This window comes from Ruditapes philippinarum, unplaced genomic scaffold (assembly GCF_026571515.1).
Source record: "Ruditapes philippinarum isolate M1 unplaced genomic scaffold, ASM2657151v2 ctg1298_1_1_1_1, whole genome shotgun sequence".
Taxonomy (NCBI): Eukaryota; Metazoa; Mollusca; class Bivalvia; order Venerida; family Veneridae; genus Ruditapes; species Ruditapes philippinarum.
Window position 1 is genome coordinate 1 of NW_026866118.1, and position 143,474 is coordinate 143,474.

A 143,474-nucleotide genomic window follows, 5' to 3' on the forward strand; every position below is an offset into this window, starting at 1 on the left:
TATAAATACAAAACATATTGCTCAAAACTTCACTTGTGCCCAGGATACGCATGAATGAGAGGTTTGTAATACGATGATATGCTATGTTCAGATGAAAAAAAAGATCTCAAAAATAATTTAGACATTGAATATTCTGACAGTTTATTAGATATTCTGTCACTTGTAAAATTTATCTTTTTTTCTGATGAACTTAATTTACGGAAACAATCTAATGCAGATTATATCAAAGTAACTGACTTTGTCTCGACTGAAGTAATTAAATGTAAGGTTTATAACGTTTTTTACGAATATATGTAGATGTGAAAGAGTTGACATGTGTTCACGAAATACTATGTCGTGGCCACGAGATACTAAGTCGTGCGCACGAGAAACTATGTCGTGGCAATCGGTTACTTTTTTGTGCGCTAAAGATAATTAAGTGGTGCCCACGAGATAAAATGTAGTGGCCACGAGCTACTAAGCTGTACTTACGCAGAATAATTATGCCTGTGCAAAAGATAGATTATCCAAATCAAGATAAAATTATAATTAATTATGAAAGCGTTTTTTAACCTTAAAAAAAAAGTCTGGTTTTAAAATTTTTTAAATGCAACGCTTAAATCTACTACAACTTACTTTAAGATATATCCACTTTAAACATTGTATATGTCATTAAGTTATCATAAAGAACATAATCATTTATCCAAGACCAATAAATCACACATTTTAATATTCTTCTAAGTTTTTCCCTTTTAGAAACATCATGTGTGATAGGAAATCTTGACTTTATGTACCGTACGGTACACTAATGACCTTTAAACTTTTCCAATATTACCACGGGTTTAAACTTGAAGAAGAAATTAGGCCCTGGCGGTTTATTTGTTAAGTTTAGTAATTCGTTGGCCACGGACTTGTAACTCTTGGAGGTACAACATAGTATCTCTTTCGCACCACTTATTATTTTATGCGAAACGACTTAGTAACACGTGCCCACGACATAGTATCTCGTCAGCATGAGATAAATAAAACATACACACACATGTCACTTTTTGTCACCGTACGTAAATCAGCTTACGAACAATTTATTGGAAGAAATATATATTTATATAGCACTTGTGGAAAAGTGTGAATGCATCGACTGACTGTTTAGGTAAGTTTTCCTTATTGGCATAATGTACTTCATAAATGTATACAAAACGAGGTATAAGCCAAAAAGTACCTATCCTTTGTATATTGCTTAAAGAATAAGAACGTCATTTAATCTTAAAATGGAGTAAATAAATCAAAACAACACATTCTATTAATTTCGTCTTTGAAACGAAATGAATAATTCAAATATTACCGTTTAAGCGGTAACGGCAACGACATTAAAATATAAATATAGATCAACAATTCTATGTAAAAAAATGAAATTATTTTTTCAATTAAGAAAAGTTGTAGTACACCCAATATATTTAAATGTAATAGAAAAGATAAGTAATAAAACTAACTAAAAAATAACGTCTTGATACAACAGTTATCAAAAATAATAATGAATATAACCAAATATCTCTTAACAAAAGAAATTAGTAATGTGAAAAAGCAAACAAGTGAAAATCTGGGAAAACCTTACGGAATTGTAATTATTTTAAAGACCCATTTTGCCTCAGAAATGCTTTAATCTTTAGCATAAACAGGCTTCTTCATTTTGGTATACTTTTATAGTATCCTAAAATGTCCTCATTGGCCAATTAACTGAAACATATTTTTAATCTGATGTTTGCAAGTCATTATTAAAGTTATAGTGAATTATTATTTTGTATTATGTGCCTTTAACATTTTTTTCCTGTTGATATGTAAAATATCAATAGGAAGAAATCTACTTCAATAGAATGAGCTTCACTATTAAAATGAACAGCAACATAACTTGAATATTTTGGAACGCTGAATTGTTTAAAATTTGCGGCTGTTTATCCTTCTCGTGTTTGTCCAATTTAATGTATTTGACACTTCTACGTGTCTAATTCAAACAAACAGAACACAACATATATTTTATTCAATGATAGAATATCCAAAGCCATTACAATATTTGACGCAATATTCATATATCATTCTATAATTTTCCCCTTTCTGAAATATACATGTAGATTTTACATAAACAACGTATCATAAGTCAGCAGGATGTCTGATGGTTACGTCTTTCTATTTAGGGAGTCCAGAAATAAATGTTAGCTGCAGATCATTTTTATTTCCAATTTCTATTCAAATATCATTCATAAACATAATATGTGAAAGAGTGATTCATTCTTATATAGTTTATCCATAAAAGAGTTATCATGGTTTTATATGTAAGAGAGCTCGTTAATAATTATAGATCAATATACACGTGTTAGTATGCGTTATGTCATGTTTTTTGGTGTTTTTGTGTGTGTGTGTGTTTTTTTTTATACGCGTATTGCGTATTAACTTATTATCAATATATGAAAATCACTAATAAGCTTTTCTTAGGTTAATTATTTGCTAATCGTCGACTCTCCAGTTTATTTTTAATAAATGTCTACACGTACATTACTTTTTCCAAAATATCTTCAAGTATTTCTGTGTAATTTTGATTATAACTGTATATTCCATACTCATTATTTATAAATCACGATCCCGTTGACTTCTGACAGATACAAAAATCGCATTACGCTAATTACATTATGCATGCTTAAACATTAATGATTATTGTAACTTAGTATAACATTGCAGGTCATTGACTGATTTACATTATCAGCAAATCAATAGTAAATCATTCATAAGTCCTGTTTTGTAAAGCATATCCTTTTGTCCCAATATGAAATGACATTCGTTACATGTAATAAGTATTTTATATCCTGTTTAAACATATCAATTTGGCGTTACATGATATGGAAGATAATTGTACATTTTGAGCATTAATGTATATTCTTGCAGGCTCTGGTATTAAGTATTACATTCATTACAATAATTAAAACAGCTTGAATGCCTTATCGTTATTTTATTAATGATTTTACAAGTGTAAGGAGCGGAATGATAGTTCTACGTGAATACATCGTTTACATATCTTATTTACTTATTGAATATATCACTGTGATCAGACATTTAATAGGTCATGATTATTACATACACAAAATAATTAATATAATGACAATCTTTGGAAATTTGTTATTATAAATAACAATCACTGTGTCAAAATATATCATTACAAACTTTGATGGTAGAACTATAAAACTACTTGAGTGAATCATACAAAAAATAACTTATTCTTGTTCCTAATCTGCAATTCAAGTTTAAATCTTTAAGGTAGGCTGTATGAGCTTTCAGATAACTATTATGAACACTGCCGAAATAAAAACCTGACAATATTTATAAATGTATGAAGAATTGTTAAACAAATGAAGATAGAGCATCAATGAAAGTTATTAGAAAAAACTCTGTAAATAGTAAATAAATAAATAAGAAAAAACACAAAAGTCTACCTACACTCTCCCCGTTCCCCCCCCCCCCCCCCAAAAAAAAAAAAAGAAATCTTTCAAATGACAGTCATCCGCATGTTTTGTTGCCATACCGTGGTAAAATTTAATTAGGGGTCAAATCGAGTTTATTACACAAATAACGGGAGTATTGGTAATTACCCTAGAGATAGCCTCTACTATGGTGCCAAATTACCGCACGGACTTTCAGTGATTAAATGAAAAATGTGCCCATCTTATGCTAGAACCAATGAGTGTTTTTCATTGTTTCGCAATGTAAGTTATAAGTTCCTGGTTTAAAGGTATGATAACCCCTTTCTGACTTATCTTTATGTGTGATCTTTGTGGGCAACATGTTAAGGTTTCAACAACACAAAACGTGTCCACTGCTTATCTAACATGACCCCACCCCCTCTTAATAAAGAAGAAGAAGGAAAGCAAAAAAAAATAAACAAATAAACAAACAAACGAAAAACAACTCTCTATGTGTTTATATACGTTATGCTTCAAGTCTTTATTTAATTCAAAGTTATAGTTTTGTGTATGATTTTGCAAAATTAAATTATATTTTGCTTAATTATGTAAATATTTATAATAATAAACATTCTACCGACTGTTTGAAACTCTACAAGTGTGCTCTGTAAAACTTTCAATCGGAATTCAGCAATGATTATTATCTTGACTCTCATATATTTCGAATTTTGTGTTGGTAAATCATATACATTATAAGTGTACGAATAAAAAATGATATCCAATTTATAAGAAACATTTCTAAATGACAAAAAAGAAAGGCAATGATATAATGGTGGTTTACATTATTATTAAATGGTGTGCACACTTGTATAATTCAATATAACAATAGAAAGGGTGAAAAAAAACGTCCGTTTTTACCAGTCTTCTCTTTTACGATGTAACTGTATCAAAAAGTACTTACCGTTCAAACAAATATATATAACAAAGATTTTCTATACATCGATTATACGCCGTGAGATCCGCAAAGCTTGTTGCAAAAATATTAAGTAAAGTATTTCTTCACCTTCATTTTCTAAATTCCGTCGTAATTCTGGATTTGATGATAATAATGCATTTTTAAACATTTAAATCCTCTGCAGCCTTTAAATATTGAGGAATAATGCGATTTCTCCGTCCAGTGTTGGGTATTATTTATAATACATTAATTAATATGACACACATCGTAGGTTCTAACTTTACTCTGTGTCAGCGAGCTTAAAACCTACTATGTGTGGCGTATTAATTAATGTATTATTTAAGATCTCCAGCACGGTATTATTGTTGGGGCATCCGTGGCCGAGTGGTTAAGGTCGCAGACTTGAGATTTTAGGTCCCTCGACGCTGTAGGTTCGATCCTCTCTCTGGTCGAAAGCTTTCATGTAAGGAAGCCATCCAGCTGGCTAACGTTAGGTCGGTGGGTCCACCCAGGTGCCCCTCGTGCCTGAAATAATGTCCGGGGGCACCTTAGGTCTTCCTTCACCAATAAAAGCTGGAAAAAAATCGACGAAAAATCTCAACGGGACGCTCTAGAATGGCCCGATTTGAGTGTACGGTCGCCCATATGGGCTTTCTGGCGGCGACCTTAAATAAACGCATAAACAATTATTGTGGTGTGTGCACGTCCTTGGTATTTTAGATCTATGTTATGCAGCCTTCATAACCTTACATCCCCCTTTTATCATAGAACATTCAATAGGAGAAGTAAGCGCACTTCCGCGAAAAGCGGCATATGGTCCCAGGTAAACAGTGCGTGTGCCCTAAAGGAGAAAACAATGGGCGGGAACTGAATAAAATTGAATTTTGATGGGATGTAAGGTTATGAAGGCTGCCTATTAACATAAAATAAAAAGCTAGAAAGAAGGCAACTTATACTAAGGGTGATTCAACATTATTTAAGTGAGGTATATTGGAACCACCCAACTAGGAAAACAAAACTTAGAAAGACTTTAAAGTACCAAACACGTGCACTTACAGCAATACTATTGTGAGGACGGTCTTCAATGATCGAATATATATCTTTGATTAAATATACGGGGAAACTTTTTAGAGCCGCCCAAAACCTCTAAAGCATTATGCAAATAATGCCTCTATAGTCAGGAGTGCCCCCGATGATTGGGGGTCACAAAATTAACAAATTAGTACCAATAACGTTACTAACGTTTTATTTGCTGTCTACTGCATTAAGCGAAACGCGTCAATAATAGTGTCGAAGATAAAATACTTTGTTGAACTTTTAATGTGTATATAATGTATAAATCATAAAGCACGAATATTTTGTTACTTTGAAATAAAAACGATATAAATGAATAGAAATATTGATATTTTTATCAACAAAATCAAAATAAAAGCTTTTGCTTTTAATGTGACTATTCAATTATATTCAAACAAATATACTTGTGAAAATTATCGTCGAAAGAAAAGTGGTAGTATAGTGATAGACGGTATGGTATAAACTAGGGTCAAGAGAGGGTAAAAATGGCTTAAATTATGATAGCAAAACGAGATATTGCCTCAATTAACGCAGTTTCAGTAATTCATCAGAGGAAGATTTGCGAAAAAAAATCCACAAGCTTTTGAGAACTTTTATAAATATTTTAAAATATATTTTATAAGATATATCTATAAACCAATAAGATTAATGAGTCCTGAATTTTAAAAGTTACTAAACAAAGGATGCATTATGTTTCTTTATTCACATTCAATGAATTTTATCATTTTTAAGAGTACAAACCGCTCGTGTAAGGTATTTTAACTATTAAAATGCCAACTTCTCACGTAGGATCGTTGTTTTGCGATATTGTTTGGTGTACATGTAATGAATAAAATGCAATATATTGTTGAAACGGAGCATTAGGACTTTTGTAAATATCACGGCGTTTTACAATGATACCAGTCATAGACACTATTGTCAAATACTTTAATCTGACTGTTTCATAATCGTTTTTCATGTACAAATTATTTTTCTTCTGACCTGGTGTAAATAAGGCATTGACTGTATTTGACCCGAACTTCAACATCGTCTTCTGTACATGCACGTTAATTTAGAAACCATAAATCTGACCGGATGATAAGCAAGGTATTTGAAAAACTACGGGTGTTAGCAAACTATACATAATAAAACATATACATTTCAATGTTGGAATGACATTTAGCACATTATAGCGTGTGAAACATGTAAATATGATAAATGTCTTTATTTTATTGTAGAACGGATGTCAAAATTAGTTAGATATTAAGTCGTATACTGCAGCCTGTAATAACGTGACACCGTACTTACAGACATTTGTGATGCAATCGTAGAAGAAACTTGAGAATATACCAGGTACAAACTAAATAAACGTTCGATTATTTAGCTTTGAATTTATAACGGTAGCTAGCACCATGTAAACATTATTCATGTAACATAATTCATCAAAAATAGTTGTATTCCAAGGGTCCTTTTATCAATCCTAAATTAATAACAAATGTAAAAACGAATTTTTAGTAATATGTTAATCTTTGAAAAAACGTACATAAAATTCTTGTTTCTAGATTTCTTATCTTACATTTTGATAAACTATTGGGATAAAACTATCTTATAACCGTAAATAATTAAGTTTCAATTTATTATATTATCATTACAAATGTAACTGACTATCAAAATCCTGAAATAATATAAATTGGACATTAGCTTTTCTGTAATGTTTTGGAATGGATAGATCCCTTAAAAGCACATAACTATACAAAAATGTGAAACTCGCAGACTATGTAAATTAAGTTTGTCCTCATAGCTATGTAGAACTGTTCTAAACATGTAACTTTCTCACACCGGTCAGATTCTACATTTTTCTGGAAACTTAAATATACAAGTAGGTTTGTTTATATTTATACCTTCGAAATTTGACCATGAATTCTCCAAACAGATTTTTTAAACAATAAATAGTATTTTCTGATATTAACAATATTTTGCTTGTATTTTCTTACTTATGCATTGTGCAATTAATTAAAAACATTTTAAAACAGTATATTACTTTCCTCCACGACACAGTCTTTAACTTAAAGATGGCTAAAACAATTATATTTATTACACCACAATTTGATGAAATTTTTTGCACAAGAAGCCGATATGATAAGGAAAAAGGTTTGTTTAGATAAATGTATATGTCTGTTGTTCGTGGCAAACAGATAAACGAAAATGTGAATATAATATGCTGTTGTTATGCTAAACAGAATGATACAGAGCATAATCAACGAAGGGAAAACTTAATATGATTCAAAAATAAAAACATGCCATAATTTTTTTTATGTAGTAGATGCAGGTACATATGACTAATACTCGATATTTTGAAAACCATAAATATATTACCAAAAAGACGTTGCACACTATTGCAATGTAACAGGATAACGCTCAACATTACATATATATTTTTAAATATCATATTAAATACAATATTATTTCCAGCATATTTCAAGACATTGAATAAAGTTACACAGGTACTCATCAATATATTATGTTATGTACGTTATGAGTTTTGAAAAATACAAGAATTCAATTAATCAGTTTTTCCATGAAACGAGCACAATACCGGTATTTTGATAAAAATGCGTTAACCTTAACATGATTTTATTTATGTATTTTTCTAGACAAGGAAAGTTGTTATACTATGTCATAATTATAATTCATAATTAATCTTGATAAAATAAACACGTTTTTGTGCTAAATTAACGATAAGAATTATGTCTAATTATTCCAACTATATTTAAGATTAAAAAATCTTCTATTATACGATTGTGCTTTTGGTATTTTCATGTTTCCCAACCCGGGGTTCAGGAAAAATTTATGTAAAAAGGGAGATTTAACCCAGGGATGATTCAAAAATGCGATTTGTAGCGCCCAAAACTGTTTAAAAGTGAAAAAAGAAAATAAATTTCAAGGAAAAGAACCAAAATGTGTTGTGGGAAAAAGAATAAGTGTTTGTACTAACAAATGTAATATAACAATGGGAAAGAAGTGACGATTCGAAAATTAAAAAAGGGAAAACTTCCAAAAGAAAAAAAGGGGGATTGGAAATTCAAAAGGGAAAAAGTTTGAGAGGTTATTGATTGTGGGTTGGGAATTCGTTAATTAAACAGGGGTTTTTTATAGTTTTGTATAATTTTTTATAAATTTCCCCCTTTTTTTTAATTTTATTAACAAAAAAAAAATTAATTTAACCCTTTTTTTCATAAGAAATTTTAATTAAGGGTTTTTAAATAGTTTTTCAAACTTACAATTCTTTGGGATTGAATGCAAATGTGTGGCCCTGTTTTTTAAAAAAAAACGAACGATAATTTTAAAATTGGGTTGGTTTTTTCAAATTGCTTCTAATAAACCCTTAAATTTTTATTACAATTGTAATTTTTTTTGCCATACACCAAATTTTTTAAACTTTAAAAATAAATAATAACTTTTGCCCTGTTTATAAGACTTTATAAAGATTTTTCAAAAATTCCCTATGATATTTAAATTTTTAATGTTTGTTTTTTGCATTTGATCCTTTTATTTGGGTGTTTTTGGGTGGGTTTTGAAATAAAAAAACATTCTAAATCTATTATTAATCCTTGCAATAAATCAAATAGATAAAATTATATCTACTTGAAAACCCCATTATGCTTAAAATGTATGTCGCATGTATTTGTAACACCTTTACCACACACAAATCAGAGGTAAAAAAATGAATATTTCAGATTGAGTATGTGATACATACACTTTTTGTGTCAGTCCTTATGTGAGTGACAAATTTCCAAAAAAATATATACAGTCATGTGTTTCATTTGTGTCAAGCAATTTGATCGCTTAAAAATTTTGAATGAATGTATGACTTATATTTTTATATTAAAGAAAGCAAAGAATATGATGAGGAAATTGCATTTTATTTTTCAGATTTAAGAAGAAAAAACATTTCTTAAGTGGTTTGACATTAAACAAATCAATAAGATGATACTGGATATTAACATAAAAAGGCGTCAAATAAGGAGTAACCTTGAAATACGGATAAAAAAACAAGTGATGCATCGGAACAAACGCGAACACTTTTTGAAAGTGCAATGAGGACATCTGGCATAATCATTGAAGTGCTGAAGTGATTTTGATATTCTCAATTCATCATGTTTCAACTACAGAATTTTTTTTCAAAGAATTAAACTTATTATTTGATTTTACTAAAATATAATTCCAGGAAATGTATAAATATGTCTTATCAGTGCTTTGAGTTTTGTGTAATATAATATTGCGCAATATTACATTATTTGATAAGTATGAATTTCTGAGACATATTGTGCCATAAACTTCTGTTTGTTCATAATCTTTGGTATTAAATACCTAAAGGCACGTCATGCCTCAAAAATGTTGTGCTGTTAGTTTTATTTATGTTTGGTATCTTGTTATCGTTTCATAAAAAAAATACTCACTCATTGTCCATATAGAACAATTTTGTGATATATTCTGGGACATATTGTGCCTTCAACCTTTTTACAATTTTGATACTAGCTTTTAAAATCCAATATCTTTCTTTCATAAATATCTTTTCTTTATATGTTTGATATGTTTCAATGTTCAAATTGATTTTGTTTTTGTTTCTGATTTTCGATATCATTTAGGAAATTAGATATGAGATCAGAATTCTCCATAAATAATTTATTTGTTATTTCTATTACATTCGATGAATGTTCAGTAATACCAACTTTGTCTTTTTTTGTGTTTGTTTTAGTAACAATGCATGCAATTTTATAAAAAAAAACGAAACTTTAATCTCTTTCTATGCTATGCATATATTTTATTGCAAGTTAAATGATTTCTTTTTTCTTTGAAAAAAAAAAATAATTAAACACAGAAAAACACACAGACAACATGAAAAATGATCTATGAAAACATATCATTGAACAGGACTAAAATTGTATATATAAACAAAGCAACCTGGTTTAAAACGGCCGAGCATTTTTAAGATACTTTTGTTGTTAGATAAAATTAATAGTTTAGTTTCATTTTCAGTTATGTATCCGTTTTTTTTATTTTACTTTAACTTGTGTTGCATAATAGTTATCATAAAGTTAGAAATGTATATATTATTATATCATTTTTTAAAACGCATTTATTCTTTTTAATGAAATAACTGAAGATAGTGTAGAACTTCTCACAATTTGTGTAATAAATCAACTTAACGTTTAACTTTCATTATTTCAGCGAAATGCGTAATGAATGGACTATTAGTGCTAGCATTTCTTAGGTCAGTGTATTTATTGACTTCTAGCGAAAATGATAAATGTGAAATCGACTGTCAGTAAAATGGACATTATTTTACAACTAAAGAGATTGTACGATTAGCCTAGAATGAAAGCTTATTAGTTTAGCAACCTCTTTGAGTAAAGATATTTTAGAACATCGAATAATCACTTTTGGAACATACAGTTATCTGTTAAATGTCTGCATAATCTTGAATATTATTTCAAAATTATTAACAGTTGAAGATGTGTCATGTTACCATAAAATCGTTTGAAATAAAACGTTGGTTGAGTGAGATCTGTCTTCTTTCGAAACCAGGTTATATAATTATTTATATTTACATGAATCATCATTAAAACAATAGATTTTCATGACACAAAAATCACACCATCTCATATATTATGGATAATGATATACCGCATTTTTTTTTTACATTTTAACCATTTTGATGTTTTTATCACATTTCAATTCACTTTATATTACATCACTAACATAATTTATCTTATTTTTTTTCTTTTATTAAATCATTTTATTTATTTAATTATTATTAATTTATTTATGCATTTATATTTATTCATTTATTTATTTACTAGTATTCATATTGTTATTTATGTATTTAATTATTTTACTTATTTATTCATCCCTTTATTTATTTATTTGTTTAATTATGAATAATTAAAAAAAAGTAAAAATCTTCCTATCAGTTTAATTCTTTTTAATTAACTGCTTTACATGTAATTTTACGAGTAAATTACCTGTTCATTTTGTTAAAAGTTAGAAAGAAAAGGAGCTTATCTTTCCATACTGTATAAATGGGTAATTTGGAAACACATCCCGGTAAATATAACAATCTATATTATTTTAGAACGCTGTAGTAAAAATATGTTTTCGGGCGGGGGCAACGCTACTTTTTACTTTTTTAAAGACATAGAAAGGTTTCTAATGTTTCCTTTTTATAAATTTAGTCTGTCTTGTCACATTAGTATTTTGTAATATGAGAAACATTAAAATATTTCTATGCAACATTATATCATTATTCTAAAAATAGCAACAATGACGCAATTTCTAAAAATAGAAAAAAATGACGCAATTTCTAAAAATAGAAAAAAATGACGCAATTTCCAAAAATAGAAACAATGACGCAATTTCTAAAAATAGAAAAAAAATGACGCAATTTTTAAAAATAGCAACAATGACGCAATTTCTAAAAATAGAAAAAAATGACGCAATTTCTAAAAATAGAAAAAAAATCACGCAATTACTAAAAATAGCAACAATGACGCAATTTCTAAAAATAGAAAAAATGACGCAATTTCTAAAAAATAGAACAAAAATGACGCAATTTCTAAAAATAGCAACAATGACACAATTTCTAAAAATAGAAAAATGACGCAATTTCTAAAAATAAGAAAAAATGACGCAAATTCTAAAAATAGCAACAATGACGCAATTTCTAAAAATAGAAAAAAAATGAAGCAATTTCTAAAAATGACGCAATTTCTAAAAATAGAAAAACATGACGCAATTTCTAAAAATAGAAAAAAATGACGCACTTTCTAAAAATAGAAAAACATGACGCAATTTCTAAAAATAGAAAAAAATGACGCAATTTCTAAAAATAGAAAAACATGACGCAATTTCTAAAAATAGAAACAATGACGCAATTTCTAAAAATAGAGAAAAAAATGAAGCAAATTCTAAAAATAGCAACAATGACGCAATTTCTAAAAATAGAAAAAATGACGCAATTTCTAAAAATAGAAAAACATGACGCAATTATATACATGTATATATATATGTATATATATATATATATATATATATATTGATATATATATATATATTTGATATATATATATATATATATATATATATATATATGTATATATATATATATATACATGCATATATATATATATATATATATATATATATATATATATATATATATATATATATATATATATATATATATATACCTGCATATATGTATATATATACACACACACATTTATATATATATTTATATATAATACATATACTATACATACACACACACCGATAAATGCACAATCTGAGAAAAAATTCAGTAATATAACCTTCAAGGTCAAGGTCATTAAAGAGCCCCAGCAAATTTGGGTTTGATAAACAAACAAGGTCTGGTCCTTAAGAATGTTCTGTTATAATTATGAAGTTTATCCCTTCAAAAATAACAAAGTTACAGTCAGTTACTGCCAAAACAATGAAAATTTCAATAATTTGACCTTCAAAGGCAATGTCATTAATGAGTGAAGGTCAAGGTCTTTCGGTATATTTTTAACAGTTATCTTTGAAGAATTATTATGTTCAAGTTTGAAGACAATCCATTCAAAAATAACAAAGTTACAGCCAATAATAGCCAAAAAAAATGAAAATTTCAATAATTTGACCTTCAAAGTCAAGGTCATTAATGAGTGAATGTCAAGGTCTGACTGGTTATTTTTAAGGGATATCCTTGAAGATTATTATGTTCAAGTTTGAAGACAATCCATTCAAAAATAACAAAGTAACAGCCAATAACAGCATGAACAAGCAAAAATTGGACTTTTAACCTTGAAGGTCAAGGTCATTTATGGATGAAGGTCAAGGTTAGTGTGGTCTACTGAAAGGTCTTGTCCCAAGGGTTGTTGTGGCCAAGAATGAAGACAATACACAAAGAAATAAAAAAGTTATGATCCAGGTACAAGTTTTCGGACGGCAACGGAGACGGCAACGGCAACGGCAACGCCGACCTGACTATAACAATACCTCTACTTTTTTTTTCAAAAAAAAAAAGTCGAGCTAAAAATAACTGACTAATTTTTTCTCATTTTAATGTCATCATCATTATTATTATTATTTGTTTATTTTTGTTATCATTATTATTTAATTATCAAAATAGATATTATATTTTTGCGCAAGTATTTTTTTTCTAAAAATGGTGATAATTGATGTTTATAATGATTAAACTTTAGGTAAATAAATAAGTATTTAATATGAATAGATAGCTGATTGACAATAATATGTAACTACTAGCTTAAAAAAATATAATATCAATATCAGTTTTAGATAGTTTTTAACTATTTTCTTCTTACTTTTGTTTGTTTACTTACTACATATTTTCATTGTAACAATATGATGTATGATGGAAAATGTTAAATAAAGTAACGAATTGTCACAAAAATAAAAACAAATGTTTGAGTTATATTATTACTATCCATTTTGTCGTTGATCATATCCTCTTCAATAAAACAGGGGTAAACCATATATCATGCAACATTTTCATCTCAATAAATAACAATCAAAGGCAAAGATCATACTAACGTATGAGGAATGCGATGAAAAATGTATCATGTATATTAATTTAATTGAACAGTAATAGTCCATATGCCCGCACTATACCAATTACGGAGAATTAACTGCATTAATGACAGTATTACTTATCCTTTTAAAAGTATAAGAAATACATTTTTCTATGTATACGTATATGTGTTCATCAAATAACTCCGAACAACGATTTCCAACATTTTCCTTCGAAAAAAGATGAAGGGATATCATCTGCAAACGGACAGGTACAATGCGTTTGAGGTTTAAAAGATAGGGGAATTATTCCTCTAAGTTTGGCAACACTCATTCGCTCTTCTCTGCATGTAAATTTGTTGCTGAAAAAGTGTCTTTAGGTAGACCCCCGGAAAAAGGACATCTGGAATTTCCTTTTTTATTCTGGAACGCATTATATGTAGAATATTTTACATTTTGTATTGTTTTGATGAAACTAGTTAAATTCATAACATGAAACATATATTTTTTTAGGAGGGACAATACACTTACTGGACATATACTTGGTCGTGCTCAGGTCAGAGGTCAAGGTCCTAAACCAGAAAGAACATTGACCCCAGCATACACTGCCACTATAAGGCTTATTCTACACATGTCCATGTTTATTGGTGTAGGAACAAATCCACAGGTATATTAAGATCTTATGTTAGTTAATGTTACTTTGTTAATTAGTGAAATGAAATGTCTGATAAACCATGCCATTTTCAGGGAAAACAGTTTTAGTGTTACACAAAAAAGAAAAGAGCATTTCTTTAATGAATTTATTTGTAATCAAGGTGAACACTAATGGATATCAATTTTAAAGTTTAAAATACATTTAAATGTTCATATTTGTTTATTTTTAGAATTTTGATTGTTTTAAATTGAAAAAAGTAACAAATTGCAATTGTTACCAGTATGTTTTTATTTTTCAAAGTTGATTTACTTGACACTAATAATAAATGGTATGTTGTATATGCTATTATACAGGCTGTGCAGTTTTTGATAAAACCAGACATTGATATAAATGAAGTAGAGGAGTTTTTATGGGCACATATACAACAAGATATAGATGATATACATAGAGCACTTGGTAGAAGTGTTGATGATGTTCTTTTACTCATGCATACAATTATAGACCATGTTATGAAGATACATAATGAAGGTATATCTAAACATAATCTGTTCTTTCTTTAGCCCGTAACATGCCAAATTAGTTTAGCCTGAGATTGTTGAGGCATAGAGTGATCTTTTATCAGTTACCTACAACATATTCTAGAATTATTCTGTCTTTCATATGACACTGTTGATTGTTACTTTACTCCTTGCACTGTAAAGAATTAGACTTTTGTTCTGGAATTGAGTAACTTCTGTATTTTGTTGCACTGTCATTCAAAACATAATAATGTCACCTCTGCAGTTTACTGGTTGCGTATAAAACATAAACATATCACACATGGAAATATTTGTTTCTGTTTGCTGTCATGTGTGCTTGACTAAAGAATTGTTTTAACCTTGTGTTTAAAACATGACAAACAAATACATAAGTTAGATTTTGTCACAATTTTTACACAGGGGAGAATGTAGGTGGTGAAGTATGTCAGTTATCGACCAAAAAAGGAAGAAGTCAGTGGGAAACAGTATTTTCTACCAAATTTATAAAGACTTCATTACAGGTAAATTATCCTATTTTGACACCACACTGATATATATTTTGTTCTGTATAATGCAAAATGCCTCCTTGGCTGGGATTTTAATAACTTTCATGCAAAGTTTAACAGACACCTTTATTAACAACAAAAATTTAAACTTTTTAAGATTTTTTTCTTGGCACTGGCAGTATTGATTGAACTTATTATAAACATTGCTCTAGTTGTATTACTTTTGTTATATTCAGTGTAGTTTTACTCATTTGTTTTATGAGAGAGTTTAGTATATTATGTTTATAGCAAATGCATTTCTCTTTTGTAGAATATTGAAAACTCTTTGAAAACCAATAACCAACATCTGGTTCAGGATCATAGACTTGGTAAGTTGACTTTTTATTGTGAAATCAGAAAATATTCTGACAATGATTTCAGGAATAAAGAAATAATCAATTTTCCAATAGCATTAATGTGGTTAGTGTTTCTTGGCTGTAATATTTTAATATGTTAATAGAGCTTAATACTTTAATAATAAAAGGAATAGTTGTTAGCTTGATAATTCGAATACTAGGGTGTTGTCATCACAATGTGGTTAGGTTTTGCGTTTTTAAACTGGTATCTCAAGCTACTGAAGGGAATGGGTTGCAACACACACTTGATCTTTGTTTATTACCGAATATGATGCCACAGGTCAAATAACTACCTTTCTACAGAGTCATGTCCTATTTCTTACTGTCAATCACTAGGAAACGTCATGTGAGCTGTCTTATGGACATCTCTTGTTTACTTATATTATCTTTAAAATGTCAAATATGCAACATGTACATTATGCATTACTACTTAACAAAAACAATGGCCACACAGGGAGAATTTCACAGTATTCAACTTTCATTGGTTTAATAGAACAGTAAAATTTAACATAAATGAAAAAGTTAGATTATCTGAGAATTAGGGTTTTCTGAGGTTGCAGTTTGATAAACTGTCTATATAACCAATTTAGAGTCGAGGAAACCTGTAAATAACTGTATTTTTAAATATATGTTTTCTGACAAGACTCTGCTACTGTTGTGCTTTAATAAAATCTCCCAGATTAAAAATTGATAGTTGCAGATTTTAACATTATTGTACAAATTAAGTAAAGTTATTGGCAACTGAAACATTTATAAGAAAGTCTATTAAATATGACTTAATGTTCTGTAAGTCATCATTCTGCATGTTTTATTATAACAGGAGCAGACCCTCTACTCTGTCTACTGTATGAGACAGACACTAATGTGGAGAGAGAGAATCCATCTGTTCTTGAAGACATTCCAAGAGTCTGGCGTTATAGAACACCTATATCTCTACAACATCTTAGACAAGAAGTTGAAGCTAAAGTATCTCAACAGCAACATAAAGTTCTACAACTTTTCCTCAAAGAGGTACAATGTTGTTACAATGGTATTATTATGTATACAGTGAAATATAGTAGAATGAAAACTGTAAAGTAGAATTTATTAAAATCTTAGAATATGATAACAGAAACATTTTAAGCAAAAAAGTATGGGGGTCTCAAACCTCTTGGTGGTGTGGCCAAGTGGTTAAAGCCTCAGACTAGTAAACCAAGGATTGCTGGTCGCATTGGTTCAAACCAGGTCAGGAGCAAGCAGTTGTTTCGATGAGCAAGAAACTTTACACTGATAGTTTAGACTGGTTAGTTCCAGAAACAAGTTTGAGGGTGTTTCAATAAGCTTATAGCTTCCAACACAAACTGAAATAAATTCGTATAAACTGCACTTACAACTTTTTCTAGTCATCGGCCCCTGGATGTCTATAAGTCACTGTGGCATACACCTTTACCTATTACCTTATAGAGAAGACATTCTTTAAGCCTCTGCTGTTTGTTGCTTGAAGATAAAAAAAAATTTATGTTTTAAACAGTCAAGTAAAATAAAAAGAAATTTTACAGTTTTGAAGATAAGATAAAATCAGATTTTTCATTATTTCAGGATCATCATTTGAGAGCTCTACGTTACATTCCCAGTATTCTACGTCTACATCGAGCTTTGTTCCAGAAATATCAGAGAAAACTAGACAAAGCTGAGGCGTCACAAATAACTGTTGCTCAATTGAAAAGGGGTATGTATCATAAATTGTAGAAATGTTGGCCTTGTGTTTGAATAGTCTAACTCTGAGACAAGCAATCAGTGGTTGAAGACCTTCCTTGGTCAGATCCTGGTATCATTCTATGACCAAGAACAGGACTGTGCTTTATAGAAAACCCTTAGTTTAACTACCCTAAGTCCTAGGACTAACCGGTAAGACCAGCTTTAGGACTAACTTATGACCATTCTTATTTTAAGTTCAAAAGACTTTAGATATTAACTAAATTCATTCTCCTAAGAAAAGTTACAATGGCATGTGCTTGAATTCAAAATGTGGAAATGTTCATTTGCATTGTCATTCAGAAATAAAAGGAATCATGCCAAAGGACTTGTAAGTAAGATCAATTCCTTTGAAACACAAAATTGCTTGAGTTTTTGTTTTAAGACTGATTTCAGTCTTGAGACTTTCTATGAAACACAACCCAGGTAAGTCCAGGAAGGGGAAATTAGATAAAAGTCAATTAAAACACATGTAGATATTGATTTAAAAGCTTAATTTTGTATTTAAGTGTTCCTTACGATGCTTAATTTGAAACAATGACTTGTTTTGCTGAAGAATTACCAATAATTCAGATGTTGAAATGTTTCTGCATCCAACTGCAAAAACACTAGTCAAACTGCATGCAAAATTGTAGACTGTCTCTTCACAGTACTGTTGGCAATTGCAATACAATGTCACAGCATCCAATTGGTTTATTAATAAGGGGCATAAAGGGCGTCCGTGGGCAAGTGATTCGAAGGTCATTGACTTCAAAACCATTTGCCCCTCACCGCTGTGGGTTCAAATCTGACAGGGACTTTGGATTCTTTCATGTGAGGAAGCTATCCAGCTAGCTTACGGAACATCGGTGGTTCTACTCAGGTGCCCGTTTGTGGCTGAAATAATGCACAAGGGGCACCTGAGGTCTTCCTACACCCCGTTAAAACTGGGAACGTGGAAGTCCCCCCGGGTACCCTTACCGTTCGGGTAGACGTTAAAACAAAAAAAACAAACAAAATTTGAGGGAAAAAGGATGCAACAGGTTTCAGATTTTCCCGCAAGATTTGATAAACAATAACATTTTAAAGATATAAAAATGATACATTTCGGGAAAATAGCAGTGGTGAAACTTTTTACTTATTTCAAGATTTTTTTATGCTTGGGGGTTTTGGGTTTGAGAAACATTGATTTTTTAATGTAAATTTTAAAATTTAAAAAAAAATATGTTATAAAATTTTATTTACCCTACCCTTTTTTTATAAAACGAAAAAAAATTTGGGGGAAATTTTTTGTTTATGGGAAACCAAAATTCTTTTAAAATTTAAAATAATTTCATTTTTTTTAAAAAAATTTTTGGCCCTTTTTTTTCTTTATTTTTGTTATTTTCAATTTAAAATTGAGTTAGAAATGTTTTATTTGTTTTTAAAAAATGTACTTTAAAAAATATCTTTTAAATTTTAATTCATGATTTATAATTGACCCTTGTTTTTTTTGTAGGCTTAATAGCAACCCCATTTGTACATAATTTTTTGTACCTGGACTTAGAATTGAAATACTTCCCTTATAAAAAAATATCACAAACCCCAAAAAAGGGTGATACACAAAAAAAATGTTCATTTTAACCGAGCCCTGGAAATTAAAACCAAAAGGGTTACATAAATTTTCAAGGGGGACATTTGTGTTGGGCACAAAAAAGTAGAATTTGATATTTTATTTTTATAAAAAAACCTTTAAAAAATGCTTGAAAAGTGATGAAAGGGGTTTAAAAAAAATAAAAAAAAATATTTTTGTAGCAGATTTTTGGGGTAACAAGAGTAAAATATTTGCTAGATTTTGGGATGATTTTAAATGTGTCCAACAGAATTAGTTGGTTTATAATTTTTTAAAAAAATACAGTAAACCCAAACAAAAAGACAAAAACCAATTTTTCCTGTTTTCCAAAACATAAAAGAAAGGGAGGCCATGTTCAAAGTTCCCCGTTTGGTTTTTGAATTTGGGAAAAAAAAGATTCTTTTGATAAATAATTTAAGGGAAACCATAGTAACTACTTTTACTTTCTGTATTTTGATTTTTTGCTGACTTAAAGCGCTTAAAAAAGGGAAAATATCAATAAAAGAAAGGTTGAAAGAGAAAAAAACATGTTTTATTATTTTTCCCGGGCTTGACCTATTTAAGGGTTATGAACTTAAATGAGATATTTTTAAAAACCCTACACAAAATTTAAAAGCAAAACTGCAACAATACATTTAGGTTTAAATAAAAGGAAAAAATTAAATTTTACACTGTATTGAAAAATAAAAAATTTGTACGGGTTTGGTAGCTACTTAAAACCCCTTGTTTTGGGTTTTGTGGTTTATTTTTTGGGTTTTTGTTTTTTTAATTAAGGCTATGAATGAAAATTTTTTATTAATCATAAACAACATGTGCAAAAAACTTTACCCCAAATTTAATTTAAAGGGAAAAAAAAGGAAAGGCTTGTGACTTTTCCCCCTCTTATTTTGTGAAATGGACCCGCCGCTTTGAACATTTTGCTACAAGCCTGTTTAATTATGATAAAGTTGTCCCATGTTAAAAATTAAGGAGCCAAACAAAAAAAACAATTTTAAAAAAAGATTAAAAACAGGGATCAAATTCTTAAAAATTAAACCTACAAAAATGTTTCATCTGTTTGGGATCCCGCAATTTGGTAAGGGCGGGAAAAATTTTTGGGGTTTTTCAGCATAGCAAAAAAACAATTTTACAAAAAGGGACCTCCCTGTTCTTCGAACATAAAAAACTGGAAAAGCCCCAATTTTAAAAATTTTGGGTTTAATTTCCAAGAAAAAATTTTTGTTAAAAAAGCTACATGATAAACCCTTAAAAAGACAACTGTAAAATCCCTTTCTGAAAAAATAATTAAGGGTTTCTTGCCTAGGGAAACACAAATTGTTTCCCGACTTGGGGTTTTAAAAAAAATGTGCTAGCGATCATTAAATAACAAATTTCTAACTGAAAAGCCTTAACCACTTTTGGGCCCCTGTTTGTCTTTTGTCTTGCTTTCCAATTAAAACCTTGAAAAGTGTTGGTTTTACTTTAACTTTAAACCCGGAAAGAATTTTAAAAAATTTATATGAAATCAAAAAAACAATATTTTTTAAAAAATTTTTTTTAATAACATTTAAAAAAATTTAAAGGTTTTTTTTTATATTTGGGCTTTTAAAAATTGCCTTAGTGATCAGAAAATTAAAAATAGTGATAAGCAAACCTGAAAAAATTTTTGTACGGAAAATCTGGGGAGAAAATCCGTGTTTAAAACCCCCAAAGAGGGGACATCAGCAAATTTTTAAAAAACCCACACCCCCAGACCACATTTTTCCCTTTGGTTGCAAATCCCGTATTCTTTGAAGGTGGAAAAGGGCAAAGAAAAGAGTATTATTTTGTTGAGAACAAATTTATGGAAATTCTTTTTTTCCCAAGTCACGAATTGAATTGGGGGAAATTATTTTAAAGGGGGTGATATTTCCTTTAAAAAACTCTTTTTTTTTGTTCTTTTTGTGAAAAAAAAAAAAGATTTTGGGACATTATTCAAGTGAGCTTGTCTTTTTGGGAATTTTCATGGAAATTTTAAACCTTTTATGATCAAAAAAACTCCCCGTTAAAGGAAAATGAAAAATTTTACCTTACGGTTTTTTCAATTAAAACAAAAGCATTTTAATAATTTTGATTGAAAATATTAAAATTAAAAAAAATTTCATTGATTTAATTAAACCCCCATGCCCAAAGAAATTTTTGGCCCCATTAAAAGGGGGGGGGCCAAAAATTTTGATTTTTTTTTTGTTTTCGTCAAACCGGTCCTCCGTTCTTTTTTGTGCCCCTACTCAAAAAATCATTTACCCGGGGGTCTGAAACCTTACGGAAAATTTATCAAACAGGGGTTGTTTTTCCCCCTTTGGGGGTTTTTATTGTTTTATTTTGTTTTTATGCCCCGGGGAATATAAATTAAAGTCCCATCCAGTTTTGCCAAAGTGACGAGGTTTTAAAAAAACCAAATTGGGTTTTTTTTAAAATTTTACCCGTACCCAAAAGGTTCTTAGTTTAACCCCCATACTAAAAACAAAAATAAAAGCTGGCAAGTTTCAAAAACTATTTCCCTATTTTTCCAATTATTGTGCCTTTTCAGCACTTAGAAAATTGAATAATGGTTAACCTAAAACGCCAAAGTTGGAAATATCTTAAGTTCTATCTTATACTAATGGCTTCATAATTTCTACACTTACTTAATATAAAGTACATGATATTTCCCAAGTTAATATAACTGTGTCATCCATATTTTCCAGTTATTTCCCTTTTTTCACTTTGAAAATAGGACCTTGTCTGGTTAACCTATTCCGTCAAGTTGGATTTATCGTAAATTTCTCTTCAATTGCTTAATTTATTTAATGATATCTTGCATATTTGGTAGGTGGATACCTTCAATGGTCCTCTAATTTTTTGTGGAGTAAGTGGTCATTAGGGTCAAAGTCCAAGATTCACTGGTTAGAAAATAAAATTTAAACATTTTTACTCATACTGTCCTTTATTTTTTGGTTGAATGTCTTTCATGTTGATACAAACAATGTCAAGGGGGGTCCCCCTTTTTTGGTTGTAAGGGGGCAAATTTGGGGTTTAAATTCAATGTCACCAATGTTAAAAATTTTTTTTTATTTTTACAGGTATTAAAACCCTTTCTTTTAGACAAATGTCATTTAAAAATTGAAAGAAACAAAAATTTTTAATTTTGGGGTTAGTGGGCCCTTGGGGGCAAGGTTCCCCCATTTCTAAAAAAGATTTTTTTCACCTTTTGCTCATACAGCCTTTTTTTATTTAAAAATTAATTTTTATTTTTGGGAGGAAGATAATTCATGGGTTTTTTTCCCTTTTTATTGGGGTAGGGGTCAGTGGGTCAAGGTCAATTTAATCAAAAATAATTTTAAAAACTTTTCCCCCTACAAGGGTTTATTTATTGCAGGGTTTTATTTCAAAATTTTTGGGAGGGAAAAAATTTCATGGTTTTCTTGTGGGGGGACCCTTTCCATGGACCAAAATTTCCCATTTAAAATCTATAATTTTTAATAGGGGAAGGGAACTATAAAGGGGTTTTTCTAAAAGGGGTAATCACAACCCTTTTACTTTTTGGTTTTTTAGGTTTTTGCAAATTTATTCCCTGGTTTTTTTTTGTTTTCCAACCATACCCCCCGCCCCCAGCTTTTTGCATAAACGTATTTGATAAATGGTTGATTACTTTTTTATTTTGGTTTTTTAAATTGACCAATGGGACAGAAAATGGTTCACTATGCTTTAAATCTTTTTGAAAACTTCGGGAAAAATAACCAGGTAAAATAAAAATTTTATATTTTAAATTTTCTTTCTGTTTTCGGGAATTTAGTGCCCCTTTCAGCAAAAAATTTAAAACCTTTTTAACTTAAATATCTTTTAAGGAAATTCGTTAAAGAAATTACTTTTAATTTCTTTTAAGTTAATTTTTTCAGCACTCCCTTTTTTGTAAACAAGTTTAAAATTTGTTATTTTCTTTCAGGAAAAAAATGAGTGGGAGCAGTTAAGACTCAAATATTTGCTGAGGATAAAAGACCTCCCAAGATATTTTTTTCACACTGGACAATCTAACAATTTTCAATAAGTTTTTTCAAAACCCCACAGGAAGGAAACCCGAGAAAAATTTACAAGAATTCAGGGAAAACCTTTAAATGAAAACCAAAACATAGTCAAAAGGGGATTTTTACCAAATTTTTCTAATGACCCAAAAATTTTTTTAAAAATTTGGGAAATTTAAAAAAGTAAAAGGTTTATAATTTTGAAAAACAAAACAAAAAATAATTTAAAAAAGTTTTGTAAAATTTAAAATTTTAAACCCAATTTCATTTTAAGTGTCCGAATTTTTGTTTTATTACTAAAATAATATTTTAATGTTGTTGGCTCTGGGTTTTTATTAGATTTTTTTGATTAATTATTTCCTTTTTTCCTATTTTTTTTTCATTATTTTATGGGCATTGAAAAAATCATACTGAAAAATTGCAATTTTTGAAAAAATCATACAAAGGAAAAATTTCTTTTCAGAAACAAAAAAAAGTTTTCATTCATTTTTATCAGTTTTGGGAAAAAAATTTTAAAAAAAGCCTCTTTTAAATATTTTAAAAAATTTCCCCTACATTTACAGGTTTTTTGAAAAACAATAACATGTTGCAAAATTTATTTTAGGCCCCGGGAGGGTTGTGAGTTGAAACAACCCCAGTACATGGTTTTTCTGCTTTTTCTAAGAAAACAAAGAAGATGATTAGCAATAATCAACACACAGAGGTAGGTTGACTAAATATGTAACAACTCTAAATTGAAGCTGTAATATTGTTATGCTTTTATTTCATTGTCACTTTGATAGTTTTTGTACAGTCTCATCAGACTGCAAACTTCTAAGGTCATTCAGTGGTACATAACATGAATTTAGGATGCCTGAAAAGTTTATAGTTTGATAAACTATATGTGTTTGGTTTGCTCAACATCATAAGATACTGTGTTTATTATATTATGGTAGATAACTCATATCTTTAATGCTAAATGAGCACAAATTATTAACATTTTAGTCAACATTTGAAAGTGTACTAAAAGAGTTCCACGAGGAATTGCCAGAAGAGATAATGACAGAATACAGGGGTTATATGAAGAAGTTGTCAATAGATAAACTGAGTCAGCTTGTAGAAATTCTTCACGAGTATATTCTGTTAGTTGTTGCTGTCAGACAAAACCCGGAGGACGAGGATTTTATTGATACAACCAATCACAAGTAAACCTCTTTATGATCTCTTAATTGATTGGTCAACATAAATCTAAACAGATTTAGTAGATCCTGTACACACCAGTTAAAGTTGAATGATTAAATAGATATTTTCAATATCTTACTGGCTAATCATTATTTTGCCCCCATTTCGAAGAAAAGGGGGTATATTGCTTTGCACTTGTCAGTCCGTCGGTCCGTAGACCAAATGGTTTCCGAGTGATAACTAAAGAACCCTTAGGCCTAGGAACTTCAAACTTGGTATGATGATTGGTCATGACCAGTAGATGACCCCTATTGATTTTGGGGTCAAGGGGTCAAAGGTCAAGGTCATATTGACCTTGTAAGCAAAAACGGTTTCCGATCAATAACTAAAGAACCTTAAGGCCTAGGAACTTCAAACTTGGTATGGTGATTGGTCATGATCAGTAGATGATCCCTATTGATTTTGGGGTCAAAGGTCAAGGTCACATTGACCTTGTAAGCAAAAACGGTTTCCGATCAATAACTAAAGAACCTTAAGGCCTAGGAACTTCAAACTTGGTATGGTGATTGGTCATGATCAGTAGATGATCCCTATTGATTTTGGGGTCAAGGGGTCAAAGGTCAAGGTCACATTGACCTTGTAAGCAATAACGGTTTCCGATCAATAACTAAAGAAGTTTAAGGCCTAGGAACTTCAAACTTGGTATGGTGATTGGTCAAGATCAGTAGATGACCCCTTTTGATTTTGGGGTTAAGGGGTCAAAGGTCAAGGTCACATTGACCTTGTAAGTAAAAACGATTTCCGATCAATAACGAAAGAACCCTTAGGTCTAGGAACTTCAAACCTGGTATGGTGATTGGTCATGACCAGCAGATGACCCCTATTGATTTTGGGGTTAAGGGGTCAAAGGTCAAGGTCACATTGACTTTGTAGGTAAAAACGGTTTCCGATCAATAACAAAAGAACCCTTAGGCCTAAGGACTTCAAACTTTATATGGTGATTGGTCATGATCAGTAGATGACCCCTATTGATTTTGGGGTCAAGGGGTCAAAGGTCAAGGTCACATTGACCTCTTAGGTAAAAACGGTTTCCGATCAATAACTAAAGAACCCTTAGGCCTAGGAACTTCAAACTTGGTATGGTGATTTGTCATGACCAGTAGATGACCCCTATTGATATTGGGGTTAAGGGGTCAAAGGGCAAGGTCACATTGACCTTGTAGGTAAAAATGCTTTCAAATCATTAACTTAAGAACCCTTTGGCCTAGGAACTTCAAACATGGTATGGTGATTGGTCATGACCAGCAGATGACCTATTGATTTTGGGGTCAAGGGGTCAAAGGTCAAGGTCACATTGACCTTGTATGTTAAAACGGTTTCCGATCAATTAACTAAAAACACTTAGGCCTAGGAACTTCAAACTTTGTATGATGATTGGTCGTGACCAGCAGATGACCCCTATTGAGTTTTGGGTCAATGGGTCAAAGGTTAAGGTCATGACCAGTAGATACTTGATAACCCTTATTAATTGTTTGATCACTGGGTCAGAAGTCATGCATAATAACCTTATCACATGACTAATTGGCTGCTGATAGGGGGCATACATGTTTTACAAACATATCTTGTTTAAGTATGTTTTTCATGTCGTTTTTGACAGATAATAATTTTATGAGCTTTGGAAATAGTGCAAAACCTCAATATGCTTTTCATCTACCTTTTCATGGCTCTTTGGTGTAACTTAATATACCTTTTTTGTGAACACAGCAACTAAGTGTTCCTTAGATCAAATATAAGCATTATTTGTTGTAAATGTCTTTTTTATTACAGACTTGGAGAATGGCTACCTGGATATGTAGACAGCATGGACAATCCTCTGTTAGATTTAGCAGTACTAGCAGACTTCCCAAAGGACATTCTATATAAATACAGTGTTCATACATGGGTGTGTACATACGTTATGTTGAGAGAAAAACAGACTGGAAACTATAGAAGATATTGAGAGATATTCTCATTGTAAATGTGGGGACTGACAAAAACATACAAAACCAAATTTTTAAATCTGTGATGGGTGTAAGAAATATTTTGAAGGAAAAAAGCAGACAGTCATAATACATACGCTAGGTTCCTTTGTTTTTGCGTGTTGCACACAATATCTATGGCCTTATAATAGTTGTGATAAACTGTACAGTAGAAGGAAGTATTTTCATTGTCATATTATTACTAGGCTTGCACAATCTTGTATAGGTATAAAAATGTGAAGTTTGCGAGCATGAGTAATATGGAGACTGTGATGGTCATAAAAACAATGAAACACAAGTGATAATAATAAAATGGTGTGATATTTTTGTTGAATTGAGTTATAATTATATCATGTATTATTGTGTTTATTTTTGATTTGTTACTGATACTTGACACTACATCAAATATTTAATGTTGCTGTTTATTATATCGAACTGTTTTGGATTGGTGTTCATTTATGTTTAAGTTTAGTACAGAAAAAAATGTTAATTTTCTTTTATTATGATAGAATTTGTTTGTTGATTTTATATTATATGTTCTTGTGTATTACAAAAAGAAAGTGTTAATTGAAATATTGTTTTTGATTGGCACTTGATGAAAAATGGCATAATACATGCATGTGTTGTATTTTGTTTGGTATTGTCATATATGTAGAGATTAAATGCGTTGGTTCTTTTTTTGTAGTATCATGGCATAATATTAATGAAATCATTGGGGGCGAGAGTGGTATGGGGAACATGGTCATTTGTGAAATGTCATATAATTTCTGCTCTAAATGTTTACTTTTTGTATGATTATGAGACCTGAGCTAGTTTATTGAACATTATATCTTAATTGTCTGCCTGCTAAAGCACTTGCATGAAAAGTAGTGAAATTGTTTGAGTTTATCCTTTGCTGGCAGATCACTCTTTTTCAAGTGTTTTCTCTAAGCAGATATTTTAATGGATTCTGTTTGTTTAAATATATGGTATACCAATCATGATTTTTCAATAAGGATAATATTTATTGTCTTACAACTGTTAATAATAAATGTAAAGAAAACTTTGTTACAACATAAGTTTTAAATTTAGAACATTAATTACTGATAGCAATTAAGGATTGATTTAGGCATGTTATAATTGATATATAGCTTATATTTAACAGGTAAATTAATGCTTAAATACTGTTGATCGACATTTTCAATAAACAATCTAACAAAAATTGGTGTGGTGTTTCTTTTCTTTCTCAGGTAATGAACAGGATGCTACAAAAAAAATTATACATTAAAATTATATTATGTGAGACAGTTTAAAGTTATGCTGAAATTATATTAGGTGAGACAGTTTAATTATCCCGTTTTGTGAGAAGAGTTTTTATGTGGCCACCACGTATATTCAGTCACACTTATTAGTTGGCAATGTTGGATGAGACAGTTGAATATTCAATGACTTATTGTCGGTAATTATCCACAGACACTTTGAGTGTGGAGTTCACAACGCCTTTAAATCCAAATAAAATGTCTATTGGTCAATCCCAGCACATATACTTATCATATATGTAAAAAAAAACCTAAAGATAAGCTGTTTTGAAAAAAGTTCCAATTTCAACATATATAAATTAATGATACAACATATATGTTGAAATATAATTTTTTTTTAAAAACCAGCTTACCTTTTAGTTTTATTGACATATATGATAAGTAAATGTGCTGGGATTGACAGATAAACAATTTATATTTAAAGGCGTTTGGAGCTCCACACCCCATGTGTCTGTGAAATTATCGGATTCCGAAGTAAACATTACGGATGTTAAATATATATTACGCTCAAATTTCATATTTGAAAATATCTATAATTGCTACACAGTCTCTTTGTAAATATAAAATAAACATGTTTTTACTTCACACAAAGATATGTTGTGTTTGAAATTCTAAACACTATAGGTGGTTACAATATGATTATATAGTGTCATTAAAAAAACTGGCAGTTTTTTAAAGAAAAGATCTACATCTCATTGCACCAGGTGTTGGCTGCAATTTTTGTGAGCTCCTACACTTTGCCTTTATGAAAGTGTTTATATTCTGTGTTGAAGAATGAGATTTGACAGAGTTAATCATAAACTGTATGACATTGGAATTCTTATTTTTGTTTTGGGAATTATTGTGTTTTGAAGAGAAATTTGGACTTTGAAGACAAAAACATAATATATATAGAAACTGTATTTACATGTAAAATGCCCTAAGGAAGGATTAGTGACAACCTTTCAAATTGGATTAAGTACGAAAGATCAACCTTGTACGATATTGGAAAATCAGTGACTGCCCAAGGCAATACACTTAATAACATTGTGGTGCAGCAAATAAAATAGTTAGAAATCCAGAAAGAAATAAACGAGGTAAGAGAAGTGGTCAGAGTCATATGAGATCATGGGATATTAATCAAGGAGTAAATGACGATAATCTAAGAACATTACCAGAAGCTATTCCAACTGTTGTTTACAGTAAACGTGCCTCAAAAACAAACTCAAATATACTTCACATTAACAATATCATTCAGATCAAGCGAATTCAAACTGTTCGTACAAAAGAAAGTCAGAAACACTTAAAAGTATGCTCAATCAATCCTAGGTCTGTGAAGAATAAAACAATAGCCATCTGTGATTTTATCCTATCAAACGGCTTTGATATAGTTGCCATCACCGAGACATGGTTGAGTAGTTCAGTTGATAAAGTTTGCAGTAGTGAGCTAGTTCCGAACGGGTATAAAATGAAGCAAGTTCCTCGACCTGCCAAAATTCGAGGGGGTCGTGTTGCTATTATCTACAAATCCAACATAAATTTCAAAGTTTTGACCTCATCTACCGATGGACATTTTTCTACATTTGAACACATTGACTGTAATATAGCTATCGAAAAAGACTCCTTCTGCCTTTCTGTTATCTATAGACCACCACCATCACAAAAGAATGGTCTCAGTACAAACACTTTTCTTGAACAGGAATGGCCTTTGTTTCTTTCGAAATATGCAACTATTGATAAACCGGTAATAATTGTTGGGGACTTCAACTTTCATGTAGACAAAATTCATCAGTTGTCTTGAAACATTTGGATTAAAACAGCATGTTCAGGGACCTACACATGTTGCAGGACATACCCTTGATGTTGTTATCACCCGAGACACTGACAACATTGTGTCCAATATAGAGGTCAGAGACCCAGGGCTATCTGACGCGAGAGGAAAGATATTAATCGATTGATATTAAAGGTTTCAGAGAGGATATGAAATCATTAGATATATCAAATGCGAATATGTCTATTTTCGACCTAGACGAATACGTGGAATCTTTGAACATCGGTTTGTCAACCCTTATTGATAAACATGATCCGCTTATAACAAAAACAATCGTCCGTCTTATCCATAGTTTAATGACGAACTTCACAAGGCAAAACATTCCAAACGAAAGCTGGAACGAATATGGGAAAAATCTCAACTGACAGTAGATCATGAAATTTATAGAAGTCAATGTGCGTATGTCAATAAATTACTCAAGCGAACACGTATTAGCTTTTATGCTGAAAAGATAGGGTCATGTGGTCGTGACCAAAAAATCTATTTAAAGTGACAAAAAATCTTCTTGGAAGAACCGATGAGGTTGTTTTACCAGTTTCTTTATCATCAGCAGACCTAGCTCAAGAGTTCATTGATTTTTTCGTCGATAAGATAGAAAAAATACGTGACAAGTTCATATCGACACACAAGAGTGTATGAATAGTGAAACAGATGAGCTAGTTGAATTTACACCTGTAACCGAAAATGAACTGAGAAAAGTTATATCAAAATCACAAAGTAAATCTCGTGAACTGGATGTGATACTAACATGGCTGTTAAAAGAATGTTTGGACGAATTGGTCCCGTCATTGACAAAACTGATTAACTATTCATTAGATCGTTCATATGTTCCAAAATCATTCAAAAGTTCCCTGATCAGACCGCTCATCAAGAAGCTAGATTTAGATACCAACATTTTAAAGAATTACAGACCTGTTTCGAATCTGTCATACGTGTCTAAAATTCTAGAGAAAATGGTCTGGAATGATTTTAACAGCAAACGAGCTTCATGATCCCCATCAATCTGCATATAGAAAATTCAATTTCATTCAACTGAAACAGCACTAATAAAAGTTCAAAATGATATATTGAATTCACTAGACAACAATGATGTTACCATGTTTACTTAGTTATGCTGGACTTATCAGCTGCATTCGATACAATCGACCACATTACAATTCTACAGCGCCTTAACACCAACTTTGGTATTTCTGGAAAACCGTTAGAATGGATACGTTCATATTTATGTGATCGACACCAGACTGTCACAATAAATGGTGAACTGTCAAACCCAATCAAATTGAGCTACAGTGTGCCTCAAGGATCCGTTCTGGGACCAAATTTGTTAACTATGTACACTAAACCTGTTGGTGCAATATGTAAGAAACATGGATCGGAATACCATTATTATGCAGACGATGGACAACTTAACCTCTCCTTTAAACCAACATGTCCAGTCTCTAAGAATGACTCATTAGATCGAGTTCAAAATCGTCTTGCTGAAATAGTGACATGGATGAACAATAATATGTTGAAAATCAATGCTGACAAGACAGAAGTAATAATATTTACATCTCAGAGAAAACAAAAGCATGTTGAGACAATAACTGTGACTATCGGAGATGAAAACATAAAACCATCAAATAGTGTAAGAAATCTTGGTGCTGTATTGGACAACAACATGACCATGGAAAAGCACATTAACTCAGTTTGCAGATCTTGTTATGGACAACTACGCCAGATTGGTCATATAAGGAAATACCTGAATACTGATGCAACAAAATCTTTAGTGAATTCTTTAGTCACCTCTCGCATGGATTTTTGTAATGCACTTTTATATGGTGTACCTAAAACGACATTGAACAAACTACAACATCTTCAAAACACTGCTGCCCGCATCATCACAATAACTTCCAGATTTGAACAGATCACTCCAGTATTGAAGAAACTACACTGGATTCCTGTGGTTTATCGAGTAGACTTTAAAATCCTTATCAAACTTATCAAGCCCTACATGATCAGTCACCAATTTACCTAAAACATTTACTGGCGCTATATCAACCAACAAGAAACTTAAGATCAAAGAACTCTTCAAAGCAACTTGCTGTTCCCAAAAGTAGGACTGTAAGATTTGGTGAACGCAGTTTCTCTTCGGTGGCACCAAAACTGTGGAATGCTCTTCCAGACAGTATCAGAGACTCAAAAACAGTACATGTTTTCAAGAAATCTTTAAAAACACATTTTTTCCTGAAAATTTGTAGTAACTAACTGTACTGTATTTGTTATCACTGTGAATTGGCGTGCTGTCTTTTGTTATGAGATATCTGGGTACACATTAAAGTCTATTTTTGAATCACATTTCAATTATTGATTACTGTTTTATCAAATTGGATTTAGATTTCAGTTGTCAAAATTGATTTGATTTTTTTTAATTTCCATAGTTTCAACGTTTCTCTTTATTTCATTTTCAAGTCTTAGACTATTATTATTATTAGTTTTAGACTTTTAGATTAATCATGGGGTATTTTATAGTTTGTAAATGTAAACATATATGTGTGTTGTTATTTTTATTACTTTTTGTTTGTTTTTTAAGTCATTGTAAATGTATATAATTCCATTGTAAAGCGCCTTTGAACATTTTATTTTATTTTTGAGAAGGGCGCTATAAAGATGTGGTAATTCTTATTATTATTATCAAGACCACTTTTACTTGACCTGTAGAATGCCACGCAGCTTCTTATACATAATTTATTCATTCTTTTATTCAAATTGGACATATTCGGCAAGAATTACAGATTTCAATAGATTTCTGTGATAAAAATATTTCGCCTGTGATAAAAATATTTCACGCAAAGATGAGCATTGTATATCCTTAAAGAATGGCAAACCGGTAAACATGGTTTGTGTACTGACACAACACTTGTCTAAAAAGCCTCAGTGGCACAGAGTGAATACTTCAATTTGAGCTTCAATTTGAAGGTATATTAGGCTCGAAAACTTATTAAACATTTGTTTACATTATTTTGCAAAACTTTAATACATGTTGTATCTTTTTTGCATGTCAATCACCCATTGTATGACAAAATATATTTAAATTTTAAAAAATTACATATGCATGTATGTATCAAAGGTATGAAATTTAAAAAAAAGACACCGGGAAATTATCAAATGATTTATTCACAAATGCTGCATATAACTGAAGAAAATAGTGAAATAAATCTAAAAAAAATGTATATCGAGGATTCGAAATTGCAACTTACGAAAAAGCTTCCTAAAGTTGATAAGTCTCCGGTCAATATTGCCAAACTATATGTTTTCCTCAATTTAAAATTGATCGGCAGGAATAATGTTTGAGCCAATTTGTTTATTACCTTTCACCAGTTTTCACCCTTCCTCTTTGTTCCCTTATTTTTTGCACTATTATAATTACACTTTTTCACATGTATATGCTAGGAGCTAGCTGTATGTGATATGTATGTGATATGCCTGCCACATAACCTCATTTAAACATTTAGATTTATTCTTTATATTTTTAAATGATGTGTATTTCTTAGGGGAATATCCAGTAACGTATATCCATTAACCCTTGTTATTGTTTGGGAATATTGACGGGAGATACTTGAATATTCCACCAATATCTATCTTGTTACCAAAAATAATAGAGGATGGACTATGTTCATATGTCCTGTTAGACTTTTTGATGAGGAAACAAAGTGATTTCGTAGTTAAATATCTCAAGGAAGCTCATAGGTAACTACTTTTACTCATTTCTGTTATTCGAATATTAATGCTGACTTGAGAAATAGGAGATATCACATAAGTTATATGTGTTGATGAAGAGTATAGAACATGTTGATATATTCCTGTGTTCCCCCTATTAATGTTATATGACAAATATTACGCTAGGCTTATGAACATAATAGAGATATCTTTATACCATACGCAACATGATGCAATACATTATTGGTGTGAAATACAGGAAAATATTAAATTGACACTGTATTGAAAGTAGTTTCTTACTGTTAGGTAGCCATCCGGCCAGCTTGTTGTAGGTTGATGGTTCATTTTGGGTTCATGTGTCATAGATTATGTAAGGCTTATGAATGTAATGTTAATATATTTATATCATACGCAACATGATGTAATAACTTTAGCAATTTACATAAAGTGAAATGAAGGAAAAGGCTTATGACTTTTTCAATCTAATTTTGTGAAATAGGAGCCAACAAAATAATAATTAAAACAAGATTAAAACAGGCACCAATTCTTAAATTCAAACTGTATCAAAAGTAATTTCATACTGTTAGGTATCCAGCAAGTTGTGGTAGGTTGGTGATTCATTTTGGGCTATAAAACAATTCACAAAGGAGCATCTGCAGTGTTCTTCAAACAGTAAAGCTGGAAAGGCACATTATAAATTTGTTTATTACAGAATTTATTTAAGTTCGCTTGTGTAGGAAGCTATAAGCTTATAGACACACTGTCAAATCCTTCTTGAGCAATAAGTGTAAAGTTTCTTACTCAAGGAATCAACAACTTGCACCTGACGGGGTTTGAACAATTGCGACTAGCGATCAGTAGTTTACCTCTCTGCCAATCTGTCGTTTTTCTGCCTCATTAAGACCTTGACAGTGTTGTTGTGACTTAAACTTAACCTGGAAAGAATTTAAATATTGATATGAAACCACATACAATATTTTAAATACTTATTTTCAATAAACATTAAATATTTTGAAAGATGTTATTGTATTGGTCTTTAATGTTGCTAGTGATACAGAATTAAGTAGTGATAAGCAAACTTGAATATTTTTGTACAGGAAATCTGGCAGCATATCCAGTGTAAACCCGAAAGAGGTGACATCAGCACATCTAATCAGCTACGACCCCCAGCACGACATTTTACCTTTAGTGCTTGCTAACTGCCAGTATTCATTTGAGATGGGTAAAGGGACAAAGATAGAGTATGACTTTGCTGCCTTAGAGAGACAATTGATGGACAGGTTCTTGTTTTCAAAGTCAAGAATTGAAGTTGGAAGGGTGTTGATGGTATGACTTTTCTTAAAGCTCTTGTTTTTAGTTCTTGTGATGAAAAAAGAGATTCTGGTACATGTATCTCAAGTAATGCTTGTCTTTATTGTAATGTTTTGTGAATTTATATCCTTTCATAGACATAATCAACACAAACATCCCAGTTAAGAGTTAAGAACTAAAGACTATTGCCGGTTACATGATTTTACAATTATAGACACATATTGGAGCAGTTTTAATAAGTTTGATTATATTGACTTGGAATAGATATGAAGATTACAATAAATTACATTGATTTACCTTTCCAATATGTCTTATATGATTTTTTAAAATACTATATTTTGAATAGTGACTAGGAACAAGTAAGGTTTGTCTAACAAGGTAACAAGGAGTATGCCAAACCTTTGACTGTATGGTTTTAGGTTGTGCATTGATGGCAGTGGTTTATTTTTGTTACCACCTATACCCCCTTGTACCAGCTTAAGAAAAATTTGATAATCGTATTTAATAAATGGTTGATCACTTTTTAACTTTATCAATTAGATTGACCAGATGGTGTACAGAACTGAGTTCACTGATGCTGAAGTCTTCAGAAAACTGTCTGAGAAAATACCCCAGGTAAAACATATTTTTAGATTTATTTTTTACTCTCTGTAATGGCAATCAGTGTTACTACAGCAAAATAAAATCGTTTTTAACTATTTTCAAGGATTATTCCGTTAAAGAAATTACTCTGTTATTACTTCATATGCATTTAAGTCAGCACTCCTATTATGTGAAACAATTTATATTATGTTGGGTTTCTTTCAGGAAAATTTGAGTGCAGCAGTTAAGACTCAGATATGTGCTGAGATAAAGACGCTACCAGATATTTGTACATCACTGGACAATCTGGACATAACAATAAGTTTTCTAAAGTCTACAGGAGGTCAACCAGAGAAAACTTTACATGAATTCATGGGGAACACACTTCAAATGAAAACCACAATACATAGTCAAAAGGTGATTGTACTTAAATTTTTCTATATGACCCAATATTATTTAAATTTGAATTTCAAAAATGTAAAATGTTTTTATTCATTTGATTTAAACAAAGCAAAAACTAATTAAAAATGTATGTACATAACATTTAACCAATGTACAATTATACAGTGTCTGAACTGTTGTCTATGTACTAACTAATATTTTAATGTTGTGTTTTGCTCTGACTTTACATTTATGATTGTAATTGTGTTAGTTTCTTTATCCTATTTTTCACCTGTCCAGCTTTTCTGAATGCTTTTCATCCGGCGTCCGGCCATCCGTCGGTACGGCATCCGTCTCTTCATATTTTTAACCAGGTTTTCAATTTTGAAAATCCTGGTTATTAGATTGGGGTATGGCGGGCGGATGGGCGGATGGGCGGGCGTCAAACGAAATTGTGTCCGCTCTGTAACTCTTCAACCCTTTGAAGAATTTTGATGAAACTTCAGACAAATGTTTACCACATCAAGATGACGTGCAGAACGCATGTTCCGCATGGCTGGCTCCAAGGTCAAGGTCACAGTGACATTAACATTGAAAATCCTGTCCGCTCTGTAACTCTTCAACCCTTTGAAGAATTTTGATGAAACTTCAGACAAATGTTTACCACATCAAGATGACGTGCAGAACGCATGTTCCGCATGGCTGGCTCCAAGGTCAAGGTCACAGTGACATTAACATTGAAAATCCTGTTTACATGATTTTAACTTGATTTGGCAGTCAAAGGTCATATCATCTTTGGAGGTAATTTAAAAAAGATATGATATATTCAAGATGACGTGCAGAACGCATGTTCCGCATGGCTGGCTCCAAGGTCAAGGTCACAGTGACATTAACATTGAAAATCCTGTCCGCTCTGTAACTCTTCAACCCTTTGAAGAATTTTGATGAAACTTCAGACAAATGTTTACCACATCAAGATGACGTGCAGAACGCATGTTCCGCATGGCTGGCTCCAAGGTCAAGGTTACAGTGACATTAACATTGAAAATCCTGTCCGCTCTGTAACTCTTCAACCCTTTGAAGAATTTTGATGAAACTTCAGACAAATGTTTACCACATCAAGATGACGTGCAGAACGCATGTTCCGCATGGCTGGCTCCAAGGTCAAGGTCACAGTGACATTAACATTGAAAATCCTGTTTACATGATTTTAACTTGATTTGGCAGTCAAAGGTCATATCATCTTGGGAGGTAATTTAAAAAAGATATGATATATTCAAGATGACGTGCAGAACGCATGTTCCGCATGGCTGGCTCCAAGGTCAAGGTCACAGTGACATTAACATTGAAAATCCTGTCCGCTCTGTAACTCTTCAACCCTTTGAAGAATTTTGATGAAACTTCAGACAAATGTTTACCACATCAAGATGACGTGCAGAACGCATGTTCCGCATGGCTGGCTCCAAGGTCAAGGTCACAGTGACATTAACATTGAAAAATCCTGTTTACATGATTTTAACTTGATTTGGCAGTCAAAGGTCATATCATCTTTGGAGGTAATTTAAAAAAGATATGATATATTATTTCATGTCTACTTTGTAACTTGTTTTTCATTATACAGAATTATCAATATAATTATAGTGAACAAATTCTTCTGTGCTGAACTCGTCCTACATTTCTCAACGGATTTTGTTCAAACTTTCACAGAAGCTTTGTCATCAAGCACCCTGGCACATATTGTCGGGGTTTTGTGATTGGATAGTTTTTGACCTAATTATGGCCCTTTGTTTTTTTTCCTTATACATAATATTATAGTGAACACTTCTTCAGTGGCAATTCCTCCTACATTATTCATGTTTTACATTGCACATAGTTACATTGTTTGTTGCTTGTATTTGTATTTCAAATACAACATATTTATCTACAATGGTGATAATTGAAAACCTGGTTTCATGGCATTGCCATGTTTCTTGTTTTACTTTAAACGACATGTCCTCATAAACCTCTTAGCCAGTTTCATCCAAACTTCACAGGAATGTTCCTTTGGTAGTCAACTTTAAAATTGGGCAAAGAATTTAATGCCATGCAGAACTCTGGTTGCCTTGGCAACCAAAAAAAAACTTGAAAAATCTTTTAAAAAACTGAAAGAGCTAGAGCTAAAATATTTGGCATGAACCATCGTCTAGTCAGTGTCTACAAAGTTTGTTCAAATAAAAGCCCTGAGGTCAAAATTGGCTCCAACTGAGGGGTCATTGATTTTCCTTATTTGTATAAAGTAAAAGTATAAAAAAATCTTCTTTTATAAAAACCAAATAGCTAGAGCTTAGATATTAAACATGAGACATCTTCTAGTGGGTGTCTACCAGGTTTGTTTAAAAAAAGCCCCATGGTCAAAATTGGCCCTGCCCCAGGGGGTCATTTTTTCCCTTTATGTATATAGTAAAAACTTTAAAAATCTTCTTTTAAAAAAACCAAAGAGCTGGAGCTAAGATATTTAGCATGAAACATCTTCTAATGGGTGTCTACCAAGTTTGTTCAAATAAGGGCACTGGGGTTAAAATTGGCCTGGCCCTGGGATCATTGATTTTCCTTAAATTTTTGTATAGTAAAAACTTAAAAAATCTTCTTTCAAAAAAACCCAAAGAGCTAGAGTTTAGATACAAAGCATATTATATCTTCTATTGATTGTCTACCAAGTTTGTTCAAATAAAAGCCGATGGGCCAAAATTGACCCCGGGGGGGGGGGGGGTGTCATTGTTTTCATTGTAAATACTTAAAAATCATCTTTTAAAAACCCCAAAGAGCTAGAGCTTAGATATTTATCATGAAACATCTTCTAATGGGTGTCTACCAAGTTTGTTCAAATAAAAGGCCTTGGGTTAAAATTTGCCCGCCCGGGGAGCCTATAAACAGGTGAGCGATTTCAGGGCCATCATGGCCCTCGTGTTTATTCATTATTGTATGTGGCCTTTCAATATATCATACATGAAAATATGCTTTTAAGGAAACAAGTTTACAAATATATCCGTTTTGGAAAATATTCAGAATTGACTAAAATCTATAGAATAAGAACCCACTGGTTTTTATAGTATGGTAGGCTAATAACATTATTACAAATTCATTGTAGGCCCAGCAGGCATGTGAATTAAGACATGCACAGTCACTATGGTTACTGCTGTCACTACAGAAATCAAAGAAGATGATTGGGAATAATCAACACACAGAGGTAGGTTGACAAAGTATTTTCATATATTTTGAGGTTACTTTGAGAGTTTTTGTACAGGTCTGACTAGACATACTGCGAAATTCTAAGATTGTGCAGTTTTAAATCAAGGCAGTACATAACATGGGTTTAGGATTACCTTAAAAGTTTATAGTTTGATAAACTATATGTGTTTGTCTTGTGTCAGATCATAAGATACTGTGTTATTATATTATGGTAGATAATTGATAGGAACACAAATAATTTACATTTCAGTCAACATTTGAAAGTGTGTTAAAAGAGTTCCACGAGGAATTACCAGATGAGATAATGGCAGAATACAGGGGTTATATGAAGAAGTTGTCAATAGAGAAACTAAACCAGCTTGTAGAAATACTTCACGAGTATATTCTGTTAGTTGTTGCTGTCAGACAAAACCCGGAGGACGAGGATTTTATTGATACAACCAACCACAAGTAAACCTCTTTATGATCTCTTAATTGATTGGTCAACATAAACCTTAGCAGATTTAGTAGACTGTCGACACATCAGTAAAAGTTGAATGATTATATAGATCTGATAGATCTTTTCAATATCTTACTGGCTAATCATCATTTAAGTATGTTTTTCATGTCTTGTTTGACAGATAATAATTTTATGACCTTTGGAAATAGTGCAAATCCTCAATATGCTTTTCATCTACCTTTTCATGGCTCTTTGATGTTACTTAATATACCTTTTTTGTGAACACAGCAACTAAGTGTTCCTTAGATCAAATATAAGCATTATTTGTTGTAAATGTCTTTTTTATTACAGACTTGGAGAATGGCTGCCTGGATATGTAGACAGCATGGACAATCCTTTGTTAGATTTGGCAGTACTAGCAGACTTCCCAAAGGACATTCTATATAAATACAGTGTTCATACATGGGTGTGTACATACGTTATGTTGAAAGAAAAACAGACTGGAAACTATAGAAGATATTGAGAGATATTCTCATTGTAAATGTAAGGACTGACAAAAAAATACAAGACCAAATGTTCAAATCTGTGATGGGTGTGTGAAATATTTTAAAAGAAAAGGGATATTTGATAGTGATAATGTTAAAGCAGACAATCATAATACGTATGCTTGTATTCTTTGTTTTTGCATGTTACACACAAAACATATGGCCTTATAATAGTTGTGATAAACTGTTCAGTAGAAGGAAGTATTTTCATTGTCATATTATTACTAGACTTGAAAATGTTTTATAATTATAAAAATGTGAAGGTTGCGAGCATGAGAAGCATGGAGACTGTGATGGTCATAAAAACAATGAAACAGGTGATAATAATAAAATGGTGTGATATTTTTGTTGAATTGAGTTATAATTGTATCATGTATTATTGTGTTTATTTTTGATTCGTTACTGATACTTGACACTACATTAAATATTTAATGTTGCTGTTTATTTAACTGTTTTGGATTGGTGTTCATTCATGTTTACGTTTACTACGGACAATTTGTTGATTTTCTTTTATAATGTAAATTTGTTTGTTGATTTTGTATTTTATTTTCTTGTGTATTACAAAAAGAAAGTGTTAATTAAAATATTTTGTTTTTGATTGGCACTTGATGAAAACTGACAAAATACATGCATGTTTTGTATTTTGCTTTGTATTGCTATGTATGTAGAGAATAACACGTTGCGTTGGTCGTTAATTGTAGTATCATGGCATAATATTAATGAAATCAGTGGGAGTGGTATGGGGAACATGGTCATTTGTAAAATGTCATAAAATTTCTGCTCTAAATGTTTGCTTTGTGTGTGTGATTATGATACTTAAGTGAGTTTATTGAACATTATATCTTAATTGTCTGCCTGCAAAAGCACTGGCATGAGAAGTAGTGAAATTGTTTGAGTTTATCCTTGGCTGGCAGATCACTCTTTTTCAAGTGTTTTCTCTAAGCAGATATTTTAATGGATTCTGTTTGTTTAAATATATGGTATACCAATCATGATTTTTCTACCAAGCATAAAAATAAGGATAATGTTTATTGTCTTACAACTGTTAATAATAAATGTAAAGAAAACTTTGTTACAACATAAGTTTTAAAATTAGAACATTAATTACTGATAGCAATTAAGGATTGTTTTAGGCATGTTATAATTGATATATAGCTTATATTTAACAGGTAAATTAATGCTTAAATACTGTTGATCGTCATTTACAAATAAACAATCTAACAAAAATTGGTGTGGTGTTTCTTTTCTTTCTCAGGTAATTCACAGGACGCTATAACATTTTTATACATTGAAATTATATTATGTGAGACAGTTTAAAGTTGTCCTGTTTTGTGAGAAGAGTTTTTGTGTGGCCACCCCGTATGTTCAGTCACACTTATTATTTGGCAATATTGACATGAGTCATTTGAATATTCCATGACCTTTTGATGGGGTAATTATTCATAGACACTTGAGTGTGGAGCTCCAAACACCATAAAATCCAAATAAAATGTATATTGGTCAATCCCAGCATATATACTTATTATATAGGTTAAAAAAATGAAGATAAGCTGTTTTTGCACAAAAAGCATATTTCAAGATCTATATGTTGAAATAAGAATTTTTTTCAAAACAGCTTACCTTTAGTCTTTTTACATATACATATATGATTAAACTTTGTCTGTAGCATTCCTAGGTATTCTTCTATCAAATTTGCTCATATGAAATTGATTGGCCCCTTATCGGGTCTAGAGCTAAAAATAGAAGAAGAAAAACCTTTAGACATCTTCTTCAGAACTAATAGATGGATGTTCACCAAACTTTGTCTGTAGCATTCTTTGGTAGTTTTTTTTTATTATCAAATTTGCTCATATTAATTTGATTGGCCCCTTTTAAGTTAAAAAATGAAATACCTTTAAACGTCTGCGTCTACAGAACTAATTGATGGATGATCACCAAACTTTGTCTGTAGCATTCAAAGGTAGTTTGTTATCAAGTTGGCTCATATTAATTTGATTAGGGACCGCTTAAGCTTCAAATAGAAATACCTTTAAACGTCTTCTTCAACAGAACAACTAATTGATGGATGATCACCAAATTTTGACTGTAGCATTTTTAGATAGTCTTTTATCAAGTTTGATCATATGAATTTGATTGGTTCCTTTTAGTGACCAATAGAAATACCTTTAAACGTCTCCTTCTACAGAACTTATTGATGGATGATCAACAAATTTTGGGTGTAGCATTCTTAAGTATTCTTCTACCATATTTGCTCATATGAAATTGATTGGTTCCTTTTATGGGTCTCTAGAGCTAAAAATAGAAGAAGAAAAATCTTTAGACGTCTTCTACAGAACTCACCAAACTTCGTCTGTAATATTCTTTGGTAGTTTTTTTTATCAAATTTGCTCATATTCATTTGATAGGCACTTTTTAAGCTACAAAATGAAATACCTTTAAACATCTGCGTCTACACAACTAATGATGGATGACCACCAAATTTTGTCTTCAGCATTCTAAGATAGCCTTTTATCAAGTTTGATCATATGAATTTGATTGGCTCCTTTTAGGGACCGCTAAAGTTTAAAATAGAAATACCTTTAAATGTCTCCTTCTTCAGAACTTATAGATGGATGATCACCAAACTTTGACTCTAGCATTCTTAGGTATTCTTCTATCAAATTTGCTCATATGAAATTGATTGGCCCCTTATCGTGTCTAGAGCTAAAAATAGAAGAAGAAAAACCTTTAGACATCTTCTTCAGAACTAATAGATGGATGTTCACCAAACTTTGTCTGTAGCATTCTTTGGTAGTTTTTTTTTTATCAAATTTGCTCATATTAATTTGATAGGCCCTTTTTAAGTTAAAAAATGAAATACTTTTAAACGTCTGCGTCTACAGAACTAATTGATGGATGATCACCAAACTTTGTCTGTAGCATTCAAAGGTAGTTTGTTATCAAGTTGGCTCATATTAATTTGATTGGCCCCTTTTAGGGACCGCTTAAGCTTCAAATAGAAATACCTTTAAACGTCTTCTTCAACAGAACAACTAATTGATGGATGATCACCAAATTTTGACTGTAGCATTTTTAGATAGTCTTTTATCAAGTTTGATCATATGAATTTGATTGGTTCCTTTTAGGGACCAATAGAAATACCTTTAAACGTCTCCTTCTACAGAACTTATTGATGGATGATCAACAAATTTTGGGTGTAGCATTCTTAAGTATTCTTCTACCATATTTGCTCATATGAAATTGATTGGTTCCTTTTATGGGTCTCTAGAGCTAAAAATAGAAGAAGACAAATCTTTAGACATCTTCTACAGAACTCACCAAACTTCGTCTGTAATATTCTTTGGTAGTTTTTTTTAATCAAATTTGCTCATATTCATTTGATAGGCCCTTTTTAAGCTACAAAATGAAATACCTTTAAACATCTGCGTCTACACAACTAATGATGGATGACCACCAAATGTCTTCAGCATTCTTAGGTAGTCGTTAATCAAGTTTGCTAATATAAATTTGATTGGCCCCTTTTAGGGGCCTCTAAAACTAAAAATATAAATACCTTTAAATGTCTCCTTCTACAGAACTTATAGATGGATGATCACCAAACATTGACTGTAGCATTGTTAGGTATTCTTCTATCAAATTTGCTCATATCAAATTGATTGGCCCCTTATCGGGGTCTCTAGAGCTAAAAATAGAAGAAGAAAAACCTTAAGACATCTTCTACAGAATTAAAAGATGGATTTTCACCAAACTTTGTCTGTAGCATTCTTTGGTAGTTTTTTTTATCAAATTTGCTCATATTAATTTGATAGGCCCCTTTTTAAGCTAAAAATGAAATACCTTTAAACGTCTGCGTCTACAGAACTAATTGATGGATGACCATCAAATGTCTTCAGCATTCTTAGGTAGTCGTTAATCAAGTTTGCTAATATAAATTTGATTGGCCCCTTTTAGGGGCCTCTAAAACTAAAAATATAAATACCTTTAAATGTCTCCTTCTACAGAACTTATAGATGGATGATCACCAAACATTGACTGTAGCATTGTTAGGTATTCTTCTATCAAATTTGCTCATATCAAATTGATTGGCCCCTTATCGGGGTCTCTAGAGCTAAAAATAGAAGAAGAAAATCCTTTAGACATCTTCTACAGAACTAATAGATGGATGTTCACCAAACTTTGTCTGTAGCATTCTTTGGTAGTTTTTTTATCAAATTTGCTCATATTAATTTGATAGGCCCTTTTAAGCTAAAAATGAAATACCTTTAAACGTCTGCGTCTGCAGAACTATTGATTGATGACCACCAAATTTTGTCTTAAGCATTCTTAGGTAGTCTTTAATCAAGTTTGCTAATATAAATTTGATTGGCCCCTTTTAGGGGCCTCTAAAGCTAAAAGTAGATATACATTTACACGTCTTTTTCAACAGAACTAATTAATAGATGATCACCAAATTTTGTCTGTAGCATTTTTGAGTAGTCTTTATCACATTTGCTCATATGAATTTGATTGGCTCCTTTTAGGGGCTGCTAAAGCTTAAAATACAAATACATTTTAAAGTCTGCTTCTACAGAACTAAAAGATGTATGATCACCAAACTTTGTCTGTAGCATTCAAAGGTAGTTTCTTATCAAGTTTGCTCATATTAATTTCATATCTTTAAACGTCTCCTTCTACAGAACTTATTGATGGATGATCATCAAATTTTGACTGTAGCATTCTTATGTATTCTTCTATCAAGTTTGCTCAAATTAATTAAATTGGCCCGTTTTAGGGGCCGCTAAAGCAAAAAATAGAAATACCTTTTAACATCTCCTTCTACAGAACTAATTGATAGATGATTACAAAATTTTGTCTGTAGCATTCTTAGGTAGTGTTTTATCAAGTTTGCTCATACTAATTTGATTGGACCCTTTTAGGGCCGGCTAAAGGAAAACAAATAGAAAAACCTTTGAACATCATTTTCAGGTTTATTGACATTCAGATTTGGACCTGGGGTGTAATTTCTAATGCAATATAATAGTATATTTCTTGACAATATAATTTCGGAAGAACAAACCCGTCGCTCCAAAGAGCAAACAGACGAAGAAATATTTGATTACGAATCCACGCCTTCGCGTGAAGCGCAATTAGATGGCGAGGGAGATTCTGTGCAGTTTCAAGGGAAATACCCGACTTAGAAACGTTCAAAATCTCGAAGCAAAGATTCGTGTTAAACTAAATATCAGATGCTGGGAGAAAAATTTGATTCGAAAAGTCAATGTCTGGACAGTAATTTAGACCGTCTATTCAGTATTTTGTCTTCCAAACATTCTCCCGGAAATGCAAATTCTGATTCTGATAGTACAAATTATCTATCAAAACGTGACGACATTATTTCGATTCCAACAAACAGGGATGTTGAGAATTTTTTGAATGACATTGATCCAGAAGCTCCCAATTCTGAATTAAAAAGTCACAGGATAAAAGTGATTCAAATTCAACGTTGCCGAAAAGACAAAAAGTTGTCTTGCGGAATTATTTGGAGAAGACGCTCTTTTACCAAGTAAAGAATCTGAAGAGAATGGTATATCACTTGATGATGCTCAGAAATCTTTTATTTCAAACAGAATCCACAACATTTGTCAGCCTATAATGAAAGTCTACTTGATGAATTTCCAGTTAGCAAAGCTAATTTCTTTAAGTACCTAAAATTGATCCATTCTTTGAATTTTTCCTTAAAAGAATACATGGTGAAAAAGGGTCCTTTGCAAATTCTAAACACAAAGGGATGACCAGTTCATTTTCTCAACCTTGCAATAGAAATAATTGCCTACAAAGGCTCCCATGCAGCTCGCATAGGCGCATAGGAATGATAACTCAGACCTATTTTCAACAAGGACTTGGAAATTTATTACAGCTACTTCTTAGGTAATTTGGGTTCTGAAGATCAAGTAAAACAAGTGAGAAATATTTTGATATCATTACCAGAAGTATGGATCTGTTTGGCCGGACAGGAGCCTTTTTCCACATAATCAGAAGACCTTTAACTATGTCTGACACATCTCACTTTGAATTACATGATCATGGGAAATTCTCTTAAGTTTACCACTATCAGGCGAAGGGCTTTTTGGTCCAGATTTTGAAACGTTAAAGCAACGCAAAGAAAGAAAAAAGCAATTAGATAAACTTTTGCCAGATTTTCACAAAAAGATACAATGAATGAACGCAAACCTTATTCCAATTCAAAGGCTCAAAAACCACCTGCGAAAAAGCCACTATATGACAGACAGCGAACTGCAACTTCCTCAAATAGTTCAGATACTTTTTGCATCCCAAAAGTCACAGTATCTGGAGTCAAGCCCTCAAGTTAATACCAGCGAGACAGGTCATTTAGCTATGGTAAATCAAACCGTTCAGATACCTCCAAATCTATTGGTAGAGAACGTGGGCGACCAGAAAGAAAATGACTCGGTAAGAACAATAGCAAATTTCCAGAGATGCCTGTTAGGGGAAGACTCAATCATTTCTTTGCAGAATGGCAAAAAATAAAAACGATCAAAAGGTTTTAGATATTATTCAAAATGGCTACAAACTGGAATATATAAAAAAAAGCCACCGTTTTTTGGGCACCAAACATACAAATGTAAATTCAAGAGTTTCAAATTTAATCAGTATAGAAAATCAGGAGCTTAAAAAATGCTATAGAAATAGTCCATCCGACTATGAAAAAGTTTTACACTAAATTATTTCTGGTAACCTAAAAGAATGGGGAAATGAGACCAGTTATAAATCTCAAACCCGTCAACATGTATCTCAGGAAAAACCATTTCAAGATGGTTACCATAAAAAAGTGCTAAATCTAGTTCGAAAAAAGGATTGGGCATTCAGTCTAGATTTAAAGGATGCTTATTTTTACATCCCTATTCACAAAAAGCGTCGGAAAAATCTTCGCTTTTGTTACAAGGGAAAAGTTTACCAATTCAGAGCACTATGCTTTGGACCATCAGTAGTAGCTCCAAGAGTTTTACAAAAATCACAGCAGTAGTAGCGGCACATCTTCGAAAACAAAGCATACACCTATTAACTTACCTAGGTTATTGGTTATCAATGAATCAGTCCAAACATTATCTCATTCAGAATCGCTGAATCTTCTTTTAGAACTAGGTTTTGTAGTTTACAAAAAGAAATCCAATCTTGGCCCCTAAACAATCAGTAATTACTAAAGGGGGGTTTATTTCCAACTCCAGAGGGGGTTGTGGGTCTGAAAATATCTGCAAAAATTTACTTTTAGTTCAGAATACAGCCAGGGACTATTTGATATTTCTAGGCAAAAATGCTTCTTGTCCGGATCTGATACCAAATGCATTGTTGTTCATGCAACCGGTCCAACTTCATTTGCTGCAGAATTGGAGTCCAATGAGAATGTCCTTTTCACATCTAATATCAGTTACACCTTCGCTAAAAATCATCTACAGTGGTGTTTCCAGGAAGTGAACATTCTCAAGGGCTGCTGTTATCTACAAAGTCCACAGATTCAAGCAGTAAATGGGGTTGGAGTGGATATATGACTAATTTTACTATGCAAGGACGTTGATAAACTCAGACAATATGACAGTTGTACAATACATCAACAAACAGGGGGTACGAAATATCTGAATCTCTGCCAGAAAACTTGGGACCTTTGGACGTTGGCACTAGCCAATGGCATGTCAATGAAAGCAGCTCATATAGCTGGAGACAAGAATTGACTGGCAGGTGCTCTAAGCTGATACAGAGTAAATGAGACAGAGTGGTCCTTGAACAAAACAATTATGAGAAAAAATTAAACATCTTGGCTTTTTCAATGATGGATCTGTTTGCGATAGTAGAAAACAAACAGCCACAACTGTTTTGTACCTGGATTTTTCACCCAGCAGCATATGCAGTGGATGCCCTCTCAATCGCATGGACAAACATGTATGCCTTTGCATTTCCAATGATACAGTTGATACCGCGTACAACACATGCAGAAATATATATGTGTACTCTAATCTTAATTGCACCAAATTGGCCGCGTCAACATTTGTTTCCGATTTGTTTGCAAATATTGATTGCAGAACCTCTCATACTACCCGTTCAATCAGATCTATTGTCTCAAGTCAAGGGGAGAATTGTATATCATCAACCAGAGGTTTATTCTAAATCTGACTGCATGGCCTATATCGATAGATACTATGAAACAAGAGGCTTTTCAGAGAAATCTAGGAAGTTACTGGCCGCCTCATGGCAAAATGGCACTAAGAAAGACTATATTTCTAAGTTAAGAATTTTCATTCATTGGTGTATTGAACAACAAATTGATCCATACACAGCATCTCTAGAACAATGCGTAAATTTCTTATCTGAATTTTTTTGCAGGTTCTGCATATATTCATCTGGCTATAGATCTATGGTATCTTCTGTTTTACCAAGGGTTGACAACTTTGCTGTTGGACATCACTCTTAAGTCATAAAGCATTTAAAAAGTGTATTTAATGAAAGATCACCTTTAAAAAAGCTTGTTCCTGAATGGGATTTACTGTTTGTTTTACAGGCACTAACAGAGACCCCTTTTGAACCTTTGAGAAAAGCGTCCCTGAAGCATCTTGCATGGAAAACAAGCTTCCATATTGCTGTAACATCTGTCAGACAATGTAGTGATCTGGAATCTCTTAAGCTTGGTGAGGGAAATGTAAACATACAAAGTAAATGTAAAAGTTTCATAAGACAAGGACTTTCCAAATAGGCCAGACCAAATCATGTTCCTATATTTGTGTTCATTCCGGCCTTTCCAAAAAACAAATTATTAGATCCCAAAAACGCTGTTTGGCTGTGCATTTACGGAACAATTTAGAAATAAAGGTGCATAATCTGATGTTACTGAACTATTTATTTCGCTTAACAAACCTCATAGACCAGTTGCAGCACAGATAATTCCAAGCTGGATTATCAAAACTATCAAACATGCATGCAATAACAGTATAAAGAAAATATAAAAACAATGTGAAAGACCTCTCAACGAAAAGTATAGGTCCTTCTTGGGCAGTGAAAAGCGTGATAGAGACCGGTCTTAGGCGACCACTTTCGTGAAAAATTATTTCACTACTGTAAAAGTAGATTGTCTGAAAACTACTTGCCATTAATAGATAAACTGTCAGTCGTATCTTGGCGAGTCGTATGACCATGTTGCATTCTAGTCTTTAGATATTCGAGGATACCTTAAGAAGCAGGATTCAGTACTTTGTAAGTACGTTTGTAAGAACATTTAATCAATGATGCTATATTTTTGATCCTTAAGATCTCAGCATGAAATTATTGTTGTGTATACATGTTATGTGGTATTTTAAGTTTCTTCGTTTTGGCCCTTATTAATTTGGGTGGTTCCAGTATTCCTACTTGATTACTGTATAATCACCATTAGGATATGTTGCCTGCTTGTTAACTTTGTCTTTTGACGTCTTGTCTGTGATATGCAGGCTTCATAACCTCTGATCCCCTTTCAAAATTCCATTTTATTTAGTTCCACCCATTGTTATCTCGTTTAGGGCACATGCTTTCTATTACTTGGGGACGAACTCCGCTTTTCATTAAATAGCACGGAAGTGTCACATTGAAGGTTCGATGATGACCACCGCATAAACACATCTGCGGATGTTTCTAAATTCAAATTTTTTACCATTTCTTGTTTAAATGTTGAATTCTGCTAAAACCAGTGCTAGGGGATGTGGATGGTAGGTTTCACTTTCAAGTACCGTCTATGAACAGGCTCAATCAAACCGAGCCTGAAACATTTTCAATTTTGTCGTTTTGGGCTTTCTTTAGGGATTCTCTATTTTATCTGCACAATATCAACTCAAAAAGTATCAATTACTTTACATGTATTTACCTTTGATGTATAGATATTTGAGTATCATAGGCACAGCAAACAGTTGATTAATGGTCCATTGTGAACAACTGTATATTCTATTATTGTCATACACCCCAGTGTCCTTACATCTGAAATGGTTAATACATATATTACATTTTTTAATTCAATCATTATTTCCTAGGTACCATATTCACATGTAAATATAATTGAAAAAGGAACAGAATATCAGTGTAAGTGCTTTGCCCACAAAGATACAATTCTCCATAGTAAGAAATGGAACAATACAATTAAACTTTGCATAAATCTATGATCTATCCATCTATTTTAATTATTAAAGACATAACTTGGGACCTTGGTTTTATTATACCAATCTAAGTAATTGACATCTTGATCAAAATGGAAGAGAAAGAAATACCCGAATTACTGTGCAATTTCCGAATTTGGTAAAACTTTAATAAACACTAGAATTAAAGTGTTTCTCCATGGTTTATTTCAATCAGTAAATATGGTTTGAATAAATTTCACATCAGTAGTTTTAATAGTAATACTAAAAGCTAAGCCTCTTTCGACCCGTGCTTTCTATTCCTTCAAAGAGGACAGAAACAAATTTTACGTCTGTATCTCTCGCGTTCTTCGAGGTTACCGATATGCGTAACGGTACGGTAGCACACCACAGAAATGTAAGCCACAGCTTCGAATGGCCAGGGAGGATATCTTGGATATAGTGAATATTCTGGATTTATATGACTGGTTGGCTTTAAAGTGCATTTTCAGCATGAAATTTGTTTTTGTGACATCTAATATGATCACTGGCAAATTCGAAAACATGGCCAGAAATCACATGCTGTTGATTATAGATGTCAAGGCCGCCATTTTTTGTAAACATTGCTTTTAAACAGCATGCACGGTAAAAACAAGTCATTTTACAGGGGGGTACAAACTTTTAGCAGTAGCAAAAAATCTACAAGGTTGAGCACCAGTTTCTTTGTGATATTTTGCATGTATAGGGAGTTGCTAAAGCAGAGACGGTGTTCCTTTAGCCTGTATATTTGCAGGTATTTTTTGCCAGAGGGACGAAATGTGTTGTTTTGGGTCTCGGGCCACTGTAGATTTTGGGCTTCAACGGAATGAATTGCAACTTTTTTGACTGCCTGCCTATAGTAGATGGGATAATTTCTTTGTAGATTTTCAATCTTATGTCATATATGTTCTCAACAAAATGTGTTTTCTTTTTCCAGTTTGTGAAGTTTGGTATGAGAATTAATAGACATATTGCTTGTTTGACATTGACGGCAGGAACTTGAAATTAACTGTGGAGTGCTACCTAAATATCTGCAGATGTACCCGGAAGTTGAAAATCGAAAGTGAAAGTAAACTCGATTTGCATGAACGCCCCTGCTGATTATTAACATTATAATATTTAAAAAAATATTTAAGGAAGTTATATGCACTGCTTCTTTCACATTGTCGTTTAAAGCTTTATAAAGACAACAGAAGGATCAGTTAACCGTTAAGCTGTTATTTATGTCACTGTCACAATCAGCCATACACTTTATTTACGACGACATACTGAACATATTTAGGAAGATTGAATGTTATGGAGATAATGTGGTGGATAAATGCTTTTGTGTTTCTTTTTCTAATATCTTTAATATTCAGATTAATATTCAGATCTATCGAATTGCTTTTGCAAAAAGTTCCATCTAAAATAGAAACAAAAAATGTTACAGATTTACAAGTAAATCAATTAAAAGAAGAAGGTGCAGCCAAACAAGGGACACTTATGAAGCGCAAAAGGTGAGTTGTTTTGTTTTAAGAAATTAGTTTTTGTTTATTCGCATGAGAGTATTTTGCAATACATAACTTTATATGTCGCACACAAAAAGATTTATGTATTTAACTATAATTTTAAAAACCTTTGTTAATAAGGGATTATCCATAATTACCTGGAATTATGCCTTAAATTCAATAATAACTGTTAGAAGTTTATATAACAATCACTATATCATGCGTTATCCTCTTTACAAGAAAACATAAATTATAAACATTAAGCACATTATGATTAACACATGAGTATACGCAAATACAACACAATCTAAATGTTTTGATAACGTCATTAGTGTTGACTAGGGATTCAACGTACATGTACCGGTATTTGACGTTGTACGCACAACAAGGTCGATTTTGATTCCTATAATCTCGTTAGGTAATTAATGATCTTGAAGCCCTTTCATGGAAATATTTCAGGTGTTGCTCTCCATAAGTGTGCTAGTAGCTTAAACCTATTACTCTTGAACTGCTGCTTGATTGTGGAGAAAAATTACACGCGTAAATTGAAATATTTTATATATATATTTTTCATTCAACTAAAAATAGTGCGTGATGAAATTAGGTTTTAGACAAAACAAACATATGCGAAAATAACCTTATTTATTTATGAAGTAGTCTGTTTTCACCGTTGCTGTCTTTAAATAGATTTGAAAGTAACTGTTTCATTCGTCTTAGATTCTAAGAGATTTTATTTATTTTAAGAATTAGTTTTCTATTGGATAGGTAAAATCACAGGCACGAGTATCGGACCTGGGAAGAAAAAATATGACCAGATTGATAAAAAAAACCTGTGTTCATCTTAAATGTGTCAAAAAACCCAAAAAAATGTAAATAATGACCCCCTTTAAAAATATACTATAAGTTAAGAGAAGGCCGGAAACTCCAGATTCGAGCCTACGAGCAAGGGATTCATTTCCCGGGCCGTTGTGAAAACAATTGGCCAGACAATTAAAAAAAACTTTTATCACTATTTCACGTTTATATTAAGCTTCAAAATGAGACCAACCCCAAGTCTCTAGCCCTTCCCGTTCATGAAATATCTATCAGGAAACGAGCGAATTCGTGTTAAAAATCCTTGGTAGACAGAATTGCGGCACAACAATTCGGTACGTAAACATAGACTAATACATGTATGTCAGCTGACTACGGGTCAAAATTACTTGAATTTACTAAATAATATTACTAAATACATTAAGTTGGACCACTCACAACCGTCAGTAGCATCTGATACACACGAGATTCGAGTTTCAAACATTTACACGGTCTTTCAATCGCTTTCTACGCCATTAGGCATCCTTGTGTGAAACGTTGCGGTTTTCGTTGCTATTGGCCAATCAGAAGACTCGTTACAAAATATCGAACAGCTGATTGACAATGGCGTAGAAAGTAATCTAAAGACCGTGGAAAGGTTTGAAATTCGAATTTTGCGTGTATCAGATGCTACTGACGGTTGTGAGTGGTCCAACTTAATGTATTTAGTAATATCATTTAGTAAATTCAAGTGATTTTGACCCATACTCAGCTGACATACATGTATTAGTCTATGTTTACGTATCGAATTGTTGTGCCGCAATTCTGTCTACCAAGGATTTTCAGCACGAATTCGCTCGTTTCCTGATAGATATTTCATGAACGGGAAGGGCTAGAGACTTGGGGTTGGTCTCATTTTGAAGCTTAATATAAACGTGAAATAGTGATAAAAGTTTTTTTTAATTGTCTGGCCAATTGTTTTCACAACGGCCCGGGAAATGAATCCCTTGCTCGTAGGCTCGAATCTGGAGTTTCCGGCCTTCTCTTAACTTATAGTATATTTTCAAAGGGGGTCATTATTTACATTTTTGTTTTGTTTTTTTTTGACACTTTTAAGATGAACACAGGTTTTTTTTATCAATCTGGTCATATTTTTTCTTCCCAGGTCCGATACTCGTGCCTGTGGGTAAAATTTTTAAAAAAAAATGGGTCAGATTTTGTTTGTTTGTTTTTTTATTTTTGAAGATTTCAAATTCTCTGCACAGGCACGAGTATCGGACCTGGGAAGAAAAAATATGACCAGATTGATAAAAAAAACCTGTGTCATCTTAAAAGTGTCAAATCTGGTCATATTTTTTCTTCCCAGGTCCGATACTCGTGCCTGTGATTCTCTGTAAAACCTTTGTGCAACTTGCACAATGTTTTTTTTTACTTGCTTATATTTGTTTCAGGTTACATTTTTATTTTATCTGTTTCTAATCGAGTCTTTCCAAACTTGACAAATATTCATGAAAACACCGTTTTTTCGGACGATTTGATGACAACGTTAATGGATAATGTAGAAACTACAAACCGTTCAAACATGATTTCACATGAACCCAAATTTTAAATGACAGGAAATTTAAGTTTGATGTTTTTTCAGGTTTTACATCAAGTTTTGGTGAATTTTTGACACAATGAATGTATGTTTAAGGCACTTTAGCATGTTATAAAATTTTCAAGTACATCGCGTTCTATCAGCTACGCCGCTGGTTATTTAAGACGAGCCTTTAAGGCACTGGACGATATTCAATAAATAATATTTTAAGTTTAAATAAATGGAGCATTTAACTTTATACACGATTGAATCTAATGAAGACAACATGAAAATGATCAAACTTACAATCAAATTTGATGTAATTCAGGGTCATTCCTCATAGTCCACAACATTCAAAGGAAATCGTCCTTGATATAGTTTTCAAGAATTATAATGGAATGTATAAGCATTCTGAAGCAAGACACAATGTGACACTATCTGTAATTTGTCTTAAAAAGATGTAGCCTTCATTTATACATAGATATGTGAAATATCATTGTGTCAAAATGATTTGTAAGGGTGATAAACATATTTTGTTTAGTTTTTATTCACGGATTCTAGCATGAATATCGCAAAAGAGATAGAAAAACAAAATCAAAGAAAACATTGCCTTAAGACTCAGATCGAACGTGCGAAGAAATTATTCAAAAACCTTGAACATAATCCTAAAAACAAGAGGGCATAATTGCTTTAAATTGCTCACCTGATTTTGAAACTCAATCCCAATTTACAGTATTCCCTAGAGTGTAAACAAGGTTTTTCCATATTTGGACCTAGTTCAAACATGACCTTCAAATTAGCATAACAATCTTTCTGATCAATTTCCAGGAAATGTGGAATGAAACAAATAGCCCATAGTGTGTTGTTTTACCAATAGTGTTTCAATAGAAAGATCATATCCCGAGTGTTGACATTAGCAGGGTGACCTTGCCTATGGCCATCTTATAAGGAGTCTCGCCCACGTTTAAATTCTGCTAACCACTTTGCCTCTGTGGAATACTTTTGGCTTCTATCACCACACTCATCATCTATTAAGCGATGAATTTTGACATATGGCCCCTCTGAATAATTTTTTTGAATGCTTTGATCTCAATATTCTGGTTTTCCATTTTTTTTCTCGATGTTTTCAAGTAAGAGAAACAATGTACGTGTTGACTGAACTGCTGTTACTATTCAATTGACAAAGGTTTACATTGCTTAAAATGGTAAACAAATCTTGATTTGTATTACACCGACTTCTACAAACTTCCTTGATTATCCTCGTATGTGCAAGCTTACCGATGAATTTCATTGTTACCGCTCTTAAAAAGCTTATTATATTTTTTTCTGTATCATGTTATTGTATTCTTTTTTTTGTATGTTAAAGAGTGCTGGAATCAGAACATTCAGCAAAAAGAAAATCTGCCATATCAGAGCCTTCAGAACTTACCGATGGGCAGTCATACAGAGAATCATTTTCTTTGCCGAAAACAGAAAGTAGCCAAATATCAAGGTATGTCATTTTGTATGAAGCACATTACACCACACTTAAACTGTCCAAGATATTTTGTTAAAAATGTATGCATATTATGTCCATTCAGTTATTTTATGTTTTGTTAGTCTAGTTTACAATGTCAGTGCATGTTTGCAAATTGTTCATTCATGTACGCATTTTCAAAGTTAATATATTTTTATGTCAACATGATAATTTTGATTTTTTTTCATTCTTTTCTTATATTAACTCAAAAACGAAATGGTTTCGAACCAAGTAAACACACGAACAGTTATATAATATTTCTTTACAACCATCCACATCCTCCAAATATGTTTGTTTGTTTGTTTGTTTGTTTGTACAAAGATTTTCTCTGAGTAAAACCTGAAACTATTTTCTTCGTAGTCTCAGTAATCTAATAAGAAATGCCGCCTACAAAAAGTTTATACAACGGCCGTACAAATTTAGTTTCTTATTGTTTTTAGGTCGTTTGGAAGAAAATTGTTTGTTTTTTTACTAATATGTGATGAGAAAACTGTCAAGGACTGGGAAATACTATAATATATGTCTTCAAGATGTTCACATTGAAGAAGAGTTATGTTCCTTTGTTAAAAATGAATAGGGATACGACTCCTATGTTAGCCCATAGAAAAGTTATAGTAGAGGAGTAATGATTTTGTGAGTAGAAAATGTTTACACTGACGAAATTGAGATTTGTCTTATTTTTGATATGTTAATGCCGAACTGCAGACTTACTCTCGTTAATTTATACCGTCCAAATGATGATAAACCGGCTTTTTACGAAAATATATAACAAAAAGTACTTCAATTGGTAATGATAACGTGATAATTTTTCGAGATTGGGATCTTGTTATTCATCCCTCAATAGATTATGAAAATTACAGCAATATCAATAACCCTCAAGCAAAATAAAGTATTTTAGAACTATTGAACACGACGTCCGGTGTGTTTCAAATGGCAATAAAAGAGAATATACATGGAAAAGAAAGAAAAATCCGACAAGAAAACAAGCATAATAAAGGTTTTTCAAGTAAATTAGGATAATTTATGATTAATTAATTATGTTAATAATTGTAAAATAACTACAGGTTATAGAACAGACCATTCAGGTGTTTTGTTAACAATTAAATTATTTGAAAATGGAAGGGGAAAGGTTATTGGAAATTTAATTGCCCACTTTTGTCCGAAAACTCATATATTGATCTAGTTAAGAATTCATTACATAATTTAGTTGATTTAAATAAAACAGAAAATAACACTGAAGATAATTATATAGATCAAAATTTTATCCCACAAAGTTTTCTTGAATTTCTTTGGTTGTTCTTAGAGCCGTAATAATAAAATTTAGTGCAGAAAAAACATGGAAAAATTAGAAAAAAATTTAGAAAAAAATATTCAAATATTAGAAAAGCAAATATAAGAAAATCTCATTTTTTTCAAGTGAGGAAACTTGTGTTGGGGGAGGGGTGGCACTAAATGAAAGGAAAATCTCAGAAATGTTACAGAAAGTAAGATGGACTGATGTTAAGATCAAAATGCCGATACGAAAATTTAGGAGAAAACCTAGTACTTATTTTTTAAATCTTAAAAACAGAAATTTTACATATAAATTAACAACAACATTTGTTATGGAACACAATAAAGAAATTTGAAATACGAAAGATGTACTCAATTTTCAAAAACAAAATTATTACGGATAATTCAAATATAGATGAATCTCCTATAATAAACATTTTATAGGGGAAAAAGACAATAAATTAAATGCATTGGATTCTCAAATGTTAGAGCGTGAACTGACAATTGATGATTTAATATTTCCTCAAACAACATTAAATTTGGTAAACGTCCAGATTTAGATGGTTATACGTACTGTTGATTTTTTATATATATTTTTCTTGAAAGATCTCTCTTTTTATATGCATGTCCTCTATGCATACTGCAATTAACCAACTTAAAATGAAAGTGAAAGTGGAAGTTTTTTTCTATTTATGGTTTAATTTAATGACAATGAAAGTAATAAATGGAAAAATGCATCTTCTCGAAACTGAAAGTAAAAATTTCCCGTTAAAATTGTGCGTCAGTGTGCATATTTGAATGGATAATTTTACCGAAATATACCCTTTGCCTTTGGATGTAAAATATATACATCCGTAATAGAATCTACATGCTTAAACTACATGGTAGAAATACTTTCAACCCGTATTTAGTCCGATGTTAATATGTATTAATAGCCGGGATGTTTCTTTTGTGAATGGATTAGATGTTATTTCGTATATCAAAATAAGCATTAATTGTTGCCTTCACATTTGCAAGGAACTGATAACTTCTGTACATGCCAGATTAGAGGTACAGTGCGCATGTCCATAGAAATCCGTAGAAAAAATGATCAAACCCGGGTCGCCCGATTTAGTATAACGCTCTACCTATTGAGCTGACCGGACTGTTCGTTTCAGCTTTTATAAAACAAGTAAAGCCTATCAAAACTATAATATAACTAATGTACTGTTAAATTTTATATTTATAAATTTACTTAATTTAGGTGGACTTTTACTCAATATGTTGGGATAAACAAAGTCAAAAACTCCCAGCAAATTAATTACTTTTTGTTTACATGTTTAATTTATCTGCATAGGTAACGTTAGACCGAAATACTGTTTCTTGCATAGCAGACTGGCGTTTCCGTGAGTTTTACCCATGCCGGAAATTTCATTTGGCATGGGAGGGTGCCAGACGAGTCGCGTGCGAAACAACAACGTCAATTTATCACACACCCGTGCCGATTTTGCGACTCCGTAAATATGGTATTGCACGGCCGTGCATATATTTTGACGTGACGTCATTAGCGTTATACAAACATAGTGTAAAGACGCGCTAAATGTTAGCGTTATACTATAGGCGCGTCAATGAAAAATGACTCTTATTTCACTTTAAACGGTCTTTATTTTGGGTATGTGATAAATAGAATATTAAATTCGTGTAAGTTCATTACTGAATTTATTGCACTCGTTGAATAAAATAATATTATGCTCGCCAGAGGCTCGCATAAAATAATTTTATTCAACTCGTGCAATAAATTTAGTATTGAACTTACACTCATTCAATATCCTCTATTTAGCGCACTTTATGAATGAACCGCGTTAAAATGACGTCGTTTTAGAAGAGCAATATGTGCTTATGATGACATCATTTTACTGTTGTTATTTAAGTTGTAAGTTCATACGCTATTGTAAGAAATAGTTATGTAAGAAATGACGTTACCGCCCCTAATGGGTGGGACCCCTCGGGACGGATATTCCTCTCCGAACCGCAACATATAACAGACATAGAGGATATTGAATGAGTGTAAGTTCAATACTGAATTTATTGCACGAGTTGAATAAAATTATATTATGCGAGCCTCTGGCGAGCATAATATTATTTTATTCAACGAGTGCAATAAATTCAGTAATGAACTTACACGAATTTAATATTCTATTTATCACATACCCAAAATAAAGACCGTTTAAAGTGAAATAAGAGTCATTTTTCATTGACGCGTCTATAGTATAACGCTAACATTTAGCGCGTCTTTACACTATGTTTGTATAACGCTAATGACGTCACGTCAAAATATATGCACGGCCGTGCAATACCATATTTACGGAGTCGCAAAATCGGCACGGGTGTGTGATAAATTATTTTCTTGCATAGCAGTCTGGCGTTTCCCAAACTCCTCACAGTAATTACCTCCCTTGGCAGCCTTCAAAGACGTCACATGATGATGAAAGTCACATGACGTAACGTCGAAATTCAAATGTGAATATCGACCGTTACATAGATAGAGGATATTGAATGAGTGTAAGTTCAATACTGAATTTATTGCACGAGTTGAATAAAATTATATTATGCGAGCCTCTGGCGAGCATAATATTATTTTATTCAACGAGTGCAATAAATTCAGTTATGACCTTACACGAATTTAATATTCTATTTATCACATACCCAAAATAAAGACCGTTTAAAGTGAAATAATAGTCATTTTTCATTGACGCGCCTATAGTATAACGCCAACATTTAGCGCGTCTTTACACTATGTTTGTATAACGCTAATGACGTCACGTCAAAATATATGCACGGCCGTGCAATACCATATTTACGGAGTCGCAAAATCGGCACGGGTGTGTGATAAAAAATCTAACGTCATTTTTCTCTTTCTGTTATATTTTTAACTTTAAGTGCCTTCGTTCGATATAGTTTATCAAAAAATTATCAAAAGTATACAAAATAACGAAAAATAAATTCAAAAGCTAAAAAACATAAAATATCAAAATATATTGTTTCGGTAGAAAATATTCTCATAATTTTTTAAATTATTTCTAAATATTCATTTTATTTATTTATTTATTTATTTATTTATTTATTTATTCATAAACATTGTTAAATAAATGAGGAAAAACTTTTCTTGCATAGCAGACTGGCGTTTCCATGAGTTTTACCTATGCCGGAAATTTCATCTGGCATGGGGGGTTCCAGATGAGTCGGGTGCCAAACAACAACGTCATTTTACCGCACTTTATGGATGAACCGCGTTAAATTGACGTCGTTTTAGAAGGGAAATATGTGCTTAGGATGACGTCATTTCGCCGTTGTTATTTAAGTTGTAAGTTCATACTCTATTGTAAGAAAATAGTTATGGATGAAATGACTTTAATTTCCATGAACATATATCATATTGGTGTAAACCATTTTAAATATAAAATAATATGGCAGAATATGCAAGAAAAAATATCTGACATATGATTGCAGTTCGGATCGGAATATCCGTCCCTCGGAACCCGCCCATTGGGCGGTAACTCGGCAAGCCTTGTTACCGCCCAATGGGCGGGTTCCCTCGGGACGGATATTCCGGTCTGAACCGCAACATGTGACAGATATTATTAATCCGTTCTGTGTATTATTATCACCGTTCCTGGACGACGTTATATACAATTAACAATATTTGAACAGTTCTACCTGTACACCCCCTGCCTTTAGCCAATCAAAGTGAATTAATTGGACTCGCCCAACTGCCATTTTTTGTCGGGTTACTTAATAGTACCACTGAAAAATACCATTATCTATGTACGAATTCAGTATTAGTCTTTAGACTCTTGCAGGATAAACATAGCAAAATGCAATATTTTTTGCTACATGCCATTTCTGATAAGTGAATGTAGTCTTAATAAGAGTATATTTTGTTTTCTTTTCAAAACTGGCACTTCAAGACGAAAAAACTTCATAAATGCATTTTTCCGGGCGAGTTCAATACTATTAGTGTTTTTATTGCATCATACATATAATATAGCAGGCCAGTTATACTCCGTTTCAGAAAAAAAATTGCAAAGCAGTCGACGGAGTATAGAACATGAATGTTCACAGACATCATTACAATCGCAACTACTCGACCCTTTCCGTCAGTCTTCGGATAAGGACCTCGAACACAATAGTATGAATAGTTATGAATAGTTAGAATACGCAGAACGGATCCGGTATATCGGTCTAACCTACGATAAAAAAATAAACATGTAAACAAATAGTTGGAGTTGTTGATAAGTTTATTTCAAATATATGTAGTGGTGGGGTTTTCAACAATAAACACTTTAATGATGTTTATATAGATATTTATTTTATAGAGAATACAACCTGACATACATGTATATATATATGTGTGTGTGCGTGTGTGTGTGTGTGTGTGTGTGTGTGTGTGTATATATATATACATACCAGCCTTTGTAATGTAATATTCTAACACGACCCGCATTTTTCCCTATTGAACATAGAAGAACCGAAAGTGTGTATTATTATGCAATAGAGTCACTGTTTGACGTTCTATATTTAGACGTGTGACGTAATCATTGTACATGTGACGTAACCACTATGAAATCCGACGCGCTGACAATAAGTACGGAAACAAATCAGGCGCAATTTTGCTTAATAGCAGGTACGGCAGCATTAATTGGTTTATGTCGTGTTAGAATCGAAATAATATATCCAAATCGGTGATTTTATCGCTGGATAACATTACTGTTTGTCGTTCGGATGCGCAACATTATATCACTCGGGCTACGCCCTCGTGATATAATTCCTCGCATCCGAACTCCAAACAGTGATGTTATTGAGCTATAAAATCACAGTTTGGTATATATTTTTTCTTAAATAAAAATAAGAAGCAAGTATTTCTATAAAGTAATAACTGATATTAACTAATTTTAAAGTTGTTTTCACTTCGAGAGCGAGTCAAGGAGTGGTTAGGTACTAAGAAATGTTACATTCCAGAACCAAATCATATAAAAATAACTTGCATACAAAATTAATCATTCCTCACTCAACTTGCAAAACCAGTTCAATCACCCATAACAAAACACAAAAGACAATTATGAACACATAACACCACAATAGATTTGGTCTTGCCTTTAAGGGAAATTACTACTGTAAACATTCTAAAAAGATTACTTGAGACTAATTTTGAGCTTATCTACATATATGTAGTAAAAGTCTACCTAAAATAAGTGAATTCATAGGTACAAAAGCAAACAGTACATTATTTATATATTTATTATTATGGTTGTAGAAACCTAAAGTACAAAAAAACCAACCTGTTGACATTTAGTCGGATTTGTTTAAAATTGAACATCAGTGGGCATACTTAAATTACAAATTGTTGTCAGACATATTTTCAAGCATAAGAGTACCGGGAGACACATTAGATGTTAAATATATACATTCGTTTTACATTATCTCTGTTTCTGTTTACACCTGAAACCACGTGGTAGAACTACTTTCAATCTGTGTTGTTTCCGAGGTTATTATAGATAATAGTCGAGGCAGTTAAGTAGCGCATGTAGTCTAACTAATTGTACTACTTGTTTAGTTATTGTGATATTTTCTTAATTAAGGTGTCTTTTCTTTTTTGTGAAATATATATAAGTGATTTCCAAATTCTTCTAGGTATTAGTTTTGATAGAAATAATCTTTATAACAATATAACACTAGATCACAAAGACCCTGATATTGCCTATGGGTAACAGTATATAAATAAGTTTATATTTAGACTGGCCTTGTAATGATGGCATAATTTTGTCAAGAGATTATCGTTATAAAGGAGTAGATTTCTGATGTGTAATCCAGGATCAAATTACATCAAAATTATCCTAGCTTACTTCAAAGAGATTTAACTATACATTCTGACCCAGAACAAAAAAAAATATCTCAGAATCTAACTGAGCATGGTAGATTTAATCAAGTATTTTTGTTGGCTTTATGTGTTGACCACCCTCAATAAAGGTATTTGGCAAGAAATGAAATATTATTGACTGAACGGTGAATGACATCTATATTATAGCTGAGATAAAAAAACCAACATATTTGCCATTTTTATAAACTTTGCTTCGTTACATATATTTTTACTGAAAACATACGAGGTTCTGCTTAAAAAAGTTGATATTGAAGCAAACATTGACAATAAGAAAAATGAAGACTTTCGCAATTGAAATTTTTTATATCCTTCATTTATGTCCCTTGTTGTTTTATCAGATATTAATATTAAAAAGAACTGTTATATCTTTCAAATATTCAAATATTCCCTAAGTTAGGATTACCACTGCTGGAAAAAAACAACCTGAAATTAAATGTTCAATGTTCTATAATGTACTAAAACAGGGGACCCGGGTTCGCCATTGCTCTTTAAGATGCAGGTGAACAATCTCATCAATAATATAGAAAGCCACTTACTTGATATATTTAACTGCTTGACACATTTTTGGTTTCATTTTAAATTTTTGCTCGGAAATACTGGGTATACATAACGCAGCTGACATAGAATTGATACATAGTAAGTTTTTGAGACGAGTGTAGAAAAGTCGACTAATTAAAAGGCATTTTATGTTGAAAAAGGGAGATTGTCACTTTATATACACAAAATTAAAACAATTATAAAAAATAAAATAGAAAAATAAGTATCAAATATTGGATAAAATCTTAAAACAAAAAAATTCATCTTATGAAAGATAATTTTTCTTAGCTCGACTTTTTTTTCGAAGGAAAACATATAGGTATTCATACTGTCTTGGCGGCGTTCCCATTGCCGCTGCCGTCCGCAAACTTTAAAGTTCTTGGTGTTTTGTCTTCATACTTGGCGACATTTTTTTTTATTACAAGACCTTCAAGTAGACCAGACTAAACTTGACTTTAATTCATAAATGGCTTTGACCTTTAGGGTCAAATGTCTAAATTTTCCTTGCTTTTGTTGACTTTGATCGAAGTGACTTTTTTGAATGGATTGTCTTCAAACTTGAACAGAACAATCCTTAAGGTATACCTTCAAGATAACCAGACATATATTGACATTCACTCATAAATGACCTTGACATTGAAGGTCAGCTTATTGAAATTGTCATTTTTTTCAGTAACTGCCAATCAATTTTTTATTAATGAATGAATTGACTTCATATGAATATTCTTAAGCATGAGACATTGATGTATATCAATTTCAAATTGACCATGGCCCATTAATGACTCTAATTTTAAGGTTGAATTATTGAATTGTCACAGTTTTTTTCCGTATAATTGACTGTAACTTGGTTTTTAATAAATGAATTATCTTTGTACTTGGACAAAACAACATTTTGGACAAGGCATATGAAGGGTTGAACTGACTTTGACCTTGAGCTTAAAATAACCTTGGCCGACAGGGTCAAATTATTAAATTTTGGTTAAATTGTCATTATTTTGTTATTTATGTACGGATTTGATTTATACTTCGATAAAACAACTCTTCTTACCAAGCAATCATATTTAATAATTTAGATGTGACCTTGACCTTTAATTGACCTCGACTCCGACGGGGGACACTATGTGATTACTGTAACAGTAAAGTAATGACTAAATCAGCAAGAATGACGTTTACATTATAGCTGAGATAAACAAAAAAATATATATGCCATTTTTCTAAACTTTGCTTCGTTACATATACTTCTTCTGTCGTCTGCTACGAGTTACTTTGTTTATCAAAAACTTTCTAATATCAAAATGTTTGTGCTTATACATTCTGAATGCTTTGGACTTGAATCATCATGTCTCAGTGAGTTTCAACAAACATATTATATGTTGGTTTCACCTATTTGAAGCATGATTATTTTTACATATTCAATTAGATATTTGGTAGATTAGGTTCATAATGTAAATAGGAAGATCGAAGTCATCTCCAATTACAAATATTAACTGTATTATTTATTATCTTTAGTTCCGGTGTCGCGTAATTATCTTACGCGTGGTAATATTACCTCGCGTGTGATTATTACTCACACGGTTAGGGGTAGTGCCGTTAGAATCACACGTACGGTCTTAAATTTACACCAAAATAGTAAAAATATATACCATTTTATTTCAAAATGAATTCCGCATTTAATGGTATAACTTTTTGGGAATTCATAAATATTTTAACGCACGAGAGTGTTTTAAAAAGCATGTAATGCAGCCATTTTTAAGTATGACAACCTACGTTATGAATAATTATAATTATGTTCTGATAAATAATCTTTAAGAGGTTTCAGTCCTTCTTTTTAATGTGTTATATTAATTGTGTTTTCACTTAGTGTTCAAGACAGTTGTGATTTTAAATATTGATAATAGCTATGCGTGTTATGTTTCGTCAGGGATGTAAATAGACAATCATTGATGTGTCATTTATCCTTAATTAGAATAACATTATCTTAACAAATCGAAGCGTTCTAAGGTAAGTTAACATTTAAAAATGGTTATTAGTAAAAGTGCAATCAGACAGAGCTACTTAATTATATTACCGAAATGTATAATTTGTATTAGAAATAAGAAGAGTGCACGTGTTTGATTATATCGCGCCGAAGTAACAACGGTCATGCGTACGAATTTATATTTAATCAAACATATTTGAATTATGTATAGTATAACACTGTTAACTCCAAAATCAAATCAATTTTTTGTCTACATGTGTCTTCAGCTGAAGGTTTATTCAAACTTTTAAAATGTTTTTATCTTAAACAAGATCTCGGAAAAAATGTATAAACCGCCTGCGACACTAAAGCCGTGATAATCGCACGCATGGTTTTATATTTCACCAAACATACTTGAATTAATAATACTGTTTTCCAAAAATGAATTGTGTCAAAAAATCGTCTTTCTTTTTTTAATATCCAACACACAAGAGCATTTTGAAAAAAAAATAATTGCAGGGAATTGAATAGAAAAGACACACAGAAAACAAGCGTCTATTCATAAAGTTTGTTTATTTTTTGTAGATATATTATACATGTTCATGTGGGAAAATATTATTAAATGATAAAGAAATATTTTTTAACTAGATCGAAATTATCAGTGTCATATCCGGAGGAATTTATAACGTTGGTCTTTGAAAATGTAATGCTTTGATAATTCCAACTCGTTCATTTTCATGAAATAATAGACCCTACATTCCTTTAAAGAAAACAAAAAATAACAGTTCATTGATATAAATCGTAGTATATACCTACGCGTTAAACTTTGCATATACGCATGCGCTTGCTAGCACAAATACATCGTAAATATAGTAAAGTCGTCATTGACAGTCTCTATATGAACTACGTAAATAACCGAGGTATATCGAGGGAAAAACAAGAGTTGTTTCACTTAGCTTCGAGTAAAATCGATATCTGTAATGCTAAACAATGCAAATTTAGCCGTTTTTAAACCGCTAGTTTGGGGCGATTCATTGTCCGATTTTAAAATTTATTACACCAATGAAAAGATTGTGGTCTTAGCTTCATCTCAGTATATCTTTCAACACATTGTTTGACAGTGAAGGTATTTAAATGTACGGTTAAACCTACCACAAGTCAGACCATTTTATATGTAACGCCATAGCTGCCTCATGTTATTACATTTCATTTTTTTCTTGCCCAGAAAGCGTCTTATTATGTCAGATATGAGTGTTGAAATGCCATTGTAATTTGTCGACTTGTCTAAACGTTGCCTTATTATGCGTAAAGTAGTCTTATCTTTTTAAAATGTGATGTTGACTTGTGTAAACATTGTTTAATTATTTCAAACAGTAGTGTTATCATGTCAAAATGTCGTTTTGGCTTGTCTGAAATGTGTCATATTATGTCAACTAGTCGCGCTATGCGGTCAAATTGTTGAGCTGTTTTGTCAAAAGACTGTCTTATCATTTGAAACAGTAGTGTTCTCTTGTCGAAATTTGTTGTTGACTTGTAAAAGCCCAGCTTTATTTTATCAAACTGCCATGTTATTGAATTGTCTTTTATATCAAATATTCGAATTATCTAACCGAAATGGGGTGTTGACTTTTGTCAAAAAGTGGTTTTGACTGGTTAAAACTCAGTCTTATAAAGTCAAAAAATTGCGGTATCTTGTCGAAATGTGGTAATGACTTGTCTAAAGGATCTAGATATTAAAGTGAAAGAGTGAGGTTTAGCATGAATGGGAACTTTGATATACAGTAGTTGCCTAGTTTGCCTAGTTTCAGATGCAACCCTGGTTCTAGCAGTCCTGAACATATGGGGCGTTGGTACCATCTGTATTTTATCATGGTGAAGATGGGATCTTAGCTATCTCATGATCTTTGGATCACAAGATCAAGATGTTACAACTCAACAACAGATCACCTCCCTGGATAAGATTTCCATTGACTTAATTTGCATTTATTCATTGACAACAAAACTTTTCTTGAAGGTTTTAAGTACATAGTATTTGTATATAATTGGTAGGATTATGTCATGGTTCATAACTGTTCACTGTTTAGGGGAGAAAATGTTTTATGGTATGGTACTTTGAGGGTCCTGGGTTCGAATCCCGGTCAGGCTGCACATTTTTTCTCACCCTGTTACAATTGGCGCCCAACTTGTTGCCTTGACTACATTTAGCTAAGAGTTCAATTCACATAGCTCTGTATTACCCTTCGAAATTTGAGGACAAACTTCAATTTGAGAGATATTGGTGGAGTGACAATGAAAGCACCACATGTTCCTGTATATGTAGAAAACAACTATTGAATGATAGAAATTAAATGTTTACAGAATGATGTGGATCCAGGATTTTCACCAGAGGGGTTTGTAAAAAGTTAAAAAAAAGGTATAATACATATTTCAGTGTGTGCATGTATTTGGTACCGTTGGCCTACTGTGGTTAAGGCGTCTGCCTTCGGATCTTGAGGTGGACGTTTCGAGCCCGACGGGGAGTGTAATTGAAGTATGAATTTTTATCGTGGGACTCGTTCTGAAATGGCCGCTACATGAGCTGCTAGGTAGTTAAAACGAATGGTTACCGATTTCTATCCGCCTGGCGCCTGGCTTAGTAGTAGGAGTTGGGAGGTACAATTGGTATGCAAGCAAGTAAAAGGTGTCTTATAAGTCAGAAATGACTTGCCCTTTCAGTAGTGGTGACACTGTAATAAAGGAGACCTTTCCCCTTTACATTTTATATTGTATTGAACTTGTTTTCAAAAAAAGGCAAGTCCTTGATGTAATAATATATTTATTATGTCACGGTTCAGGGAAGATGATGTGTAAACCCCCGAATAGCTCAGTATGTAAGAGTTGTGGTACGGTATTCCGAGGGTCCTAGGTTCGAGTCCCGGTCAGGCTGCACATTTTTCTCACCCTGTGACATTTGGCGCCAAACTTGGGGATGTGACTGAATATAGCTCAGAGTTAAATTCACATTACTTTGTAACCTGAGGAATTTGAGGATGAATTTCAATATTGCAGGAAATTATCAAACGCTTAAGAACTTTACTATTTAGGGGAAAAAATGTACAAGATGCCGGATAGCTCAGTCGGTAGATCCGCGGTCCCGGTCAGGCTGCACATTCTTCTCACCATGTGACATTTTGGCGCCCAACGTGGGGCTGTGACTGAATATGGCTCTGGGTTAAATTTACATTGCTTTGTAACCTGAGAAAGTTGAGGATGAATTTCAATATAATAGGAAAGTATATCACGCTGTTTTGGGGAGAAAATGTATAACAGGCCGGATAGCTCATTATTGTCGTCGCGGTATGGTATTCGAGGGTCCTAGGTTCGAGTCCCGATCAGGCTGCACAATTTTGTTTTGTTTTGTTTCTTTCTTCACTTTAACTTCAATCTATTATGTTGTTATTTCATGTACATCCCATTGACTGCAGCAAAACAATACAATGAAAAAAATAGAGAGTTTCATCGATGGGTCACACATATGTGACAGTATGATTAAACGCCATATTTAAGGCGATTGTATGCTGAATATGGGGCAACAAAATTATTTTTTTATTGTCATGGTTCAGAACTGTTCACTATTTAGGGGAGATGATGTGTAAGCGGCCGGATAGCTCAGGTGGTTGAGCCGCGGTTATTCTGAGAGTCCTTGAGTTCGAGTTTCGGTCAGGCAGCACATTTTTCTCACCCTGTGACATTTGGCGCCCAACTGAATATAGCTCAGAGTTGCTCAGAGTTTAATTTATTTACATTTCTCTGTAACTCTGTGAAATTCGAGGATGAATTTCAATATAGCAGGGGAGTATGTCACGGTTCAGAACTGTTCACTATTTAGGGGAGATGATGTGTAAGCGGCCGGATAGCTAAGTCGATAGAGCCGCGGTACGGTATTCCGAGGGTTCCGGGTTCGAGTTTTGGTTAAAAGCTGCACATTTTTCTCACCCTGTGACACATGGAAAAATTGTCTCCCCTCCCTCATTTTATCTATTCGTGTTGTCGCGGTTAAAGGGCCTATTCACAAAATACTGAAAAAAGGTAAAAAAGTGTGTGACAAAATAAAATAAAAATTTTTCTCAATCTGTCGCTCTTTCAAGGTTTAGCTACTTGTAACAATAATAACCAAACAAAATAACAAAATGGCACAAATCAGACACCATAGTTTTGTGATCTTCAACTGGCAAAATGGCAGCTCATTGATATGCAGTAAAGCTGTTGAGTTCTATTGTTAATTTGAATTGTCATTTTTGTTTGAATTATTTGAGAAAACGTTTTGTAACATTTAGATATCAACGTTAATGTAATTTAATGACGCATACGTACTTAATCAGTTAAAAGAAAGTACATAGATCACATTCAACAGGATTTGTTCGCCATTTTGAAAAACGGCCGAAGGATACAAGCCGCTTTAAATCGTGCTATTTATATTTAAGGCGTTTGTAGATTAAAAACAATCATTGAATTGTGAGTATTAGAATAAAGGACAAGTTATTAGACCTTTATTCGTAAGCATAAATCTATATGGTTATGAATTACAAGTTTTAAATTTATAGTACTCTTTCAGGCAAAATTTTCTGGTAATTTGACCTAGTTTTCGGTGAAATTGGCCATTTTCAACTACAGCTTAAGAGTAGTTCTAGCCCATTTAGAAATAAAACAATGCACAAAACACATAAGTTTAACACCCCTGACAAGTTTTATAAGCATTTATTTTCATAAATTAAATACTTTTAGAATCTGTAAGTTTTTTTCAAAATGCCCTACGAAAGATGAAAAATTTGCCGATTTAGCTCAATTTCACGCATATATTATGACGAAAATAAATACTGTCAGAATATTCAAATACATGCACCGAAATAATTGTTCTATGCTAAAAATTTATACAAATTTTCAAAGCGCTTTGTTTGATAACAAAGTTACAGGCAAGTTTTAAAAAACATGTATAAACCGCGGTTATGTTACGCCCGTGTGATTATTACGCGACACCTGTCGTTTATTTAAGGTTAATTAAACAATAAATGGTGATTGATATTTATTTATTATTTTCTCATCGTCCTCACTTAACCAATTTATATGTAATGCTACTCGTCAATAACTGAAGCTAAGTAACTATTGTATATACTATTGGCTATACAAAATGGTTAATGCATTTCAATAAAATCTGAAAGAGCTACGGCGATGAAATCTATCGTGGTATCTGAAACATGCATTGTTCCTGTTCATGACATATTTGTAGAGTCCGACGAATAATTAAGATTTCGCAGAAAGGGGGAAAAAGTATAACTTAAACTATATTTACTTGAATACTAAATGCATTGGTAAAATTATTATAGATAAAAGTTCTAAATATTATACATTTTGCATCTAAGTTTAGTTTCCATAGTGGAAGTCGTGAGGTAAATAAAAAGAGATGGAATTCAAAGTAAATTGTTATAGGTATGGGTTTCCATTGTGTGTGTTGTTACATTATTTTAGTTAATGTATTATGTATTTTGTCACAGTGACAGAGTAATGCTTTTTCCCTTCTGTTCCAAAAGAAATTTCTTGCCGCTTACAACATAATTGCTACGGATTATTTACTTATATACATGTATTTAACAACGAAGTGTTGTAGTTTTGCGTAGTTATACGAAGGTATATTATTGTATCCAAGATTTAAACAAAATAATTTTCATCAGAAGTAATTTTAAACTCGTTTGGCAAAGTTAAAATGTAAAATTGCAGGAAATGGCTCTTAGATTTGTCTACGATAATTTTGTTTAAACGGTTGAGGTTCTGCTTAAAAAGTTAATATGCCAACATTGAAAATAATAATATGCCCCTGTTGTTTTAGTAGATCTTATTATATATAAAGAACTATCTGTTATATCTTTCAAATATTCACTAAGTTAGGATTACCACTGCTGAAAAAACTAAAATTAAATCAATGTGATATAATGTTAAAACATGTGTTGATATAAAAGATCTCTTATAAACTTCGGATATAGGATCAGAACAGGGAGATCAGGGTTCACATTTGCTCTTTCAGTTGTTCGTGAACAATCTTATCAATAATATAGACAACGACTTACTCGATATATACGATTGTATATTCATATATACAAAAAAAATCAAAAAAAATCAAATATTGGATAAAATGTTGAAACAAAATGATTCATCTTAATAAAGAGATCATTATTTTAAGCTCGACTTTTGTTTTTAAGAAGAAAAATATAGGTATTGATTTAGTCTTGCCGGCGTTCCCGTTGCCGCGGCCCTCCGCAAATTTTAACCTTGATCATAATTTTTTAAGTTTATGGTGTATTGTCTTCATACTTGTCATCAACGATTTTCTAGGACAAGACCTTCAAGTAGACCAGACTAAACACGAATTTCATGCATAAATAGCTTTGACCTTTAGGATCAAATGTCTGAATTTTGCTTGATTTTGCTGATTTTTTGCTCTTAGTGACACTTTTGAATGGGTTGTCTTCAAACTTGAACACAACAATCATTAGGGTTTACCTTTAGGTTAACCAGACAGATATTGACATTCACTTATAAATGACATTGACATTGCAAATTGAAGTTCAGCTTATTGAAATTTTCATATTGTTTTCAGTAATTGCTAATCAAATTTTTATTAATGAATGAATGGACTTCATATTAAAATGCAACATTCTTTAGCATAAAACATTAAAGGTATATCAACCTCAAATTGACCTTGGCCTATTAACGACCTTAACTTGAAGGTTTATTTATTGAATTTTCACACTTTTTTCCTAAAATTAACTGTAACTTGGTAATTAATTAATAGATTTTCTTCGTACTTGGACATAACAACATTTTGGACAAGACCTTATCAAAGGTTGAACTGACTTTGACCTTTAGCTTTAAATGACATTGGCTGCCAATGTCAAATTATTAAATTTTGGTTAAATTGTCATAATTTTGTTATTTATGTACGGTTTTGATTTATACTTGGAAAAAACAGGTCTTGTTACCAAGCAAACATATTGATTGATTTAGATGTGACATTGACCTTTAATTGACTTCGACTGCGAAGCCTACATTAATGATTTTTTTTCCAATAGCTATGACATTGGGATCATGTGCACAGTTTTGTAAAACTGAAGTTTGATATCAGCTGACCTAGATTTTGATTGTGACCTACTATTGTCCTTTGATTTACATCTATGGAATTTGGATAATGTGAACAATTTTAGATATAAACTTGGACCAGCTGACCTAGATAATTTGATGAAGTGACCAACTTTCTTGTCAGCTATGTAATTTGGAACTTGTGTACAGTTTCAGGTGTAAGATTTATCATTGAACATTATGAACATACTCATACTTGGACAAAACATCAAGTGTGACCAGAACTACCTATTGAAATTTAAAAAGAAAAAACTATTTTTTTTAATTTTCTTTTTAAAAATTTGTTTAAACGCTTGCTTTTAAAATAAGTTAAAACGATGAATGATTCGGAATTGACATTCCTTTTAACATTGTTATACAACGGCTTTTCAAATCATATCTACAATCTTGGTACTCTGATAAAAACAACTGTTATTGTTTTAAAATACTTTTGTACTTTTAAACATTGAAGTAAGAACAATATTTGAGTGTCAAACTTAAAACAAATATAGAATTGCGATAGTATCTGCGCATGGTTTATTTATCGAAACCGGAAAGATAATACTTCTCTTTAACAATGAATCGGCAAATCGTGTAATACAACTAAAAACAGACTTTAATTTCCTCCTCGCTTGTCAGTTCAACCAGGACTTAAGATCGGCGACCATAATGAATGAATTTGAGGACCTTATGTATGATACTTATAAAAAGAAATTTTTTTAATCCCGTCAGATACTTATATTTCTCAAATAAGAAAATAGTTGTGTAAACAATGCACTGAATGTATGTTGTCAGTACCAAACATCCTGCGGTTATCAGTATACTTTTTGTAGAGATTTAGTATTTTTAACATGCACACATCAGCATACGTATTGACTATTGAGTATACCTCAAATATTTTTTTCTGTAAACATTGTTATCAGTACACTTTGTTATCTTACCCTTCTGATAAGTTGTTTTAACTTACAAAAGAAATGTTTATTCATGTTAGGCTCATATACAGAACAGTATGACAGAAAGTAAAATTTAAAAACATTGTACTGGTAATTAAAATTGAGACAGTGATAGAACATCTGAATGTACTCATGAAAGCAACAACAAAACATTACAAAACTATATATACCTTGCCAAAGTTAACCCACACAACTGTTTACTATGAGTGAAAGAGCATTAACTTTATTAATTGAATCAATTCAGCATGAGAAAAACGTGATAATTATGAGAAAGGCAAATATTTGTTAAGATAAGATTATTTATTCGGTCAATAAACTCGACCTATTGTCCAACAACATTGACCTGGCACTCTTGCATTTGACTCCATAGTCGGTAAATTCCGTAAACGTTACAATCTATTGTAAATCGATATGAATGTATATAACCAGTTGTTAAATTAAATAAATTACAAATCCCTCTTAGCACAGTCGTAAAGTGCTTTCACTTCAAAAATATAGACGCACACTCGTAGGTTCGAATCCTGGTTCAGCCACTTTTATAAAAAAAATTCTTATTTTAAAATTGCTATTTCTCTCTTAACTCGTGCAAAACGTTTTGAGTTTTGGTTGTGTATGAATTTTAATTTGTATTATGGACGTGCTGTCCTTTTTATTAATTATTAAGATAATGTAATGAAATAAAAAATAAAATTGTATAAAAACACTACTTAAAAGGTATCCTAAAAACAAGATGTAGTAAAACGATTTCAAATTAATTCTTGCAAGTTAATATTAAAATGAAATAAAAAAAATGTATGTCTTCATAATGTGTTGTTGGTAAGGTATCGAACGAGGGAAGATATATTCGATATCGATATATTCGTTAGATACCACTGTTTATCACCTGACCTTTACGGAAATTTATGAAGTGCCAGGTCAATATTGTTGGACAATACCTCTAAACTAGTATTATATCCTTTCAAAAAACGCAACAAACACTGTAATACTGTTTCATAAGTAATGGATATACAGTACGAGTTTTTCTTCAAATATGTCCTCTTACAGACGTCAGAAGACAGTTTGCTAGGAAAAACAACAAATTGTACGAGGCGAAGCCTGCATATGCATTAAAGGCATGCATTTAATATTTTCTTTTCGTAAAGATAATTATAAACAGCCAAATTGATTTAAACAATTATTAGCCGCTCTTGATTTCTTCAAAATGTTTAGGAGTAGTTTAATCTTTTCCGCCAAGACCGATGACAATCTATTTATATCGTTCTTGTAAATCTGAAAAAAAAATTAAATTGACGAAATCTAATAAAAACCGATGTTCAAATATGTTAAACAGTGAAATAAAAAATACAACAATATAATTCTAATTAAACTTTGTTTACATGTAATAATATAATTCCTTAAAAAGGCTGTATGAATTTATAAGGCAAACGTGTTATATAATTTTTAGCTGAAATTATCATGAATCTAAAGAAAATTCAAACAATAAAATAGATCTAATTCACACGATAACGACATGGATGCAAACGTTTTCAATGCGATAAAACATAATACTTGTACTAACAACAATGCAAAATTACTAAGAAAAAACTCCATTCAGCAAATTATGTGAAATTTAAATTGAGCTGCATAATTCAATTAGATTTTATATTTTATAGCTGTATATTTCAATCAATTTTAACACTTACTCCAAAATACTATTATATAAACTACAGTGAGCTTTCGTTCTTGCACCTCCGGTGAGCAAAATATTTAAGAAAAAACGCTCCAGTGAGCAAATTTAATATTTGTCAGGGTCAATGAAAAATCCGCACCAGCGAGATAATATTTCATACTACCCTCTTAAGCAATTTTTAGCATATAAGCGAAACAGCTGAATCGAGCAAATTATAGTCGATTATGTATGGTTCAGTAAAAGAAAATAGCAACATTTAAAAAATGCAAGTAACACCCATCTACAAAATGTAATGAAACAAGGGAAATTATCCAATATTATCATATTTCTCATTCAATCAGATTTTACTTCCCCTAATATTTTAACAGGTAAAGTCAACATGCCGAATTTTAAAACGATATAACCAAGATAACATTCTTACAATTTGTGTAAGACTTATAAGCAACATTATAAATTCATAAAACAACCATTTTTGGCATCATATTTGCCCAAAACAGTGCTGATCTCCATAGCGGGACAATTAAAATTCTCTCTGTACATTCTAAGATCATCCTATTCCGAACCCTTTGAAGAAAATAAAAAGGAGAAACAAACGATACAAATTCTCCACCCCAACTAACTGTAAAAGCATCTACACTTAGAGAAAATGGATGCCAAAACTTGGAATAAAGTCCAGGCAATTTATGATTATGTTTTGAAGCAAACCAGTCTATACTCATTTTTTTCCAAAATGTTTTTCAATCAAAGCAAACATCGCTAGTGATATACAGCAATCATTATTATCGACGATTTGTAACAGATAATCTTCTTAGAGTTTCATAGACATGATTTAGAAATATCTATTAAAAGCTATTGTATGTCTTTGTTTGTGGAGCCCTTAGTAGCTTTTGAAACAACACCCTGATAATCTGAAAACCATTTTACTCGCTTATTCATTATCACATACGTAAGTGATCAAAGTACAGATTACACTGCAAAAAGTTCTCACCAAATAGAAGATTTCTTACTTTTTTTCTGGGAACCATTGACCATGGAAACACCGTTTATAGTATTTTCTTCATAACTAGCAAATCCTAGTGACGAAGTATCACTGTAATCTCTTAACCACATCTGAGACTGGATAATGTTCCTAGAATTTACATTATCTAACTGTTCAATCCAAAATTTAATTTGTGCAATACTTCCCGGAAAAAAGACAAATGTAAGAATCCCACGATTGAAACTGTAAGATGTCAATACTCATATCTTTGCCACATGACCTATTACAATAGTCATAGAGATGACTTGATCTTCTAACCTTGCTACTTTCCTATCTGGCACACACATGTCTTCTTTCACATCATTCAATAACTAAGATGCAGTTTACTTAGCCTGATCAATGATTTTCCGAAAAAGCATGCAAATTCCATTTTTGAATTCAAAATGGCCCCTAAAAATGCAAAATCTGTGTTGGGATCCAAACAAATTTATTTGCATTTGGAATAAATCCTGACAATTACAGATCCTGTTTAACCTCATTACTAAGCAACAATGGTTTTTCATAATAACACAAATAGCCAAACCCATCGTCTAAAAAGTTTATACTAATTTTCCTTCACTTCTCCATTTTGAAATTAAAGGTGTTACTACTTTGATAAAAATGTAACACGCACTCGATAACGCAAACGGTAAAACAAGAAAGCTTATACCAATAATAATTTGACGGTCATCTCCAACCCAAGAAAAGCCCTAACATTCGGTGTGAGGATAAAAAAATCAATAATATGATACTATGCACTAGTCATATAAATTTTCATCTTAACTATCTTATTTGGAAAAACAAAAAAAGCTATCCTTAAGTCTTCAATCTTCACTGACTAATTCCATAAATGTTTTTTTCCATTACGAAGATCTAATATCAATATATTTTTATCATTTTTCTGAGTGGATACAGTTAATGGATTAACAATTCTTGGATGACTAGAGCAACGCATAATATGACATATATTTAACAAACCTTTAATGGATTATGAAACAAATTCCTGTTGAGACAAAGCAAACTTATTGCTTTTACAAAATGTAATTGTAGGTGTTGAATGAAATATGCCAAATACTACAAAGTACTTAAGCAAGAAAACCGTGCGTGCAAAAACTATACAATAGGGTACTATATTCGACCAATGGAAAATAGTTTTCCTCTAATTCACTTTCGCTCAACCGAGGACAATTATATGAGTATGAGGCATTTCTGTTTAGGAAGCATCTGGTCACAAATTTCATAGGCACAGAGAGCGGGTAGCGCTCGAGTTGTTACATGCAATACATAACCAGGTCCTTCATAAACAGACAGATCGATATACGAGGACGATATCTTACACACCGCTATGTTATTGACTTGAACATTGGCTGGTGCTTATGGCTCAGATGACATACAGTTTATACCAAACACATAATATCATTCACAAAGATTATTTTTGACACATATTGTTCTGAACCTGTATCAATCTTTTGTTTTTAGTTGCTGTATGCCCTCCAAAATGTAAATTTTGAGTGCAAAAGTTAGTCAAAATTTTTTAAAACTTTTTTCCTTAATTGTGTTCAATTATATAATTAACTATGCAAAAAAAAACCAACAATAATTCACTTGGCCCGAAGGCATTTCTAAACATGCTGCTATACTTTTTGTATCGGAAAAGTTTGATTTAAAAGAGTGGAGACAGTCCTTTTATAATTGAGGTAGTTTTTGTATTCTATTTTTAACATTTTTCATTATCAATTATTGGTCAATCACCACCAAACTGCATGCCTGCTGATGAGCCAAAATATTTAAAGAATATTAAACTTGAGAAAAAAATGTACTGTGATTTTAAGAAAAGTGAAAATATTCAAAATGTCAATGATAATGTATATGTTGAATGCGATAAATGACTGGTTTACCGGTTTTTATCACTATATTTCTACTGCTTGATTAAGGCAGTAAGGGCTATATGAACTTAAATGTGTGTAGCAGATGCTCTTAAAGTCATAGCATGTTAAATACAGATACCTAAATTTGTGAGAATTGTTCTTTTATCATTTTATAATAGTTTTATATTTTAAACATGCTTGGTTCAACATAATCATACTTGTATGTACAATTTCCTTAAAACAATATAACATGGGCAAATCAAAATAAAATGATATTTGTCTTTAATGTCGGGCTTATCACAGATTCTCTGGTACCGTTTTGACCTGTTTTAATTTTCAAAGATAAATTGTGTTAAATAAGATCTTAAATTGCAAGGCAAAATATCCAAGTACTTTTCGTACTCAAAACTATTAACATTTCAGGAAAATGACCACTTCTAAGGACATAATTATAAATATCACATATATGTGATGATAATATATCAATAGCGTCTAAACATCATCTAACGCAATATATTTTTGTGATTTATTTGTACTGTTAAAATTCTTCCAAAACTCGTTCGTATTAGAATATCGTAAATTTTCCATACTCTTAATTTCTGCAATTCCTACCATTTGTCTTTTCTACTTATAAATTAACAACCTCTTTATATGCACTTTTTTAAAAGAGGAAGTTGTTCACTTTAAAAATTTGTGTTTTTAATATTATATCTTTTCAATGCTATATGAATTTAAATGTGTGTAGCAGATGCTCTTAAAGTCATAGCATGTTAAATACAGATACCTAAATTTGTGAGCATTGCACTTTTATCATTTTATAATAGTTTTATATTTTAAACATGCTTGGTTCAACATAATAATATTTGTATGTACAATTTCCTTAAAACAATATAACATGGGCAAATCAAAATAAAATGATATTTGTCTTTAATGTCGGGCTTATCACAGATTCTCTGGTACCGTTTTGACCTGTTTTAATTTTCAAAGATAAATTGTGTTAAATAATATCTTAAATTGCAAGGCAGAATATCCAAGTACTTTTCGTACTCAAAACTATTAACATTTCAGGAAAAATGACCACTTCTAAGGATATAATTATACATATCACATATATGTGATGATAATATATCAATAGCGTCTAAACATCATCTAACGCAATATATTTTTGTGATTTATTTGTACTGTTAAAATTCTTCCAAAACTCGTTCGTATTAGAGTATCGTAAATTTTCCATAATCTTAATTTTCTGCAATTCCTACCATTTGTCTTTTCTACTTTTAATTAACAACTTCTTTATATGCACTTTTTTTAAAGAGGAAATTGTTCCCTATAAAAATTTGTGTTTTTAATATTATATCTTTTCAATGCAATATCATATAAGTGTTTAGCATGTATATATTCATATACAAACCATTCCTTTTTACATCACTTAACATTTGCGTATAATTACTTGTATATTTTTTGCTAAATAAGGGATCAGCAACATCTCTTATGATCGATGTAAAATCCGCGATCTTACAGTCAACATTTAAAAATCAACATTACAAGTCAACGAGTTTATTTCAGTCGATATAAGTGTTGTTATATTTTTCTAGTCCTTCGATGTCATTGAGTCCAGCACTTTTAAGTGATGAGAATTGAGTTCCACTTAGCCGGTGCTAGCTTGCATGAGGGATGCTGCACTTTTTCATTATCACTCATGTACAGGCTCAATCAAACCGAGTCTGCAATTTTCATGTAATTTTGCAGTTTTAATGCTTCCAAAGGATCATTTATTTCAGTTATTTACAAATGTATATGTAATAATATTTACAAAGTCTTTGTTGCTGTTTCTAATACTTGAAAGTCTATTAACATTCCACGACCAAACACCTAAACCATCCCCGCTTTATCATTACACATTATTCTGTTCCGTCTATGTAGAAAGTTTCATAGGACACTCACGCTCTCTTTCTCTCACTGTTCGCCTCCTTTGCTTTCTTCGTAAGTAATCGTCTCTTATCAACAATCTCTTTTGGGTATTTTTCATGTAAATAAAAGCTTGCATTTTCAAGTGCTTTCCATGACTTTCTCACTAGCTCTTTTTTTTAGGTAATGTGAATTTTGCCACAATTTTTCTATGCTTTCTGTCTACCCTGTCACCTGGTCTGTGTACTCTTTCGAACTGAATTTTGACAATTATCTCCTTAGTAATTTTCATTTTATCCACTAAAAAATAAAGCAAAAAATATTTTATGTACTTTATGTATGTATTAAATTAAGATTTTTCCAGGACAGAAACTAAGTTCTATTAAAAATCATGTCATCAATCTTCACCATTTCAAGGTTTATCTTTTTGCCTTCTAGTTATTCTTTTTGTCTGTCTCTGTCCTGAGATAACAATAAAGATTTTTCTTCATTTCTTGTTCCGTTTTATTAACTAATTTTTGAGCTAGTTCATTTATAAAAATGTCCAAATCATTTGTAATAATTTTTGCAGGGACGGATATTTTCTCTTCTGCATTTTTGATATGATATTCTTCTTCTTGATATTGTTATTTTGCTTTACTGCATTTAAATAAACAGCTCAATATTTCTTGATGCACAGTGAGATCGTTTCTTACATTTTTTAAATTTTATTTCTCCTTTACATGTTTTATCATAAGTTGTGACCTTTTGCACATCGGATACAGCTTGTCTGGTTTTAACAATACATAAATGACCATAATTCAGGCATTTGCTACATCTCAGTATGTTAATAGCGCAAGGGAACACTGGTATGGTGCCTCCTTGGACACTTTGCCTTTTAAATTACTTGCATAAATTCCGTGGGTTTATACAAATTTATTTTAGTTCGATTGTGTTGGAAGCTTTAAGCTTATTGAAACACTCTCGAATCCGTTCCTGGAACCAACCAGTACTAAGTAATGAATGGTAAAATTTCTTGCTCAAGGAAACAACGGCTTGCCCCTGACAGGGTTTGAACCCACGCGGTCAACAATCCTTAGAATACTAGTCCGACGCGTTAACCACTCTGCCAGAAAGTAACTAATGCATTTGTTCTTAGTCAATATGATATCAGGAAACGTCTTTTGTTTGGTCATAAAAGTGTTTGACGAATATTTTAATTATTCGTTTGGAGTTTTTCATGTCTTTGATAGTATACGAGAATACCTTGATTGACTCATGCCCTGCATTTTTAATTTTGTTGGCAATATTTCAGTGTTAAAAAATACAACAGCTTTTGTTTACTTGTAGTCTGTTTTATTTTAGTAATTCAATTCTTTTAAGGCTCAAATTTGTTTTAAACAAAAGGACAATTAAATTGTATTCTTATGTCTATCGCACCCTTGATCTGTTTTCTGTCCTTTTTGTTTCAATTGATAAGTCTTCTTTTCCATACTTAAAATTTAGATTCTTATATATTTACTTTGTGTTTGACCATCTGTTTATATATCTCCATTTTTTTGCCCAAATGATTTTACCAAAGCTTTGTCTTACTTGACTTACAGAGTTTTTTTCTTATTTTCTCGACTTTTTGTCTATAGCTCGAATTTGCTATTCCTTTCATTATCTGTCTACATCAATATTGACAAATAGGGGTGGCGAAAATTATTATATTAAAGCATACTATTTATCGCATAAATCTTTTACCATCTAAAATGGCGTAGTGGTAGAGTGTGTTCTGCTGTATAAATGTAGATACCTTGGTTCGAATACCGGAAAGGGCATTGTTATCTTTTTTAAATAGTTTTCATTTTGTGAATTTCATAGATACAATTCGATTCAAGAACATATAGTTTTACATAATTTTTCATTCAACAGTCAAAAGTTCAGTTAACACAGTCGAACATTCGAATGATAAATTACTGAATAAATTGCAATGGAAAAAAATAGATATAATACATAAATAAGCCAGAACTGTTAAAAATGTGGTAAGTGAAATTCATAGTAAAATAAATAATACATGTTCTATCCAATCTGTTCAATGATAGTACAGTTGAAGATGTAAAAACAAACATTCAATAATGCTTTACCGTTATATGTTGAACTTTCAATTAAACACAAAATTAATTACAGGGTTATAAATGAGAAAATGATAAGTTACGTGACAAACTATAAAAATAATATTCTGAAAGTAAAACAAAAAATTGAAAAAAAATGGGACAAATGCAGATTTGAAGTCCATGACTTGAGTGCTTCATAACATGCACTTTTTAACCAATACGCAACTTGGATTTACATTTTTCGTAACCACTTTTATTCTGCAATATAGTAAAATGCAAAATGTAAAAACTGAATAACTTGCACAGCCCATTGTATCATAATAGTATGATTGAACAATGTAAACTTTAGCGTGTTCGTCTTAAAGATATAAACACGAACCGTCGAGATAATAATCGTCAGCCAGTAGATACTAGCATACGATACACGTCTCGGTTTATTGTTACTTTGGTGACCACCGGCGCTTCTCACCTTTGGAGTTTGTACGAAGCAAATTCGCGCCCAGTTCTGTTGATCGTCTTATTGTTTTTTGTTGCTTTTTGTTTGGCAAAACTGCCACAAACTCGATTTTACTCCTTTATTAAGTGAAAATACAGATATTCTTATAAGTTACCTTCGAATAACTTTATAAATTTAGAAATCCTCTGAAACTATTAAGTCATGTAATCTTATTAAAATATTTGTTAGTTATGTTTAAAACAAAAAAAATACCGATGCTTCAATATAACATTTATCTCTTAATCAACCTACATCTCTACTGTCTTGTATCTCCTGCCGTTTTGTTTGTATTATATCTTTATCTAGTTTGTCACTCTACATTCAATCATTGAAAAGTGATAATTGATATCGTAATTAAGAAACTTAGGAAAGAATAATTTAAATCATTCCTTAACCATGAAATTATTTAATAATCTTATATTCACAGATTACTTCAAATGATACAAATCGAATTTTAAAGTAAAAACAGACTATATTTACTTATCGAATAATCTACATTTTACATTAAATTAACATAGAATCACTACATGTACTCGTATATTAATAAAACTAAAATTACGATGTGAACGATCCGATTGCCAAGTCGTAATTGAAAAAGAGTCCCACCCACTTCTACTTTACAGATAACTCATACCTACCTTATAGACCACTTCTACTTTTCAGATAACTCCTACCTACCTTATAGACCACTCCTAATTCACAGACCACACTAACTTTATAGAACATCCACTTAATCACTTGTTTAGAGAGCATTTATCAGGTTTCACTAAGATCTATGAATGTGTTTGTGTACTGTTTATTTTCTACATATTTTGTACATATTTCAGAAATAATTTAAGTGCTCAGCGGGAAGACGAAATGAAATTAACTGGAACAGAAGATACAAATTCTTCACAAATATCGGTAATGGATGAAAACAATATGTTCAGAAATAACCTAGACTTAGAAAATAGAATAGGACATGCCCCACTACAGTTAGATGATGTTGGTGAAAGTTCTAATAAAGGATATGATAGACATAGACTGATGGTTGAAAGATTGATATTTACCTGTGTGCATGCAGCATTGTCTATGGTGAAAGATAAGGTAGAACATACAAATAAAGACAGGGTCGGACTGGTTTTAAAATTGCTCCACCAAGAACAAATTGAAGGTATTGCTTAATAATTGTCTTCGTAGAAAAATATACGTAAAACTATAAACATAAAGAAATAATAAAAAGCATGGTTTAAGATGACCAACAGGGGTGAATAATAGCCTTTATTTATTTTAACAACAAGAAAATAAAAAAAATAATAAAATAACCACAGGGTAAAATATGTCCTTGTTTTATCATAATGTTAATCATTTGCAGGTCAAGCATCTTTCCTACACGGAGTATGTTGTCTTACAGCCAAGCTTCTGAAAGAAAAGGAGTCACATGATGCTCACATGGCACAGCATTGGCTGATGAATGAAGCTGCATCTTCTGAAAACGTAAACGAACCTGAAACATTTAGGTATTTACTTCTAAACTAGATATAATACAAAAAAAATGTCATGAATAGTTAAATTACCAGCTTTATAAGCTTAGTTGCCTAAGAGCCTTATTACTATAGTTTTATTTGCTGAAATATGAAGGATGATTCAGAATAATTCAGGATTTTTTTAATAATTCTGAAACGATTCACTTTTTAATATATACCTGCTTAATAGTTGATGCTTTATCTATTTGATTGCAACATATTATTGATTTCAAAGCATTCAATATCGTCTTAGCGGCCAACTCAAACAACATGACGTTCGTTGAAATTTAAAATAAACCAAAGTGATTGATACAAAAATGAATCTTATCTAAAATTTGGCCGGAGCTTGATGTAAAATCCGAAAAATGTCATACTAAAATTTCACGACATTTAAACATTGGATTAATGAGCAATCAAGTTGCAAATTTGTGTAGTTGCGACGTTTATTTATTCTAAAACGTCTTCATTGAGACTGCTGGAAAACAGCTCTTTCATAAACATATGACGACTGTGCGGAAAATTTCCTTTACCATTTCATTTTGTTTTTTACGTCACTTATGACAACGTTCCGACTGCGCCGTTTGTGCATTTCTTTGTTTGTTTAAATATGCTTGTGGTGGGCATAAAGTATTTAATTGCTATAATTCTTATTTTCTTGTAAATATGATATATTACGCATTAAGATATTTTTTATTATATTATGAACTTTTAATAAACGTTATTGAATTTATGGCTTAATTTTGGGTATTTCTGGAACATTCCTCATACATGTAATAGATATTTATCTGAAGAAAATAAAATTGAGGACTAGTATATGGAATATTCCTGAGACATTTATCTTGTAGAAAATTATGTACACAGAAGTTGGAGACGAAAGTAGCACCAATCTTGGCAAGAATTATTGCGTATTTGGACACGAACGATAACTTAAACATTTTAAAAGAGGAACATTTCAAATGGAAACAAGAACTATGGCTCACTTACTTGAATGTAGATGCCATGAATTTACAGGTACATTTCCTTGTCCCAAAATGTTTTTTTTTCTAATCGAAGAGAATAATGTTGTTTGATGATTACATGATACATGGAAGAATATCGACTGACTGAGATATAGACAACAAAGGCACACTTTTGTTCCTTTGCAAACCGAAATGGGGTTTGGGCACAACCTGGGAAGACATGCTCATGACATATACATGGCATATTAACATTTTAACTTTGATAACCTAGGGCAGATATGATATAGACAACTAGAGTGTGACTTTTAATCGGCTTAGCATAATAGAATAGATACAAAAATTTGATGCGATTAAAATTTATTTATGTGTATATAGATGTTTGACACAAAGTTTCCAATTCGTATTTTTAATTTTTCAATCATTGCTTAAAGTAGATTTGTACTGTTGTTTTCAGTACGCAGATCTATTCTCTTCAAAAAGACAGAGTGATCTACCAGAAGTGGTTGTCATGACATCAGGATGTGAAGGTCAAATGTTTAGTGCAAAAATGCCTTTTTCCTGGCTGCTTATAAACCATATCAATGAAATATTGAAATTAAAACACCCAGCGACAGAGTCACATGACAATGAAGGTAGATCATTTTGAAGAGAGCTGTTCTTGCGAGACAAGTAAAACTCTCTAATCCGATTACTCTGTCATATTTTCTCGACGTTTAAAACTCTCTAATCCGATTACTCTGTCATATTTTCTCGACGTTTATTTTTCATGTTTAGTTTTATTTTATTATGTTGAACATGTAGGCAAACGATAAATGTTAGGTAAAGCTTATAAAACTTTTATACAATGATGATATAAATCTTAAATATTGTTCATGCTTATCGTAGGATTTGGAGATGGGATGTACATTATACTTATTCTTGTAGATAATGTATCTTTCTGATTCCGAAACATAATTTTATTATGATCATATATGCTGTCTTTGTCTTGATTGCACTGATATTAAGTTTATCAACATTAGCCAGAAATATATAGATGCCAAAAGACACGGAGTATATGCTTGGATGAAAAACTTTTTTATAAGATTGTCAATTCGATAGTATCACATTATCTTGGACATAGACTATAAACTGTTGCCAATGTTCTGAAATGATTTTGAATAAGTTACACTGTCTTTGCAGTTGTGGATATTTTCTTTAGAATATTGTTTGTCATTTTGTGTTATATTTTAAAGTGGTTATTCTATCAAATGGCTGAAGAATAAGGCCTTAAAGTCACCAAGATCTTTTTATTGTAGAAGTAGATGAAGTCTACTCAGAAATAGAAGCTTTGGTGAAGGTATTAGGTGAGCATGCACTTGGTAAAGTATTGAGTTGTATATCAGAAGAACGTGATGTAGAAGAAGCTGTACAAGATTATATCTATGACTTTGTCCACACCATGTATAGAGCTGCGTCGGAACATGAACAACAGGTATGATCAGGCTAAATTATTACCAGTGTGCTTTTACTATTATATTTTATTAAAGTTGATTTGAGTTGCTTCCTTGTGTTTGTGAATATTGAATTGTATGGCATGGTAAGTTCTATATTTGCACAGTAAAATCTGAAAGTAGGTATATGTCTCTTTATGACTAAAAACAACAGAAAAGTAAACTTGAAGGCATATACAAAAATAAACAAAACCATGCATATATATAAAAAGACATAAAGAAATACATATATCAACATAAAGACATACTTTTTCAATCAGTTTTGTGTAGATCTATCTGTGTGTCTATGTATCTATCTATCAGTCCGTCCCTTCGTCCGTCCGCCCTACCTACCTACCAATTCAACTGTGTATCAATTGTCTAATAATGGAAGCCATTATATGATGACATTGTGTTTAATCACCCTATTAGGTAAGCATTTACACTTTGTGAAGCGTAATTTGCATGTTATATGTCTTACTTAGGGGAATGGAAAACATATGACTCATATCCAACATTTAAAATATTGAGTACTGTTAAATTTTCAATTTGGTATAGCTCAATTATGAAAACCAGATAATTAATGTCTTTTAACAGTTGGTTTGTCAGACGGTACTCTATGTGACTACTAAAATGGGGAACAACATAAAAAAGAACTCCCTGCTACATAGTTTAGTGACAGTGCATATTGCCTACCAGAAACTTGCACCTAGACTGACATACTTCAGGGCTATGAACAGTGTATGGCCAGAATGTAGCTCCACTATTGCAGACTTGAAAGCCAAGAACCCTGATAATTTTATGTTCAAAGAACACGAATTTGTAAGTTGTACAATAACAACATAGCTTTTAAATGTTGTAGTAAATAAACATTTATTTCTAAGGAAATAATCTCCGTTTATTTCCTAGAAAATTATCATAAAGCTATTAAAATAAATGTACAGTACTATTGTCTAAATGTCTATTCTACAGAAATTGTAAATCATTAAGTTTGTTCTCTAGAATTAAAACGGATGAATTGAGGTAAAATTGTAACAGTTGAAATAAATGTATGTATGGAACAAGTAAATAGATTTAAAATGTGCAGGTATTTAGGACAGTCCACCTAAAAGTATTAGATAGGTTTGACCACCTAAAAAATATCTCACTAAACATTTTAAATCTTTTTATTTTTGAAACCCTTAATTTTATTGCTCATGTATATGTCAAGTTATATTTTATTTAAGAAGTGGCCTTGTCGTTAAAAGTTTCTGCTACTCAACCTGGTTTGTGGGTTTGAGCTTACTTAGATCACGACTATATTTTCTCATATCGCACTAGGTCTGGCATCATTCACTAAACGGGGATAGGTAATTTAAATTTATACAATTGTGATAAAAGCTGTCATTTCATTTCAGACATTTTCTGCTGCTCTGTGCCTGCTCCTTGAGAATCTATCCCCTAAAGGTACAGACCTTGTCAATCTACTTGGATTGCCTCATTGGTTGCGTCGGGTACATCGTTACAGGCCTGTTGTTGAGAAAATTATCAGTTTTCATGGCGAAGATCCAACATTGTATGGTGCTCATACTATCCAATTAATGCGTAAGGCAAAGTAAGCAAGATGAATTTTGAAAATGAGGCATTTATTCATGATACCAGTTAATGAAATATTTTAATAAAGATAAAACAGCAAATTTATGAATAGTTTTTTTGCTTACTATAAAACTTCAAACGAACTGTGTTAATCATAAACACAATCATGATTATTCAGTATGATCTAAATGAGATTTTAATAAATACATAATTGTAAAACCTAGAAAATATAGATACAAATTGATTAAATGTATTCTAACAGAGGACTATGGAGTAGAGTGATGGTTGTGAAGTTATTTCTGGAACATGTCTGTGCATCATCTGAGAAGGAAGGCAAGATTACCATCAAACATTGTATGCCATTATGGGATGTAAGTACATTGTTTGCCACTATAGGCTATAACTAAATTGTGAGCCAATATGGACTGTATGTACATTGTATTCAACAATTGACTTTAAGTGCATTATATGCCACTATGGACTTGTTAGTACATTCTGGACTGTAAGCAAAATGTATGCCACTATGGGCTGTGTGCATATTGAATGCCAATCTGGGCTGTAAGTACATTGTTTTCCACTATTTTGCTGTAAGCACATTGTATTCCACTGTTGGCTGTAAGCACATTGTATTCCACTGTGGGTTATCATTACATTGTATTCCACTGTGAGCTGTAATTACATTGTTTTCCACAGTGGGCTGTCGTTACTTTGTATATCACTTTGGGCTGTAAGTATATTGTGTTCCCATTTGGGTTGTAAGCACATCGTATGCCACTATTGGCTGAAAGTTCGGTGTATGCAACTTAGATACTTAAGCAGATGCATTTGATATCTTTTATTCATGACTTTTCAAATAATAATTAATTAGGATTTTGTTTCTTTTTATCAATATTCTTATTTACATGTATCTTTTTTATTGTTTCTTGGCATTGTTTTACAGTTTACAATTATTCATGAAATATAATTGTAAAGTGCTGTTAGGGACGCAGTCGTTCCTTCGGCACTATATGACGAGTACAAATGAAAAAGAGAGAATAAATTAGAATAATTTTAATCTGTCTAATAGTATGTTATTTAGACACCATAAAGATGTAAAAGTTTTATTTGTAAACGTTCAAAGACATTGCTAGTTTTCACCGAAAGCCATTGCTAGTATAATACCAGTTGTCACCCTGTTATATGACAGAATTTTAATATTTCAGTTACTCGGTGAGGAAACAGATTTGAAAAAGATAAAGTCTCTAACAGGTGTGGAAACATTCCTAAAAAGTTGTAATGAACAGGCTATGAAGGAGTACATTGGGTAAGTGTTAAGAAATCGTTATTTTTTTCATTAATCAGAATTGATATTGTTATTTTTAATTTCACGAAGTATGAAATAATACCACGTACAAAAATGTTTACTTGTTAATTACTATCTTTTATAATACACGAATATTGTTTACATATAAATAAAATTTATCATTTTTGAAAATATTTTCATATAAAGATAATTTCACTTAACGATAGAAAGGGAAATAATCTTTTTTAAGAAATGAGGTAATTTTTTGACAGCGTGAAACTGTACTGGAAAGACCCTCTATTGCACTTGTATGTATTTTGCGACCCATGCTATGATGAGTTAAGAAAGGTTGTGCTAAATATCTTACAACATTTTTGATTTAAGTGATATGAAATTACTTGTTTCATATAGTTGGGAATTTAAATCCCAATTATGTTCATTTTTATCCCAACTTAAGAAACAATAGTAGGATTGTTTTGGTGTTGTCCGTTAATCCATCCGAAACATTTAATACCAAAAAGAAATTTGTATATCATTTACATGTCTCAATTTAACCATTCAGCTTTTATTGGTGATGCTGTATTTATACAGGAAAAAATATTTCCGCTCTTTTGCTTCGCAGCTGTTGGATTTTATCATCAAAACCATCAACACAAATAGAATTGCGCATACCATTGGTATATTCCAGTCAGATTAGTTAAAACAGAGATATGGTCCTGATGAGCATGTTTTTGTAATATGCTTGAAATTTATGGTTATAAGTGGCTATAACTTTGTGACTTATAAATTGATTGTCTTCTTACTTCTAGCAACACAGTGGGCAACTCCTCTGATGAATATAAACTGAATCGGTTCTTGGTCTTTAAAATACCACGATCTATTATTATTAAATTTTGCTAAAAATGGTTATAACTTTGTAAATTACTGATTTTATTTATACCTGGACAAGGCAACACTTTTGATAAAAAACGACATGTTGAATACAATGTAACTTTGATATTGACCTTAAAATGACATGGACCTTTGAATCAAATTATAGAATTTTGATAAAATTGAAATGAGCGAGACATTTAGACTGAATTATTTTATGAACTTGAACGTTCTGTATCACATTTTAAAGATTAAAACATTTATGTTTTTACAGGAATGACATTGCTAAACTGAAAGACTATCAGAAAAGATGTAAAACATTTTTCATGGATGTTGTATCCCAGTTGTGTTTTGCTGATAATACAGCCCCATCACAAGAAGTTGTTGAAAAATTACTGAGCTATATATTTTTCACAACAAGAGGTGGTGATCATCAACGTACAAGAGATCTGTCAATATTTAACACAGGAATTGATCCTACCCCAGTGTTTAGATCTTTCCTTCTACAACTTCTTATGAGAACAAGGTATTTTAGCCAGTAATTTGATTGTGAACTTAATTTTTCTCTATTGTTATTAATAATGTCTTTTCTCTCTTATATTGATTAAGTACAGACAGTGATATTATTTATCTATAATATTTTCATTGATTCTTTCTGCATTAAATATATTCTATATTTTCTAGTGAAGACAATGTGATAGAAAATCTGACCCATTATTTAACTCAAGCAGAAGATTTGATTAAAAAGAATGCACATGATCAAGAACAACAGTATGTTGAGCTGTGCTTGCTAGTCATTCAATGTTTAGAGGTAAGCTTAATACTAGTATACAGTCTTTATTGGGATTACATACTTTCAGAAAAAAAGCTGAACTATGATGTATTTTGTCTGTTCCACTGGCTTTTTTCAAAGCAACTTTAATAGTGGCAGTGTGTACAGGTGGTTACTGCTATGTCTAAAAGATTTTGCCATGTTAGGCTTCTATACGCTGATATGGATGAATCCATTTTCAGTAAAAGCGAATATGATATCTTTTTCACTGGCATTTGTTCGGAAAGCGAAATTTGATAGTGGCAGTTTTCAGGTAGTTATCACATCAGACTAATAGTCTAAAGATTGCTTGCCATGTGGCCTCAAACCCTGCAAGGAGAAAGCCATTTTTCGTAAGCAAGAATCTTTTCACTCATTGCTTTCAGTACTGGTTGGTTCTAGGTGTGTCTATAAGCTTATAGTTTCCTGCAAAATCTTCTAAATAAAATGCTGTATCAAATAAATTAAATATGAATTAACTTAATGATATTCCTGTTATAGGACATGTTTACCCAAGAAGCATCTAGAACAGATGTTGATGAAATAAAATATGCATGTGATGCATTACATCGAGCCACTCAAAACATTGTGAAGGAGGGGCTTAGTGTAGAAAAGCTCTATGGATTGGCTAGTGCTAGAATGGGCCTGGTTATTACAGCAAGATGTGTGGCTGAGATTGTCATGAATAATATAGATCCAAGACATGTTGATAGAAGTGTTAGAAAACTTATTGAGGCTGCTCAAATACTGTATGAGGAAACAAATGTTAATTGGACCAGGTGAAATTTGATTCATTTCTATTTTTTTTAAAAAAAACTGGCACATGATGAGGCCAGTATGATATAACTTATTACCTTTTGCAAATGAAAATACTGATTACTTAATTATATGATATTTTATTTAACAATTGTATAACAAGAAACACAAGTTATTGTTATAGTTCAACAAATCATAAGAAATGTTGAGTGTTTTTGATCATTATCATACCTGTTATAATTTACCATGTCAGCTTAAAATGATTTTCAACACTTTGGTTTACATTCAAGATCTGATGATTATTGTTCAAGTTATGTAACTGCTATGTTGCAAATGTGAGTTTACATGTATATAAAGAAACATTAAAATAGCAGCCATTATATGCAAAGAAGGGAAATTTGTTTTAAATGATAATGCTAGATGCCAAATTTATATAATTTTACCACCATAATTGGATTAAAATCAAAGATAATGAATTTATTACTCAGGATATACCTGGTGAAGCACCTCTGTAGATGTTATGGTATTGATGTGTATCAGTCAATTTGTCAAAATGCAGCACCATTCCTTAGATGGATCAGTATGAGAGATGCAAACAGAGATCAGGTATATGATAATGTCTAATATTTGGAAATCAAAGCAGAAGTATTTTTCAACCATCTTGTGTTGCAAAATTAAGATTTACATCACACTTCTTAGATATATATTTAATTCTGTATTAAGGATTTTAAGTATTCATTGTGAATATGGTATTGCACATCTACGTAAATATTTTGATGTGATGTCATTTGCATTATACAAACAAAGCGTAAAGACTCGCTAGAGGCACGCATAATATACATGTAATTTTATTCAACACGTTTAATAAATTCAGTCATTCAATATCCTCTATGTATAAAAAGGTTGGTAAGCCTAGACAAATCAAAATATCCTGCAAATATCAAATTATATTAATTTAAAGATGTTACACATAGCTTTTGGATGAGTAGTGATGTATTTTTCTTTTGTTTATAGGTTGTGGAAGTATCTGATAGATATATTATATGTGGGGATAATTATACAAGAATCAGAGAGGCCATAACAAAGGTTATCCTTGGTGAAAATGTTGAACATCTTTTTGAAACTGTTCAGGTATGTTTCCCTGCATATAAATACAAATGTATAATTATATGTTTCATCTTTATATTATGAAATAGAACTTTACAATTTGCCCTAGGCAGAAAAATACCAAAGTTTGCAGGTCATTGGTAGGTGATGAGGTTTGCATGCTTGAATTCACAGACTCTAGCACTTTTTTATTCAGAAAATGTTATCATTTATTGCATACAAATAGATTTTTGAAACATTTGTCTCTTAATTGTAACTTAACTGGCATAATAAAGCATGATAGTTCTTTTGAAATATATTTTTGTTCTTTATGTTAGAGGTAAAAAATGTGATATATAGTGCTATTTATTGTCCAAAATCCCACAGATCATTTGTTAACTTATCTTCTTCTTGCAGACCACCAAATATTTCCTCTGTTGCATTAAAACCTGCACAGCTTTTATCTTAGTAGCGCCGCTGATCACTTTAAGCCCACATGAATTTCTTTTTTTTTTGTAAATAAAAATTAATCTTTATGGTAAGGAATTATATATCTTTTCACATTTACATTAAATATTTGTTTATGTTTTGTTCTAGGAGCTTCAAGCTACAGGAGTTAGAGTAGAGCCGATGTTACAGCTTGCTGTACATAGAGAAATAACAAGGTCTTATCTGTATCCTCAACAACAAAGGAAACTAAAGGCACCAGTATGTACACCGCATGAAAATATCATGCTGAATAGAATTTCAAATAATATTTACGATTTTCTTCGAGATGATAGAGGAATCCACTCCTATGGCAGCTCTAGTGTAATATTGCTGACAACAAAGTTTTTGATATTGTTCTATTAAGCCAACTTTGACAATTCTTCTTACTTGCTAGACCTGGCCTTTGAAATTGTATCTATATAAAATTATCATTATTTTCCAGGTTAACGAAACATTGAATACGTTTGTGCAAGATTGTAATGCAGTGAAAAATAAGGTTTGTTATATTGATGTGTTAAATGTAAGCAGCTATAATAACCAATTAAGAGTTGGGTCGGTGTATTTATCCATGCACTATGACCAGGCTCTGTTCTGTTAACCAATTTCTTTTGTTATCCAACAATCTATCTTGTGATATAAAATCTAAATTCGGACAAATCGAAACAAACAATGTGTAAGACAATGTAAGAAATTACCTACATCGTTTCCACTTCTCAAAACTCTAGGGTTGTACAGGTTTAAGCTAGAATAAAAAATATATATACATTAGGTGTGTAGCAAACTTCATATAAATCTTTTCAAGTTTTGATATTTTACATACAAACAGACAAGCACTATGTTAGAGGTGTCTGATTTGATTTATTCATTTGTTTTAATGTAAGGTTATATTTTGTATTTGGATTGGATGCTTTTACTGAATTGCGTTTTTTATTTCTATTAAGATTGACTGTGAAATTTTATTTCAGCATTTCATGCAGAGGCTTATAACAAACCAGCTTGTACCAATACACCTTGTGACTGTTGAAGGGGAAGATCTACGCCTACAAGGAATACAGTGCCTTATAGTTCACTATCTATCTGTAATGATATATGTGAAAGGGGACAGAACTCTACTACAACCATTACAGTCTCTAATGATGAACCCGCAGGCATGTGCTGTATGTTGTAATTTATTATTGAACTTTCTGATTATGTGCAGAAATAATGATTTACTATAAAAAATGGACTCATAAGGGATTAGTAGTCCGTCTCTTGTGGAGAAATTGGTATTTACTGGGTAGTTCCCCAGGATAACTGGTTAGGTGGATAGACAGCTAGTACATGACAAAACTGTGTCAAAATTGGCATAAAAATCAAGTAACAAAACAAAAGGTCCTCCAGTTAGTTCACTTGAAGACTGATAAGATAATTGTGATATTTATTTCTTAAATTCTAGCAATAGTGAACCCTTTTAATTAATTAAATGACAGTACCAGTCCCAAATGTCAATTTTAGTTTCATATTGAAAATGTGAAAAACAAGCATGTTGATAATCTGTGGATATAATTTATGTTGAGACAGTCAAGTATACAGTCGACTCTCGTTATCTCGAAGTCATTGGGACCGTCCAAAAAATATCGAGATAACGAAATGTCGAGATAAACATATTAGGGTTAGAACAAGGCGAAACTGATTTTTACAAAAGACATGTGCATACCTTATGTCAAATGAACTATTATATCCCCATGTCTTGTTTTCATAGGCCTAGTCAATATTTTACAAAGTAACATAAGCGGATGTTTACCAGCGGAAATACGGGTGTCTGTGATAAAAACACATAGTGAGGTTTACTCAGTAATACACCAATATTGTGAATCGGATTTCGGATATGGTTGATCCGGATATCCTCCCGGGTTATTTATCGGGTCTTTCTCAAGATTGTTCCACCGCTGATTGATTTGGTGGTGATGTTGTGAAACAATATTGCAACGATAGCGTTTCTATACTTTCACTTTTTCATTTACATTTAAAGTCATAATGAATTGATACAGTGTTCGAATATTTAAAAAGAAATTCACTCATTGTGGACATAAGTCAATCAACACGCTAAATAGATTAACTTTTATAAAAACAGCTAAACTTGTTACAAACATAATCGACATTATGACACGCGCTATTAATTGAGCAATTATCGTCTAGATTGTGTTTTTCACACGTCTGAAGGGAACGGACGAAGTCGAGATAAACAAAGGATAATAGTGTGAAAATAACTGTTGGGGCTGAAATTTTACATCGAGATACTGAAAATATCGAAATAGAAATATCGAGATAAACAAATATTTCCAATATAGATAAAGAAGGAAGAAAATCGGGACTTTCAAAATTTCATCGAGATAACGAAATATCGAGAAAAGCGATGTCGAGATAACGATAGTTGACTGTATTTTACATAATTACTAGGTTGAAAACAATGTTACTAAAATCATTTTATTCTGTATGCTGTTTCAAATATTTCATTGAAAGAAATTGTCATGTTGTAATGGTTAAATATTTCATGACATAATGCTAGAAGAAGTGCATACAGGGTAAATTATCGGAGAAGTTCAAAACTATGAAGAAGAAAAAAACACTTATTTCAAGATGAGCTTTTTTTATTATATGCCTAAATAAATTGTTTACTAATTTATATATTAGTTGTTGATTTTTTTCAATTAACTTTGAGTTAGTTATAAAACTGTATCTTGAAATTATTCTCTTTCTTTTTAAAGAACATGTTCCTTCCAACCATGCCACAAGATGACCTGGAGGACATCAAAGAAGCTTTATTAGCTGGTCGTCAGAACAATGCTAATGAAAATCCCGCCTTCTACCGTGAGACGAATACTACTTTCTTTGACATATTTTCCTTTTCACTAAAATGTGCCTCTTTTTCACTAAGTAACTTCTTTGTGTCATTTACTTTTGTTTTTCAGTAACTAAAGTAAAACAAAAATAACTATGCTCCTTTTTAAACAATAATATTTAATGATTTTAATGATAAGGGACATAGTTACAAGAAATGACAGCCTACATGTTATGAATAATTAATAATTAGTTGTTGTATAAATGGTGACAGCCTTATGAAAGAGTGTGTTTGATCTACAGGTTGTCCAAATGGTCATCCATATATGATCGGAGATGTAAGTTTAATAATTTATCATTATTTCAAAAAAGTCATAAAAAGTAAATATTGGATGACTTAAAAATAATGAAAATAAATAAAATAAGATAATGATTTTATTTCCTTTTCCCTGCCGGGAAAGACGATTTAATAAATAAGTCGATGCGGTTTGAAATTTAACATCAAAATAAGATTCCCTTTAGTGTATCCCTCCACCGCAAAATGATGTCACCGGAGCACAAAATCGAACTGTATGCGCATCGTCACGACGCATATTGTTTACAATGTGGGTACCCAAAGAGAATATTTGCTGTGTATATTACCTTTCTGGCTCGGTAATATCAATTTCTTTTGGCGGATCAATATCCCATCAAATAGGGAGTAAAGGTCAGTTTTAGTTACTTAGATACTAGTCTCCGAAAACAAAGTTTCACTGGCAGATCTTTAATCAAGCAACTTTTATATTTGATTTCCTAAACCTTGTTTAAAGGAAATTCAAATTGAACATGCTGTATCAGGGAGGCTTTGATTTCAGAGTTTTACACTAGCCATGTATGCATATTGTATCCACTTTATATAATAGAGTTTTACATTTTGTAAACAACATTTTATAAAATAAGTTAGTGTAAATGGTAATTCTGTTTCAACTGTTTAGTGTGGTAAACCATTGATAGTCGCCAAGTGTATATGCGGGGCTGACATAGGTGGACAAGGATGCATGTTACTAGCAACTAATACCCAAGATACTGGGTTAGTTACATTCATGTATTTATACTAAATTGCATGGCATGTGCACTCACAGCTTTTACTAACTGACATAATTATGCAATGTTTTTTTTAATGCATCTTAAATATACATTTAAACTCGAATATTCGCAGAATAATCGAACTAATACAGTCACCCATTTGTCGGCGTCGGCGTCCCTGTGGTTAAGCTTTTGCATGTAATCTAGTATCTCCATAACAGCTGAATGGAATGGATTGAAACTTCACAAACTTGTTCTCTGTGATTATCGTACACAAGTCCCATAACTCTGATTTGCTTTTAATGCATATTTATGCCTCTTTTCCGACTTAGAAATTCTTGATTATGTTTTTGCGTGTAAGCTGTTATCTCCATAACTACAGAGGATTGGATTAAAATTTCACACACTTGTTCTCTTTGATTATCACAAGTCCCAAGACTCTGATTGCATTTTTGAATATTTATGCCCCTTTTTCAATTTATAAATTATTGGTTAATTTTTTGCGTGTAAGCTGGTATCTCCATAACTACTGAAGGGAATGAATTGAAACTTCACAAACTTGTTCTCACTGATTTTCTAACATGATTGGCACAGATCCTATAACTCTGATTTGTTTTATTTTGCATAATTATGCCCCTTTTTTGCCCTAGAAATTCTTTGTTAAGTTTTTGATTGTGAGGTAGTATTTCCATAACTACTGAAGGGTTTTTGCCTTTTTAGTGACAATTTTATGCATTCATGATTATTAAGCAATGATTTACTCAATAAAACATCTAAGTAACAAGCCTTTGTACCTTTTCGGACAATGTTATGTATTTATTTAGGTAAGCATTATTATACTCAATGAAAAACCCTTGTGACGACCTTTTCGAAAAGTCAAGCGTCACTGTCCTCCGACAGCTCTTGTTTTATTACTTTTCATTGTTTGAGACAGATATGAAATAAATAATGACCACATCAGAGCCTAGGTGTCTGCCTAACCCTTTACCTCATATAGACATGTTTCGACCCTCCCTTTTAAGGCCTCAAACAGTAAAAAAAATGCCCTATTTAGGCCCCAAACACTTTTTTGTTTGATAAATGTTGTGAAAAAAGTGATCACTTTTTCGGCGCCGCCCTCCATTTAGATGATACATCAAGGGGTTGCCAGAAAGGAAATGTGCCCTCTAATGTTTAGGGGGCATGAAGGCGGGCGGCTGTCCCCCTCATCGCCAAAAAAAATTTGGGCATGTGACAGACGAAAAATGGCCTCAGGTGGATTGTAAGGTAATGTGTACCCAACGCTGAAAAGCCTTTTATATAATATACTCTATCTCAATCCATTGAGAAGTAGCAGCACTTTGAAATCAGTTATAATGGAAAAAAAGAAGCAAAAAAGTGACTTTTGGCAAGTTTAAGACGTCCCCGTTGCCAATGTTGCAGGAAATTTAAGATTGAGCATGCTGTTACATAGGCCATGGTCCAGTCAACATTTGTGTTGTGCCAAGTTTCATCAGTATTGGAGCATTTTTCATAGTTTCATAGCAGTTTGAACTTGTAACAGGAGCCTTAAAATGAAAACGGCCAAGATGCTCTTGAAGGAAAGGTTTAATGTGATAACACTTAGTACCCTGTTAATGTAATGAAAATAAACTGTTGCTTGCTGGTTACATTAATCAGAGATTGGGTTAAGTTAAACTTTTACTGCATGAGCATATTGTGAAAAATGGCTGTAAGGTATTTTAACAATTATTATCTGTTTTGAGGGATTTTCATTGAATTCATATGCAGTATATAATTATAAAATTAACTAATTTCAGTCAGCTATAAGTGTACTTTAATGTGGAATATTTTACATTTTGTACTGTTTTGATGAAAGGTGTAAAAGTAGTCAAATTAAAACATGAAACATATTATTTTAGGAGGGACCACACACTTACTGGACATATACTTGGCCTGGCTCAGGTCAGAGGTCAAGGTCCTGAGCCAGAAAGAACATTGACCCCAGCTTACACTGCCACTATAAGGCTTATTCTACACATGTCCATGTTTATTGGTGTAGGACAAAATCCACAGGTATATAAAAATCTTCTGTTAGTTAATGGTACTTTGTGAATAAGTGAAATTAATTGGCCATTTTCATTGAAAACTGTTTTTAGTTTAACACAAAAAGCAAACAGCTTTGATTTATGACTTTATTGGTAATCAAGGTAAAACACTAATGGATATCAATTTTAAAGTTTATACATGCATATATGTTCATATTTGTTTATTTTTAGAATTTGATTGTTTTAATTTAAAAAAGAATATAAGAAATTACATTTGCTTTATCTTTCAAAGTTGACATTAATAGTATATTGTATATGCTTTTATATAGGCTGTGCAGTCTTTGATAAAACCAGACATTGATATTAATGGAGTGGAGGAGTTTTTATGGGCACATATACAACAAGATATAGATGATATACATAGAGCACTTGGAAGAAGTGTTGATGACGTTCTGTTACTTATGCATACAATTATAGACCATGTTATGAAGATACATAATGAAGGTATATCTAAACATAATCTTTTCTTTCTTCAGCCCTTAACATACCAAATTAGTTTAGCCTGAAATTTTTGATGCATAGAGTGATGAACAAGTCTAAAAGTAAAAATTGACATGTGTTAAGATCACCATTCTTTTATCAGTTACTAAAACAAAAGTTATTCTGTCTTTCATACGACACTGTAAATTGTTATTTTTCACCTTGCACCGATAAGAACAAGGTTTATGTTCTGGATTGAGTAACTTCTGTATTCGTTGCATTGTCATTCAAAACAAAATAAAGTCATGCATGCAGTTTTTTGGTTGTGTTTTAAACATGAACATATCACACATGGATATATTTGTAAAGTTTCTGTTTGCTGTCATGTGTGCTTGACTAAAGAATTGTTTTAACCTTGTGTTTAAAACATGACAAACAAATACATAAGTTAGATTTTGACAATTTACAGGGGAAAATGTAGGTGGTGAAGTATGTCAGTTATCGACCAAAAAAGGAAGAAGTCAGTGGGAAACAGCATTTTCTACCAAATTTATAAAGACACTGTTACAGGTAAATTATCCTATTTTGACACAATGATACATTTTGTTGTGTATAATGCAAGAATTGATAATAATATGCCCCCTGGGTTAAGATTTTTCATCAGTACTTTTAATAACTTTCATGCAAAAATTAAACTTTTTAAGATGTTTTTCCAGACTTACACATTGCTCTTATTGTTTTATTTGTTAATAAAATATTTTGTGAATTTCAATGTTATTTTCCTAATTTGTTTTATGCGAGAGTTTGTTATTTTATCCTCCTGTTAATAGCAAATGCATTTCTCTTTTGTAGAATATTGAAAATTCTTTGAAAACAAATAACCAACTTCTGGTTCAGGATCATAGACTTGGTAAGTTGACTGTATATTGCCAAATCAGAAAATATTCTGATAATAATGATTTCAGGAATAAAGAAATAATCAATTTTTCCAATAGCATTAATTTTAATAGTGTTTTTGGCTGTTATGTTTTTTACTATCTTAATTGAGCTTAAAACAAAAAGAGAAATAGTTGTTAGCTTGACTATTCGAAGACCAGGATGTTGTCGTCACAGTATGGTTAAGTTTTGCGTTGAAGTTGGTATCTCAAACTGCTGAAGGGAATTGGTAGAAACACACATTTGATCTTTTTGTTATTATCGAACATGATGCCACAGGTCCCATAACTCTCAATTACCTTTGTACAGAGTCATATCCTTTTTCATGTCAGTCACTAAGAATAGTCTTGTGAGCTGTCTTACGGACAGCTCTTATTGGACAGCTCTTGTTTTCTTATATTATCTTTAAAATGCCAAATATGCAACATGTACATTATGCATTACTTAGCTACTCATTAAAAGTGAAAACAATGGCCGCATAGGGAGACATAAAGAATGTGCAAAGTTTCACGGTATTGGACTTTCATTGGTTTTAAAGAACGGTAAAAATTCACATAAATGAAAAAGTTTGGGTTATCTGAGAATTATGGTTTTCTGATGTTGCAGTTTGATAAACTGTCCAAATTTAGAGTCAAGACAACCTGCAAATAATTATAGTTTTAGATATATGTTTCTGTCAAGACTATGCTGTTTTGTTTTGATATAAAGTCTCTCACATTTAAAACGGTTCCAGATTCTAATAATATTATACAAACTAAATAAAGCAACAGCTAACTTTTAACATTCATGAGAAATTTAATGTTCTTAAAGTCATCATTCTGCATGTTTTATTATAACAGGAGCAGACCCTCTGCTGTGTTTACTGTATGAGACAGACACCAATGTTGAGAGAGAGAATCCATCTTTTTCTAAGACATCCAAGAGTCGGGCTTATAAACCCCTATATCTCACAACATTGCCCAAGAATTTAAAACAAAAAGATTCAACAGAAACATAAAGTTCAAACTTTTCCTTTAAAGAGGCCCAATGTTGTAACAATAGTATTATTGCGTATACAGTGAAAAACAGTAGAATGAAAACTGTAAAGGAGAATTTATTTATATCTTAAATCTTAGAATATGATAACAGAAACACTTAAAGCAAAAAAAGTATCGGGATCCAAACCGTTTGTTGTTGTGGCCAAGTGGTTAAAGCCTCAGACTAGTAAATCAAGGATTGCTGGTGGCATTGGTTCAAACCTGAGGTCAGGAGCAAATTGTTGTTTCGATGAGCAAGAAACTTTACACTCATTGTTTAGTACTGGTTTATTCCAGAAACAGTTTCGAGAGTGTTTTAATAAGCTTATAGCTTCGAACACAAACTGAAATAAATTCATATAAACTACACTCTGTACTACACAAAGTGACAGGGTGAGCTTTTGTGATCGCTTTTCGTCCGGCGTCCGTCCGTCCGTCGTCCGTCCGTAACCTTTTTCTTTAAATGACATCTCCTCATAAACCACTAAGCCAATTTCATCCAAACTTCACAGGAATGTTCCTTTGGTAGTCATCTTTAAAAAATGTTCAAAGAATTTAATTCCATGCAGAACTCTGGTTGCCATGGCAACCGAAAGAATTTTTTTTAAATATCTTCTTTTAAAAAACCCAAAAAGGTAGAGCTTAGATATTTGGCATGAAACATCTTCTCGTCAGTGTTCAAATAAAAGCCCTGGGGTCAAAATTAGCCCCGCCCCAGGGGGTCATTGATTTTCCCTATATGCATATAGTAAAAACTTAAAAAATCTTCTTTTAAAGAACTCAAATAGCTAGAGCTAAGATATTTAGCATGACACATGCTCCCATGAGTGTCTACCAAGTTTGTTCAAATAAAAGCCCTGGGGTCAATATTGGCCCCGCCCCAGGGGGTCATTGATTTTCCCTATATGCATATAGTAAAAACTTAAAAAATCTTCTTTTAAAGAACTCAAAGAGCTAGAGCTAAGATATTTAGCATGAAACATGCTCTCATGAGTGTCTACCAAGTTGTTCAAAGAAAAGCCCTGGGGTCAAAATTGGCCCCGCCCCGGGGGTCATTGATTTTCCTTATATGTGTATAGCAAAAACGTAAAAAATCTTCTTTGAAAAAACCCAAATAGCTAGAGTTTAGATATTAAGCATGAATCATCTTCAGGTGAGTGTCTACAAAGTTTGTTAAAATAAAAGCCCTGGGGTCAAAATTGGCCCCGCCCCGGGGGTCTTTGACTTTCCCTTTATGTGTATAGCAAAAATTTAAAAATCTTCTTTGAAAAAACCCACATAGCTAGAGTTTAGATATTAAGCATGAAACATCTTCTAGTAAGTGGCTACAAACTTTGTTCAAATAAAAGCCCTGGGGTCAAATCTGGCCCCGCCCCAGGGGTGTCATTGTTTTTAACTATATGTGTATAGTAAAAACTTAAAAATCTTCTTTTAAAAAACCCAATGAGCTAGAGCTTAGATGTTTAGCATGAAACATCTTCTTATAGGTGTCTTCCAAGTTTGTTCAAATAAAAGCCCTTGGGTTAAAATTGGCCCAGTAGGGGGAGAAGGTCGTTGTTTTTCATTATTTGTGTGTAGTAAATACTTAACATCATGAAACATCTTCTTATGGGTGTCTTCCAAGTTTGTTCAAATAAAAGTCCTGGGGTTTAAACTGGCCCCGCTCCGGGGGCCTATATACAGGTGAGCGACCTCAGGGCCATCATGGCCCTCTTGTTTGTAACTGTGGGTAACACCTTTATCCATTACAATATAGAGAAGATATTCTTTAAGCCTCTGCTGTTTGTGGCTTTAAGATAGAAAAATATTTATGTTTTAAACAGTCAAGTAAAACAATAAGAAATTAAATCATCTTTAAAGATAAGATAAAATAAGATGTTTCCTTATTTCAGGACCATCATTTGAGAGCTCTACGTTACATTCCCAGTATTCTACGTCTACATAGAGCTTTGTTCCAGAAATATCGGAGAAAACTAGACAAAGCTGATGCGTCACAAATAACTGTTGCTCAATTGAAAAGGGGTATGTATCATAAATTGTAGAAATGTTGGCCTTGTGTTTGAATTGTTTATCTCTTAGACAAGCAATCAGTGGTTGAAGACCTTCCTTGGTCAGATCCTGGTATCATTCTATGACCAAGAACAGGACTGTGCTTTAATAGAAAACCCTTAGTTTAACACCCCAATTTCTAGGACTAACCGGTTTAAGACCAGCTTTAGGACTAACTTATTAGGCGCACCATTCTTATTTTAAGTTCAAAGACTTTAGACATTAACTAAATTCATTCTCCTAAGAAAGTTAAAAAAATACAATGCATGTGTTTGAATTCAAAAATGTGGTGATGTTCATTTGCATTGTCATTCAGAAATAAAAGAATCATGCCAAAAAGGACTTGTAAGTAAGATCAATTCCTTTGAAACACAAAATTGCTTGAGTTTTTGTTTTAAGACTGATTTCAGTCTTGAGACTTTCTATGAAACACAACCCAGGTAAGTCCAGGAAGGGGAAATTAGATAAAAGTCAATTAAAACACATGTAGATATTGATTTAAAAGCTTAATTTTGTATTTAAGTATTCCTTACGATGCTTAATTTGAAACAAGGACTTGTTGTGCCGAAGAATTACTAATAATTCAGATGTTGAAATGTTTCTGCATCCAACTGCAAAAACACTAGTCAAACTGCATGCAAAATTGTAGACTGTCTCTTCACAGTACTGTTGGCAATTGCAATACAATGTCACAGCATCCAATTGGTTTATTAATTAGGGGCATAAAGGGCGTCCGTGGGCAAGTGGTTAAGGTTGTTGACTTCAAACCATTTGCCCCTCACCGCTGTGGGTTCAAATCCTGACAGGGACTTTGGATTCTTTCATGTGAGGAAGCTATCCAGCTAGCTTACGAAACATCGGTGGTTCTACTCAGGTGCCCGTTGTGCCTGAAAAAAAATTTCACAGAGGGGAAACCTGGGGTTTTCCCTTTCCCCCAATAAAGTTTGGAACTTCCAGAAAATTTAATTACTGTGCCCGTGTGACTTTAAAACCCAAAAAAAAAAAACAAAAAAAATTAGGGCTTTAAAGGCATGTAACAGGTACAGATTTTCCAGCAAGATTTGATAAAACATCAACAGTTAATGATATATATGATACATTACAGAGGAGATAGCAGGTGGTGAAACGTTTGACTTATTGCAAGATTTTGCTGATGCTTGGGACTTGGTTAGAGAATCATTGACTCTTTACTGTAAGTATACACATAAAATAAATATGTACTGAAGCTTGATATTAGCATACATGCATTATACATGAAAATATTGTGTGCATTTTTGTTGTCATGCCATCCAAAATTCTTAAAACTTTAAACTAATGCATTTTTTAAAAAAAGATTTAGGCGTTTTTTCTTTGTAGACAATTGAGTTAGAAATGTTCATTAGTTGTTAGAGTAATGTACTATACAAACATATCTTGTAAATTTTAATTCAAGATTATAATAAGCATTGCTGTGTTTGTATAGCTTAATAGCACACATTGTACATAATTATGTACCTGGACTTGTATGAAATGAGTACTTACATTATATAAATATAACATCCTAATAAGGGTGACAACAAAATGTTCACCTGAACCTGAGCCCTGTGATTAGCCAAGGTTGACATATTGTCAAAGGTGGACATTTTGTGTTGTCACATACAGTGGAATGTGATATTTATATTATTATACTAAAACCCTCAAACCAGGCTGAAGAAGTGATGTTGCCATGTTGCATAACGGATTGTTACTCTATGACATCACAATAAGGCTTTGCGCGTAAATAAATATCGGGGTGAGGTATAATAAAAATAAAACAACTATAATTTATGTAGCATGATGTGTGATAACAAGAGAGTATAAATATAGCTAGATTATTGCATGTTTCAGTGTGTCCAACAGAATTAGGTGGTATGATAATTTCCAAGGAATACTGTAGTAAACCAATCACAGACAATACACCAGTATCTATCCTGTTACCAACAATAAAAGAGCAGGACTATGTTCATATGTCCTGTTAGACTTTTTGATGAGAAAACAAAATGATTTCTTAGATAATTATCTCAAGGAAGCCTCATAGGTAACTACTTTTACTCATTTCTGTTACTTTGAATATTAATGCTGACTTAATACTGACTTGAGAAATAGGAGATATCACATAAAGTAAGATGTGTTGATGAAGAGATAGAACATGTGATTATATTCCTGTCCTGCCCCCCATTAAGTTTTTGAATGTAAATGAGAATACCTTTATACCATATCAACACTGACTTGCAAAACTTTAACATTCATTATTAGTTGTGAAATAACCAGGAAAATTTAAATTTAAACACTTATTTGAAAATATTTTCGTTTTCCGTTAGGTAAGCCATCGGGCCAGCTTGTTGTAGGTTGAAGGTTCATCTTTGCGGTTTTCTAGATTACCGTAAGGCTTTGAAGTAAATTAATATATTTAATCATACGCTACATATGCAAAACTTTAGCAATTTACATAATGTTGCAATAAAAAAAGCTTATGACTTTTCCAATTAAATTTTGTTGAAAATGGACCAGCGTGTGTTGTTTGTCATGTTTCATAAAAGAGCCAGCAAAATAAATTTAAAACAAGATTAAAACCAGCATCATTCTTAAATTAACACTGTATCAAAAGTAGTTTCATTGTGACTGTTAGATATCCAGCAAGTTGTAGTAGATTGGTGGTTCATTTTGTGTTCTCAGCATGTGCATAAAACAATGCACAAAGGAGCACCTGTAGTGTTCTTCCAGTAAAGCTGGAAAGGCACATTATAACTTTGGTTTATACAGAATTTATTTTAGTTTGATTGTGTAGGAAGCAATAAGCTTATAGACACACTTTCAAATCCGTTCCTGAGCAATAAGTGTAGAGTTTCTTGCTCAAGAAAATAACAACTTGCCCCTGACCGCGCTTGAACAAATGCGGTTAGCAATCATTAGATTACTAGACTGATGCCTTAACCACTCTGCCATGCTGTCGTCTTGCTGCCACATTAAGACCTTGACAGTGTTGTTGTGACTTAAACTTAACCTGGAAAGAATTTAAATATTGATATGAAACCACAAACAATATTTTAAAAACTTATTTTTATAAACATTAAACATTTTGAAAGGTGTTATTATATTGGTCTTAAATATTGCTAGTGATACAGAATTAAGTAGTGATAAGCAAACCTGAATATTTTTGTACAGGAAATCTGGTAGCATATCCAGTGTAAACCCCAAAGAGGTGACATCAGCACATCTAATCAGCTACGACCCCCAGCATGACATTTTACCTTTAGTGCTTGCTAACTGCCAGTATTCATTTGAGATGGGTAAAGGGACAAAGATAGAGTATGATTTTGCTGCCTTAGAGAGACAATTGATGGACAGATTCTTGTTTTCCAAGTCAAGAATTGAAGTTGGGAGAGTGTTGATGGTATGATGTTTCTTAAAGCTCTTGTTAGCTCACCTGTCTCAAAGTGACAGGGTGAGCTTTTGTGATCACTTTTCGTCCGGCGTCCGTCCGTCCGTCATCCGGCGTCCGTCGTCCGTCCGTAAACTTTTACTTTAAATGACATCTCCTCATAAACCACTAAGCCAATTTCATCCAAACTTCACAGGAATGTTCCTTTGGTGGTCACCTTTAAAAATTGTTCAAAGAATTTAATTCCATGCAGAACTCTGGTTGCCATGGCAACCAAAAGAAAAAACTTTAAATATCTTCTTTTAAAAAACCCAAAGAGCTAGAGCTTAGATATTTGGCATGAAACATCTTCTATTGAGTGTCTACCAAGATTGTTTAAAAAAAAACCCTGGGGTCAAAATTGGCCCCGCCCCAGGGGGTCATTGATTTTCCCTATGTGCATATAGTAAAAACTTAAAAAATCTTCTTTTAAAGAACCCAAAGAGTTAGAGCTAAGATATTTAGCATGAAACATCTTCTAATGAGTGTCTACCAAGTTTGTTCAAATAAAAGCCCTGGGGTCAAAATTGCCCCGCCCCAGGGGGTCATTGATTTTCCCTATATGTATATAGTAAAAACTTAAAAAATCTTCTTTTAAAGAACCTAAAGAGCTAGAGCTAAGATGTTTAGCATGAAACATGTTCTAATTGGTGTCTACCAAATTTGTTCAGATAAGAGCCCTGGGGTCAAAATTGGCACTGCCCCGGGGGTCATTGATTTTATTTATGTGTATAGCAAAATCTTTAAAAATCTTCTTTGAAAAAACCCAAATAGCTAGAGATGAGATATTAAGCATGAAACATCTTGCAGTTAGTGTCTTCAAAGTTTGTTCAAATAAAAGCCATAGGGTCAAAATTGGCCCTTCCTCTCATTGATTTTCCTTATATGTGTATAGCAAAGACTTCAAAATCTTCTTTGAAAAAAAAAAACAAATAGCTAGACCTTATATGTTTAGCATGAAACATCTTGTAATGGGTGTCTACTAAGTTTGTTCAAATATAAGCCCTGGGGTTTAAACTGGCCCCACTCTGGGGGCCTATATACAGGTGAGCGACTTCAGGGCCATCATGGCCCTCTTGTTCAGAAATACTATATTTTGAATAGTGACAGGGAACTAGTAAGGCTTGTCTAACAAGGAGTATATCACACCTTTGACTGTTGGTTTCAGGTTTTGCATTGATGGCAGTGGTTTATTTTTTGTTACCATCCATACCCCTTGCACCAGCTTAAGCATAATCGTATTTGATAAATGGTTGATGACTTTTTTATTTTGTTTATTAGATTGACCAGATGGTGTACAGAACTGAGTTCACTGATGCTGAAGTCTTTAGAAAACTGTCTGAGAAAATACCCCAGGTAAAACATATTTTTTATATTTATTATTTACTCTCTGTAATGGCAATCAGTGTTAATACAGCAAAAAAATCGTTTTGAACTTACTATTTTCATGAGCATTCTGTTAAAGAAATTACTCTGTTATTACTTCTTGAGCATTTAAGTCAGCACTCTTATTATGTGAAACAAGTTATATTATGTTGGGTTTCTTTCAGGAAAATTTGAGTGCAGCAGTTAAGACTCAGATATGTGCTGAGATAAAGACGTTACCAGATATTTGTACATCACTGGACAATCTAGACATAACAATAAGTTTTCTCAAGTCTACAGGAGGTCAACCGGAGAAAACTTTACATGAATTCATGGGGAACACACTTCAAATGAAAACCACAATACATAGTCAAAAGGTGATTGTACTTAAATTGATTTGAATTTCAAAAATGTAAAATGTTTATATTCATTTGATTAAAACAAAGCAAAAACTAATTAATAATGTATGTACATAACATTAAACCAATGTACAATTATACAGTGTCTGAATTGTTGTCTGTGTACTAACTAATATTTTAATGTTGTGTTTGGCTCTGACTTTACATTTATGATTGTAATTGTGTTAGTTTAGTTTCTTTATCCTATTTTTAGCTCACCTGTCCAGCTTTTGTGATCGCTTTTCATTCGGTGTCCAGCCATCCGTCCGTCGGGTGTCCGTCTGTTCATAAACTTTTACTTTAAACGACATCTCCTCATAAACTGCTTAGCCAATTTCATCCAAACTTCACAGAATGTTCCTTTGGTAGTCAACTTTAAAATTGGGCAAAGAATTAATGCCATGCAGAACTCTGGTTGCCTTGGCAACCAAAAGAAAAAACTTAAAAAATCTTTTAAAAAACTGAAACAGCTAGAGCTGAAATATTTGGCATGGACCATCGTCTAGTCAGTGTCTACAAAGTTTGTTCAAATAAAAGCCCTGAGGTCAAAATTGGCTCCACCCTGAGGGGTCATTGATTTTCCTTATTTGTATAAAGTATAAGTATAAAACATCTTCTTTTATTAAAACCAAATGGCTAGAGCTTAGATATTAAACATGAAACATCTTCTAGTGGGTGTCTACCAGGTTTGTAAAAAAAAACAGCCCCACTATCAAAATTGGCCCTGACCAGGGGGTCATTTTTTCCCTTTATGTATATAGTAAAAACTCAAAAAAAGTCTTCTTTTATAAAACCAAAGAGCTGGAGGTAAGATATATAGCATGAAACATCTTCTAATGGGTGTCTACCAAGTTTGTTCAAATATGGGCACTTGGGTTAAAATTGGCCCGGCCCTGGGGTCATTGATTTTCCTTAAATTTTTGTATAGTAAAAACTTAAAAAATCTTCTTTAAAAAAACCAAAGAGCTAGAGTTTAGATACTAAGCATGTAATATCTTCTATTCATTGTCTACCAAAGTTGTTCAAATAAACGCCTATGGGCCTAAATTGGCCCGCCCAGGGGATGTCATTTTTGTTCATAGTAAATACTTAAAAAAATCATCTTTTAAAAACCCCAAAGAGCTAGAGCTTAGATATTTATCATGAAACATTTTCTAGTGAGTGCCTACCAGGTTTGTTAAAAAAAAGCCCTTGGGTTAAAATTTGCCCACCCGGGGAGCCTATAAACAGGTGTGCGATTTCAGGGCCATCATGGCCCTCGTGTTTATTAATTATTGTATGTGGCCTTTGAATATATCATACATGAAAATATGATTTTAAGGAAACAAGTTTACAAATAAATCAGTTTTGGAAAATATTCAGAATTGACTTAAATCTATAGAATAATTATAGTATGGTAGGCTAATAACATTATTACAAATTCATTGTAGGCCCAGCAGGCGTGTGAGTTGAGACATGCGCAGTCACTATGGTTACTGCTGTCTCTACAGAAATCAAAGAAGATGATTGGGAATAATCAACACACAGAGGTAGGTTGACAAAGTATTTTTACTCTCTAAACTGCAGCTGTAATTATTTTATTTTGCATATATTTTGAGGTCACTTTGAGAGTTTTTGTACAGGTCTGACTAGACTGTGAAATTTTAAGATTGTTCAATTTTAAATTATGGCAGTACAATACATAAATTTAAGCTACCTTAAAAGTTAATAGTTTGATAAACTATATGTGTTTGGTTTGCGTCACATCATAAATACTGTGTTAATTATATTTATATTATTATGGTAGATAACTCATAACTTTAATACTAAATGAGCACAAATCATTAACATTTCAGTCCACATTTGAAAGTGTATTAAAAGAGTTCCACGAGGAATTGCCAGAAGAGATTATGACAGAATACAGGGGTTATATGAAGAAATTGTCAATTGAGAAACTAAACCAGCTTGTAGAAATACTTCACGAGTATATTCTGTTAGTTGTTGCTGTCAGACAAAACCCGGAGGACGAGGATTTTATTGATACAACCAATCACAAGTAAACCTCTTTATGGTCTTTTAATCGATTGGTCAACATAAACCTTAACAGATTTAGTAGATCCTCTACACATCAGTAAAAGTTTAATGATTATATAGATCTGATAGATCTTTTCAATATCTTATTGGCTAATCATCATTTAAGTATGTTTTTGGCCGGGTTGCACTGGTGCAAACCCGGGTTATAGTATGGTGAATGTTGGGCGGCCGGCGGGCGGGCGGGGAAAAACTTTCGTAACAGTTTTCTCAGCAACTACTTATCACAGCCTTTTGATATTTGGTATATAGCATCAACACATGGTCCCATACTGTGGGATTCGATTTCAGGTCTGTCGCTTAGCTACTTCCTGTTTGCTGACTTAGTAAACTTTTCAACATTAATGGTCAATAGTAGGAAATTTTCGTAACAGTTTTCTCAGCAACTGCTAATCATAGCCTTTTGATATTTGGTGTACAGCATCAACACATGGTCCCATACTGTGGGATTTAATTTCAGGTCTGTCGCTCATCTACTTCCTGTTTGCTGACTTAGTTAAATTTTCAACATTAATGGTCAATAGTAGGAAATTTTTGTAACAATTTCTCAGCAACTACTTATCACAGCCTTATGATATTTGGTATACAGCATCAACACATGATCCCATACTGTGGGATTCGATTATAAGTCTGTCGCTCATCTACTTCCTGTTTGCCGACTTAGATGTAGTTAAATTTTCAACATTAATGGTCAATAGTAAGAAATTTTCGTAACAGTTTTCTCAGCAACTACTTATCACAGCCTTTTGATATTTGGTATAATGCATCAGCACATGGTATCATATCGTGGGATTCGATTTCAGGTCTGTCGCTCATCCACTTCCTGTTTGCCGATTTAGTTAAATTTTGACATAATTAATGATCAATAGCTAGTAGGAAATTTTCTTAACAGTTTTCTCAACAACTTCTTACCACGGCCTCTTGATATGTGGTTCACAGCATTGACATGACTGTGGTCCCATATTGTTGGATTCCATTTCAGGTCTGATGCTCATTTTTTTCAGGTTTACCAACTAAGTTAAATTTTCAACATCAATGGTCAGACAGTGGTAGACAATTTAAGTAACATCACAGCCTCGTGATATTTTGTACACATATGCAACCCGGCCTTTTCTGTCTTTGACCCATTTTTCATGTCTTGTTTGACAGGTAATAATTTTATGAGCTTTGGAAATAGTGCAAATCCTCAATATGCTTTTCATCTACCTTTTCATGGCTCTTTGATGTTACTGAATATACCTTTTTTGTGAACACAGCAACTAAGTGTTCCTTAGATCAAATATAAGCATTATTCGTTGTAAATGTCTTTTTTTATTACAGACTTGGAGAATGGCTGCCTGAATATGTAGACAGCATGGATAATCCTCTGTTAGATTCGGCAGTACTAGCAGACTTCCCAAAGGACATTCTATATAAATACAGTGTTCATACATGGGTGTGTACATACGTTATGTTGCGAGAAAAACAGACTGGAAACTATAGAAGATATTGAGAGATATTCTCATTGTAAATGTGGGGACTGACAAAAACATACAAGACCAAATGTTCAAATCTGTGATGGGTGTAAGAAATATTTTGAAGGAAAAGGGATGTTTGATAGTGTTTATGTTAAAGCAGACAGTCATAATACATACGCTAGTGTCCCTTTTTTGGCGTGTGGCACACAAAATATATGGCCTTATAATAGTTGTGATAAACTGTACAGTAGAAGGAAGTATTTTCATTGTCATATTATTCCTAGGCTTGCACAATCTTGTATAGGTATAAAAATGTGAAGTTTGCGAGCATGAGAAATATGGACACTGTGATGGTCATAAAAACAATGAAACACAAGTGATAATTATAAAATTGTGTGATATTTTTGTTATATTGAGCTAGAATTATATCATGTATTATTGTGTTTATTTTTGATTTCTTACTGATACTTGACACTACATTAAATATTTAATGTTGCTGTTTATTATATCGAACTGTTTTGGATTGGTGTTCATTTATGTTTAAGTTTACTACAGACAATTTGTTGATTTTCTTTTATTATGATAATTTGTTTTTTTATTGTATATTATATTTGCTGTAAATTATAAAAAGAAAATATTTGAAAAACACTATTTTTGATTGGCACTTATGAAAACTGACATAATACTTGCATGTGTTGTAAACATTTTGTTTGGTATTGCTATGTATGTAGAGATACGTTGGCCGTTTGTTTTAAAACATCATGACATAATTTTAATGTAATCATTGGGGGAAAGGTGGTATGGGGAACATGGTCATTTGTGAAATGTTATAAAATTTCTGCTCTGGGTGAGTTTATTGAACATTATTTCTAAATTGTCTGCCAGCTACAGCACTTGCATAAGAATTAGTGAAATTGTTTTAGTTTGTCTTTTGGCTGGCGGATCAATATTGCTCTTTTTCTCTAAGTAGATATTTTAATGGCATTCTATTTGTTTAAGAATATATAATAGTATACCAATCTTGATTTTTGTACCAAGCATAAAATAATATTTATAGTCTTACAACTGTTAATAATGTGAAGAAAACTTTGTTACAACATATTAAGTTTTGTATTTAGAACATTGTTTTAATGATAGCAATTTAGGACTGTTTAGGCATGTGTGTTATAATTGAATATAACTGATATAAAGATTCTATTTAACAGGTAAATTAATGCTTCAATAATGTTGATCTTCGTTTACAAATAAACAAGCTAACAAAAATTGGCGTGGTGTTTCTTTTCTTTTTGAGGTAATTAACAAGACGATAAAACAAATTTTTATACATTGAAATTATATTATGTTTAGCAGTTTAAAGTTTTCCTATTTTGTGAGTTGGTGCTCACAGAAGAGTGTTTGTGTCGCCACACCGTATATCCTTATTATTGTTTGGCACTATTGACGGGAGACATTTGAATATTCACTGACCCTGTGTCAGACATACCTTTTACGTCATGATTTGTGATTGCATATCGTCAATACCTAGAATGATTTTTGTCACAATTGGAGAAACAACACCACCAAGGAAACCCTTTTAAACCTCAATTTCTATCGATACATTAACTTTTCCTTTGATTTGTTATTGTTATCATATGCCGTGGCAATATTAAGACTACATGTTTTCAATTCAGGCGGTAACGAAGACTCACATATCATGTCATACAATTTTTGAGATATTACGAGTTGCACCAGTGACGATCAAACAAAACACATTTATATAATTTACTGATGCATCTATGTAAAAACCTTATACATGCCCCGTTGAGCTTTGTGCAGACTGGTGTGTCTCTTGGGCAGATTTTAAGATTTGTGTATTAGTTATTTCTAGTTGTTAAGGGCAATTTCTTTGTAATTTGTATATGTTCACATCTATACATCTATGACAAGTAACTGAGGGCCTATTTCTATTTTCAATAATGTTTTGTGGCGAATGTTTATTTTGCAAGTTGTTTGAACCATTTAAAGATTGCATATTTCTACCTTGATGGCGTTTATTTTCAGAATATTATGAATTTTGAATCGTAATATTCTAAAAAATAGTAGTCAATTCTTAAATAGAATTCTTAAGTTGTTTCAACTCGTGTGAAAAGAAACTCAACTTTCCTTGTTAAATATTTTGAGTAAAATTTGGTTTTACGTGAGTATTTTGTTTGAAATTCGACTTGAAGATCGTTCAGCACGACATTATTGTTGAGTATACATGTTATGTGGTACTTTTGGTTTCTTCTTTCTGGCCTTTTTCAACTTGGGTGGTTCCAGTATTCCTACTTGAATACTGTACAATCACCCTTAGGATATGTTGCCTGCTTTTTAGCTCGACTATACGAAGTATATGGAGAGCTGTCCTACTCGCCCCGGCATCGGCGTCCGCGTCCGCGTCCAGATTTCAGATTAAAGTTTTGGTGCAGTAAAATATTTTTCACTATAACTTTGTCATTTCTTAAGGTATCAACTTCAAACTTCAAATATATGTTCCTTATCATCAACCACATCTTATGTGACAAGGTTCATAACTCTAGCACCAATATTTACAGATTTATCTCCCCTTGAACTTAGAATTTTCCTTAAAAAATACTATTTTTTAGTGTAACTTCTTTATTTCTTAAGGGATCAACCTCATACTTCAAATATATGTACCTTATCATCATCCCCATCTTATGTGACAAGGTTCATAACTCTTGCACCAATATTTCAGATTTATCTCCCCTTGAACTTAGAATTGTCCTGAAAAAAATCTATTTATTACTGTACTTTCTTTATTTCTTAAGGGATCAACCTCATACTTCAAATATATGTACCTTATCATCATCCCCATCTTATGCGATAAGGTTCATAACTCTTGCACCAATATTTTCAGATTTATCTCCCCTTGAACTTAGAATTTTCCTTAAAAAATATTATTTTTTACTGTTACTTATTTATTTCTAAAGGGATCCACTACATACTTCAAATATATGTACCTTATCATCATCCACAACTTATGTGACAAGGTTCATAACTCTAGCACCAATATTGCAAGAATTATCTCCCCATAAACTTAAATTTTTTTACTAGAAAAATGTTATTTTTTACTATAACTTTTTTTAGTTTTAAAGGTATCTACCTCAAACTTCAAATACTTATTCCTTATCATCAATTACATTTTATGTGACAATGTTCATAACTCTTGAAGCAATATTTACAGATTTATCACTCTTTGAACTTAGGATTTTCTTTAAGAAATATTATAACTTCTTTACTTTTTAAGGTATCTACTTCAAACTTTAAATATAAAATTCTTATCATTGCACACATGTTATGTGACAAGGTTCATAACTCTAGCATGACTATTTCTAGAATTATTCCCCTTGATCTTGGATTTTATGTTATAAAATGTTATTTTTTTACTATAACTTAATACATAATTATACATAATTGATTTTTTTCTTTTATAGTTTTGTCCTCCTTACTGCGTCTAGTATTTTATTAGTCGAGCTTCGCTGTCTCCTGTGACAGCTCTTGTTAATTTTGTCTTTTGACGTCTTGTCTGTGATATGCAGGCTTCATAACCTCAGATCCCCTTTCAAAATTCCATTTTATTTAGTTCCGCCCATTGTTTTCTCGTTTAGGGCACACGCATTCTTTAACTTGGGGACCATACGCCGCTTTTCATTGAATGGCACTACTGTGTCACATTGAAGGTTCCATGATAATCGCCGTATGAACACATCTGCGGATGTCTCTAAATACAAAATTTCACAATTTTCGTGTTTAAATGTTGATTTCTGCTTAAGCCGGTGCTAGGGGCGTGGACGGTAACTTGCACTTTCCAGTACCGTCCATGAACAGGCTCAATCAAACCGAGCCTGCAACATTTTCAATTTTGTCGTGTTTGGCTTTCTTTAGGAATTCTGTATTTCTCTATTTTATTTCTAGATCTATATCATTTGGTATGTAATTGTTGTCCCTGTTTACTTATCTTGTAAAATCTTGTTGATCTAATCGCTTTCTTTCAGTTGGGTTGAAAGTTTCAAGCTCAGCAGCATGCCTGATATCATCATATAAATGTGTAGATGTAGTCAACTTAATTCGAAGTCTCATGTCAGAACATATCAAAGAATTTATATAAATTTTCTGTCTCCTATATCTAAATTGTGCCCTATATATAATCCTGTTTGATTTCTTGGCAAAGGAAACGTTCTTCTATGGCTTAAACTAATTCACCATAACTTCGTATTTTGTTTCTTAAATATCCAAATACACCCTTAGCATCGCCACGAAGAGAAAATGATACAGATAACGTCCTTTCTGTTAATTTGTCCAATTATTTATTTCCACAATTGCATCAAAATGTGCTTATAATCAATCTAGGAGATTCATCTATCAATCTGATACATTATCTTTGACAGTTTTAGTATATAGAAGAGACTCTTTAACCGTCGTATTAGTCAGAAAAACATATCGAGTCTTGATCTTTAAATCGTAGTATTCTTTTAGTCACGTAATTTACTTGACTTTTCAAAAACGTTGTCTTTTCAGAAGAATTATTTCTATGCCCGTACGTTTTCAGTCCCATAGTCTAAGTTTGCGTACCTTGAAAAAATATGTGATTCTAGTTTTATGTCACCTGTCAGATGTTTAGTTTGAGAGTCGTATGTGTATTAAATAAAGTCTCTGATGTTAAAAACCTGTCGGAAACGTTTCTCAAATTTTCGTTATGTGTAGAAGTTGCAATGTCATTCAGTTTCTTACAGAAAATCTGTTGAATTTAATGTGGATGTGGGTTAATATTTGTTTCACGTAGATATTGATCTAATGCTTGAATTTCCATTTTGAATTCTCTTTTTCCAAACATTTGAGTTTCCATTTTCAAATTTATTTCTTCATCATCATCCCAAGAATTTGCCATTTTGTTTTTAGTTTCAGAACATTATAACTTATCTAATGACTACAAATGCTACCCTAACTGATACGTCAGGCCAGAGACATAGATAAAATGTTATCTATGTCTCTGGTCAGGCTAAAAAAAATACCGTATGACAAAAAAGATAAAGGTGAGTAAGAAAGAGTGTTAACTAACTCTATTTGTAAAATCAAAACAAAACAAAAAATAATAAATAAAATAAAAAATAAAGTTACAAAAATAATATATAAACTTACTTTATAGACGGACTGAAATTTACATTAAGATCCGTGCTCTTCCCAAGTGATCTCTTCAACTTCAAATTCTACTCTCCCCCTTCTGCAATTAAACTCGGGTATGCTATTCAAAAATGAGTGTCTACCAAAAAACTATAATCTCTAATACATGTTTGTACATATCTACAAATGAAAACATGATTGTTTTAATTATTCTTCCTTCGCGTGAGAAGGAAAAACTATGTTTGATAAAACTCACTGAGACGTGACAATATTAAACTTCATGAAGTTCAGAATGTATATGGAGCGCGCCAGTTCTGTTCTATGGGCAGCGCCATTTTGATACCTGGAAGTTTTACGTAAACACAGTTACTAGCTGCAGACGACAGAAAACAGTGTCATTAAACAAAAGAAGTAAAGTTGAGATAAAAGGCAGATATAACTATTATATAAATGCCATTTGTGCGTGTTTAAATCATTTCTTTGTTTTCTGTAAATAAATAGTGCTTCCCGTTCAAATCGGACGAGTCTATTTGTTTATTGCACAAGAAAAGCATCGTGATTAAATTGTCCGGTCAGTTAAAGCCGTTTCTAGTCGAAGGAAACTACATCTGCTTCATGCTGCTAAACAATCGTTATCAATTATACGGACAGTTGATTAAGAAAGTGAGCGTTAGGGCTTTTTGTATTTTCTGATCGCAAGATCAGTAAATACATAGCTAGCATCCACGGTCTAACACAAAATTTACTTACAGACCTAACAACGCAAAGTAGTTCTCACTCAGAACTGCTTAAAAACCAGCAATTTAAGAGAAAGAATAATTTCTAATGTATGCATTTAACGAATTACAGTGCATTAAACGTTTAGAGTAGTCAATAGAAATATGAGGTTACAATCACAAATTTCGCGGATGAATATCTTTTTTACCCAATGAAAAATGTTCGGCTATTTCCGTAAAGCTTAATCAATGAAAATGCTATTTTTAGCTATGTCGATTACCGAATACTCCAGAGCGTAGTACACAAATAAATCTGACTGTCGAGTAGTGGAATATATACATGTCGTACTGTTTTGTCGAGAAGATTTTCGCTAAATTATTGTCATCAGTGTTAAACAACAGGTTTATCGTGAACAAAATACCTCGAAATGAGTAAGGATTACAAACACGAAATGGAAATTCTCAAATTAGAATTACAATGTATTTGTTTTTATTCAAACCACATTATGTAATACATGTACTTCACCGTGGTGCAGAGGTAGCGCGCTCGTTTAGGGTGTGAGAGGCCAAAGGTTCAAATCCTAGTCGAGGCAACTTTTTGTGTCTTTTTTAAGGAAGTAGCCACGATATGCAAGGATAAAGTGTGGCTGTCATTTTTTGATGCAACTCTAGTCATGCAAAATTCCTTATGTATCAATCTCAAACTGTTATAGACGCAGTCGTTGCGTAAGATTAATTATAGTATATAAAAATAAACTTATACAGGAAAATACATACAGATAGTCAGTATGATTTAGATTGAAAAGATCAGAAAATACCACAGAGGTTGCAGCCCTTTGATTATTATATAGACGATGGTAGCCCTTCGTAAAGACAGACATCTATGAAATATCAGATTATAAAATCAGTCGACCTTGCAGTCGAAATATTAAGACTAAGGTCGGGGGCATCAGAAGCATTGTTTCCTACGATTTTGTTTTTGAGAACTCTACTTAGCTGTTATATATAAAAAATATATATATATAAAATGAGTAGAAAAATGACACTCAAGTGATTTGTAGTGATAAGTTATATGATGAAAATACATACTATTATATCATTCTAAAATATTTCATTGAAAATCTGATCAAAATCTGAATAGCGTAATAATAACTATAAATCTACTATATATTTTTTATATATTTTGCATGTCCTTTTTTCAAAAGATACCAAAAATAATAGTTTTGGGTTGATTTGAGCTTTTCGGATAGTTTCATTTTTTACGAAATAATAATATCGGTCATTTTAATGATAGAATAGTCCACAATTTCCAACATTTTCGTTCATATTAAAGCATTGTAAACTGTTAAAATATCTATGATTATCAGACTGATAGCATTCTTTTATATATTACATATAAGCATGAGGTCCATTAGAAACCATTGTTTTTTCGTTTAGGGCACACGCTTTCTTTAACTTGGGGACCATACGCCGCTTTTCATTGAATGGCACTACTGTGTCACATTGAAGGTTCCATGATAATCGCCGTATGAACACATCTGCGGATGTCTCTAAATTCAAAATTTCACCATTTTTTCGTGTTTAAATGTTGAATTCTGCTTAAGCCGGTGCTAGGGGCGTGGACGGTAACTTGCACTTTCCAGAACCGTCCATGAACAGGCTTAATCAAACTGAGCCTGCAACATTTTCACTTTTGTCGTGTTGGGCTTTCTTTAGGGATTCTGTATTTCTCTATTTTATTTCTAGATCTATATCATTTGGTATGTAACTCTAATTAAGAAAGTAAAACACAAGACTTTATAAATTTAATGTAACCGGGGATAAATGATTGAAGACTTGCTTCTATTTCATCATTTTATTGTCGGACATACAAAAACGAGCCTACAAACAAAATACAAAGGAATTACAAAGGAATTACAAATAATTGATTTACAAAATAATAAAATTACACATTTCATCCAATTCATCAATGGAAAAGAATAAATATGACATTAGAAATATGTAAATTCTTACCATGATCAGCATACAAGAACTTTCCATAAATGATGTTCAAGTTAACTAATAAGTAACTACTTTTATCAACAACTATACTGTAAAGTAAGTTATCAGTTACTCGTATAATGTGGAACTGGCGAAGGGAAATATTTTACTTAAGCAAGAAAACGTTTCACGGGGATTTTAGGGTCATGCACGTGAAATATTAGTGAACACATTCATACAACCTTTCAACTTACAGTGACCTCTCATACGAAACAGACTATACAAAACATTACCACAGTTAGGCAAACAATCGACGACACAACAGTTAGGCGAATACCAACCAAATACAACATAACACGGAGGATACAATATACCAGTGATAAACAGAAAACGATACACAGGTTACACATGCCCTCCCTTTAAGGAAATGGCTCCTGACATTTCCATAACCCAATTATATTTTAGTTTCAAATAAAAACATCAGGACATAATCATCTTCAATAAATCATATGTGTATAATAATACACAACAATTATGTCTATTTCTTGTCTTTATGAAATGACAAATATAAATCTATTGATATCTTTATAATGAATTTTAAATTGTAATGTGAAATTAATAAATTAATTTCTTTAATTGAAATAAGTTCATATATATGATTCAGCTCTGTATTCAAATACATCTATTTACAAATATTTACAATAGATAGACAAAGTTGCATCACAGTACACTTGTACTAATATGCAATAATAAATCCGTCATCCTCTCTAATACTTCAAGATCAACTTCTCCACATACAAACAACAACTTGTTCACATGAGGCAGATGTGGAGACAAACTGTATGAACACATGAAACCATATATGATTTGTTCAGACATAGTTACTAGTTATTTCTAAAATAGAAACATTGATAAATCAGGTTAACTGACCTTAATTTCTTTGAAGAAATTAAGTAAATTCAAAATGTTACATTATATAATAATATATGATAATCATACAAATACTTCCAAATCTTGGCTAGGATTTGTTACAATAGGGGTAACCCATTCACCGTATCTCTGCGGTGGGACTCTGCGACTTACAGGACGAGGACTTGGAGGTGGAGGTTCAGGGTCAGGTACTGGGGTGGAGCCAACTTCCTGATCACTTACCAAATTAGTCGCAGTCGCTGATTGCGGTGATAAACCATCAATTCTTGAAAAATGGTCAGATAAAGTAATGGTCTCTGCAGAGGGGTCACTCTGAAATGATTCCAGAGCCTTTGAAGGTTCTGGGGTCACAGACACAGTATGTTTAGACCTACTGGACTGTTCTTTAGGACATTTCTGGGGTCTTAGTGGTGGAGGTTGGTATAATGTTTCGGTATTATCTGAATCGGAATCAGTGGTATCCTCGATTTCAGTGGACAGGGTATCGGCTGTCGACCTGAACTTATTAGGAGTTCTCTTGCGAGAGCTGCTTTCTGGTCTAGGTTTGATACTCTCCTGTTCCACAAGTTGAGTAAAAGGATAGGGAAGAAACATATTCCGGTGTAGAGTCTTAATTGGGCCCTTCTTGTTTTCTTGCTGAACTCTATACACGGGAATGTCAGGATTGGGTATAGAAAGGACTATATAAATTTCCTCATCCCAACGATCTGACAACTTGTTAGTCCCTTTCACTCCAACTTTCCGAATCAGTACCTTATCTCCAACATCAAGTCGAGTATGCCTCACTTTCTGATCATATATGGTCTTGTTTTTGGCAGCCATCCTACCAGCTTCTTCTGCAGCCCTGCGGTATGCTATCTGCAATCTCCGATGGAGTTTTGATGCATAAGAGGACTGATTCCCTGTGTGCTCTTCTGAAGGATCTGAGCCTAGATAAGCATCTACAGGAAGCCGTGGGTGCCAACCAAACATCAGAAAGTGAGGGGCATATCCGGTTGCATCATGATAAATGATTGAAGAGTTGCTTCTATTTCATCATTTTATTGTCGGACATACAAAAACGAGCCTATAAACAAAATACAAAGGAATTACAAAGGAATTACAAATAATTGATTTACAAAATAATAAAATTACACATTTCATCCAATTCATCAATGGAAAAGAATAAATATGACATTAGAAATATGTAGATTCTTACCAGGATCAGCATACAAGAACTTTCCATAAATGATGTTCAAGTTAACTAATAAGTAACTACTTTTATCAACAACTATACTGTAAAGTAAGTTATCAGTTACTCGTATAATGTGGAACTGGCGAAGGGAAATATTTTACTTAAGCAAGAAAATGTTTCGCGGGGATTTTAGGGTCATGCACGTGAAATATTAGTGAACACATTCATACAACCTTTCAACTTACAGTGACCTCTCATACGAAACAGACTATACAAAACATTACCACAGTTAGGCAAACAAACGACGACACAACAGTTAGGCGAATACCAACCAAATACAACATAACACGGGGGATACAATATACCAGTGATAAACAGAAAACGATACACAGGTTACATTAACACTAAGAGATTTATAACAATGATGATAATCAATTTTATGTATCATTTGGTTAATGAGATTATATATTTAAAATCAGAAATCTAATAAAAATGATTATTTATTGAAACAGAATTTCAAAGTATTTATTAATGAATTTTATCTAGCTCCTTTGTTAAAAAATCATTGAGATTTAAATATTGTCAAAACTATAAAGTTTTTGTATTTGTTAATGTCAAACTCCACCGGGAACGTAGACATGTCTGCGCGTCAAAAATCGCAAGAAAGTTAAAAAGAGATGTTTAAAAGAGAATAAAACATATTCAAAAATGTTTAAAACAGGGGCTGGAAAACTAGGGTGAGACATGTTCGATGCAAGCTATGGCTGCATTGAACTGCTCTGGGGTAGGGAGTAGGGTAATTCCAGGGTGTAGGTGGTTCCAGTGGCATACCGTCCTAGGAATGAATGAAAATTTATAATAGTCTGAAGTTGCTGTGAATAACCTATAACATAAGGGATGACCATGGTGTGATATTCAGGACAGGGGTGTCAAATATTCTTCTATGGGGATTGCAACCATACTATGGTGAATCTTATAGAAAAGGAATAAACTAGCATCTATACGTCTGAGTTCCAGTTTTCGAAGGTAAAGGGAGTGAAGCATGTCCGTGACGGGGGGTCTAACCATAATCTAGCTTAATCCATCGGGCTGCTCTTCAAACACCTCACCTGCATACTGCTTGGGTTTAAGCAAAGACTCAGTACCTATAACTATATCAGGTTTGGTGGAGTTAACAAGATTACTGAAGTAAAGTGGTTTTTTTTATACAATTGACCTACAATTTATAGACCTTTTTACGACGCGGTCCGTTTCTATGAAAATTGGACCGGAAGTTGTATTTTCACGCGCATTAATTTAATTGTTGTTGAAATCGTCAATATTAAAGCTAGAGAAATTTTATAACATATAAAATCGAGGTTTATTATCATTCTGAAAATAAGTCGGAACACGTGATAATGCAATTTTAGTTTTCAAATTTACCAAACTTTAATTATTCTTTATCCGATTTGACTGTGATGAAACAGATTTTTTTAAGTCACATTAATATACACGTATTTAGACAGTTTTTCAAACTCTTGAGAAGTTAAGATGGGTGGTGAAATAACACACATTTTATCCGGTTCCTCGTAACATATGACAATGCACGTAACGTAAACTAATTGTCACTTCACAAAATTAATAAACATTGATGAGATTGGTATAAATAAAAGTAACTTAAGTTACGATTTTCATAATTTTAAGTGATTAACTATGTCATGATATTGTAGACTAGCCGGCAAATAACAGCCGGTCACGGGAAACGGACAAAAGCCCTTCTGGACAAAAGCCCTCCCGTCAAAAAATGACAAGGAAGACAAAAGCCCTCCTGTCAAAAAATGACAAGGCTGACAAAAGCCCTCCCGTGAAAATGACAGGGCGGACAAAAAAACCCTCCCATTAAAAAGAAACTGTGGAATTTCCTTCCAGATATATATCTGTTTGAACAGGGCCAGGATTACTCTCGATGTCATGTGAATGGGCGATAAGGACACGACTAAGGATCACAATTGTTGGTCAGATACATTTACCTATTTATTTTTTGTTTGTGGTTCTGCTGATTTTTTTTTGCGAGTTGAATTACCTGTTGACAAATTGAGAGTTCAATTTTTACTATAGTTGGATAAAACCGGATGAAATCATCATCCTTGTTAGAATACCTGAATAACACAGCTACAACAAATAGTAATAAAACCTTAAACATATTGGAAAACATTAAACTTACCGGAATCCACGATATAAAAATGTAAACAACAAATTGGTTGAGAGCTAATAAGGGGAGATAAATCACACTGCAATTTTGGGATATCCACTTCCGGTTTAGTGGCGGCAGTGTGAAAAGAGGTTTGTTTTCTGACCTGAAAACAATAGCACTAGTCAACTGCTAAAAGGAAAATGATAGAGTGACCTTTAATAAACCTTTTTAACAAATTAAATTCCTATTTTCCAGACGTTTAGATGAAGAAATAATTTCATTTGTAAGAGCCAAAAAAATAGGAAGTTGACGATTTTGACACATGCGCATTTACTGATAGATAGATAAAATAAGTTTAACATATAGAGTAAGGGAAATAAGCCAAGAGGGCATTTAAACGGTAATTACTTCAAATAAAATGATTACTGAATTTAGGTCAGGGTAACGCATTGTAACACGGCCAGCGATTGGCTGAAAAAAAGTGCAGGGAAAACCGTATGAGTCAATTTATACATGAGGTGATTGGATGAATGTGGGGTATTTTTAAGTATAAAAACTAATTTAAAAAGTAACACTACATTGTTTTCTGAAGAAAATGAAATATTTCATGAGTCTCTGTGATAATTTTGACTTGGATATTTGCATTTATAAAAAGTGTATGTCAGTCCTGTGATCAGCAGAAAATTTCATTGAAATGGGGGGTAATCCTCTTTGAAGTCATTTTGCAAAAAATTTGGTTGGCTACCCCTATATAACAGGAACATTTTTATGTGTCAGGCATTTCATTCTGCTAGAAAAATTACCTCTTTAGCATGAAAACTCAATTTTAAGGTAGGATCAGGGACCATTTCTTATAATGTAAGTCTATGGAAATATCAATGTGAGTGTCTGACCTAAAGAGAGGGAAATTGGAACTGCCATAATTCATTTGTTGTACTTTGTCTTCATTGATACGCCACGAAAAGCTGATATTTTGGAAGAATGGATGTATACAGCCTGTCTAGGTATAAAATTTCATTATTTCAATGCAACTGTTGGTGTTTACAGCAGATAATGTGTCAAGGGGGTCAATCTACAAGCATTGTTTACATATGAAGAAGAGTATTATTGTTACTTAAAAGTTAATAATGGTTTGTGTTTTCTTTAAACAGTGAATTTGAGTGATAATTAATTGGTGATATGTTGATGATAATAATGTTGACCTTGGTCATTAAAAATATTTTTCAGATTTCAAAGAAATGCTGTACATTGGATATACACATGCCAGGTTTGAAGACTTATGTATAACTTGACAGGACCTGATGTAAGCACATTGGCCACTTTTGATGGGTGTTGCAGGTATATCAATACAAATGCATATTGTCAGGTTCAAAACTAATAGATTAATACTAGAAATAGTCTAGGGTGCTGTTTCGGTTAACTTTTCGACTTATTTTAGGGGCGGACATTTCTTCGCTCGGCACTAATATTTTTCCATTTTGCTCATATAATAACATAGAATGTCACAAATAAATTGCTTTTATGTCTGTTTCCCATATAAGAATGTTTTGTGTTTCATTTACAGGCATAGATAGCATAAAAGCTTCAAATAAATAGCATTTTAAAATTCTGTCTTAAAATTTACTTGGTTTCAGGGCATGAATATCAATACATACTTAGAAATTGAAATCCATTGAAAAATGTAGCATAATTAAAGTTAGGTAGCCTCTGAATAGCCTCTTATTATGTGGTTAAGATGCAAAATAGTGATTAGAATTTATTGTTTTCTATTTGGTTATATATATTAACACACTCACAATGTATAATGCCATAGTTTTTAGACTTTATGACTATTTAATGCATAATTGAATGAGCATCATAATGGCCAAGGGTAGAATTATTTTGTAGAAAAAGTTTTATTGATAAGTAAAAGTTGATCTACTTTTTCACAATCATATTAGGCACAATTATAACACAGCTTTAGTGTCTCTGATGTGTCTATAAACAGAAAAAGCACTAATTCTGGTAGATAAATGTACACAAAGGGTGTGATTATGCACAACTTCAGTGAATTACCTCCCTTTATTTATTGAGAAACTTAGATAAGTGCATAAATTCTAGTTTCTGGCTACCTAAATGAGAAGAAAATACACAATACTATCCATTCCAAGTACATTTTGGTCTGAAGAGGTGATTTACATGGTAAAACACCTGAAAGAAGGTTTCAATTGTCATATTTGGCTCCAAATGAATGCAAAAATGGCCAAAAAAATGGGTGTAGAAGTCAGATTTTAGGCTATTACTGTGCTGTTAAGTCCAGTGGAACTTGGTTTTTCCATATATTGCATTTTTAATATCCATGTGAGAGAGAGACAAAATATATATAAAGAATTTTGGCATTTTATTGACATTTTGGCTTGTATTTAAGACTATATAAGCAAATATTTGGAGTAGAAAAATACAGCAGGGGCAGTTTTAAAATACCTAGTTACACCCAAAATGTTGCTATGTGTGTACAAATAATGTGTAATCCATAATCAGGTCACTATACAGTAGTTATTAAGTATGTTTGCTAAGCTAAATCTTCATTCAGGAAGTCTATTGGTAATAAAATGTTGAAATTTGGGTGAAAAATCACTTATTTTGTTATGGGTGGGGTGATAAAATTGCCCCCTGCTACATCCTTTTGTTAGAAAATTAGTATTTTGAAGCACTTCTGTAATGAAAACAGTGTAGTTTTGCTATCTGAGTGATTTTATGGAAGTTGTTACAAAATTGACTTCAGAATAATGAATTATTTATGAAAATCACATGCTAACATTCATTTTCAGAATATCCGGAATGCGACATAGTGGCGCTTGTTAGAAAAAAGGGAACTTCAAAGTTTTAAATGACTTAAGAGTGGTGAAAATGCATCCATATAATTGGTAATTGTATATGCAACTTCATTTATTATTAGATATTAGAATACTAAACATTTAATATTCCCTTTAGGTCAGGGTAACGCATTGTAACACGGCCAGCGATTGGCTGAAAAAAAGTGCAGGGAAAACCGTATGAGTCAATTTATACATGAGGTGATTGGATGAATGTGGGGTATTTTTAAGTATAAAAACTAATTTAAAAAGTAACACTACATTGTTTTCTGAAGAAAATGAAATATTTCATGAGTCTCTGTGATAATTTTGACTTGGATATTTGCATTTATAAAAAGTGTATGTCAGTCCTGTGATCAGCAGAAAATTTCAATGAAATGGGGGGTAATCCTCTTTGAAGTCATTTTGCAAAAAATTTGGTTGGCTACCCCTATATAACAGGAACATTTGTATGTGTCAGGCATTTCATTCTGCTAGAAAAATTACCTCTTTAGCATGAAAACTCAATTTTAAGGTAGGATTAGGGACCATTTCTTATAATGTAAGTCTATGGAAATATCAATGTGAGTGTCTGACCTGAAATACACACTAGTGAGGCTATCGACGAGTTGAACGGTTGTCTACCCATTTGATTGTACGGTGTGCAAATATAGGCTATTGTTAAGATTTGAATCAGGGAATGTATGATGTTAGTTTCTAAACGAATGAAACGTTATAAGGTAATTATGTATTGTCTAAATCATTTGTATACATTCTTGAAAGCATAACTGATATTTTGCGAGATTCAATAGTGATTCAGTATATTTTTGTTTATTAACATATTAATTAGCCATATTTGTTCATTTAATGATGTGTTGAGGTATGACCTGCTTTATATAATTGCAAAAAATAATGACAAGCATATTATCTAACAATTGTGAATAAAATAATTTTTATTTTACGCAGGAACTTTATCTATTTAATTTAAAGACATATCAGGGACACATAAAATAAACCTGTATGATAAACTTTTCTGTATATGCGTAGTATTGATTCGTCTTAAGTTACGTAGTACATATACATGAATACATGTTATCAGATAACAGAACGTGTCACGTTCATTTGTTTAACGGAGCTGATTTCTTTGTTCGATACAATAGAATAGCTGTTATTGATAATTATGTGAAAAGCGAACAAAGAAACAAAAGAAGGAAACCAAAAATTATCGCATGGTTGGAACTTTTCCTTTGTTCTTACTAACCCATTATACTCAGTACATTTCAAAGAGCATCGATATATAAAACATTACAGTTTTTTCATTGATTCATATAGGAAAAAAAACTCGACTGTTATATATCGGTTGAGTTTTCTTTCGCACCTTGTATATATCAATGCAATTTTTTTCCATAGAGGCTCCAATGGGGCAGTGGTAACGACCATTCCCAGTAGCAAAAAAAAATTAAAAAAAATATGGAATCAATAAATAAAATAAATATATAAATACAATGTACAATGAAAAATATTTACAAAGATAATTAATGAAATGAAATCAACTCTCATTTAATCAAAAAGTACATCCGCTGAATGAATTATTTCCACTGAATCAAAGCAATTTAATCTTGAATCAATCTTGGAAACAGTTTACAATCCGCCTCTAACATTGGATGTCTTTTGTATATTTTTTTTGCGGCAGCGAAAACAACTTGAAAAAACTGCCTTATCACAAATAACTGTAATGTAGCTAACGATTTTATTTATTTATTTCTATTACAAAAAAGAAAACATTATGTCATTGCGATAAAACAGTTATAGTATACGAAACTCGTTAGTTACGGTAGTATAACACTGGCTGTGGCGACATCTCGGGATGTTTCTGAAAAAAAAATTGTCTCGGCCTAGCAGAAACACCCCTTGATGTCGCCCCAGCCAGTGTTATATCCTCGAAACTGACTCGTTTCATGTACTATAACTATCACAAAAAAAAAATGTAAAAGGTAAAGGTAAAGGTCTTTTTTATTACAGTGTCACCCCTACTGAAAGGGCCATCCATTTCTGACTTATGAGACACCTTTTGCGTGCATACCATGTACCTCCCAACTTCTACAACTATGTCAGACGTCAGGCGGATAGAAATGTGTATTTTATTCAGGTTAAATAAAACAAAGATACATTCCAGTATTGATTACGATTTTATTCACATGTGCATGGAGCTTTATACGGACCATACGCCGCTTTTCATGGAATGGCACTACTGTGTCACATTGAAGGTTCCATGATTATCGCCGTATGAACACATCTGCGGATGTCTCTTTTTTCTTTTTTGCTTAAGCCGGTGCTAGGGGGCGTGGACGGTAACTTGCACTTTCCAGTACCGTCCATGAACAGGCTCAATCAAACCGAGCCTGTAACATTTTCAATTTTGTCTTGTTGGGCTTTCTTTAGGGATTCTGTATTTCTCTATTTTATTGTCACATCCGTGTTATTCGTGCCGTGTGGCGGCTGTAAAAAGTCTCCCCGTACATTTAATCACTGATGTTATATTTTCGATCCTTGAAGATCGTTCAACACGACATTATTGTTGTGTATACCTGTTATGTGGTACTTTTAGTTTCTTCTATTTAGCCTTTTTCAACTTGGGTGGTTCCAATATTCCTACTTGAATACTGTATAATCACCCTTAGGATATGTTGCCTGCTTTTTATATTTGTCTTTTGACGTCATGTCTGTGATACTCAGGCTTCATAACCTCAGATCCCCTTTCAAAATTCCATTTTATTTAGTTCCGCCCATTGCTTGCTCGTTTAGGGCACACGCATTCTTTTACTTGGGGACCATACGCCGCTTTTTATGGAATGGCACTACTGTGTCACATTGAAGGTTCCACGATAATCGCCGTATGAACACATCTGCGGATGTCTCTTAATTCAAAATTTCACCAATTTTCGTGTTTAAATGTTGAACTCTGCTTAAGCCGGTGCTAGGGGGCGTGGACGGTAACTTGCACTTTCCAGTACCGTCCATGAACAGGCTCAATCAAACTGAGCCTGCAACATTTTCAATTTTGTCGTGTTGGGCTTTCTTTAGGGATTCTGTATTTCTCTATTTTATATCTGTATTATAACTTATAAGTCACTGAAACAAGTGTGCTTAATTAAAGTTTACATTATTTTATTGGATTTTATAGTCATTTACGGTATAACCACCCTAATTGGACATAAGGAAATATAAGGAACTGAAAAAAAATTAACACATGGGTCAGTTATATGCCTTATAGAACATCTGCATGCAAAATTTATTCAAAATTTACTTTACGATTTAAGTGCTATGGACACTTTTCTGAAAAAGTTTCGGCATTAGAAGGACTTTTAAGAAATAAGGGATATCATTGATATCACCCTTATGAAAAACGTTTTCCTATTTATAATTGTTAAGAATCAAATAATAACATTCAGTTAACTAACGACCCAACCAAAATGAGTATTTCTTCTTCAAATGTTTGAAATATGTATAAATCTTTTACTATACCCCACCAATTTTAAACATGTTCTGCTTAGAGAGCCTGATTAAAAATCCCTTGTATTTATTCAATCTAATGTTTGCCTAAATTTTTCAGAAGTTTTTTAACGTCACGTGTGAAAGCACACTACTGATGTTTTAAGTTTTTTGGCTGAAGGCCATCTAAAATCAGTTTGATTTCCTGTAAAATTTACACGAAAGAACTGAATAAAAGAAGAATTTGAATTGGTCATTTTAAAATTTGAAACTGAAATCTTGCAATCTCATTGGGCATTCTAAAATTAAATGCATAGTTCTTGCCAATATAAAATAAAATGTAAAGGGTAGTTCTAAAATTATACATGTAAAGGATAGTTCTTTAACTATTTATACTAAGATATTTAAGTTCTGTTTAAACATACTGCCTCCAACAAAACATTTCGCATTGCCTTAAGATCTCATTTTATTTTCTAGTATACAGTTTACTTTTTTACATAAGATCTTACTAAGTTTATTTGACACAAAATTAATACTTACTTAGTTTGAAATTTTGTCCAAAATATCGAGACCCTTATATTAGTGTTCACGATCCCATGTAAATATCGAAAAGCACATCTATCGGGTACTCTCAGTTTATATTGTTTAATATGTGTCCAGTATATTATATGATTATATATTGCTAGTAAACCAGGTTAACTTGGACTGAGTATATCCTTTTAAAAGATATTTCTTGTTTCAAATTAAATTCAGAAAAAAACTTAAGTTAAAGTTTATCAAATTCTTATCAGTGTACACAATTGATAAATTACAAATACATGTACGTAAAAACATTCTTAAAATTCAAAATAATTATGTTTTATAAAGTACAAACCAAAACCACAGTGTTCGAACAATCACTCTTTGTTCTTCAAATTACAGCCAACATATAGATATCAGTACCATTGGATTAAATTAAATTACTTATTACAACCCAAACACCTAAGGTTTTTTTTTTCAAAGCATAAAACAACGTTTTGATCATAATGTATAAACTCGATAAAGTAACACATCTAAATTAGTTTGTTAAACCGCATACGTTCAAGTAAATCATAGTACTGTTTTATACTTTTATTTTTGTTATCGTATATTTCTTCTAACTTCTTGCTAAAGTCTAGCTTAATAGTTAACACAGTCAACATAGTAATTGTATTTAATTTCTAAAAACATACGTTTACATGAAGTATTAATGAACAGTGTCAATATCTTTATATGCTTTTATATTAATTTTTTTACCTACGTACTGAAGAATCAATAAACGTTATGTTAGTTATAATATATCTTTCTAAAATTTCAACTAATTTCAGTAAGTAAGAAAATGGCATCTATTGTTGGAAATGACAGTGTACATGATTCAGATGAATGTCGCGAAATGCACTGCGAACAATGCTTCGATTTCGGTGAAACGGCAGATGCGGAAGGGTTTTGTAATGAGTGTTTGGAGTATATGTGCACGTCATGCGTAAAATATCACAAACGACAAAATCCACAACATAACTTACTTGATAGGGCAGCTATGCCCCAAGAGTTTTGTTTTGAGCAATGCCCCATTCATCAAAAGCACATCAGGTTTTACTGCCCCAAATGTGAACTGTTTGCCTGCTCGGATTGCAGGAAAACAAATCATACAACATGCGATAACTTCAACCATGTTTCAACCATGGCTACTAGAATAGAAGAAAGTAACGAACTGAAAGCGGTTCTTAAAGATATAGACCTTATTTCTAATTCGCTGAAAAAGGTTCAAAATACACTTGAGGATGGTGTCAAAGATGTCGAAACGAAAGAAAAACTAGCTCAAAAATCCATTGAGCAATCCGGTCAAAGTAGGAAGTCACATTTTGAAGAAGAACAACAAAAATGTACTGCAACATTCGATAAGTACCTTAAGGACATATCATCAGTTATAGAAGAAGAAAAGCAAAGGACTGTTACTCGTTTGAGAAAGGAGCAAAATGACCTTGATATGAAACTGTCTTGCACAGAAAATAAAAAACTCGAGGAATTAAGAAAATCGGCTGAAGAAGATGTTAGAGCACATCGATCTTTATTGGCAAGAAATGCATCACTGTTGGATAAAGTAAAGGGCACTTCTTGCGATTTATACCAGAAAATGGAAATAAATCAAAGATGCAAACTTTTAATTGCAATGAAGAATACAGCGTCTGAAGTGAAGAAACTAAAGCAAGAATTGCTTATGCTGACAAACCAAACTGCAGCTTTGAAGAAAAACTCACTACCAGACCAAATAATAACTGATGCTAGATCGTTCCAAGTAAGGCCATTTCGTGGATTTGTATGCGACGTATCCTCGATTTCCTTTTTCCTTTATAATATGTTTTCTTCATTTCGTTATTTAACTTTTTATATAATCCATAGGTCACATGTTTTAATTACATTTTGGAATGACATTTTTTGAGTTTTAGAATGAAATATAATAACAGTAAAATACTACTTCTTTTTTTAAAAAATTTTTTATCAACCAGTTGTTCGCGTTTATTTTACCACATGCAGTTCAACTACTCGCATGTTATATTATTATATAAATTTGTTAACAAAACTAACATTTAGCTCAAAACTCTTGTCAATTGAAAAAAATATTGTTACGTCTTTCACTTTATAATCTTGTTTGAGAAAATATTTCTTTACAAAATTTTGTATCATGTTCAGGTATAAACTTTCTATTGTAGGCTTCAGTTATGTCACAATCTACAAGAAATGATGGTAATAAAAGTACTAAACATCTTTCAGAAGTAACCAGGTACGATACTATAAATTTAAATATTTACAAATATTCACTTAATGAATTGATGCAAATGTCCCTAGAACTATTCAGGTACGTGAAGACTTCGATATGTAGCCTGGAATTAAAGCATACTGTAGCGACCAGACCCCATCATTTTACGTCCGAAAATAAACCTGATATCCGAAAACTGTTAAAGCGCCAAAGATTACAACTCGTTTTCACGACAACAATTTTAATGGTCAATACGTACACTGTATGCACAGATAATTGATTATTGTGATATTTGTCTAACACATGGTGTTATTTAACGCAGGGTAGTTTGTGGTAAAATTTTATTACACAATCTCAAAAATACAGATAAGCAGCAAACATTCTCGTTGAAGTCAAATAGAGAAAATAAGAATTCCAAAAGAAAGCCCAACACGGCAAAATTGAAAATGTTGCAGGCTTGGTTTGATTGATCTTGTTCATGGACGGTACTGTCAATTGCACACTACCGTCCACGCCCCTAGCACCACCTTAAGCAGAATTCAATATTCAACATGAACTGGTACAATTTTGGAATTTTGAAACATCCGCAGATGTGTTCATATGGCGGTTATCAGGGAACCTTCAATGTGACACGTAAGTGCCATTCCATGAAAAGCGGCATATGGTCCCCAAGTAAAAATGCTTTTGCTCTAAACGAGAAAACAATGGCCGGAACTAAATAAAATGGAATTTCGAAAGGGGATCAGAGGTCTCGTCATTTAACATTAAACATCTTCATTAAGATATAACATACTGAGTGTTTACTTTTATACTTATGTAACATAATGACATAAGCATTAATGTACCATTCATGGAATACATTATGTTTTCGGGCACATCAGCAGTTACACTACATTATGTATCAACTGTTACTTCTGTTCTCCCTCTTAAAAAATAGTGTCTCTTCAATATAAAGCAAAACAAAATGTTGAACATACAGAGGTAAAAATAATCTTATGTAAATAACATTACACTATATTCCACATTAATTTCCACTTTTATTCCGCAGTATTTTCTCCAATATGAATTATCAATACTTAATTTCCACCTAAATCTTCAAGTATTTTCTCCCGTGTGAATTGTCACCACTTAATTGCCAATAATTACTTAATTTCCACCTAAATCTTCAAGTATTTTCTCCCGTGTGAATTGTCACCACTTAATTGCCAAGAATTTTCTATAGTTTATTTTTTCTAGCAGGATGTGTTGAATCCTAACTTCATTTTCATATTTTCACCAGTATGAATTTTTAATTGTTGATTTTTTTATGTTCACTTCAGTGTTGTTATAATGTTCTGGTCCTTCAGGAATATTGATTCCAGCACTTTTAAGTGTTGAAAATTTGAGTACCGCTAAAGACGGTTCTAGGGGACGTGAGGGATGTTGCACGTTTTTATTATCGCTCAAGTACAGACTCAATCAAACGGAGTCTTCAATTTTCATGTCATTTTGTTGTGATTATACATACTGTAGCTTCCGAGGGAGCTTCACTTTCTCCAGATTTTTGGTTTATTGAATTATAAGATTGAACCAACGTTGGTAAATATTTCTTCATGCATTCAATATTGCTTAATCGTTATAAGTTTAACTTTCAATTGTGCAAAACATAAATCTAACTACAAGGTCGTTCATAAAAGAGAAAACAAGAGCCCGGTTTGAGCCGGGTGATGCTCCCCGAAAAGTACACCTCTTGTAGTTTCAGAGTTATGTCCCTGGAAAAAAATTCAAAGTGCAATAATTCCAAAATTAGGCAAGACTGCACTGCACTTCTAATCAATGCGATCTATTAACCTACAAAGTTTCTTGTTGATATCTCTTATGGTTTACCAGTTATGTCCCGGACAACTTCAAAAAGTAAAAATTAACAAAGGGCAAAAACTCCAGAATTAGGCAAGGCAGAGTTATGATTCTTGTGCACTGCACATCTACCTATTGAGATATATCTACCTACAAAGTTTCATGATGATATCTCTTACAGTTTTACAGCTATGTCCTGGACAAGATTTTTCTAAAAGGGGAGATAATTAAAAAAATGAGGCTTAACAGAGTTATGGTTCTTTTGTACTGCACTTTCACTTAATAAGATCTATCTACCTACAATGTTTCATCTTGATATCTCTCATAGTTTTAGAGTTATGATCCGGACAAAGTTCAAAGTGTTAAAATTAACAAAGGGCAATAACTCCAAAATTAGGAAAAAAAGAGTTATTATTCGTATGCACTGCACATCTACCCATTGAGATCTATTCACCTACAAAGTTGCATGTTGATATCTCTTACAGTTTTAGAGTTATGTCCCGGACAAGATTTTTCTATAAGGGGAGATAATTCAAAAACTGGTTAAAATAGAGTTATGGTTCTTTGACAATGCACTCCCCCTCAATGCCCTATACCACTGTATGAAGTTTAACTAAATTATCTCCAAGGATTTTCAGGTTATGCTCCGGACAAGACAACGGACGGACAGACGGACAAGGCGCCGACTATATGCTCCCCAGAAATTATTCGGGGAGCATAATAAAAACTAATGTGACAAGCTTGAAAATTTGTTATACTGAAAGTTAAAAGCACACTAAAAAGTGCACAATCGCAGATTTGAACTTGTAAAACATTTTCAAAACCTGGGCGCTTCATAACCTGAACCCTCAAACCACTTCGCTACTAGGGTTAACGTTTCACTTTCATTATGTAAAAATGCCATAAAATGAAGTTATCGCAACTTCCAAATACAAACAAATCAAGTCAATGACGTAGGGCTGCTTTGCTGGTCATTAACTAGCTCAGGCCCTTCGTACAAATATTTGGTAGATCTTTGGGTTAAAATTGGTGAAGAAAACTGAAAACAATATAATATTATCATAGATAATTTATTATATATAATAAAGATAAACGTCTATACAAAGTGAAAACTGTAACGGAATGCAATGATGCATTCCTGTTTTCCTAAAATAAATAACAAGAAAACACATACATGTACACAGTACAGGTCTATCAGTATTTAGGGTACTGTATTCTACTTATTTCCAAAGATTAATTACCATTTTATTAATAACAATATTTTACAAAACAATTAGGCTAGGAAAATATAACATCACTAACCTGAAAACAATATAATATTATCATAGATGATTTATTCTATATAATATAGATAAACGTCTACACAAAGTTGAAACAGTGACGTAATGCAATGATGCATTACCGTACCAGTAAATATCACTTTGCATAAACACTTATAAACGGTTAGTACGTGTTTTTATAGGAATATAATAACAGGATAACGGGACTTTAAGTTATTGAATGACTGACGTAGAGAAGAAAAATATGTTTGACTTAATGCGATACCCAATTTGTTTTTAAGGATTGAAGATTGAAGACAACAACCAGTATTTATTCATATTTTATTTATCAATGATTACTACCCTATGACACCAATTCAACATATAACATTATTAATTAGGTAGAAATGTATAAATTTTCATAGAATAATATAACATACATGCATTTCACGTTAAGCAATAAATGTTGTGTTTTTTTACCTTTTCAATATCTCGTCTGATCATGCTAAGAAAATATTTAAAATATTTGCTATTCGCTTCAAATTATTTCTCGAAGTATCTTATTGGCCTTCTTACGTACAAAAAATGATAAATTTGTAACAAGGTCTCAGAACATGTTAAATTTCCTATATACTCAGAAAATGTGATATTGAATATTCAATCGAACTTAGACTTAGACTGTAACAATTTCAGAGAATAGTTTGTTTGTAAGAAAATCAATGTTCATGTTTGATTTTACGAGCTCAAAAAAAACATTGCTATATTCATTCATAGTAAAATAGAGAATAGGTCAAATGTTAACTGTAAATTATAAAGAAGTATCCGAAAATGTCTAATGTTTGTTCATATACATTTAGAAAATACTATAATTATGTAATGTCCTTGTGAATTTATATGCATTTATATACTATTGTATGTCTTTGTGAATTTCAAGATATGTTATAATGTTTGTATGTAAAATCAGAAAATAAAGTTACAAATTAAAAAAAAAAAAATGATAAAGGGGTTGAAATGTCTTACCCACTAGGGATCGAAAAGTCATGTTAAATGAGGTCTTAGAGTATAGGGGTCCAGAAGTAATCTTAAGATCATAAGGGGTCGAGAATTGAGGAGGTCTAAGTATGAATATTTATTGATAGATGAGTAATTATATCACTATTTTATCAAACCTGATATTTCATACTGGTCATTTTGTGAACTTGGTTATAAAGTTAATGTGATGAATCTAAATATCACATACCCATTAAATTGAAAAGAAATATCTATAATATCTAAAATTAATATTAGGTCAATGGTCTATTTTAAGTATTTGATATATTTTGAAATGCATAAGTGAACCCTAAGAATTGAAAGAGTTTGAACGTGCACATAATTTTACACGCTTGAAATATTGTTAGAAATATAGTATCTTCAGAAACTGCGCAACAAATGAACAAAACGTCTATGATGGAGTTTATAACGCGTACATATAAAGTTAACACTGCAACTATGTCTTATTCACGCCCAATAGCATGTCAGCAAAACCCTAATTCCCCTTATCCAAATGTAACGTAATTCTTGTTTTTCAGACTGATAGTGGTAACAGAGAAGCAGACAGTGTACAAGAAGTTTCCTATACCTCTTATCAACTTTCTAGAGAAACATTTATTTACCATCAACACTATGTTATCACCAGAACAACAACAAATTGTAGTGATGTTGGAAAAATGGGCGGAGCAGTTTGTTAAACAAAGAAATTTTAGTTATACACATAGGTAAGTTTGGGGAGGTAAAATATTTATTAACCTAGCATACACAGTAGTGCATATCTTGAGTTTTCCATGATATATCAGAATATTATGCCATTAAATGAATATTTCTGGACATGCTTTCTGGAGATGGGACTGTACAACATAGGAAAAATGAAAAAATGTAAAAAGATTAAATTGTTAGGCAAGATAAACATATATAAACATATTACAAGCTTGTTCATTCCTAAACTAAGACTGAGCAGGTACTCAATAGAACACACCGACGACTTATAAATCCAGCTTTTCCCGAGGAAAAATATACTTTTTAGCTTGACTGTTTGAGGACTTGGGGTCACTTAAGCCTTTGGTTGGCGTCACACTTCGGTGCAAGTTGGTATCTCCAATATAAGTTGAAATTGTACACACTTATTTTAGAGTTAAATCGGAGCTCCAAGGCCCATAACACTTACACAGTTTTTATTACAGAATTGTGGCTCTTTTTGAATTTATTCTTCTTTTTTCTATCACTCACTGACAATAGGCGAGCAAGCTGTTCTACCGATAGCTTTCGTTTTAAGCCAAACTTCTTACATTCTTCTAGGCGATGATTTAATCTGGTCTCAACTATTATTGTATTGATAATTTAATTCCTGAAGCAGGTGAGAATCTTGGCTATAAAAATAGAACATACTTTGACAAACTTGTAAACACCGGTACATTTTAGGTATATTTTATTACAGAGGTCAAACAACAGTCACAAAAGTAGGTGATGTTTTTATTGGTTACCATGATGATACATGTTCAGCCATTGTTCTAGATGTTTGGAACAAACAGACAGATATAGAGGATGAGAAAGACAGGGATAGACAGGTACAATTAAATGATGTCTTTAAACGCTTTAATCACTTTTGCGTTTTGAGTCAAACCTAACACCTCAAACTATCGTTTAATGATGTTCAAGTCACAGAACCTGACAAATATTGCTTTTGGTGGTTAAATGAAGATGTTACTAATATAAATGTAATTTTATTTGAATCAATGTTGAAAATCTTAACATTTTTCATGCAATGGCATATAATAATGTGTGCGTGCGTGCGTGTGTGTGTGTGTGTGCGTGCGTGCGTGCGTGTGCGCTATATAGATTATTTAGTATTCTTAAAAAATCATCATCTTGAACACTACAAGTCCGATTTCAACCAAACTTGCAAAGATTTTTAGTTAGGTGAACGGCTTCCAAAGTGTTGAAAGAAATTTGATTCCATACAGGAATCTGGTTGTCCAGGCAACTAAACAAATTAATAGCAACAATTGTGTAAAAACTTTCTCCTCTAGAGGTAAAAATGCATATTTTGCACAAGGCATTGACTGGTAAACTCTACCACGATTGTTCAAATTATAGCCCTCGGGTCAAATTTTGTCCCGCCCCAGGGGTAATGTGTTTTCTATATATGTATATAGTATATATAAAAAAATAAATATATTCTCCTTCAAAACTACAAGGGCCAGACCTCAGATATTTAGAATGTAACATTGCCAAGAGAACTTCTATTTACATTATTCAAATTATAGCTTTGGGTCAAAAGTTGCTTTTCTTCAAATCATCCCTTTGCTATAAAATAGTCCAGCTCATGAGTTTAGTTATGAAAAGGAAACAACTCATTTTGGAATGTTTTTAAACATGTGTACATGTTAAGCAGTTTTTCATAAAAAAATCAATAACTAGGAGTTTGTCTAAAGGCTGTGACCTCTAGCAAGAGAAATGTATGCTTTTCGGAGAATTTTTTTTTAATAATTCGAGCTTATGTTCTATAGCAAGAATGATTTATATTTATGAGTCAATTTGAGCACATTAGAAAGACATTATGATTCACACCATAAATGTTGTTATGATTTTAAATATTTTTTTCAGGAAAAGGTTATTTAAAAGATTGTATTAAAGAAAAATAACTGTAACTGTATTTCAAAGTTTAATACAGCAAATACCAAACTTTTATGAAGTAAGAATACTTTCATTGTGAATCAGTTTTTTTAACATGGCCTTTGTATCTCAACATTAAACAAATCGGCACATTTTCATTCATTTGAAATGCTGAAATATGACATTGGTCCCTAAAATTGATTTATTAAAAACAACATTATGAATCAGTTAAAGGTAATTTTTGATGTAGAATAAATCATCTTAAAAAATGTAAAATGTTTTACTTGTTTAGCATATGTTATATATGAATAATTAATTGAAGGTTTTACAAGAATCTAAGGCAGTGTTGCTATGGTGTGCTATACCAGAATCCCTGATCAGACTGGAACACAGTAGCTTGTCAAACAGGGAAAAGGAGTTATTGAAAGGATGGTACTTCAACAAACAGTCACATGACAACCTTCTACAATATCTGAATGTCAAAATAGTTGAACAGAAATGTAGGCAATTATTTGCACAGGTAAATTCTTTTCATAAATCTTAGAATTTTGATCTTTATAAAAATACGTTTTTTTTTTGTTTAATAAATAAGCAAGCTACAGTTTCATGTGACTCCAGTTTTTTTAAATGCTTATGAAACCCTGGAATGTTATGTGTATCATATTTATCTCAGTTTGCTTTCGTTTGCCATATATCTGAATTTTTTTATTGCTTTTTGCCTTTAAAGTTAGTAAAAGTTAGAGTAAAGATTTAAGTTTAAGTTTTGTATTGAAGACAAAATACCTCATGGATACTTTTATAACAATATTATTTCACATTCATCACTGTTTTTTTCACATGCAAAGCATCTACCATATTGTAAATCAATCGTTAAAACAACACCTAAAACAATTGATAACCTGTTTCAGAGGTACATATACATTTTAGTTTTATGATGCCTTTAACTGTTATGTGTATAACATTTCTGTTTATATATTGATTACTATAGCCTTCCCTTTATAATCATTGAGTACAGTTAATTGATCTTTACGATTTGAATAATAAAGTACGAAATGTCTCTTAGAAATAAATAAAAAAAATGATTATCACTCCAATAAAGAGCATCAAGTACATCTAAAGATAATACATATATATTATACTTATGTTGCACATTTGCTCCAATCTTAAGTCAATGTTATAATTGATTCCGCAGATAACAACCCATTATAAACTGTTGACATGTGTTCACAAAGGAGAAATTGGTAAAGCCACTGGAATAGATGTTGACAAAATACTCCTGCTAAAAACTTTACCACCTATTGATACTGAACAACAATTGAGAAACATGATTATGTAAGGTTAATTAATTCATTAGTTAATTAATATTTAAAGTTTTCAATTTTATTTTTGCAAGACGGACAATAAAATTATATTGGAAGAGTGTGCTTGTACATTAGTTTATTTCTATTAAAGAATTGCACTTTGTTTATGATATCTTCTCAAGAATTGCAATTTGGTCTTTTCTGTTCGCTTTTCTTTCAGTAAATATTTTGGAATTTTTCTTACAATGATCAATAGTTTTGTCCTGATGGGAAGATGGACATGTTCATTAAAGGTTTTTAACATAGATAATATTATACGGCCCATTGCATTTATGTCATTGCCCTTTTTATACATTTTTCTAATAATTCAGTTAGTAATAAGTGATGACGGTTATTACCTAAATTCACATTGTAACTAAGAATGACATTTGATATTAAAGACAGCACATTCAAAGTACAGTAAAAGATCCAAGCCTAATGGTGATACAGTGTGACTCGGATGATGTGAACGCCAATCTGATTGCATGTGCTCGTTACTGCGTCATGGATGAATTTGAAAAGATGTGCGAAGAACTAAGAGCTCCTATCTATGTTGTATTTATTGTACAACTGCCTCGTGGGGCCTCATTCACAGGATTTCAGGTATTTTTGTTACTTTAACAATACATATAAGAATAATAAAAGCCATTGCGAGTGATATTTAAACTTTTCCAATGATTTATATTTGTATTTTTGTGAATCCTTTTTATGTATAGTCGGTTGTGATTGACAGACATGCATGTACAGTAATATAAATTATATCTCTTATGATAATGTTTCAGTGTGGTCTTTGGCACTCAGCTCACATAGAAGACCTGTATCAAGAAGATATGAACATGCCTACACTAAAAGACATGCAAGGAAAATCTATATCAAAACTCTTCACAAACTCTGCAATGGAGATTGATGAGGATGTTTCTAGAGAAATGTATGAAATTGTTTACATAATAGTCAATATCAAATTTCTTTTTATTATGTACATGTCTAAATTGCGATAAAGAGCACTATATTACATACTAATGTTCTTGTTATTTTTGTGCATCCTTCTTTGAACAGGGATTACAATTGAATTGCATCATTCTTGATACCTTTTTCAAGAAATGGACAACTTCTGTGTTACTTCACACTCCTACTTCTCAGCCCATTTTTATGTTTCAGACTACTTAGAGTTTATAGGCCATGCCTAACTTACTTAACAGACAACTCGTACTATTTAGATCACTCTGACTCTACAGACCACTCCTTTTAAAATACTTTAACCTAACAGACCATTCAAACTTTAAAGACCACACCTGCTGTACAAACCATGCCTTCTTTACAGACCACTCGCTCTTTATAGATTACTTCTACTTTTCAATAAAGCACTTGTTATGGAGAGCATTTATCAGGTTCCACTATTTGGTAAGCATTAGGTTTCACTAAGATCTATAAGTGTTTGATCGTTTGTAGTAAATAAACTTTTAGAAATAATTTCAGCGCTCAGACAGAAAACGAAATAAAATGGACTGGGGCAGAAGGTACAAATACTTCACTTAAGCTTAGACAGGGAATGGATAAAAACTTAATGTACACAAATGACTTGGGCTTTGAAAATAAAAAGGAAAATGTTCCACTACAATTAGACGATGCACGTTTAGAATTAAAGAGTGTATATAAGCATGGAGGTCAAGGATATGGTCAACATAGACTAAATGTAAAAGAATTGATATTATCTCGTGTACAGGCAGCATTGTCAAAAGTGAAGGATAAGGTAGAACATACAAATAAAGAAACAAACAGGGTTGGACTGGTTCTGAAATTGGTCCACCAAGAACAATTTGAAGGTATTGCATTGAAATGCTTCTTTTTTCTTTTCTTTTTTAAAATATATACATTGTACATGAAACTATGGCTATAAAATTCCTACTTTGGCAATAAAATATATAATTACACAAGAACTGAATGGTACTTTTCTTCAAATG

General features: G+C 32.1%; 4 protein-coding genes and 1 long non-coding RNA gene across 5 annotated transcripts; all 5 read left to right on the plus strand.

The window, feature by feature from the left end:
* The first annotated feature begins 24,108 nt into the window (after positions 1-24,108).
* Positions 24,109-27,822, plus strand: LOC132731395 (uncharacterized). Its single transcript, XM_060717575.1, has 3 exons — positions 24,109-24,143; positions 24,425-24,624; positions 26,429-27,822. Exons 1-3 carry the CDS (start codon positions 24,117-24,119, stop codon positions 26,598-26,600), a joined length of 399 nt encoding a protein of 132 aa, XP_060573558.1. The 5' UTR covers positions 24,109-24,116; the 3' UTR covers positions 26,601-27,822.
* Positions 27,823-33,330: 5,508 nt separating this feature from the next.
* On the plus strand, positions 33,331-41,141 carry LOC132731396 (E3 ubiquitin-protein ligase rnf213-alpha-like). Its single transcript, XM_060717576.1, has 7 exons — positions 33,331-33,456; positions 34,524-34,752; positions 35,278-35,352; positions 35,545-35,736; positions 38,828-38,926; positions 39,179-39,378; positions 39,719-41,141. Exons 1-7 carry the CDS (start codon positions 33,407-33,409, stop codon positions 39,888-39,890), a joined length of 1,017 nt encoding a protein of 338 aa, XP_060573559.1. The 5' UTR covers positions 33,331-33,406; the 3' UTR covers positions 39,891-41,141.
* Positions 41,142-51,281: 10,140 nt separating this feature from the next.
* LOC132731393 (E3 ubiquitin-protein ligase RNF213-like) lies at positions 51,282-113,462 on the plus strand. Its single transcript, XM_060717573.1, is given in 37 exon segments — positions 51,282-51,574; positions 55,300-55,425; positions 83,099-83,424; positions 83,626-83,770; positions 84,622-84,787; positions 85,190-85,367; positions 86,031-86,206; positions 86,802-87,026; positions 87,602-87,798; positions 88,042-88,150; positions 88,982-89,082; positions 90,206-90,457; positions 90,616-90,742; positions 91,244-91,521; positions 91,987-92,104; positions 92,513-92,629; positions 93,182-93,292; positions 93,516-93,569; positions 94,039-94,230; positions 95,821-95,923; positions 96,197-96,231; positions 96,868-96,962; positions 98,860-99,013; positions 99,315-99,489; positions 99,935-100,035; positions 100,318-100,375; positions 101,241-101,329; positions 103,310-103,439; positions 104,572-104,658; positions 105,333-105,434; positions 105,437-105,513; positions 106,639-106,878; positions 108,187-108,261; positions 108,456-108,647; positions 110,099-110,197; positions 110,504-110,703; positions 112,059-113,462. Coding segments are annotated over 37 exon segments (5,382 nt in total). The 5' UTR covers positions 51,282-51,374; the 3' UTR covers positions 112,231-113,462.
* Positions 113,463-124,968: 11,506 nt separating this feature from the next.
* On the plus strand, positions 124,969-127,378 carry LOC132731397 (uncharacterized). The gene is made up of 3 exons (XR_009625882.1): positions 124,969-125,332; positions 125,556-125,666; positions 127,139-127,378. It is a non-coding gene; the product is annotated as an uncharacterized LOC132731397 (long non-coding RNA).
* A 415-nt stretch (positions 127,379-127,793) lies between these two features.
* LOC132731394 (E3 ubiquitin-protein ligase rnf213-alpha-like) lies at positions 127,794-143,336 on the plus strand (the record flags this gene model as incomplete). The annotated part of the gene is made up of 10 exons (XM_060717574.1): positions 127,794-127,902; positions 132,001-132,968; positions 133,384-133,454; positions 138,094-138,279; positions 138,996-139,125; positions 140,496-140,693; positions 141,366-141,505; positions 141,915-142,116; positions 142,296-142,441; positions 142,990-143,336. Coding segments are annotated over exons 2-10 (2,377 nt in total), but the record flags the coding sequence as incomplete, so codon positions are not given.
* Positions 143,337-143,474: the final 138 nt, after the last annotated feature.

Bases quoted from the DNA above. Each gene is read 5' to 3' on its own strand.
- LOC132731395 (XM_060717575.1), top strand. From the start codon at position 24,117: ATGATTAGCAATAATCAACACACAGAG. The intron at 24,144-24,424 runs GTAGGTTGACTA...TTAACATTTTAG, and splicing joins GCAATAATCAACACACAGAG to TCAACATTTGAAAGTGTACT. The intron at 24,625-26,428 runs GTAAACCTCTTT...TTTTTATTACAG, and splicing joins ATTGATACAACCAATCACAA to ACTTGGAGAATGGCTACCTG.
- LOC132731396 (XM_060717576.1), top strand. From the start codon at position 33,407: ATGAGGAAACAAAGTGATTTCGTAGTTAAATATCTCAAGGAAGCTCAT. The intron at 33,457-34,523 runs GTAACTACTTTT...ATTTTTGTACAG, and splicing joins TATCTCAAGGAAGCTCATAG to GAAATCTGGCAGCATATCCA. The intron at 35,353-35,544 runs GTAAAACATATT...GGTTTCTTTCAG, and splicing joins TGTCTGAGAAAATACCCCAG to GAAAATTTGAGTGCAGCAGT.